Genomic DNA, 122477 nt, shown 5'->3' with positions numbered 1-122477 from the left:
TCCCTACCTTTTATCTTAGCCTGTTTGGCATACTCTCCTCATTTCTGGAGAAGGGCTCATGACCCGAAACGTCGATTCTCCTGCTCCTTGGATGCTGCCTGACCTGCTGTGCTTTTCCAGCAACACATTGACACCTCTGCTGTCAATCTTGCCCACCCTAAAGGAGCTTTCACATCCATCAAAGATTTACTGCGCATCCAGCAATATTTTAATTGAATCCGTTGCTCCCGATGCAGTGTCCTCTACATTGGGGAGACTGGACGCTCCTAGTACAGACTTCAGGGAACATCTCCGGGACACCCATACCAATCAACCCCATGCCCTGCGGCCCAAATTTCAACTCCCCCTCCCACTCCGCTAAGGACATGCAGGTCCTGGGCCTCCTCCACTGCCGCACCCTCACAGGAAAAACACCTCATCTTGCCTCAGAACACTTCAACCCCATGACATCAATGTGGAGTTCACCAGTTTCCTCATTTCCTTCCCCACCTCACCCAAGATCCAACCTTCCAGCTCAGCACCGCCCTCATGAATTGTCCTATCTGCTAATCTTCCTTTCCACCTATCCACTCCACCCTCCTCTCTGACCAATCACCTTCTTCTCCACCCCCCCATTCACCCATTGTACTCTTTGCTACCTTCCCCCACCCTCCTCTCTGACCTATCACCTCCATCCCCACCCCCATTCCTTATTGAACGAGATGCTACCTTCTCCCCACCCCCACCTCCCTCTCATTTGTCTCTCCACTCTGCAGGCACCCTGCCTCGATTCCTGATGAAGGACTTTTGCACGAAACATTGATTTTCCTGCTCCTTGGATGCTGCCTGACCTGCTGTGCTTTTCCAGCACCACTCTAATCTCGACTCTGGTTTCCAGCATCTGTTTTTATCTGTTTATACCCACCTCAACTACATCCCTGCATAACAACTAAATCACATACCAATGTGTTAATCTACACCCTCAGCTCATCTGCCTTTCTCACAAGTAAATGCCATCCAGCCATGCCACACTCCCTTATGCCCTCCCTTGATGATATTCACACTGCCTTCTGGATTTCCTTGGATCATCTGTTGGATCAGTTAGCTTGGTTGGCTGGACAGTTGGTTTGCGATGTGGAGTAATGCCAACAATGCGGGTTTAATTCCCATCCTGCCTGTGGGGACCATGAAGGGTCTCAGGTTCTCAACCGTGTCCCTGTCTGAGGCAGAGTGGCCCTCAGGTTAAATCACCATCAGTCACCTCTCTCTAATGAGACAGCAGTTCTCTGGGATTATGACTGATTTATTTTTTTACTTCAGTTCTCCTTCTTCATGTCTCTGTGTATCACCTTCACCCTCTGCAATACTTTCACTGTGTACCCCATCCCTCTGCTACGCCTGATGAATGAGCCAGGTTGCTGAAGGCTGGCTCGGTAATAGAGTAGAAGGTGATGGGAAATAGAAAAGGTTCTGCAGGGAGGGCCCTGAGTCCTGCTCTTCACATCACTCTGGGTCTCCTGGAAACTCTCAGGCACCAAAAACTCTCATCAACCAACAGCAACAAACACCCACAGTCGAACCACAAACCCCCTGAAACCTCCTGTTGTGCTCCAGCCTGTAGCTCATTCCACACTGTCCCAGGTTAGTTTATAAACCACGACTGAAAATGTTATATCTTTTCTCATCATACAACAGATTCAGTGTTTTACCTCACTGTTTGGTGTCTGTGCTGTGTTCATATCCTCTCTCTCTCTCCCCCCTCACAGCTTGTCTGCTAATGGTTGGTCAATGACAATCGCGGATGGAGTGTGGGCTGAGGAAGGAGGCTCCGCTGTCTTACCCTGCAGCTTCACCCACCCTGACACTCACCTCACACTCACCGGCTCCATCTTATGGTACAAGGAGGAAACACGGGCTTTATCTTTAACTGCACATATCCTGGTCCAGACCATTCCCAGGGTGAGCTGTGTGAGAATGTGAGACAGCGGGACGGTGGGAATCGATTCAGATTCGTGGGGAGTCTCACCAACAAAGATGCCTCAGTAATGATGGAGGGACTGAGCCGGGAGGATGTTGGTTCTATCGGTGTCGTGTGGAGCTCAATATCGGCAACTTTCAAACATGGTATGGAACAAGCCTGGAAGTGAAAGGTGAGGAACAATGTTCTGATGGTGTCAGTGCCCTGACAGCTCAATGGGGACAGGCTCCACCAGGTCCGGGAGTTCTCGGGTTGGTTCCTTCTCCTGGGCTCTTCCAATTGGTCTCAGGCAGGAGGCAGTGAGAAGGACAGAGAGAGAGGGAGAGACCTGGCTGGGATTTACAGACCAATCCATTTCCGACTCTGAAACCTCCCACAGTCACTCATTTGCTGTGGTCAGACCGGCGTCAGTTTTTTTGGACAGGGAACAGACACAACATCATCAAGGATTCAAGCTCCAAGACCCCCTTCCCAATGACAGTCCTGCTCTATCGGCATTGGGTGAGAAAAAGAGATCCATAAATTCTGAGCCCTCATTGGATGAGCACGTCTCAGAGTGAGGGAACCCTCAGCTCGCATTGGCTGAAAACCTCACTGTTTCTATCTTCCCTTTCTATTGGCTGAGCAGAAAATAGATGGATGGGGGGGAGAAGGAATCTGCAGAGGCTAATGTCCTGGGGAATACTTTCCAATCCATGGCAGATTGTGAAATTTGAATTTGAAAGGAATCTAGACTGAAAAGCCAGTTTAATAAAGACCATGTAGACACCTCTGACAAAAAAAAACCTGGTTCACTCATTTCCTTTAGGGAGGGAAATCTGTATCCTTATGGTCTGACCTACATGCGGCCCCATACCCACTGTAATGAGGTTGACTCTTAACTGCCCCCTGAATGACTCACTCTGTTGTGGACAAGGAGTGAACCCAGGTGTGTAAATGGAATTGTGACTCCAAGAGTAGGCCACAGGCTGGAGATCCTGTAAATTAACACACCTCCTGACTCCAAAGCATATTGACCAGTTAGAAGTGTGATGGAATACTCCCCACTTGTCTGGAAGAGTGCAGGAAAATATATTGCTGCCCTGTCACTGTCACTGGGTCAAAATCCTGGAACTCCCCCACCCCAACAGTATTGTAACAATAAAAATAACAATAAAATACACTGCAGCAAGACAGCAACACTTCCTCCACCAGCACCTTCCAAAGTAGTGACCTCTATGACCTCAGTGTAAAAAATGGCATCAGATACAGACCATCCTGACTGGGAATATAGTTATCTTTTCATTGTTCAAGGGGACGGGGTGTCACATGCTCGGTCAGCCTATATTGGCCATCCCTAATTGCCCTGGAGAAGGGAATGGTAAGCTGCCTTCTTGATCTGCTGCATCCCCTCAGCTGCAGGACATTCCCGATAAGGTTGGTTAAGGATTCCAAGGGGTTTGTCCCAGTCACACTGAAGTAATGATGAAATATTCCCAAATCAAGATGGTGAGTGTATTGGAGTGAAGCTTGTAGGTGGTGATGTTCTCATGTATATAGTGGAGGGAAAGTCATTGATGATACAGCAGGAGATGGTTAGGCAAGAACACTACCCTGAGGAACTCCTGCAGGGATGTTCTGGAGCAGAGATGACTGACCAACAACCACAATCATAGTCCCACAACCCCACACCGCCCGTTTCTACCTCCTGTCCAAAATCCACAAACCTGACTGCTCTGGCCGACCCATTGTCTCAGCCTGCTCCTGCCCCACAGAAAAAACTTCCCACCACCAAACTATCATTTCCCCAACCATCCACAACCTCATCACCTCAGAGGATCACCCATCCACCGCCTCCAACCGCATAATCCCACAACCCCACACCGCCCGTTTCTTCCTCCTGCCCAAAATCCACAAACCTGATTGCCCCGGCCGACCCATTGTCTGAGCCTGCTCCTGCTTACACAGAACTCATCTCTCCTTACCTCGACATGATCCTGTCCCCCTTAGTCCAAGATCTCCCCACCTATGTTTGGAACACCACCCACGCCCTCCACCTCCTCCATGATTTTTACTTCCCTGGTCCCCAACGCCTTATCTTCACAATGGACATCCAGTCCCTGTACACCTCCATCCCCCATCACGAAGGACTCAAAGCCCTCTGCTTCTTCGTTTCCCTCCATACCAACCAGTACCCTTCCACTGACACCCTCCTTTGACTGACTGAACTGGTCCTCACCCTGAACAACGTCTCGTTCCAATCCTCCCACTTCCTCCAAACCAAAGGAGTAGCCATGGGCACCCGCATGGGCCCCAGCTATGCCTGCCTCTTCGTAGGATATGTGGAACAGTCCATCTTCTGCAGCTGCACTGGCATCACCCCCACCTTTTCCTCCATTACATCGATGACTGTATCGGTGCTGCCTCGTGCTCCCATGAGGAGGTTGAACAGTTCATTAACTTTACTAACACCTTCCAGCCCGACCTCAAATTTATCTGGACCATCTCAGACTCCTCCCTCCCCTTCCTAGACCTTTCCATTTCTATCTCGGGCGACCGAATGAACACGTACATTTACTATAAACTGACCGATTCCCACAGCTACCTAGCCTACACCTCCTCCCACTCTGCCCCCTGTAAAAACGCCATCCCATACTCCCAATTTCTTTGTCTCCGCCGCATCTGCTCCCAGGAGGACCAGTTCCAATACCGTACAAGCTAGATAGTCTCCTTCTTCAAAGTCCGCAATTTCCCCCAGACATAATCGACGATGCCCTCCTCTGCATCTCCTCCACTTCCCGCTCCTCTGCCCTTGAGCCCTGCCCCTCCAATCGCCACCAGGACAGAACCCCACTGGTCCTCACCTACCACCCCACCAACCTCCATATACATCGTATCATCCGTCGTCATTTCCGCCACTTCCAAACTTACCCCACCACTAGGGATATATTTCCCTCCCCTCCCCTATCAGCATTCCAAAAAGACCACTCCCTCATCAGATCCACACCCCCCACCAACCCAACCTCCACTCCCGGCACCTTCCCCTGCAACTGCAAGAAATGCAAAACTTGCGCCCACACCTCCCCCCTTACTTTTCTCCAAGGCCCCAAGGGATCCTTCCATATCTGCCACAAATTCACCTGCACCTCCACACACATCATTTACTGCATCTGCTGCACCCGATGTGGCCTCCTCTATATTGGGGAGACAGGCCGCCTACTTGCAGAACGTTTCAGAGAACACCTCTGGGGCACCCGGACCAACCAACCCAACCACCCCGTGGCTCAAAACTTCAACTCTTCTTCCCACTCCACCAAGGACATGCAGGTCCTAGGACTCCTACATCGCCAAACCATAGCAACACGACGGCTGGAGGAAGAGCACCTCATCTTCCGCCTAGGAACCCTCCAACCACAAGGGATGAACGCAGATTTCTCCAATTTCCTCATTTCCCGTCCCTCCACCTTGTCTCAGTCAAATCCCTCGAACTCAGCACCGCCTTCATAACCTGCAAACTTCTTCCTGACCTCTCGGCCCTCACCCCAACTCCGGCCTATCACCCTCACCTTGACTTCCTTCCACCTATCGCACTTCCAACGCCCCTCCCCCAAGTCCCTCCTCCCTACCTTTTATCTTAGCCTGCTGGACACACTTTCCTCATTCCTGAAGAAGGGCTCATGCCCGAAACATCGATTCTCCTGCTCCTTGGATGCTGCCTGACCTGCTACGCTTTTCCAGCAACACATTTTCAGCTCTGATCTCCAGCATCTGCAGTCCCCACTTTCTCCTCCAACAACCACAACAATCTGGGTTTGATTCCAGTCTGAGGTAACAGTCTGTGTGGAGTTTACACATTCTCCCTGTGTCTGTGTGGGTTTCCTCTGGGTACTCTGGTTTTCTCTCACAATCCAAAGATGTACAGGTCAGGTGAGTTAGCCATGCTAAATTGCTCATAGTGTTCATGGATATACAGGTTAGGTGTATCAGTTCAGGGTAAATGTAGAGTAATAGGTTCGGGTTGGGAATGGGCCTGGGTGGATCACTCTCTTCAGACGGTTGGTGTGGACTTGTAGGGCCAAATGGCCTGCTTCCACAATGAAAGGATTCTATGAACCATCTTCCTCTGTGCCAGGTCTGACTGAAACCCATGGAGGTTTCTCCCCTCGGCTTCCCACTGGCTCAGGTTCCTTGATGCTACACTCGCTCAAATACAGCCTTGATGTTAAAGGCAGTCACTGATACCTTCAATCAGTTTAATTGGTCTGGTCAGACCCACCTTGCTTTTTGTGGACAGGGTATACCTGGGTATTGTTGGGTAGATGCCAGTGTCATAATTAGAAGAAGAACAAATAACAATACAGCACAGGAACATGCCCTTCCATCCCCCAAACCAGCGCTGACACATTTTGACTTTCCATACTAAAATTGTCTTCACTTACAGGATCAGCATCCTTTCCTATTCATGTATTCATCCAGGTGCTTCTGGAATGCTGCTATAGTGTCTGCTTCCACCACCTCCACTGGCAGTGCGTTGCAGCCACTCACCCACCCTTTGTGTGAGAAACCTGCCTTGTACATCTCTTAATACCACCACCACCACCCTCCCCCCCACCCTCTCCAAACCCCAGCCCCATATCTTAAACCCATGTCCTCTAGTAATTGACCCCTCTACTAGGGGGAAAAAGCCTCATATATTCCACTTTATCCCTGCCATTCACAATCTTATAAACTTCGATGAGGTCACCCCTCAACCTCCTGAGTTCCAGTGAAAAAAAAACCAGTCTATCCACCCGTTCTTCACAGCTAAAATCCCCCATTCAAGACAATATCCTGGTAAACCATTTCTGTACTCTCTCCAAAGCATCCATATCCTTCTGGTAGTGTGGTGACTAAAACTGCACCTAATATTCCAAGTGTGGCCGAATTAAAGTTCTTTAAAGCTGCAGCATAACTTTGTCTGTCGTTATACTCAATGCTCCTTCCAATGAAGGCAATGATGCTGTGGGCCTTTTTCACTCCCTTATCTGTCTGCGTTGTCACCTCCAGTGAGCTGTAGACCTGCACACCCAGATCCCTCTGCATATTAATCCTCCTCAGGGTTCTGCCATTCAGTGTTTAATTTCCACCTGCACTTGACATTCCAAAATACATCAGTCACATTTGTCTGGATTAAACTCCATCTGCTATCGAACTGATCTGTATCCTGCTGAATCTTCTGATAATCCTTCTCATTATCCTTAATTCCACCAATCTTTACATCGCCTGCAAAATTACAAATTAGATCAGACACATTTTCCTCCAAATCATTGGATAGGCCATGAACAGCAGACGTCCCAGCACTGATCCCTGTGGAACATCACTTGTTACAACCCTCCATTCCATTGTTACCCTCTGTCTCCTATGACTAAGTCAGTTCGGTGTCCACATTGCCAGCTCACCCCGATACCATGTGACTTCACATTTTTACCAGTCTGCAGTGAGGGATCTTGTCAAAGGCTTGACTGAAGTCTGTCTATAGCAGGACTGCAGAGCCATCTGATCCATTGGTTATGGGGTGGCTCTGTTGTGTGCTGTTTCTGTTGTTTGATGAGCAAGTAGTCCTGGGGATGTTGTAGATTCAGTGTGTTGGCCTCACACATTTGAATTTGCCTGGTGTTGTACACAGTCAAGGTTAGAGTGGTGCTGGAAAAGCACAGCAGGTCAGGCAGCATCTGAGGAGCAGGAAAATCAATGTTTCGGGCAGAAGCCCTTCATCAGGAATGTAGCTGATGAAGGGCTCCGGCCCGAAAAGGTGATTTTCCTGCTCTTGGATACTGCCTGACCTACTGTGCTTTTCCAGCACCACTCTAATCCTGACTCTGATCTCCAGGATCTGCAGCCCTCACTTTTACCTGGTATTGCATGCAGCAAAATCATGTGTCTCTTCATTGATCTCCCAGCCTGAGGGGAATGTTGGTGTGGGGGGTGTTAATGTGGATTGTGAGGTTACAGATTGAAGTTCAATGGGCTTACAATGTAGTCTTTAACTTGGGAACTTCATACTGGGGAGTCCCTGGGCAACTCCCACCTGATGGTATACCACTGTGCCTCCACCTCTGCTGGGTTAGTCCTGGTGGTGGGTCAGGCTGTGTCCAGGGACAGTCATCGTGGTGTCTGTAATATTGTAAGTTATGGTTCTGTGAGTTTGACCATGTGAGGCTGTTAGTCGACCCGTCTGTGCACTAGCTCCTAGATGTTACTGAGGAGGCCTTTGCAGGGTTGACAGGGCTGGGACTGTTCTCACTGTTATTGGGGCCTTGGTCAATGCAGTGTAGTCTGAGTCTACTTGTAGTCTATTGGCATTCCTTCACTGTTGCTGGGTCAAAGTCCTGAAACTCAATCCCTTAAATTAATCTGGACAAACCCGACACCTCAGGCTGCAGCAGTTGAAGAAAGCAGCTTCTCCTGGGCAATCAGGATGGGACAATAAATGCACATAATCTGGGCCAGTGACACCCATGACCAAATAAAACAAAAGTAGAAATTAATGAAACAGCGAACATCCTGAGGAAAATACAAACAAAAAACTGCAGATGCTGCAAATCAGAAACAAAAATGGAAACTGTTGGAAAAGCAAGTCTGGCAGCACCTGTGGAGAGAAATCAGACTTAATGTTTCAGGCTGAGTGACCCTTCCTCAAGATCCTGAGGAGCTTGACAATGCAGATTCTGAGAGGATATTTGCTCTTGTGAACAGAAGTCAAACAGGGGAACAATTACAAAATAACAGATTACTGATTTAAATAAGAATGAGAGAACATTTAATCTCATAGCTCCTCTTTTAAGTTCATGCAGCAAAGAGGCACATGGCTGGTTATCCCCCTCCTCCTGCACCCAAATATTTTACTCAGTGTAGGAAAATGTAATCTGGACTCTGAGTTTAAATTAGCCTGTGCTCACTTCAAAGGTCACAGGTTGGAGCTGGGGAATGGTTACATTAGGAATGACACCAGGGGGCTCTCCTTCACACAGAGTGTGGTCAATACTTTGAATGTGTTTGAGCAACAGAGTGAGGGGGAGGCTGTAAAATCCTTGACCTTGTTTAAAGAATATTAGTATTGAGCATCGGGCGGAGGGTTCTGCATGAATGAATTCAGGAGGGTTCAATGGATCCGATCTGTAAGTACCTTCAGCGGTCACACGGCACCAGGTTATAGGCCAACAGGTTTATTTGAAATAACAAGGTTCAGAGCACTACTCCTGAATCAGGTGAAGTCCTGGTGCAGTGTGACTTCTGACTTTGTCCACCGCAATGCAACACTGGCACCCCCACATCATGGAAGTATCTTGTAATCAAGGTTTTCAAATTGAGTGACGAGGAGACATTTTGATCAGGGTGACTCTTGTTGGGGAATGTCTAGGACAGACCTGTTAGAGATGTGAGTGGAGTCTTTAATTGTTCATTTTATTGTGAAGTTGAAAGGAATGTAACATATTGAAATAAGAACTTCTGCACACTGACCTCATCCATTCTGATGTTTGTCCTTTCCTCAGCTGCTCAAGGAAATGTCTCAGTGGTGAGTGGGACAGAGGGAGATTCAGTTACTTTACCCTGTATCTTCAGTCGCTGGTACTACCCTCCCCTGTCCACTGTTACCTGGATGAGGAAGGAGCCCTGCCAACACATCGTTACATTTACAGCCCAATCACAGGGAACTTGGACAACTGGACACGGTGGAAATCGGTACGAGCTCATCGGGAACCCAGAGGAGGGAAACGCCTCGACCAGGATAAACCAGCTGAGTGTGAGGGACAATCACACTTACCTGTGTCTGGTGGAATACAGTTTCGAACCTGATTCTCAGTATCTGATCCAGAAAGAGACTCGGCTGCAGGTACATGGTAAGAAACCGTTCCCACATTCTTCAGCCTGTAGAAGGTGCACAGTGAGAGTGGAACAGATTCTGTGAATGTTTTGCGATTTGATTTTCTGGTGAAAGGACATGGAACTAAAACATTAACCCTGTTTCTTTCCACAGGTATTCTCTGCCCTGCTGAGTATTTGCAGCATTTTGATGTTTATTAAAAATTTCTACCATCTGTAGAGTTTTAGCTTTGGGTTTCAAATTTAATTTTAGTCCATATTTAATGTACTATGCTGTCCTGACATTTTTAGGTGCATTCTGATGTCAGTATTGAAAGACATTGACAGACTCAGAACATTCAGTTATATCTCCAAAAGCCCCAAAGTTATACTGACATTGAGATCATCTCCTTGAACAGGAAGGTGCAACTGTCTGATGTGTCCCTCTTGGTTACAACCTTCATCAGGAATAGTTCCATCAGTGCAACTACATTCCCACAGTGTCCATCTGACTGTGTGAGGCATCACAGCCATGTGGGACTTATCCGCGCCCTGCATTCACCCATGGGTTATAAAGGAAGGTGGTGGTATACTGTTACTGTTGCTGTAGTAAAAAATGAGGTCTGCAGATGCTGGAGATCACAGCTGCAAATGTGTTGCTGGTCAAAGCACAGCAGGCCAGGCAGCATCTCAGGAATAGAGAATTCGACATTTCGAGCATAAGCCCTTCATCAGGAATAAGCTTGTGGGAGTCAGTCGGTTTATAATAGATGTCTGTGTTGAGTCGGTCGCCCGAGATAGAAATGGAGAGGTCTAGGAAGGGGAGGGAGGAGTCTGAGATGGTCCAGGTGAATTTCAGGTCGGGATGGAAGGTGTTAGTAAAGTTGATGAACTGTTCAACCTCCTCGTGGGAGCACGAGGCAGCGCCGATACAGTCATCGATGTAGCGGAGGAAAAGGTGGGGGGTGGTGCCAGTGTAGTTGCGGAAGATGGACTGTTCCACATATCCTACGAAGAGGCAGGCATAGCTGGGGCCCATGCGGGTGCCCATGGCAACTCCTTTGGTTTGGAGGAAGTGGGAGGATTGAAAAGAGAAGTTATTCAGGGTGAGGACCAGTTCAGTCAGTCGAAGGAGGGTGTCAGTGGAAGGGTACTGGTTGGTGCGGCGGGAAAGGAAGAAGCGGAGGGCTTTGAGTCCTTCGTGATGGGGGATGGAGGTGTACAGGGACTGGATGTCCATAGTGAAAATAAGGCGTTGGGGACCGGGGAAGCGAAAGTCCTGGAGGAGGTGGAGGGCGTGGGTGGTGTCCCGAACGTAGGTGGGGAGTTCTTGGACTAAAGGGGACAGGACCGTGTCGAGGTATTGGGAGATGAGTTCGGTGGGGCAGGAGCAGGGGATTCCTGATGAAGGGCTTATGCTCGAAACGTCGAATTCTCTATTCCTGAGATGCTGCCTGGCCTGCTGTGCTTTGACCAGCAACACATTTGTTACTGTTGCTGGTTGACTAATCCAGACACGCAAGTCTGTGGCTATGGGTTCAAATCCCATCACAACAGAAGGTGAACTGTGAATAAATGTTTTTTAAAATCTGGAATTTGAAAGTAAAGCTAACCTCATGGCTGAGATTTGGAAAATCTGATCTGATTCAGTTGTACACTTCAGGGAATCTGGAGTTTGGTTCAGTTAGCTGGGCGGTCGGCTTGCTAAGCAGTGTGATGCCAATCGTGTGGGTTCAATCCCCACATTGGCTCAGGTGACCATGAGGGACCCTCCTTCTCAACTCTCCCCTCACTGAGGTGCGGTGGCCCTCAGGTTAAACCACCAACATTTCTCTCTCTCTCTCAAGAGAAAGCAGCCCATGGTCTGGTAGGAATACGGTGACTTGATTTAGAGAATGAAATCTGCCATTCATACTCAGTGTCATTTGTTGCCATACGCACAATATTGAGCCCTCTCTCTCCATCAGCACCACCTCACGCAGGCTCGGGGCTGCTCATAATCCACCAACTCTGCACAGTCCACTTCAAACTCTGTATTGGGTAAACAAAACACAGACTGGGTGATTACTTTGCAGAACAGAAATGTTCGTCCACAAAAATGAGGCTGAACATCCAGTTGCCTGCCAGATTGACACACCAGCTTTTGGGGACCCAGTGACCTTCTGGACTCAATATTGAGGTCAATAATTTTAGTGCCTCAGCACCTTCTCCTATCTCCTTCCCCCAACCCCCACACACCAGGCCTTGTCATCACATGGGCTACGACCAAAACAATCCATTGTCAGTGACGCATGGTCCCCATCAGCAGCTGTTCATTCTCCCAGGCCGACCTTTCCCCTTTCGTTTGTCTGTCCAATTGTTTTTCTCTCTGTCTGGGGTCCCTTCCCACTGAGTTTTTACTCCTGCCCCCTCACCCACCTCCCCATCTTCAGCATCTATACCAACCTTTTCCCAGCTATAATCAGTTATAGAGTCATACAGCACAGGAGCAGACCTTTCAGTTCAACTAGTCCACACTGACCATAATCCCAAACTAAAGTACTCCCACCTGCCTGCACTTGGCCTGTATCCCTCCAAACATTTCTTTTTCATGAAATTATCTAAATGTCTTTTAAGCATTGTAACTGTACCCACATCCACCATTTCCTCTGGAAGCTCATTCCACATGAACCACTCTCTGTGTAAAATAAAAACTGCCCCTTATGTCTTTTTAAAACCTTTCTCCTCTCACCTTAAAGATATGCCCCAGTCTTGAAATCTCCCACCTGAGCAAAAAGACACCTGCCATTCACCTTATCTATATTCCTCAGGCTTTTATCGATCTTGATAAGGTCACCTCTCAACCTTGTACACTCCAGTGAGAAAAGTCCCAGTCGCTCCAGCCTCTTCCGGTAACTCAAGGCCTACTTTCTCAGCAACTTCCTGGTAAATCTCTTCTGAACCCTCTCCAGCTAAATGATATCCTTGCAATAACAGGGTGACCAGAACTGGACACTATAGAGGACTCACCAGCATCCTGTCCACCCTGAACATAATATCCCAACTGCTGCTGAACCACTGTATATATAGATGATGCCTGAATCCCAAGGTCTCTGTTCTACAGCACTACCCAAGGCCCTAATTTTAATTGTATAAGTCTTGCCTTTGTTTGTTTTCACAAAGTGCAATACCTCACACTTATCTTAAACTCCATCTGTCGCTCTTCAGCCCATTAACCCATTTGATGACGATCTCTTTGTATTCTAAGATAACCTTCTTTCATTGTTCAATGTACCATCAATGTTGGTGTCAACCGCAAACTTGTAAAACATTCTTTCTGTGTTCTTATCTAAATTTTTAAAACAAATGACTGACAAAAGTGGGCCCAGCCCCGATCCCCGTGGAACCCTGCTGGTCACAGGCCTCCGAAACAAAACCCTCCCTCCACCGTCACTCTCTGTCTTCTGCCTTTCAGCCAATTGTGCATCCACTTGCCAAGCTCACCCGGAATCCCATGGGATCTAACTTCACTAATTAGTCTACAATGCGGAACCTTGTCAAAGGATTTACCAAAGTCTAAGTAAACAATGTTAACCCCTCTGCCCTCATCAATTTTCTTGTTTACCTCTTCAAAAATCTCAATCAAGTTTGTGAGACACAATATCACTTGCACAAAACCATGCTGACTATCTCTAGAGTCATAGAGCCATAGAGATGTATAGCATGGAAACAGACCCTTCAGTCCAACCCATCCATGCTGACCAGATATCCCAACCCACTCGAGTCCCACCTGCCAGCACCCGGCCCATATCCCGCCAAACCCTTCCTATTCATGTACCCATCCAAATGCCTCTTAAATGTTGCAATTGTACCAGCCTCCACCACTTCCTCCAGCAGCTCATTCCATACATGTACCACTCTCTGTGTGAAACATTTGCTCCTTAGATCTGCTTTATATCTTTCCCCCTCATCCTAAACCTATGCCCTCTAGTTCTGGACTCCCCGACCCCAGGGAAAAGACTTTGCCTATTTATCCTATCCATACCCTTCATAATTTTGTAAGCCTCTGTAAGGTCACCCCTCAGCCTCTGATGCTCCAGGGAAAATAGCCCCAGTCTGTTCAGCCTCTCCATTTAGCTCAAATCATCCAATCTTGGCAACATCCTTGTAAATCCTTTCTGAACCCTGTCAAGTTTCACAACTTCTTTCCAGTAGGAAGGAGACCAGAATTGCACACAATCTTCCAACAGTGGCCTAACCAATGTCCTGTACAGCTGCAACATGACCCCCCCCCCCCCCCCCCCCCCCCGGCTCCTGTATTCAATACTCTGATCAATAAAGGAAAGCATACCAAATGCCTACTTCACTATCCTATCTAACTGCGACTCCACTTTCAAGGAGCTATGAACCTGCACTCCAAGGTCTCTTTGTTCAGCAACACTCCCTAGGACCTTACCATTAAGTGTATAAGTCCTGTTAAGATTTGCTTTCCCAAAATGCAGCACCTCGCATTTATCTGAATTAAGTTCCATCTGCCACTTCTCAGCCCATTGCCCCATCTGGTCAAGATCCTGTTGTAATCTGAGGTAACCTTCTTTGCTGTCCACTACACCTTCACTTTTGGTGTCATCTGAAAACTTACTAACTGTACCTCTTATGCTCACATCCAAATCATTTATGTATATGACAAAAAGTAGAGGACCCAGCACCAGTCCTTGTGGCACTCCACTGGTCACAGGCCTCCAGTCTGAAAAACATCCCTCCACCACCACCCACTGTCCTCTCCCTTTGAGCCAGTTCTGTATCCAAATAACTGGTTCTCCCTGTATTCCATGAGATCTAATCTTGTTGATCAGTCTCCCATGTTGACTATCCCTATTCATTCCTTGCCTCTCCAAATGCATATAAATCCCAAATTTCAGAATTATTTTCAACAACTTATCCACCACTGAAGTCAGACACACAGGTCTGAAGTTCCCAGGCTTCCCCTGACATCCCTTCTTGAACATTAGTCACTCTCCACTCACTCAGCGTCTCACTCGTATTTATAGATGATACAAATGTTTCTGCAAGGTGCCCAGCAATTTCATCTTAACTTCTGACAAAGTCCTGGGATTCATGAGATCAGGGCTCAGAGATTTATATTTTCAAAGACCTCCAGCCCTTCCTCTTCTGTAATGCAAACGGTTTTCAAAACATCAATATTTATTTCTCAGCGTTCTCTCACCTCCACTTCTCTCTCCACAGTAAAAACTGACAACAAATATTCACTTAAGATCTCTTCCAGCTCTTGAGGTTGAATACAAAGGCAATCTCTTTGCCCTATACTCTGTCTCTTGTTGCTGTCTTGGTCTTAATGTATTTATAGAATCCCTTTGGATTATCCTTAACCTTATTTGCTGAGGCTATCTCATGTCCTTTCTTTGACTTCCTGATCGCCCTCGTATGAATGCCCCGACACTCATTATATGGTGCAAGAGATCCATTTGGATCCAGTTGTTTATATTTAGTGTACGATTCTCTCCTATCCCTGACTGGAAACTCAATCCCTTTGTTCACACATTGTTCCCGAAAGCAGTACAGTTGAAACCGTCCTTTGTGAATGGTCTTTTCTGTCTCAGAAGAGGACACAGTGATCCAAGAATCTGAATCCCTCTTCAGCCATTGATTTGTCTCCTTTATCCTTTTGTTCCCTCATCTGAACTTGGCTTTGGGAGTAAACCAGAGATTATTACTTTTGTGGGTCTGTTTTTTAATCTTCGACCTAACCTTTGATATTACTTTGTGAAGACTTAATCCTTTCCCTAACTATGTCATTCCCATCAATGTGTACAAAAACTTCTGGTTTCTCATTATTCCCTTTAACAGTATGCTTCAAACATTTTGCAATGTCCTTAATCCTAGCACCAAGAAAACAGTCTAATATCCTAGATCCATGCTCACTGCTGCAGAACCTCCTGTCTGTCGCCTTGACAGGAGAATCACCTACAACAATTATTCTTTTAAATGTTGTCAAATCCCTTTGAACATAAGGTTCATTTTTAGCGCCCGAGATCTGACTGTCCCTTCTAATTTCCCCTGAGAGATTATCCTTTCAACAGTCCGAGAGATTTCTGAACTACCTTCTTACCTTTCCTGACAGTCATCCTATCTGACTGATCCTGCTGTGTTATCACCTCTCGAAATCTACTGGCCATCTAACTCTGTGTCTCTTGTATGTCCTCAATGTCATTAAGTCAAAAAAGAAGCAACTTACACTGACATTTTAACTCTAAAATAAACTACATTTCTTTATCAAAAGAGCTAATATTAAGCACAAGTGGTCAGCAGACAGCTATCAATGTTCTGATTAAAAATAAAATCCCACTCCAGAGCCAACCACGTGTTAACCTGTCCAAGAGCTCTGTGACCACAACTTGGTTTGAAACAAAACTTCCCTCAGCAATGATTTTCCATCAGCAAAACTTCCCACAGCCCACATGTGGGCCTATCCAAAAAGTCCATTGATAGGACTCTGTTTGATAAAATAAATTGTGCCTGTCCATTTTGGGAATTTCTTTTGTGTTATTGAATATAAAATAACTAAAAGTGAATCAAACAAAAAGCTTTTCTGACTGAAATGTAATAAATGTAAGAAAGCTGGAAGTAAATTTGAAAATAAATCTGAATCTCAGGAGCAGCTGCAAGACCCACACTCCTCTCAGTCCACTGTTTTTGATCATTTTATTTCTGAAGAAGTGTCACTGGACCCAAAACATTAACTTTACTTTCTCTCCACAGATGTCACCATACCTGCTGAGTTTTTCCCACAATTTCTGTTTTTGTCTCTGCCATCCTTACTTGGTCAGGTCTCTCCAGGACAGGGGTGGACAGTACATCAGGATTGAAGAAGGGTGTTCACTGTGTCAGGTCAGTGGAAGTGAGTGTATGTCCTGGAGGTTGGGCCAGGGGCTGTGTGAGGAACAGCACTAGATCCCATGATTTCTGTCCCTAGCCCTATCTACACGTGAATGCTGACCCACTGAATTATATTTGCCGCTGGGTAAGGAATCTTCTATGATGCTGGGGACATCTTCTGGGTCAAGTTAGGTGTGAATGCCACAGCCCTATTATTTGCACTGATGAGCAGGGCCCCCCCTCATTGAGGATGGGGATATTTGTGGAGACTCATATTCCTGTTAGTTGCTTAATTGTCCTCACCCATTCATAACTGCATGTGACAGGTCTGCTGAGCTTATATCTGATGCACTGACAGTGGAATCACTTCCCCCAGAGCATCAATTGTGGTTTATGCTGTTTGACACAGAAGTAGTTTTAGAGCTGACATCTCATTTTCAGGTTTGCTGGTGATGTTCCTGGCATCACCTCCTGCATTGTTCATTGAACCAGAATTGATGTTCTGACTTGATTGTAATGGCTGAGTGGGGGAGAATTACATGCCATGAGCTTACAGATTGTGTTACAGCTCACTCTGCTGTACTGATGGCCCACAGTGTCTCAGGGATCCCAGTCTTGACTTGCTCGATCTGTTCAAAGTCTGTCCCATTTAACACAGGCCTAGTGCCATACATGATGGGGATGTACCTCAGTGTGAAGATGGGAATTTGTCTCCACGGGACTGTGTGATAGTTACTCCTCCCAATTCTATAATAGGCAGATAGACGACTGAGGACAAGGTCAAGCTTTTCTCTCTTGTTGGTTCCCTCACCACCCGCCACAGACCCAGTCCAAGAGCTATGTCATTTCAGATTCCACCAGCTCAGGCAGTAGTAAAGCTGCTGAGTCTGTCTTGGTGTTGGACAGTGACGTCTCCCACCCAGAGTACATTCTGTGCCAGTGTTGACCTCAGTGCTTCCTCCAAGTGGTGATAAACATGATCAGAAGCCTGGGAGTGGGGGGAATGTGGCAGTGGGTAGTCATCCGGAGATTCCCTTGCTCATGTTTGACCTGATGTCATCGGACTTCATGATAATGTTTCGAGTTCAGAAAATTCTGCTCAGCAACTGCTGTCTGATTGGTTGAACTGTGCTGTTACAAAGTTATATATTCCTGGAGTCTCTGAAAGTGGAAAGTATCTGGGGCCTACAGAGAGAAAGCAGCCAGCTCTGCCTCTCCCCCATCACTGGAGAGAAAAGCAGAGAAAACACAAGTAATCTGGAAAGAAAGAAGTCACATGTGAAAAGTTCTAAGTTCTCCTGAATGGCCGTTGAATTTGAAGCATAACCATCACTGTCCGGAACACAGCATCTCATTCCTGCTACAAAAAACACAAGAACTGTGAGAGAGAACGATCCTTCCATCTTGTGATCAGGACTTTTATTTTCAGAGTTTTGTTTACCCTGTTACCCTGTCTACATTCTTTTGTCACTCATATAAATCGTCTATCTTTTCTCTGTCTTAAGTGTGTGTGTGTGTGTGTGTGTGTGTGTGTGTGTGTGTGTGTACGTGGCTTTGAAGGGATGCTGTTTAGGAGCATTAATTAGGTATCCATTTCTTTCACTGCTCTTATTACTGGAATTATTCATTCATGGAATTATTTAACTGTTACTGAAGAATCCTGGTGTTGCTCAGTTCTGTCCTGAGTAACAGTCTGTCAGGCACTTTGGGTGTTGGGGTCATCCTATTGGGATTCTTGTACATTTGTGTAGCTCCTGATAATGTGTGGATCAGTAGGACATGTTCAGACATAACATGACCCATTGAGTTTTATGAAGGAGTGATGAAGATGATTGATGAATGGAGAGTGGTGGACATGGCCTAAATGGACTTCAGCAAGGTATTTGACAGGGTTCTGCATGATAGACTGGTTAACAAGGTTAGATCACATGGAATACAGGGGAAACTAGCCATATAGATACCTAACTGGCTTGAAGATAGGACACAGAGTGTGGTGGTGCAGGATTGCTTTTTAGACTGGAGGCCTGTACCCAGCGGTGTGCTGCAAGGATCGGTGCTGGATCCACTGCTTCTTATCATTTATATAAATGGCTCAGATGTGAATATCAGAGAAATGGTCAGTAAGTTTCCAGATGACACCAAAATTGGAGGTGTAGTGAACAGCAAAGAAGGTTATCACAGAGAACAATGGGACTTTGATCAGATGGGCCAATGGGCTGAGGAGTGGCAGATGGAGTTTAACTTAGATAATTTTGAGGTGTTGCATTTTGTTAAGGCAAATCAGGGCAGGACTTATACACTTCCTGGTAAGGTACTGGGGAGTGTTGCCAAACAAAGAGACCTTGGAGTGCAGGTTCATTGTTCTTTGAAAGTGGAGTCAAAGGGTAGACTGGTTAATGAAGGAAGCATTTGATAAACTCACCTTTATTGATCAATGCATTGAGTACAGGAATGAGGAGGTCTTGTCATGGCTGTACAGGATGTTGGTTGGCCCACTTTTGGAATACTGCATTCATTTCTGGCCTCCCTGCTATAGCAAAGATGCTGTGAAACTCAAAAGAGTTCAGAAAAGATTGAGGAGAATGATACCAGGCCTGAAAGGCTTGAGTTGTGGGCGAAGCTGAATAAGCTGGGGCAAGATTCCCTGGAGTGTTGGTGGCTGACGGGTGACCTTAAAGGTGTTCATCAAATCGTAATTTAAACATGATAAATAGTCAAGGTCTTTTCTCCAGGGTACGGGCGTCCAAAACTAGAGGGCACAGGTTTAAGGTGGGAGGGGCAAGATTTAAAAGGGACCGAAGGGACACCGTTTTCATGCAGAGTGTGGTGTGAGAATGAAATGAACTGCCAGGGGATGTGGTAGAGGCTGGTATAATTATAACATTTAAAAGGATGGTATATTAATAGGAAGGGGTCTGAGGGGTATTGGCCAAATATGGCAAATGGGACAAGATTTATTCAGGATATCTGATGGGCATGGGCAAGTTGGACTGAAGGGTCTGTTTCTGTGCTGCACATCTCTGTAACTTCCCTTTCACATTTTATACTGTTTTTGTCCAACTCAGTGTCTCCCTTTGTCATTGATGTGGGATGTTTAGAGTCAAATCTGTTGCTGTGGGACTGGAGTCACATGCAGGTCAGACTGGGTAAGGACGGTATTTCCCTTTTCTAAAGAACATCAGTGAACCAGATGGATTTTTTCCAACAATTGATCATGGTTTCATGGTTCCCATTAGATTGGTGTTTAATTCCTGATGTAATAACTGATTTGAATTTCCAGCAGCTGCCATGGTGGGAACAGAAACTCTGTCCCCAGTGTATTGGATTGCTCATGAATTTACATTACTATTTGTTCACTCCCTCTCATTATAGCTGTTTAACCTGTTCTCACTAAATAACATACTCAGAATAGAGTCTCCAAGTTTCACTTCCACACACTGATGTCTGTCCCAGTGCTGTGTTCAGACTCTACCTCCCTCTCTCTCTCTCCCTCTTCCCTCACAGTGGTTTCTGTTAATGGTTGGTCAATGACAGTCGCGGATGGAGTGAGGGCTGAGGAAGGAGGCTCCGCTGTCTTACCCTGCAGCTTCACCCACCCTGACACTCACCTCACACTCACCGGCTCCATCTTATGGTACAAGGAGGAAATACGGGCTTTTATCTTTAAGTGTACATATCCTGGTCCAGACCATTCCCAGGGTGAGCTGTGTGAGAATGTGATACAGCACGAGGGTGGGAATCGATTCAGATTCGTGGGGGGTCTCACCAACCACAATGTCTCAATAATGATGAAAGGACTGAGCCAGGAGGATGCTGATCCCTATTGTGTAGAGCTCAATATTGAGAATTTTCAAACAAAGTCTCCAACAACGCTGGAAGTTGAAGGTAAGGAACAATGTTTGGATGGTGTCACTGTCCCGATAGCTCAATGAGAACAGGATCCACCTGGACCGGGAGCTCTCGGGTTAGCTCCTTCTCTTGGGCTCTTTCAGTTGGTCTCAGGCAGGAGGCAGTGAGAAGGAGAGAGAGAGAGATGAGGCTGGGATTTATGGACCATTCCATCACCGTGTCTGAAACTTCCCATGGTATCCCATCAACTCCCTAATTTGTTTTTGAAGATGTCAGGACATGTTAAGAATGTGGTTGGAAAAGGAAATGGGATTTACAGGTTTCAGAAATGGAGGTGTTGAGAACTGAGGCAGGTAGCCCATAAGATATAGGAACAGAGGAAGGCCATTCAGCCCATTGAGTCTGTTCCACATTCAGTGAGATCATGACTGCGATGATAAACGTCAATTCCCCATTCTTGCTTTATCTTCACAATCCCTGATTCCGTGAATGATTAAAAATTTGTCTGTCTCAGCCTTGACTATTCTCAATGACCCAACATTAACTGCTCTCTGTGGTAAAGTAGTCCAGAGATTCACTACCCTCTTAGAGAAAACATTCCTCTCATCTGAAATGTGTAACCCCTCATTCTGAGCTGATGCCCTCTGTTCCTGACAAGGGGGACAACCACGCTGCATCCACCTTATCAAGCACTCGAAGCATCTTTAATGTCTCAATTTGGTCACTTGTCATTCTTCTGTAATCCATCAAGCACAGGCTCAATCTTGTCAAACGCTGCCCATAAGACAGCCCCTCCCGACCTGGCATCAACCAATTGAATCTTCTCTGGCCTGCCTCCAATGCCAGTTTCACTTTCCTTTGATAAGGGACCAAACCTATCCACAATATTCCAGCTGTGAACTAACTAGTGTCTGGTAAAACCTCCCCACTTTAAAATTCGATTCCATTTGAAATAAAGGTGAGCATTTCATTGACCTTCCCTACTCTCTGCTGAATGTTTTTGTGAAATTTGCATGTTCTTCTGTTCTGGAACTTTCTGCAGGCTTTCTCTGTTTCACGAATATTCAGCCTCTCTATTCTTTGTGCCAAATGTATGACCTTACATTTTCCACATTATATTCCAATTGCTAAGTTTTTCTCACTTATTTAACCTGTCGACATCTCTCTCCAGCTACAGTGCATTCACTGACCTCATCCAAATCATTAATGTATATTATAATAAATGTGGCCCCATCTCAGATCCTGTGATACACCACTAATTACAGTTTGCTGGCTGGATATCACTCCCACCTTATCCCAACTCTCTGTTTTCTATCAGTTTGTGTAACCAACAGAACTGAGGTGTAATCTAGGTAGCTGTGGGAGTCAGTCGGTTTATAGTAGATGTCCGTGTTGATTCGGTCGCCCGAGATAGAAATGGAGAGGTCTAGGAAGGGGAGGGAGGAGTCTGAGACGGTCCAGGTGAATTTGAGGTCAGGGTGGAAGGTGTTGGTAAAGTGGATGAACTGTTCAACCTCCTCGTGGGAGCATGAGGCAGCGCCGATACAGTCATCGATGTTGTGGAGGAAAAGGTGGTGGGTGGTGCCAGTGTAGTTGCGGAAGATGGACTGTTCCACATATCCTACGAAGAGACAGGCATAGCTGGGGCCCATGCGGGTGTCCATGGCAACCCCTTTGGTTTGGAGCTGTGGAGCCATAAACTATCTTGTTACAAGTCTGCCATTGTTCCTCATCTGTTTTTGCTGCTAAACTGTTTCTGCAGCTCACTCCAGCCAGTTCTGCTCTCATTCCCTTTGGTAAGCTAAGCACAGTAGCTGCCAACCCAAGCTCCTCCCCCTCAAACTGAATATTCAATGCTATCGTGTTATGGTAACAGATTCCAGGGTATCTTTCACTCTGTCATCAGTTATTAAGCCTGAATCATGACACATCACCAAACCCAAACTAGCCTGATCCCTGGTTGGATCCACATCACATTGTTCTCAGAGACTGCCTTCAATATGTCTCTGAATTCTTCCTCATGGCTCCCTCTGCTAATCTGACTATCCCAATGTGCACGAAGATTCAAGTCACCCATGATTAATGAACTGCCTCTGTTACATGCCTTTACTATCTGCTGATTTATTCCCTTCCCCACTGTGACAATACTGCTCCTTTGACAAGGATATTCTGTTCTTGGTTTATTGAGAGGGGTTGTAAACAGAGAAGTTTTAGGGCCTATTTGATTATAGATAACAGATACTGCCTCAGGAAATAGGCTTTCAAATTAAAACAGAAAAGAATTATGCAATGAAAGGGAAGTGGCCAGTTAACCCAGCTTAACTTTTTCTGGTTTGGTTTGGTTCAGCAAGCAGTCAGTTTTTGGAGGTTGCTGGTCAAAGAAACAGCTCCATGTTGATCCTCTCTCTCTCTGACATCTCTCCTGTGTGAACCAGGGTTTGACTGTAGCTTTTTTGCCAAGAGAGTGTTTATGGGGACATTCCAAGTATTTGGAACAGCATCATTAAGTTGCAATCGAGGCGATTGGGTTTTAAATAGTTCTGGGATTCAAATGTGTTTTTCTTTTGTTCATGTGTGAATAAATACTGTTTTGTTAAAAGTGAGTGGTTGGGCCATATGCATCTCTCCTGGATTATCCAATCGACATTTGCATAAAACAACTCAATAAGTTAGGGTCTGGGCGAATTTCCTGAAGTGTTTTGAGGGGGTGTGGCCTGGTCCATGACACCCACCATTTAGCTACTGCTATGGGACCCATGGTTTACTCCCACAATATCTTATTTCCGTTTTTGTTCCTTATGGAAGGAACCATAAGGAAGGCTGATCCATACAATTATAGAATTAGACAGGATGGAAGAGGCCCTTGAGCCATACAGTCTACACCAACAAAAACATCACTGTCAGTCTGCACCTGTCCAACCTTCCAGCATTTGGTCCATAGCCTTGTATGTTACATAGAACACAGAACAGTACAGCACAGTATAGACCCTACAGCCCACGATGTTGTGCTGACCATTTATCTTAACCTTAGATCAAAATATCCTCCACACCCTCAATCTTTGTGTTTGTCCAACAGTCGTTTGAATATCCCTAATGTTTCTGACTTTACTACCACTGCCTTCCACATATCCACCAGTCTCTGCATAAATAAACTACCTCTGACATCTCCCCAATACCTTCCTCCAATCACCTTAAAATGATGACTCCTTGTGACAGTCATTTCTGCCTTAGGAAGAGTCTCTGGCTATCTACTCTGTCTATGCCTCTCATTACCTTGTATACCTCTATCAAGTCACCTCTCTTCCTGCTTCTCTCCAGTGCAAAAAGCCCTCACTCACTCAACCTCTCTTCATAAGACAAGTCGTCCAATCCTGTGAGTATCCTGGCAAATATCCTCTGAACCCTCTCTAAAGCATCTACATCCTTCCAGTAATGGGACAACCCAGAACTGGACATAATATTCCAAGTGTGGTCTAACCAGGATTTTATAGAGCTGAAGCAAAACCTCGCGGCTCTTAAACTCAATTCCACCTGTTAATGAAAACCAAAACACCATCCGCCTACTTTCCATTCACTATCACTTGCTGTCTTCATTCAGCGAGCCAATTTTGTATCCAGACAGCCACATCTCCCTGTGTCTCATACCTCCTAACTGTCTGAATTAATTGACTATCAAATGCCTTATTGAAATCCATAATCACCATACCCAATGCTCGACCTTCATCAATTTATCTCATCACATCCTCAAACAACCCAATCAGGCTTGTGAGGCATCACCTGACCCTCACAAAGCCACGCTGACAATCTTTAATCAAACTATGTTCTTCCAAATAGTCATAAATCCTTTCCAGGAAGTTGCTTACCACAGACATCAGACTGACAGGTTTGTAATTCCCAGAGATTTTTCTATTCCTTTTCTCGAACAGAGGAATAACACTCGCCTCCCTCCAATCATCCATTACTACTCCCATGGAGAGTGAGGATTCAGAGATCATCACCAGAGGAGCAGCAATCTCATTCCTCGCTTCCCATAGTAACCTTGGATATATCTGATCCGGCCCTGGACACTTATCTCTCTTGATGCTTCCCAGAATTTTTACCATTTTGATGTTCGTCCTTCCTCAGCTGCTCAAGGAAATGTCTCAGTAGTGAGTGGGACAGAGGGAGATTCAGTTACTTTATCCTGTATCTTCAGGAGCTGGGACTCCCACGCCCCTGACCACTGTTACCTGGATGAGGAAGGAGGCCTCCCAACACTTCATTACATTTACAGCCCAATCACAAGGAACTTGGACAACTGGACACGGTGGAAATCGGTACGAGCTCATCGGGAACCCAGAGGAGGGAAACGCCTCGACCAGGATAAACCAGCTGAGTGTGAGGGACAATCACACTTACCTGTGTCTGGTGGAATACAGGTCAGAAACTGATTCTCAGTATCTGATCTAGAAAGAGACACGGGTGTGGGTTTATGGTAAGAAATCATTCTGGATGGAAAACAACAATTGATCGTATAATCGTTGGATGGTTAATCCAACACCCAGGTAATGTTCTGGGAGTAGGATTCAAATCCTACCATGGCAGATGGTGGAATTTGAAATTAATAAAATTCTCAAAGTAAGAGTCAAAAGCTGACTATGTGACCACTGTTTATTGTTGTAAAAACCCATCTGGTTCACTAATGATCTTTCGTGAAGGGAACTGTCATCCTAACCTGGCCTGGCCTACTTGTGACTCCAGACACACAGCAATGTGGTTTATTCTTAACTAATAGGGATGAGTAATCAATGCTGCCCTACCCAATGTCCTTCTCATCCTGTAATTTAATGAATATGAAGAAGTATTCCGTCTGTAGAGGGTGTACAGTGAGAGTGCAGCAGGTTCTGTGAATTTTTAATGATTTGGTCATTGAAACTAAAATATTAACCCTGTTTCTCTCCATAGGTGGGGTCTGGCCTGCTGAGTATTTACAGCATTTTGATTTTTATTTCAAATTTCCAACATCTGCAGTATTTTGCTTTTGTGTTTGAAATTTGACTTTTTAAACATTTAATGTAATTTGATGTGTTGATCCTTTTAGGTACATTCTGATGTCAGTATTGAAAGGCATTGACACACTCAGAATATTCAGTTCAATCTTCAAACGATCCAAAGTTAAACTGACAATGGGATCATCTCCTCGAGCAGGAAGGTGCTGCAGAGTAATGTGTCCCTCTTGGTTACAATGAAAGTGTTCACACCTTCATCGGGAATAGTTCCATCAGTGCAAGTACATTCCCCAGTTTCTGTCTGACTGTGTGAGGCATCACAGCCACATGGGACCTATCCTAGCCCTGCATTCACACATGGGTTATAAAAGGAGATAGTGGTATACTGCTGCTGTCACTGGGCAACTAATCCAGACACTCATGTCTGGGGCCATGAGTTCAAATCCTACCACGGCGGAAGGTGAAAGATAAATGAAATTTTAAACATTTGGAATTTAAATGAAAAAGTAACCTTATGGTCACATGTGACCACTGTTGACAGTTGGGAAAGTTCATTTGAATCAGTCAGGTCCTTTACAGTATGAAATCTGCCTTCCTTACTTGGTCTGGCCTACATGTAGGACACAGGACAGGGTGGGATGGTAGATCAGTGCTCAGTAATGGGTGCCCTTGTGTTGGTGAGTCAAGACTGGGTCCAGGAAATACCCTGCAGAATGTTTTAAAGTATCCATCTAACCTTATATTCTGTATCACAGAATTAAGCAGTTGCCTCCTTCAGGAGTTGTTCTGAACTGCAATGCACTGCCTGAAAGGCCAATGGAAATAGATTTAATAGAGTGATCTTTCAGGCGATAATTGGGTAAGTATTTGGAGGGGAGCACATTCCTGGTCTGTGGGAAACAGCAGGTGAGAGTGTTGAACTGGTTTGCCCCATTACAGAACATCCTGTTTGTACATTTAACCTCTTGCTCTGTAACCCTGCTACAAGTTTCACTGCAGCAACATGGAGGGATTCCTGAATAATGCTGTTCTTGCTGTTTTACAGTGAACAGGACTGAGCCCACCACTGTATATCTGCCAGTCATTCCAACACTTCTCATCCTGCCCATCTGCTTCATAATCTTCATCAACTTCAGCAACAAAGGAGGTGGGTTCATGGAGAATGAGGTTTGATAAAACAGTATGGTTCTGTCATAACAAGAGGGAGGGGTGCACAGGAGATTCACCAGGATGTTGCCTGGGATGGAGCCTTGTTGTGAGTGATTTAACATTGAGGCTGTTTCACAAGGAGATCCATTTAAACCCATTCCATTGAACTCTGATGGATCAATCCCCATTCTCCTCCCATCACTGTTGAATCTCAATGCGCTAAAATATCTTTTCATTCACTCCCATTTGACAGAATCACAACATCTTTTGCATTCATTCCCACTTTGTACAGACTCTCAAACAGAACAGAAAGGAAGTTGCAGTTCACCACATTATTCTTATGTGATTTATTGTTCAAGTGGCTTTTGAGAGTTTGCTGGATAAAGGCATAGACACGGTGGCTCAGATAGTCTGAGTAACAGAGCTATATTTGGGGAGGAATGGTAACATGGACTCCTCTTCTGGCCTGTGCAGTGAGTGCAATGTTCAGGCACTGATCTGTTTTGGGACTGCCCTCATTACTTGTCTTTGCTCTGGCTGAACAAATTGAACAGGCAGGATGTCTGAGGAATATTGAAGGCCTCAGAATCCTGAGCTCAGTTATGTCAGTGCTGAAGACCTTGAGACGTTTAAATTCAGATCCTTATCTTCATGGCCTCTCCCTCCGTTTCTTTGTCAGTTGCATTTTGGCTTCATAGAGAGAAGTTTTGATACAGGAGCAGGAATGTCTTGCTGTAATTGTACAAGGTCTTGGAGAAACCACACCTGGAGGACTGGGTGAGGTTCTGGTCCCCTTATGGGAGGAAGGATGTTCTGGCATTGGACAGAGTGCAATGAAGGTTTCTCAGACAGACTCCTGGGATTTCAGGGCTGATGTATGAAGAGAGATTGGATCGGTTCGGATGGTATTCACTGGAGTTTGGAAAAATGAGGGGGATCTCAGGGAAATGTGTGAAATTTCAGTAAAACTCGACGAGGTAAATGTAGGAAAGATGTTTCCAGTGACCGGGGAGACAAAAACCAATGGTCACTGTCAAAGGATATGGGGTAGACCATTCAGGATTGACATGGAGAGTAGTCCCTTTGGAGTTACTGTGATCCTGTGGAGTTCTCTGTCACAGAAAGCAGTTGAGGCCAAAGCAAAGAATGTTTTTAAGAAGGCGTTAGAGTTCTTGAGGATAAAGGGATGAAAGTGTATGGGGGGAAAACATTTCCAATTGTGGAGACAATGTGACAAATTTGTTCATAATTTTACAAAATATTTATGAAACTTTTTTTCTCTTCAGGGTGTTCACAGCAAATCAAGAGAACGACACCTTTGAAAAGGTAAGGTAGTCAGTGACTGACACGAGAGTAGCGGTAGAAATTCTCTGAGTCGAGAGTGTGGTGTTGGAAAAGCACAGCAGGTCAGGCAGCTTCCGAGGAGCAGGAGAATCGATGTTTCGGGCAAAAGCTCTTCATCAGGAAGCTCTCACTTTTGCTCTAGTTCAGGGTTGTATTGAATATCTCCTTTTCAGAGACAGAATGCAGCCTCCTGCTAATGATCTCCGAATGTGTTATTTTCCTGCTTACAAGTTGCTCAAACACTCACTGGGAAAATGAGAGGTAAATGACAGAGAAATAAATTCTGAACAGAATTGGTCAATTTCTGGCTGTTTGTAAGTTTTCAGCTCCAGGTTAATCTGAGAGCTCTATTCTGCAAATCAATCTACAATTCATCCTTGTATAAAACGAAAGTGTTCCCCATTTTTCTCACAGTGGTCACTTTGAGTTGTCATGGCTGTTTCATGGAGGGAAAGATTGGAATGTTATCACTTGCAGTGAGTGCTGAGGATAAAAAGGACCTTTTTTGTGAATCCTACTATTTCTCCCTTGCCCTCCGAGCAGCTGAATTTTCACTGGGTGGGAACGTGGTTTCCTGATCATCCCCCACTTTCCAAGATTTCCATGTTCTGTAGCATCCTCCAAAGTTACAGCAGATGGGAAGCCCTTGCAGGAATTTTCCCCACATCTCCAACACCCTCCCTCCCTGCCTTGTAACCAGTTGCTCAAAGCTGACCCTTGGGTGCTTTGGTACATTCTGGTACCAAGGCAGAACTGTTTCTGGTGGTGAATTCTTCAAGGGTGACATGGGTGAGTTGTGTCTAAATCTGAACATTTTGTTTATTCATTTGCCGGTCGTGAGCATCTCTGATTGGGCCAGCATTGACTACCTGTCCACAGTTGCCCTTGAGAAGGTGGGGGTGAGCTGCCTTCATGAACTGCTCCAGTCGGTGTTCTGGAGGTAAGAGCCACAGAGCCCTTAGGGAGGGATTTCCAGGATTTTGATCCAGCAACAGTTCCCCACCACCTTCTCATGGACAGCTAGGAGCAGCCAGCCCGACCCATGACCTGTGAGGGGATAAGCAAAAAGATAGGATTCTTGTTACTGTGACCTGGGATTATGCCATTAGCTTCCTCTGAATATTAATGTTCCTTGTATGTATTTCAGGAATGATCCAGGGTCATCCAGCATTCCTGAGCCTCATCAGGCCCAGCAGCCGTTGACCTCAGGTACTGGCTGTACTCGAACTGACCAATCACCATCCATTTCAGACACTGTAACATCGAGTGTGTGAAGCATCAACACAGTGGACAGACCTGCAGTGACAGAGTACCACCCTCACTGTACAGCCTGACCACTTTGGACTAACTCTCTTCCCATTCAGTGTGACCCAGTGAGAGCATCACGACTTTTCTTTTGGTTTCCTCACTTTTGGTTTGGAACTGTGATTTTAAAGTTGAGAATTAAAGTTTGAAAAATAGGTTGTTTGACGAAAGATGAGAGAAGAAAAGGGAAGCATTTGCTGTTGGAATATGGTCTGGAAAACTAACGCAGGTTAATTCAAGGTCATTGTCATTATCATCGGTGATAACTCACTCATGAGTGTTATCATCTACTGAGGAAATTTGTGTCCCTTTTCATGGGTTCTGTGGGTCCTTGTGTGAATCCTGGAGCCACATCTTCAACCACATATTTGTTGGGTGTTTCCCAGATGTGGAACAAAGAACAAAGAAAATTACAGCACAGGAACAGGCCCTTCAGCCCTCCAAGCCTGTACTGCTCCAGATCCTTTGTCTAAACCTGTCACCTATTTTCTAAGGATCTGTACCCCTCTGCTCTCGCCCATTCATGTCTCTGTCTGGATACATCTTAAATGTATCGTGCCCACCTCTACCACCTCCACTGGCAACCCGTTCCAGGCACTCACCACCAATCTGCGTAAACAACCTTCCACACATATCTCCCTTAATCTTAGAACATAGAGCATCGAACAGTACAGCACAGAACAGGCCCTGCAGCCCTCAATGTTGTGCTGACCTGTAAAATATTCTAAGCCCATCTGCCTACACTATCACATCATTATCCATGTGCTTATCCAAGGATTGTTTGAATCTCCCTAATGTGGCTGAGTTAACTACATTAGCAGGTCGGGCATTCCACACCCTTATCACTCTGAGTAAAGAACCTGCCTCTAAAATCTGTCTTAAATATATCACCCCTCAATTTGTAGTTATGCCCCCTCGTACAAGCTGATGTCATTATCTGAGGAAAAAGGCGCTCACTTTCTACTCTATCTCATCCTCTGATCATCTTGTATGTCTCTATCAAATCCCCTCTTAGCCTTCTTCTTTCCAATGAGAACAGACTGAAGTCTCTCAGCCTTTCCTCATAAGACCTTCCCTCCAGACCAGGCAACATCCTGGTAAATTTCCTCTGCTTCTTTTCCAATGCTTCCACATCCTTCCTGTAATGGGGCGACCAGAACTGTACACAATATTCCAAGTGCAGCTGCACTAGCATTTTGTATAGTTGCAACATGACATTGCAGCTCCAGAACTCAATCCCTCTACCAATGAAACCTAACACACGGAATGCCTTCTTAACAGCACAATCAATCTGGGTGGCAACTTTCAGGGATCTATGTACATGGACTCCAAGATCCCTCTGCACATCCACACTACCAAGAATCTTTCCATTGACTCAGTACTCTGCCCTCTTGTTATTCTTCCCTATGTGAATCACCTCACATTTTGCTGCATTGAACCCCATTTGTCACCTGTCAGCCCAGTTCTGCAGTTTATCCAAGTCCCCCTGCAACCTGTAGCATTCTTCCACACTGTTCACCACTCCACCAACTTCATCTGTAAACTTACTCACCCATCCACCTATGCCTGCATCCAAGTCATTTATAAAAATGACTTCCAATTAAACCTGTTGGACTATAACCTGGTGTTGTGTGATTTTTAACTTTGTACACCCCAGTCCAACACCGGCATCTCCAAATTATAAAAATGACAAACAGCAGTGGTCCCAAAACAGATCATTGGGGCACACTACGAGTAACTGGACGCCAGGCTAAATATTTTCCATCAACCATCACTCATTGCCTCCTTTCAGAAAGCTAGTTTCTAATTCAAACTGCTAAATCACCCTCAATCCCATGCCTCTGCATTTTCTCCAACAGCCCTTATCAAAGGATTTACTGAAGTCCATGTATACCACGTCAACTGCCCTACCCTCACCTGCATGCTTGGTCACCTTCTCAAAACACTCAATGTGAGACACGACCTGCCCTTGACAAAACTATGTTGACGATCTGAAATCAAATTGTTGCTAGCTAGATGATTATAAATCTTATCTTTTATAATCTTTTCCAAAACCTTTCCTACAACAGAAGTGAGACTCACTGGTCCATAATTACCTGGTCATCCCTCTTGCCCTCCTTGAACAAGGGCACAACATTTGCAATCCTCCAGTCCTCTGGTACTAAACCTGTTGACAATGATGACTTGAATATCAAAGCCAAAGCTTCTGCTATCTCCTCCATAACTTCCCAGAGAATTCCATCCAGCCCAGGGGGACTTGTCTAGAATTGATCTTGTATCTCATTCATCTCCTCTACAATGTTCTCCTTTTCCTGAGTGAAAACCGATGAGAAATGTTCATTTAGCACATCTCTGATCTTCACAGTGTCCACACTCAACTTCCCACTTCTGTCTTTGACTGGTCCTATTCCTACCCTAGTCATCCTTTTATTCCTCACACATCTATAGAAAGATTTAGGGTTTTCCTTTATTCTACCTGCTAAAAACTGCTCATGTCCCCTCTTTGCTCTTCTTAATTCTCTTTGAATCCTTCCTAGCTAATCTCACCATCGCTTCATCTGAACCATCTTGTCTCATCAACATATAAACTTCCTTTTTACACTTAACAAGAGATGCAATTTCCGCAGTAAACCACGGTTCCCTTACCTTACAACTTCCTCCCTGCCTGACAGGGACATACCTATCAAGGACACGCAATATCTGATCCTTAAACCAGTTCCATATTTCCATTGTCCCCATCCCCTGCATTTTGATAACCCATTCTCTGCATCCTAATTCTTGACTAATCGTGTTCTTATTGCCCTTGCCCCTTGACTTGTGGCATGTACCTATCCCTTTCCATCGTTAAACTAAGCATAACTGAATTATGGTCACTCTCTCCAAAGTGCTCACTTACAACTAAATCAAACACCTGGCCTGGTTCATTACCAAGCACCAGATCCAGTGTGGCCTCCCCTCTTGTCGGCCCCTCGACATACTGTGTCAGGAAACCCTGCTGTACACATTGGACAAAAGCTGATCCAACCGAAGTACTAGAGTTATAGCATTTCCAGTCAATGTTGGGGAAATTAAAGTCCCCATAATGATCATCCTGTTCCTTTCACTCCTACTCAGAATCATTTTGCCAATCCTCTCCTCCACCTCCCTGGATCTCTGCAGAGGCCTATAAAAAAAACTCCCAGCAGTGTGACCTCTCCTCTCCTGTTTCTAACCTCAGCCCAAACTACCTCAGGAGTAGTATGGTGTCAAAAGTTCTTTCAGCTACCATTATACTTTCCTTGATGAACAAGGCTACACCTCCCCCTCTTTTACCGCCTTGCCTGTTCTTAATGAATGATCTGAATCCTGAAAACCTGCAATATCCATTCCTCACCCTGGTCTATCCATGTATCCAAAAGGGCCACAACATCGAAATCCCAGGTACTCATCAATGCTGCAAGCTCACCTACTGTATTCCGCATACTCCTGGCATTGAAGTAGACACACTTCAAACCAGCTTGATGTCTGCCAGCACACTCCTGTGACCATGAAATCCTGTCCCTGTCCTCCCTACTCTCATCCTCCTGTCTACTGGAACTACACCTCAGGTTCCCATCCCTCTGTTTAAACCCACCCGATTAGCACCAGCAAATTTTCCACCTGGGATATTAGTACCCCTCTGGTTCAAGTGAAGACCATCCTGTTTGTGCAAGTCGCACCTTCCCCAGAATGAGCCCCAATTGTCCAAGTACCTGAAACCCTCCCTCCTACACCATCTATGTTCAACTGATATCTCTCTGTATTCCTTGCCTCGCTATCATGTGGCACGGGAAACAAACCAGAGATAACAACTCTGTTTGTTCTAGCTCTCAGCTTCCACCCTAGCTCCCTGAAATCCTGCCTTACATCCCTATCTCTCTTTCTACCTATGTTGTCGGTACCTACATGGACCACGACTTGCGGCTGGTCACCCTCTCCCTTCAGGACCCCAAAGATACGATCCAAGACATCATGGACCCTGGCATCTGGGAGGAACACACCAACTGTGAGTCTCATCAATTTCCAACAAAAAAACCTTTCCCCTGTCACTTTGAACTCATGACCCCTCGTAACTGAGACCCCACTCCGGGAAAAAGCTTCTTGCTATCCACCCTGTCTTACCTCTCATGATTTTGTAGACCTCAATCAGGTGCCCCTCAACCTCTGTCTTCCTAACGAAAATAATCCTAATCTGCTCAACCTCTTTTCATAGCCAGCATCCCATTATACCAGACAATATCCTGGTGAACCTCATTTGCACCCTCTCCAAAGCATCCACATCCTTTTGGTTACGTGGTGACCAGATGGGTACATAAGATTTCAAACATGGCGGAACCAAAATCTTATACAACCATAACATGACCTACCAACTCCTGTACTCAATACCCCGCCTGATAAAGGAAACCATGCTGTATACCTTCTCGAGCACTCTATCGAACTGCATTGTAACCTTCAGGGATCAATGGATCTGAACACCCAGATCTCTCTGTGCATTAATTTTCAGCAGGGCTTGTCCATTTACCATAATGTTTGCTCTTGAATTGGATCTTCCAAAATGCATCACCTCACATTTGCGTCGATTAAACTCCACCTGCCATTTCTCTGCTCAACTCTCAAATTTATTTATATTCTGCTGAATTCTCTGACAGTCCCTTTCACTATTTGCTACTCCACCAATCTTAGTGTTATCTGCAATGAATTGCCAGCGGAAGTAGTTGAGCTGGATACATTATCAACATTTAAAAGGCATTTGGGTAAATACGTGTCCAGGAAAGGGTTAGAAGGATATGGGCCAAGTGAGGGGAAATGGGGTGAGTGTGGACAGACATTTTGGTGGGCATGGACCATTTTGGGGCAAAGGTCCTGTCCCCGTGCTTTAGGACTCCATGAATCTATAGCTCTATCTGCAGAAGCGGTCTGTATTGACCAGTGACTCTGGAATTCAAGCAAGACGTACACCAATGTTCCTGTAAGAGAACTCATCATCCAAGGATTTCATGAAGGCCTGACGTTTATCAGTAAAATGGTCATCAAACTGGAAAATCACAATTCTTTTATTTTTCTCATTTATCTTAACTCCGCATGTGTGTGTATGTGCGCACACATATTTGTGACAGATGTCTGATTGGATGTTTATAATCAATGAAGATTGGGCTTAGGTGGTAGATATTAATTAGATTACCTTATAGTTTGGGTATTGGTTTGCTCAGATAACAAATCTACATCCAGAACCTCAACCTGAACTACAAATTGACTCAAAACATGCTATTGCCTTTTAGTTTATCTGTGCTCAGTTTTGTTCTTCAGAATGAATTGTTAATTTTCATTAAAATTGTAGACTTGGTGTCCAAGATGTGTTCTTTGTTATGTCTCAGTCAGAATCATTCAGGAATTTTGAGGATCATTGACTGTTTTCTTTTCATTGTGTTGTGTATCCAGTGATAGTGAGGTGGGTTTGGTTTGGCTTGTTATCCCTGTTTCATAACATTCCAGAAAGGGATCTGATTGGTTTCTTTAGATTATTATCTGAGCAATGAAGATTAAAACTCCTTTCCTCAGTCACTGGCTCTAGATGGATTCTTGAACAATAACCATTTCTGATTTTCTGAATCGTCAGGCCCGTTCCTTGCTGTTTCGAACTGTTTATGGCCGGTCTGTATGGATCAAGGAAAAGAGTCCAGTCACACATCCCAAATGACTCCCATAGCTGGGCTGTTGAGGGGACCCTGAAGATCAGGTTTATGCTCTGGGGAAATGGGGTTCAATCCTCACCATGGCAAGATGTGGAATTTAATTAATAAATCTGGGATTGAAGCCTTGTTCTTCCTGATGGTGGCCATCTGAATTATCATCATTTCTTGCTCAAAAAAAACCCTGTTTCACTAATGTCCTTCAGGGAAACAAATCCACCATCTTTCCCTCATCTGCCCTCCAGGTGACTTCAGATCCCACTTCAAACTTCAGTGTGACCTTTGAGGACAGATTGAATGCAATGTGTCTGACTCTGTCCTTGTCTCTGAAATGGCCAAGCAAGCCTCTCAGTTCAAGGACAGTTAGGGATGGGGAACAAATACTGGCCTTGCCAGCGAGACCCACATGCCTTGATTGAATTTTAAAAATCTACCTTATCTGTTCTCACTCTCTGCTCAGTCCCTGCACCCTCTAACACCTGGCCCTGCTTCACTTCACTCTCTCTACCCTTATTTCCCTTTGACCCTCCCCTCGTAACCAATATCCCACCTGCTCCAATCTCATCTCTGCAAGTGTAGGAGGTCTGCTTTGTTGACGTTACCTTTGCCAAGTGTGTGCTTATGTGATGCTGCTGTATTGGAGCAGTTGATGAGCAGTTGTTAAATAATATATTATTTTGTTAAGTATTTTATGAAAGGTAAAGTAATGCCAATTCTTTTTCTCATTTGTATTTAAATTGTGGTGTCAGAATAAATTGAGTTTTGTTTAAAGGTGAATAGTTTGACCAATGGAATCACATCTCGAGTGCAATGCCTTGAACTTGCATTTAAACAAGAAAAAAGTTAGGATCAAAGCTATCTCCTTGATATGTTTTGAGGTGGTTTGATCTGGTCCATTACACTACACTTTGGATCTTCATATTTCCTGCAAGTACTGAAATTCTGTCCTGTCCACTTGAGTCCAGGTCATACACACAGCTCAAAAAGAGCCTTGTTTCAGCACACGTCCCTCCAGTCTGAAATACAAACACTCGCCGCAGGGAATCGAAAAATGACAAAGAGCGGTGGATGCTGGAAATCAGAAACAAAAACAGAAATTGCTGGTGAAACCCAGCCCAGCACCTTCTGCAGGTGGGGGACACAGAGTCAGCACATGCTCCAGGATGGTCTAATCTGGTTAGTGAATACTTTGGAACACACACAGTCACACCAACATCTGACATCTTTTCTCTCAGACAAAAAGGAAAGCATTTGCTTCCACAGGGGAAGGACATCGATATTCGTATCCTGGTAAAAGGAGTGACAGCCACATGTCTGTTCGGAGTTTCCTGTTTGTGAATGGTTCCCATTTCATATCCTCCCAACCCCTCAGTCACAGCAGCACTGTACCTGCGAGACCCTGATGGGATGAATAGCCCACTTCAGTTCCTGTGTCGTATGGTCTTCTTCCTGAACAACTCACTCAGCTCCATCACAACTGGCCTTCAAGAGCCACGCTGAGATGAAATAAAATAAAACTCAAAGTATCTGTTGTCGGCTTCACCATATAAAAACCCTCTCATTCACACAAATCACTCATTAAATCTACATCACATCAAGCACTGAAGACTTTATTCAACATTTTGTATATGTCTGTCTGGAGGCACCGGAGAGTTCACACGGGGAGAGACCTTATAAATATTCAGGATGGAGGCAATGCTGTAAACCTCCTGGAGAACTGATGTCCCATTAATGTGTGTTCACTGATGGGGATGATTCAGGAGACCATTCAAGTGTTCTCACTGTGGAACTGGGTTCAGGCGATCATCCCAGCTGACTGTACATCAGTGAGTTCACACTGGGGAGAGGCCGTTCACCCACACAGAGTATGGCAAGGGATACACTCAATCATCCCAGCTGCTGAGACACCAGCACATTCACTACATTAAGAAGCTTTTAAAAGTTCAGACTGTGGGAAAAGCAATAAATGTATTCACCATCGGATGATCCATCACCACGTTCGCACTGGGGAGAGACTGCTCTGGTGGTCTCACTGTGGGACAGGGTTCAGGCAATCATCTCACCTCACTGCACACCAACATGTTCATAATGGGGAGAGACCATTCACTTGCTCAGAGTGTTGGAGTGGATTCACTCACTATTGACGCACCAGTGGGTTCACTCTGATGAAAGACCCACCTCACAGCCACCAAATTAAAAGACATTTTGGACCGGTACATGGTTCGGAGAGGGTGAGAGAGATATGGGTCAAACACAGGAAAATGGGACTGGTTCAGTTGGGGAAAACTTACTGGAATGGACATGTTAGGCTCAAGCTGAAAAATGTGTTGCTGGAAAAGCGCAGCAACACATTATTTAGCTCTGATCTCCAGCATCTGCAGTCCTCACTTTCTCCATGTTAGGCTAAAGGGTCTGTTTCTGTGCTGTATGACTCTGTGACCCTAAGTACCAGTTAATTTTGTCCCAGAACATTGCATTTAATGTTCCTCTTTTCTATAATTACCCTCAGAGTGAAAGGGGTTGATGATGGGGTAAATGCTCCCCTCAGAGTAATTACCCTCACACTGAAGGGAAGGACGTTGGGGTAAATACTCCCCTCACAGTAATCACCACCACACTGCAGGGAAGGATGTTGGAGCAAATGCTCTCCTCCCAGTAATTACTCTCACACCGAAGGGAAGGATGTTGGGGTAAATGCTCCTCTCATAGTAATTACCCTCATACTGAAGGGAAGGATGTTGGGGTAACTGTATTTCTCCTCACACTGAACAGGCTGGAAAGGGAAGGCACAGGAGCAGAAAATGGTAAGTGACGATAATTGTTCTTCAGCATATTTTATATACTATTCCATTTTGTGATGAATCTAAATGTTTAAAAGTAATCCTCCTCAATAACAACAATTCTCCTTCAGTTCAAACAGCAAGACTCTCTGAGTTGCTTATTCAGACGTGAGTGAATCAGTCTTTCATTTCAACACCAGTTCTAATTTCCTCTCCCTTTTTCTCTGACACTCCACCTGCTCCCAGGCTCCAGGATCCCACTCTCCCATGTATTGGATAGAACCAGTTGGGGCTGTGTGATATAGTTCCTTGTTCCTGGCATCTCTAATGCTGTTCAGTCAGATCACTGGGGGTTGATCCCATGACTTCCAAGCCCCACCTCCTCATCCCAGTGCTCTAGCATTGGTCTGCCAACCTGCCCATCTTCATTGGGGTGTTGGTTTTCTGCACCAATCAGAAGGCAAACAGATTCTCCCCTATCCTATTAGATGGTACTTGACCGTCGGTCAACAGTTTGTCTCTCCCAGTATGTTTATCCCGGTCAGGAAGAGAATGAGGGAAAAGAGGATGTGAGGGCATCATGGCAAATTGGCTGGATGGTTAATCCAGAGAACCAGGTAATGTTCTGGGGAACTAGAATTGAATCATTCCACAGGGAATGGTGGAATTTATATACAAAACAATCTGGAATTAAGAGTCTAATAGTGACTACAAACTCATTACCACTTGTCAGGAAATACCCGTCTGGGTCAGTAATGTCCTTATGGACAGTAAATGCCATCCTTACAGGGACCGGCCTCCATGTGATTCCTGATGAGTTCCTGATGAAAGGCTTTTGCCTGCTTTTCAGATGCTGCCTGACCTGCTGTGCTTTTCCAGCACCACTCTCATCTTGACTCTAATCTCCAACATCTGCAGTACCCACTTCTGCCAACATGTAACTCCAGACCCACCGCGGTATGGTTAGGTTTTGGTTGCTCTCTGGGCAACTATGGATGGGCAATAAGTGCTGGCCTGGCCCGTGATACACCCATCCTATCAATTAATAAAATAAATGTACAATTGTTGAGGTAAATGTTCCCCTTTCAGGTAATTCCCCTCAAACTGAAATTATAATTCTGAGCTGCTCTGATTTCTGTTTATTACAGACTTTCAAAACAAATTATTCCAGGTGCTGACCTGGAGAAGGAAGAACAACGATCAGCATTCTGATCAGCACAAGGATCATCTCAGCAGGTCTTGTGAACAGAGGACCATTGAAACTGTTTCAAGTGGTTTCCCCCTCCCCAAAGACCAGAGCTTAGTTTGTGTGTGTGTGTCTGTGTGTGTGTCTGCATGTGGGTTCGTGCGTGTGTCTGTGTGTATGTTGGTGTGTGTGTGTGTGTCTGTGTATGTGTGTGTGTCTGTGTGTGGGGGTATGTGTGCGTGTGTCTGTGGGTGTGTATGTGTGTCTGTGTGTGTGGGTGTGTGTGATTCTGTGTGTGTGTGTGTGTGGGAGTGTGTGTGTGTGGGTGGGTGTGTGTGTCTGTGTGTGTGTATGTATATGTGTGTGTCTGTGTGTGTGTGTGTGTGTGTTTGTGTGTGTGTGTCTATGTGTGTGTGTCTGTGTGTGTTTTCTGACAAAAGGTCCTCTCCTACATGTTGTGTGACTCTATCACCATGCTAAATGCGACAGGTTTTAAACAGATCTAGCAACTCCTGCCTGCACATCCATGAGACACTGTGGGCCATCAGCAGCAGCAACATTGTACTCCAGCACACCTGTAACCTCATAGTCCGGCATCTCCCTCACTCAGCCATTACCATTTAGCCAGGGGATTACTTCAGGTTCACTGGAGAGTATAGGAGGGCATGTCACAAGCAGCAACAGCCACACCTAAAACTGAGGTGTTCGTCTGGAGAAGTGACCATACAGGTGTACTTGTGTACCAAACAGTACAAGCAGCAAGTGGTAGACGGACCTAAGCGATCCCACAACCAATGGGTTTCCATGAAGGGAGCTGACCAGGCTCTTTAAATTATTATCTGAGCGATGGAGATGGAAATCTCCTCAGTCCCTGACCCTGGATGGATTCTTGGACAATAACCATTTCCGATTCCCTGAATCATCTGGCTGAGTAATTGGCTCAGCCCGGTCCTTGCTGCCTCGAGCTGTTCACGGCCAGTCTGTCTGCTGCTTTGGTATGGGTCAAGGAAAACAGTCCAGTTGGGTGTCACACATCTCAAATGACTCCCAGTGGGGAACCTGAGGGTCGGGTTCATGCTCGGGGGAGAGGGGTTCAATTTTCACCATGGCAACTTGTAGAATTTACTTTTAATTATTAAATCTGGAAGCATAAACTCATCTCTGTGATGGTGACCATCTGAATTAACATCGATTGTTGTTTAAAGATAGAACCTGTTTCATTAATGTCCTTCAGGGAAGCAAATCTACCACCTTTACCCTATCGGCACAACAGGTGACTTCAAATCCTCATTTCAAACCTCAGTGTGTCCTTTTTGGAGCGATTGAATGCAATGTGTCTGACTCTGACCTGCTGCCCTCTGAAATGGCCAAGCAAGCCTCTCACTTCAAGGGTGTTCAGGGATGGGCAACAAACGCTGGCCTTGCCTGTGAGACCCACGTGCCTCGCAAGGATATGAAAACTACTGAATCTGTTCTCACCATCTTCTCATTCCCTGCACCCTCTAATATTTGCTCCTGCCTCACCTCAACTCTCTCCTACCTTCCAATATCCTCCCTGCTCCAATCACATTTCTCATGAATGTTTTGGATAGTCTGTGTGGTCCTACCCCGAATGAAACACATGACCAGAAGAAATTGGGGCAGGGGTAAACCATTCAGCCCCTCAAGCCTGCTCCAACATTCAGGAAGATCTTGGCTGATTTGTTTGTGCTTCGTATCCCACATCATGTCGTGTCTGAACTTCGGTGAGGTGGGAGTGGGGAGTATTGCGCCACATTCTGGATTTGGAGATGGAGATTCCACATTCACTGCCTAACCTCGGGAATTTCAGCTTGGTCAAAGCATCAGTTCAGTGGTCCCACAGTGGGAAGGAGTCTGTGCATTGCTCTGACTGAACAAGCCTGACGGTGCTGCCAATTCCACCACAGAGCAAGGCCTGACTGGACCTGAATCCTTCACTCTGATTTCTCTCCACAGATGCTGCCAGAGCTTTTCCAACTATTTGTTTTTGTTTCGGATTTCCAGGGTTTGTAGTTCCTTCAGCTTTTACCCCGGGGATGTTGTTGGTTTACACTTGGGTGAGATACAGCTGACACTCTGCAGGAAATGGTCAGTGTGTCCAGGCACCACCGCCTGACCAACTCTGCCCCCTTCCTCACAGCAGCCAGGCTGGCGAAGTGATTGTGGGGTGGCATTTCTCATGATTGTGCACGGATGAGTAAGAGACAAAAAACCTGAAGAGAACATCTGTCGTTTGAGTAATCCAGAAACCACATCCTGTGGATGCTGGAAATCAAAAAATAAAATCAGACAAAGCTGGAGAAACTCAGCAGCTCTAACAGCATCTGTGGAGAGAGACACGGAGTTAGCTTTGCAGGATTCGACTCAGATGATGAGCCTTGAGAAGGGTATCACTCTCTGGGTGTGTCCCCGTGTCGTTTCACTGTCCCTGCAGCTCCCTGACTGTTATTTGACGGGTTTCTGTGACTGACCCACCTTGTCTCGATCGCAGGTTATTGAAGAAGATGGAGCTCTGGTGAGGTGGGAGTGCAAAGTGATTAAAACTGAGACCTTTGCTGAGTACAGAACATTCAGCATCGGAGAAGGGATAGTAAATGTCCAACAAGAGGTGGAGGTAGGACAATGGGGAGAGACAAGTGGGACAGTGGGTGGAGGAAGGTTCCAGAGGGGTGGGGGTAACTCTGAATTGTTGCAGCTTGTGTTATTGCCTGAAAGGAAGAGAAAAAGTTTCATGTTATCTGTTGAACGAGCCAGAGAATGATGTCGAACCTGGGGCTGTGGACAGCTTTGAGACAGTGTGAACGGATGCTGATGGAGAGAGAGGTCAAGAGTGTGTATACGATGGCACATAGCACTGTGTGGGTCTCAGGGTGTGGTGAGAGCAGCTGCCTGAGGAGTGATGGACATCATGGAGAGAGCTGTGATCCTGGGTGGATTCAAAACACAAAGGATGAAACTCATTCACTATTTGTGTCAACAAATGACTCCATCCCCTCCCACCAATCCCTCTCATCCCTGTAGCCTCGGTGCTAACACATGCTGTCTGACTACCAGCCTTTGGCCTTATCGAGAGTAGTGGGGACAAGGGAGGAGAGCAGAACTGAGCCAGAACCAGATCAGTTATGGTCTTAATGAATTGTGGATAAAACTCGATGGGCCATAGGGCTTGCCCCTGCTGTGAAGTACGATGTACATATCTTCTTTAAATTGAAGCAGATGAGGTTCAAAGTTACTGGCTGTGTGGTTTGGGAATTGGCTTTGGGCCAGGAAGCAGAGCGCTGTGGTCTGTGGTTTTATTTCAGACGGGAGGGAAGTGTGCAGCACTGGTGATATAATTCTCTTCTTGATCTTTGTGAATGATCTGCACTCAGGGATACAGGACAAACTCCAATGTTTGCAGATGAAACAAAATTCAAAAACCCAGTGAAGAGTGAGGAAAGTGCTGACAGGCTCTGGGGCATATAGGCTGGTGAAATGGCCAGCCAAATGAAAGTTAACACTGGGAAGAGTGAAGTGACACATCATGATAGGAAGAACAAAGAGGGGTGCGATAAATGGTGTAAATAACAAACTTAGCATGGCGTTGCAAAAGATGGACAATGATTAAAGCATGCTGGGAAATCAAACCCAGCCTTGACTAAAGTGACTGTGCTAATCCACACGCTGCAGGATCCAGACAGGCTACAGCTGCTCACAGACGGTTTACAAACAAACCTGACAGCTACAGACCCTGCAATACACACCTGAAGCTGGACTTGAATGGGACAATGGAATGTCACCCTCGGGACAATTGGGAGCAGGGAGTAATTCAATCGACATGGAGGTGCCCAGTACCCTTATTTGGAGGAGGCTACTGGCTGAGATATTCCTGATGAAGGGCTTTTGCCCAAATTGTCGATTTTCCTACTCCTCAGATGCTGCCTGACCTGCTGTGCTTTTCCAGCACCACTCTGATCTAAACTCTAGTTTCCAGCATCTGCAGGCCTCACTTTTGCCTCATACAATATGTACACGACCGACTTGTGTAAACAGAAACAAAGGAGGAGCACATTCAGCTCCGAGGTGAATTACTCGATCTGTTACACAGGCTAGGATTGCAAAATTAATCTGAAAAAGACACAAATTCTACAGCCTAGGGTCACATCCTTGTGAATGATAATCACCCACAGGAAAAGGGAAATAGACTAAAAGCGATTAGAGACCATAGAACGACTCCCACTCCCCCGAGATGGTCGTGCACTTTGATCCTTCCTTGGGTTAGTGGGATAGTGCAGAAACCACATTGATGGGTTCACCATCAAAGCAGCCCCAGTCTCAGAGTTACTGATAAAGGACGCTGCCTGGAATTGGACACCTCAACACACAGAGGAGTAACTGAGTTACAACACGCCCTCACAACAGCTCCTGCCTGACTAGTTCCCAACCCTGATTTACCATACGCCCTCGAAGCTGCAGCCACAGACCAGACGATAGCTGCTGTTCCACTGCAAGAGTGACACGGTAGGCAAGGGCCAGGGGCTTATGTCTCCAGGGTCCTACAGCCCGTGGAGCAAGGGCTTTCCATGTGGGAATGGCACCACCACACAGTCTTTTGGGCAGGCCAATACTTTGACTACATTATTGGTTTAAACCCACTGACCATACTGACTGAACATACACCAAACCAGCTCCTGCTGGACAGCCCAATCAAAGATGGCTCAGTGAGACAGATTCGAGCCACACAATGAACTCCACTGCTTCAGAGTCGGGACATCACGGTCAAACGTACCAAGGTGCCTAGCTTCCTAGCTGATGGCCTGAATTATGGAGGAGACCCACATGACTGCCAAATCATAGCCACAAAACACCCCACTGGCACTTTTCTGACCCAAACAGCTGGGAAAACGGTTAGGGATGAGACAAGAGAATAACCAAGCAGACACAGCCATCGGAATTTATGTAGGTGGAGCCTCCACTGGACAGGATGGCATGTGGATCACCGGCTGTGGGATACACATGACCAACACTCAGGGACAGCTATTGTTTCAATTAGCCAACTCAGTGCCCAGGCTGTGGAACTAACAGCTGTGGCTTATGTAGTTAGCCACTCCAACCTGTTCCTCCACCCACAGATATATTTTCCAACAGTATGTGTGTGTGCAACAACCTCACTGAATTCTTACCACTCTGGGAAGCAAAGGTTTAATTTCTCCCAATGGGAAATCACTACCAACAGCCTCCTTTATTACAGTATGGACTGCAGTCTGCCCGTGGAAGGCAATACAGTATAATTAAAGTTAAACACCACCACAAGACATCCCAGAAGGTAACTACAGAGCAGGTGAATTCTCCATAAAATGTTGCTCATGTTGGAAAATTGTGGCAGTTACCTATAGGTGAGCAGGCCAATGCAGTTACTGTAAGTCAGACTAACGTAGAAGACCTTCGACAAGAGCAACATCGTGATGACCCGTTAAAACAGATTGTGGCAGGGATTTATCCAGATGCCTAAGCTATGTGGAAAGATTCCCTGCAAGTACATGATGGGTTAGTCGAAAAGGCAGGAGTATATGTAGTCCTGACTCAGGACAGGAACCACATTATTTACTAATTCCATGATGGCATGGGCACCAGGGAATCGAGGCTGTGACAGAACACTTGAAGAACTGTGTTGGCACACACGTCCAGTGGAAGGGCCCTGGACAAACCTCCAAGTTGACTCTATAGGTGCCCTGCCTCCATGTGAAAACAGATACACCTACATCCATGACATCATCGACACTTTTACAAAACGGATCGATGCATTTCCCATTGGGGCAAACACAGTGAGAACAACAGGCCAGATCCTCACACAACAGGTGTTCACGAGGTGGGGTTTACCCTGCAGTATCGAGTCAGATCAGGGAACCCCATTTCACCAGCCAAGTAATGCAAAATGTGATGACCATGTTTGGTATCAAACAGGAATTCCACATCACTTACCACCCCCAATCCAGTGGGATCACAGGCAGAATGAACCGCAGACTGAATGTGCAACAGAATAACAAAACCTAGGAGACAGTGCTTCCATTTGTCCTCATGGTGAGGAGATACCACCCAACTCAGATACTTAACGGTATCCCCACACCATGGACAGAAGACTCACTCAGAACAGACTCACTCAGACTGTCAGGCAGCAGTTCCTGATGACTCCAAAAGGGGGAGTGACAGTATACCAACAGGGACACCCAGAGCAGGCGAGCTCAGACTCCCAGACGGTAATTCCAGATGTCTCCAATAGGGGGCATGGCAAGGCCCATGTCTGGGAACCCAGAGAATTACAGATTAAACAAAACTAATGCAAACTTCCAGGTGGCAATTCCATCTTTCTCCAATAGGGGGACGGATAGCACACCAACAGGAGAACAGGGAGGATTTGATACAGACACCCCAGAGACAGAGGATTCAGACTCTCTGTTTGGTGTCTCTTTGACAAATGCACTGATTCAATGATCCAAGTGATGAAACAACTCCTGATAGCCACTCAAGGGAAGGTGCAACTGTTTCTGGTGATCAAAACTCTCATGCAGCTCACACCTCTTCCAGCTTTATTCCTCTGCACGCTGAGGAATTTAACCAAGTTATAATTCTTCAATTTTCTGCTCATTGGATAGAATCTCCAAGTCAGATTCTTCATGGTACCCTCACCTTCATCTCTATGACCCACATTTAAACTGGTCTCTGTCAGTCAGGCCAGCTTCACTTTCGTTTATATTTCAATGATTGATCTCTTGCAAGCCCCGACACATTCACTCGTCTTTGAAACATTGGTCTTCATGACCACCTTGTCTCAGATTTTGTTTTTCTCCTAACCACATCATGGTCAGGTCATTTAAACAGTCCTAACCTCTACCGCTAGAAACCAAGGTTGGAGCCTAATAGGCCTCTAACCCCAATCTAACATTCCACCTGGGATTCACATTACCATGTTCTGTTTTTGTTTAAAAAAAAAGTGGAGGAGGGGGAGGTCATCTACATCCTGAGCATATCCATTGTATTGTGTCAAAACAGTTCAGCTATTAAACAAGGATAACAACAGATCTCTCCCCAGGGTAACCACGGACCACAAGCAAGAGCTATTTCATCACATCAAATAATCCAGGATGCACTTATCAATTCATTGCCGCTTTCAGTGGTTGGGATAGTTTGTTTGTTTTTATTTGTAAAATATTTAAGCTCACCTATTAATACAAGCACTTGAGAATTCTTTGTTCAGTTAAGTAGTTTAGACCAGTGTAGACATCCTGTGGTTACCCCCCTGTTGTGCACTCTGTGTGGTAGGGTACTTGAAACTGACCCTTTAAGGCAAGTCCCCAATGACTCTGCTTCCACCATCACAGCTGGCAATGCATTCCATACATTCACAACTCTCTGCATAAAGAACCTGCCTCTGACGTCTCCTTTATACCTTCCTCCTAATATCTTCAAACTATGACCCCTCGTACCAGTCAATCCTGCCCAGGGGAAAATTCTCTGGCTATTGCCTCTATCTATTCCTCTCATTATTCTGTACACCTTGATCAGGTCTCATCTTCTTCCTCCTCTCCAGAGAGAAAAGTCCGAATTTATTCAATCTTTCTTCATAAGGCCAGCTCTCCAGTCCAGGCAGCATCCTGGTAAACCTCCTTTGCACCCTCTCCCAACTCTCTGTATCTTTACTATAGCAGGGCGACCAGAACTGGACACAATATTCCAAGTGAGGTCTATTACATATGGATGGATACTGTTCTGCCTCACTGAGGTAGCATGTTTAAAATCAAGTTGCATTATTCCCTGAGTTGTCACAAAAGTTAGTTTTTATAGAAGTCCATAACATTCTCCTGAGTTTTAGACTAAAGATGACAGAAGGCACAGACTAGGTTTCTGGATTTCACAAGGATTACTATTTATCACACATAAATAGACTCTAATTCCACAGAAAAATGATGGACCATTGAGCTATAACAACATGAGTTAAAACTCTAAGATGCTCATGAACCAAGTCCCCTTAAAAGCAAGCACATATTGTACACACACAGAAACACACACACGCGCGTGCACACACACACACGCGTGTGTGTGCACACACAGACACAGACACACAGACAGAAACTAAAGTGGAAGGAACACACAGAAAACAGTTTCGCCAATCCCTGTTTGCAGGATCCGCTGAGATGATTCTTGTGCTGATCAGAATGCTGCTTCTCCAGATGCTGTCACTGGTTTACTAGAGATACAGTGTGTGGCTTATAAAAGGTCTGACTTACTCATTAAAGGTCAGAACTTACTGCAACTGCTGAAGGAAAAGACAATCAGCTGGTTATCCTCAGATTTAAAGTAGCTTTTCCTGCCGGGAACAGAGCTGATTAGATTAGATTAGATTACTTACAGTGTGGAAACAGGCCCTTCGGCCCAACAAGTCCACACCGACCCGCCGAAGCGCAACCCACCCATTCCCCTACATTTACCCCTTATCTAACACTACGGGCAATTTAGCATGGCCAATTCACCTGACCCGCACATCTTTTGGACTGTGGGAGGAAACCGGAGTACCCGAAGGAAACCCACGCAGACACGGGGAGAACGTGCAAACTCCACACAGTCTGTCGCCTGAGTCGGGAATTGAACCCGAGTCTCTGGCGCTGTGAGGCAGCAGTGCTAACCACTGTGCCACCGTGCCGCCTACTGTGCCACTGTGCTACAGATGATGAACAGTTCCTCAGAAAGTGGAGGTCGGATGGCTTCTCCCTGTCATGTTCATATCCACAAATTGTTCAATTATCTGGGAACCAATCACATAGTTGTTTCTGGCTGAATCGCCACTTGTCCATGTCTCCAGTTCGTCTGCACCTTCTTCTGCTGCTGTCTGACCCAGCAGCTGTGTAAACAACACTTACAATGAGTGTCAGGTTACTTGCTTTCAAAAGTGTGCAGTATCCCATAAACACTTAAAAATACACTAAGAAAAAAAGGTACAATTTTTTTTTTAAAATTAAAAAACACTTTTGAAGAATAATAATGCCAAGTTTCTGAGCTGGTAAGTTCCATGACATTCCTTGAATTTGATCTGAGAAACAATGCAACCTCAGTTACACAGGTTCAGTTCTTATTCGCTCCTAATGAGTCTTCACCACAGCTGCATAGGTTACATCCGCTAGAAAGAGACAGAAATCAGAGCTGATGATAATTATAAATTCAGTTTAAAAGTAAATACAGGAAAGGGGCATATTTACCCAAATATCAGTCCCATCACTATCAGAGTAGTTACAGGAAAGGGAAATATTTACTCCATCAGTTGTACATTTCCCCCTCATTCTCTTTATGACGTTCACAAATACATTGGGAGAGACAAGCTTTTTGAGAGACAGTCAAGTGTCATCCAATGGGATCGTGGAGAGACTGTTTGCTTTCTGATTGGTGGAGTAAAGGAACATCCTAATGAAGATGAACAGACCGACGGGCCAATGACAACAGCATCCTGGTGAGGGAATGGGGCTTTAAGGTCATGTGATCAAATCTCCATAATAGCGCCACCCAAAGTTGGGGTCTCAAATAACAAGGAAATGGATCACCCAGGCCCAACTAGCACTGTCCCACACATCGGAGAATGGGCTTCAGGGATTGGGATAGGAGAAAGAATTAGGATTAGGATTCGGAAAGGACAAACCTGACTCACTCTCTTCTGAATCAGCAACCCGGAGAGTCTTGCCACCTTGAAATGAAAGAGAATAGTCTGTTAGTGAGGAGGATGTATTTTAAATGTTTAGAAATACCACGATGTGGGAAAAAAAGTATGTAGCTGGTTACCTTTTCTGTTGCTGTCAAACACGATGCTGGCATAGGTACAGGAGTCAGGCTGAGCTGTAATACAAACAGGATTCACTCTGAAACTGCCTTACTGCATTCGCTTTCTGACTCGAGAATCAAAGAATCATACAGAATCATGGATTCACATCACAGCTTTACCATTGGAAAATGTTCAATGAACTGCAGGAGAATCAGACATCAAACCATATTCCGAGTTATTTGGACAGGTGGTGTTCCAACACGCATGTCTTAAGGAGTGACTTAAGAGGGGGAAGGAGAGTTGGAGAGGTTTAGACAGGAATTCTCACAGTCTTGGAGATTGAAAATTAGACCCCAGTGATGTTACTATTCCAGTCCGGTGAAACCACCACCACACATCTCTCTCTAATGAGTGTAGTATAGAATGGTGCTGGAAAAGCACAGCAGGTCAGGCAGCATCCGAGGATCAGGAAAATCGACATTTCAGGCAAAAGCCCTTCATCACTCTAATCTAGACTCTGATCTCCAGAACCTGCAGTCCTCACGTTTGCCCAGCTTTTCCTCTCTAATGAGAGAAAAGCCTGATGCCCTCTGGGACTATGGTGAGTTTACATTTACAGGAAGGGATATGGAGGAGCCAGATTTGGAAATACTGTGAGTTTATGAGGATGACAGACCCAATGCCGTGGAAGAATTTGAACGTGAGAAGGATAATCTTTAATTTTATTTCTTTTTCAATTCATGAGCAGTTCTGGGCACCACACCTTGGGAAGGATATTCTGACCTGAGAAAGAGTGTGGTGCAGAATGATGACATCAGGTCTCACAGAGTTAAATTACAAGGTGTGGGATCACAAATTATGTTTGTATCCTGTTACACTGGAAGGTGTGGGATGATTTGATTGAAGTTCTCAAGAAAAGAAGAGCATAAACGATCTTTCCACTTTCTCCATCTCGGGAAGTCTCAGATGCCTTCCCATGGGTTTCCTGATTCCATGATTCCCAAGGAGAAAGTGAGGACTGCAGATGCTGGAGATCAGAGCTGAAAATGTGTTGCTGGAAAAGCGCAGCAGGTCAGGCAGCATCCAAGGAGCAGGAGAATCAACGTTTCGGGCGTTTCATTCAATCATTTCAGCTCCATGATTCCCAACCCTATCCTAGGGTTTCCAATTTTCCCACAGTCCCATGGGTCAGGTTACAAACCCTGCACCCAGCACTCTGAGCCAATCCCCTCCATTGCAGAGGGAAACACATCCTGCTCCTCCACAATGTACATCCAGTCGGTCCATGATTTTAAAGAATCACGGTTCACAGTGTCTCAGAGATATTGGGGATCACAGTTTACATGAGGGAACTTATTGGGAGTTAAATTCAAAGTGTGCCTCTTGCTAAGGCATACCTTTTATGCTCCCCCTTCCACAACCCACTTACCATCCCCTCACCATGCTAAGATGTGGCACTTTGATGCCTATTGCCAGGTATTTCAAGTGAATAATACTTTCCTGGAGATATTTTTCAAACACCTTGATTAGAGATATTATTACACACCTCTGGATCAAGTGGGACTTCACGGAGACCTCCTGGCTTTGAAGGAGGGACATTACCACTGTACCACAAGACCCCTAATGGTCTTAATCATAGAGTAATAGAGATGTAGAGCACAGTAAAAGGCTCTTTGGCCCATTGAGTCCATGCTGGTCAAAACCAACCATCTACCCTTTCCAATTCTATTATCGAGCAGTTGCCCAATGCCTTATACATCGAAATTGCAAGTGCACACCTAAACAGGTCTTAAACATTATGAGGGTTTCATGTCTGTGTCACCCTTAAAAGCAATGACTTCCAGATTGCCGCCATCCTCTGAGTGAAAAGGTTTCCCTCACATCTCCGATAAACCTCTAACATTCATCAAAGATCCTGAGACATCACCTTCCCAACCCACGACCGCATCCAGCTAAACATTCAGTGGCAGCAGATCAATGGGAACACCACCACCTGCAAATTCCCTCCAAGGCACTCACCATCCTGGCTTGGAAATATATCATCACTCTTTCACTCGTGTTCGGTCACAATCCTGGAATTCACTCCCTAAAGGCATTATGGGTCAACCTCCAGCACGTGGACTGTAACGGTTTAAGAAGGCATCTCATCGCCATCTTCTCAAGAGATCAACAAGGGATGGGCAATGAATGCTGGCCAGCCAGTGACATGCATGTTTCATGATTGAATAAAAACAATCGCCCTGCCCCGTACCTTAAATTAATGCCCCATGGTCACTGATCTCCTCTCAATCTCCTCCTCTCTGGAGAAAACAATCTATCCAAATTCTCTTCAGAATTGAAACTCTCTAGCCCAGGGAACATCCTGGCAAATCTGCTCTTTACCCTCTCCAGATCCCTCCCATAATGTGGATTCCTGAACTTCACATAATTCTCTAGCTGTGACCTAACCAATTTTTCATACAGTTCCAGCATAACCTCACTGCTCTGTATTAAGTCCTATTGCTCATTATGTCTTACTTTGCTTTTTCTGTCCTGCCCAAGTGTATCACCTCACCCTTATCCATGTTGAATACTGTTTGCTACTGATCAGTCTATCTGACCAGCCCGTATAGATCCTCTTGTTGTCTAAGGCTATCCTCCTCAATATTTATTACCCCAACTATTTGTTTATCATCTGGGACCATATTAATCAACCCTTCTTCATTCAAGTCTAAATCATTTATGACAAACCACAAATAGCAAGGGCCCCAACAGTGACCCCTGTGGGATCCTCCAGGACACACACTTCCAGTCACAAAAATGCCCCTCGACCATCACCCTCTGTTTCCTGCCAGTCAGAAAATTATGCATCCAATTTACCCCAAATTACCTTGGATCCCATGAGCTCTCACCTTTGCTATCGTTCTCCCATGTGGAACCTGGTCAAAAGTTTTGCCGAAATCCAAGAAGACACAAGAACATCAGAAATAGGAGCAGGAGAGGGCTATCTGACCCCTTGAGGAGAATGTGAGGACTGCGGATGCTGGAGATTAGAGTCGAAGAGTGTGGAGCTGGAAAAGCACAGCTGGTCAGGCAGCATCTGAGATGCAGGAGAGTCGTCATTTCGAGAAGCCTTCCATTAGGAAGAAAGATCCTTCCTGATGAAGGGCTTATACTCGAAACGTCAATTCTCCTGCACCGCAGATGCTACCTATCTGGCCCCTCGAGCCTGCTCCATCATTCAGTAAGATCTCTTTTAAAATCTATCTCCCTTTGCATTAAAAAGATGCATCAAATTCTACACATCTGCACATGCTGGAGAGTCAGAGTTAAACAGTGTGGCACTGGAAAAGCACAGCAGCTCAGGCAGCAACTGAGGAGCAGGAGGGACAATGTTTTGGACACTAGCCGTTCACCAACCTGATCTGCCACATGTTTTGACACAGAGTTTAGACTGACTAGCCTGACGTTTCCTGGTTTATCCCTTGTTCACTTCTTGAGGTACCACACTGGCTGTCCTCCTGTCCTCCAGCACCTCTCCTGCAGCTGGAGAAGAATGGAAAGTTATTTCCAAAGCCCCTGCTATTTTCTCCCCTGCCTCACTCAACAACCTGAGATACATTTCATCCTGCCCTGGAGATTTATCTACTTTTTGCTGCCCATACCACTCAGCAGTTCCTCTCTCTGTTAATTTCTTTAATCTTATCACAGACTATCTCCCCGATTTCTACACCAAAATCATCCCTCTCACGTCTGAACACCAACATAAAGTTGTCAATTACAGCTTGGGTTCATATATCCTCTGGGTTCAAGTTTCAATTACAACCATGGTCCTTGTTGTCTTTTTACCATGAATATTCCTTTAAATATTTTGGATGCTTCTTTATATTACCTGTCAGTATACTTTCATATTTCCTTTGAGCACTCCGAATCTCCACTTTAATTTCCCACTTGGACATTTTATAATCCTCCAGAAATTGCTACTGTTTTGAATTCTCAGAATCTGCCATAAGCCTCCCTTTTCCCTTCATCCAATGCTGTGTATTCCTCAGTATTCAAGGTTCACTGGATTTGTTGGTCCCACCCTTTAGCCCTGTACCCTCCTTATTTCCTTCTTCAATGCATCCCATTGCATACCTGGTCTGGCCTACATGTGACTCCAGTCCCACAAAAGGACACTGCTGTAAGGTACAGTAATTGTTGAAGAATGGGAGGGGCTGTCAGTGAGCAGATTTATACAGGGCTACAAGGTGCCACATGCTCAAAGAGGAAGCCAATGTCATCAGGAAGTGATGGAAAGCAGCAGCCAGTCTCAAAGATTGCACTGCAGCAAGTCTGCATTTAGAAACATTGTACAGGATGGTTTTCCATTTACTTTGGTAAATGGAGGGTACGGAAACAGATATTTTAATATAAAGACACAGAGATTTGCCTCCTCTGACTCATTGAGGTGAGGAAGCAAATTGTTGGGAGCTTGTACAGAATCCTTGGATTCTGTTTAGTCCTAGGACAGGTCCCAGAGCACTGGAGAAGAGCCACCATTGTTCCTTTGTTTGAGGGCAACAGGGATAATACAGGAACTTACAGGCTGGTGAGCCTTACGTCCGTGGTAGGGAAAATATTGGAGAAGATTCTTAATGATTGGCTTTCCACAATTTGAAAAAATATCTTCTTATTAACACGAGGCAACATGGTTTTGTGCAGGAAGGTCATGTCACAGAAACTTGATTCAGCCTTTTGAGCAAGTTTCATGATTGACAACGACAGGGTGATAGATATTGTCCACAGGGACTTTCGTAAGGCCTTGGACAAAGTTTTTCATGACAGGCTGATACTGAAATTGAAGTCACATGGATCTGCGGAGAGGTGGTAAGATGGATGCAGAATTGGCTTAGTCATAGAAGACAGAGAGTAGTGGTGGAAGAGTGTTTTTCTGACTGGAAATCTGTGACCATTCGTGATCCACAGGAGTCAGTGTTGGGGCCCCTGTTAGTTCACAACATTTATAAATATTTTGGAGAATATTGTAGGTGGGATGATTAGTAAGTTTGCAGATGACACAAAGATTGAAGGAGCTTTGGATAGTGAGGAAGATTGCCAGAGGATACAGCAGGACATATAAAGGCTGTCAACTTGGGCACAGAAATGGCTGCTGTAATTTAATTTTGAGAGACATGTGGTGATGCATAAGGTCTAATGCAAGAGGGAAGTATACAGTAAATGGTACAACCCTTAGAAGCATTGAAGAGATCTAGGGTAGCTTACTCACTCCTGGTTCAGTCCTTCTTTCACTCCTGCTGCAGGCCTTCCCTCACTCCTGGTTCAGTCCTTCCTTCACTCCTGCTGCAGGCCTCCCCTCACTCCTGGTTCAGGCCTTCCTTCACTCCTGGTGTGGCCCTCCCTTAATTCCTGACATCTCACTGCAATTATATCGATCTTTGGTGAGATCCCATCTGGAATGTGGTGAACGGATCGGATTTCCATATCAACAAAAAGATTCCCTTGTTACAGAGTGAGAGTCATACACTGTCGTGAACCAGGGAATACAGTCTCAGAATGAGGGATAGGTGGTTGGAACTGAGATGAGGGGGAATTTATCGTTTTGAAGTAGTTAATCTTGGGAATTCTCTCATCAGAGAGCTGTGGAAGCTTAACCATTGAGTATGTTCATGAATGAGATTGATAGATTTCCCGGCATTAAAAGCATTGAGGGGTAACGGGATGGTGCAGGAAAGTGGTGTTGAACTACAAGCTCAGACATGATCCTCTTAAATGGTGGAGCATCTTGTCCTTAGTGGAGAACATCCTGATACACATTCTCCTGACCCTCCCACTTCCTATGGCTGTGGGAATCCTCCCAAAGACACACTACAGCTTTAAACCTTCCAATGGAATCACCAACATGACCTTTGTTGTCAGACAAATCCAAGTAAAATGTCAAAAACAACACCAGGAACTCTGTATTACATTTCTCAACCTGATCACAGCAGATGACTCAGTAAATCACTTGCTGAGACATACTCTTAAAATTTGGAATGTCCAGAAACTTCTTCCAAATTCTGCAACTGCTTTGGGATGACTTGACATCTTCAGGAACGGATGGCTTCAAGGAACAGGACCAGAGTAAAGCAATGCTGTGTGATAGCTCCATATTATCTATAATCTACCAAACAGCAGCTTTGACCTCTGGTGTCAGGATTAAACACGGCCCAGATAGAAATCTCTCAACCTCAGTCTCATCCATGCCAATAATAAAATGACCACAACAGACCCACATAAGATGCAGTACGCACTGCTAACATCACTGTTGTTTTCACATTCTGCACCCAACTAGCAAGCCACCCTTGATCTCTTCAATGCTGCAAACAAGGGACTTGGTCAATGCTTGAGTGTTGCTAAACCAAAACACAAATCACTGGTCAGTTCAATATTCTACCTCTTGTATATGCTAAGACTCCGGGATACATTTAGCACTCTCAGTAGCTTGGGAGGCACCTCCCTCCAAAGGGTGCCCAGGGCTGACATCACTGGCTCTGCCCATCATTGCCAGTCTCAGTCCAGCCCATAGGTGACCACGAGGGCACTCTGCTTCTCAATGCCCATTGGGGAAGAGATCCAACACTGGGTCAGCTGAGACAGCTCAACCTTCCAGAAACTATGGCAGTGACTGTTTGACAACAAAGCTCTCCACAAGGCAGCAAAAAGTCCTTGCTTTCATCATCAGTCGGTGTAAATGTTGGGAGACTCACAATGCCACTGGGGAGGGAATTCCAGGATTGTGACCCAGTGACAGTGAGCGAACGACAATATATTTCCATGTCGGTACAGAGTGGGTGGCTTGGAAGGGAACTTGGAGCTGGTGGTGATCCCGTGTAACTGCAGTAACAAACAGGAATGCAGTGACTGCATCCTCACGGTCAGGAAACTGAACAGTGTTTGGACACATTCCCTGTTCTTCCAAAGACACAAACTTCAAAAGCTTTTGCCTCTGTATTTTTGAAATCATTTCATTGTTTGTGTGTGTTTGGGACTTCTTCAATTCATTAACCAACTACTGCAGCTTGTGAACATTTGGTCATCTTGCAGGATGTTTTATAATGTTTCAATTCACAATCACCTTGTTAAATACAAATCGTTCTGAGTCTCAGAGGTCATTAAGGGGTGCCACGGTGGCACAGTGGTCAGCACTGCTGCCTCACAGCACCAGGGACTCAGGTTCAATTCCCACCTCGGGCAACTGTCTGTGTGGAGTTTGCACATTCTTCCCATGTCTGTGTGGGTTTCCTCCAGGTGCTCCAATGTCCTCCCACAGTCCAAAGATGTGCAGGGTAGCGAATTGGCCATGCTAACTTGCCCATAGTGTTTGGTGAAGGGGTAAATGTAGGGGAATGGGTCTGGGTGAGTTGCTCTTTGGAGGGTCGGTGTGGACTGGGTGGGCCGAAAGGCCTGTTTCCACACTGTAAGCAATTTAATCTAATTAACTGTTCCAGTCTCTGACAGGTACAGATCAGAGTTAACTCTGTTATGTCACACGTGTCTCTTATGGAATGCCACTCCAGTGTGGCAGCAAAACAGGAAATATTGTCTTCCCGTTGTACTGCATTATACATAACAGGAGGAGACCACTCAGCCCCCTGTGCCTGGGCTGGCCCTTTGAAAAACCTATTGAAATTAGTCACACACCCCGTGTCCTTTCCTGGGTCTGCTGCATTGAGTCAGTCATGTGACCTCTGGTTCTTTCATCACCACCTTTACCTGGATCCATTTACTAACTGACTGTCCTGCCTTTGGAAACAGTTGCTCATGACTTGCTTTCGAAAGACTCTTCTTGAATTGGCACAGCCCAATCAAATCTCCCCTGAATCTTCTCTGTTGTAAAGACAACACCAGTTCCTCCAAAGAACTGAAGTCTCTCTTCTCTGGAACCATTTGATTCATCTGCTTTGTACAAAAACATCTTCCTTAAAGGATAGTGCACAGAATTGGTCATGTGTCTGCAGCTGGGTTCAAACTGATGTTTTGGAAATGTCCATCCTTGCTTTTCTACTCCATGTGGCATTCAATAAAAACAAACATTTCTTTTGCCTATTTTAATCCATTTCATTAAACCTCCAAGCTTCAAAGATTTCTCAATGTGCATTTCTGCTAACTTTCTGTTCCTGTAACCATTGTAAAATTACACCATTTATCACACCTCTCTTTGTTCTTCCTATCATGATGTGTCACTTCAGCCTTCCCAGTGTTAACTTTCATTTGGCTGGCCATTTCACCAGCCTATATGCCCCAGAGCCTGTCAGCACTTTCCTCACTCTTCACTGAGGTTTTGAATTTTGTGACATCTGCAAACATTGGAGTTTGTCCTGTATCCCTGAGTGTAGATCACTCACAAAGATCAAGAAGAGAATTATATCACCAGTGCTGCACACTTCCCTCCCGTCTGAAATAAAACCACAGACCACAGCGCTCTGCTTCCTGGCCCAAAGCCAATTCCCAAACCACACAGCCAGTAACTTTGAACCTCATCTGCTTCAATTTCAAGAAGATATGTACATCGAACTTCACAGCAGGGGCAAGCCCTATGGCCCATTGAGTTTTCTCCACAATTCATTAAGACCATAACTGATCTGGTTCTGGCTCAGTTCCGCTCTCCTACCCTGTTCCCACTACTCTCGATAAGGCCAAAGGCTGGTAGTCAGACAGCATGTGTTAGCACCGAGGCTATAGGGATGAGAGGGATTGGTGGGAGGGAACGGAGTCATTAGTTGACACAAACAGTGAAAGAGTTTCATCCTTTGTGCTTTGAATCCACCCAGGATCACAGCTCTCTCCATGATGTCCATCACTCCTCAGACAGCTGCTCTCACCACATCCTGAGACCCACACTCAGTGCTATGTGCCATCATATGCACATCTTGACCTCTCTCTCTATCCGCACCCCTTCACACTGTCTCAAAGCTGTCCTGAGCCCCAGTTCGACTTAATTCTCCGGCTCATTCACCCGATACCATGTACCCCCACCCCTCTGGAAACTTCCTCCACCCACTGTCCCACTTGTCTCTCCCCATTCTCCTACCTCCACCTCTTGTTGGACATTCACTATCCTTTCTCCGATGCTGAATGTTCTGTACTCAGCAAAGGTCTCAGTTTTAATCACTTTGCACTCCCACCTCACCGAGGTTCAGACACGACATGATGTTGATCTCTTCTTCCATTGCCTTTGCCTCTGTGCCCATTTCTTTGGACAGGAGTCCTCTGTCCATCCCACAGACCCCTTTCACCCACCTCCAACTCTCTTCCTCCACCTGGACCTCTCCCTCTGGCCTTTAAGCCGCACTTGTCCCATTCATTGAGAACTGACACTGGTCTTTGTATTTCTCTGCCCTCCTCCATTCACTCCTCTCTCCCACTGAACTGAAAACTCTCAGGCTGTTCTGTCCACACCAGTCACTCATCCCATCTCAGATCTAGACAAAAGCTCAAAACCACCAAGGTGCAGCCATTTCCCTGTTCTGTTGCTGTCAATCTTGGCACAGAAGCTGGAACTGTCCTGATCTGTAACACAAACAGGAATGATAAGGGGATATTTATTGGTAGGTGTGTTGTTAGGTATCAGCAACAGCTCAGTGGACACCACATACCCCTCGGAGTTAGAAGGCTGTGGGTTCAATTCCCCCTTTCCAGTGGCTACAACGTAAGATCAATGCTGAGACTTCGGAGCAGTTCGAATGGAGCGCTGCAATGTCTAAAGTGTTATCTTGTGGCTGAGATGTTAAAGGTTGCACTGGCCTGCTTTCTCAGGTGGATGTGAACAATTCCACATGCATTATTTCAATGAAGAACAGAGGAGCTCTCTACAGTGTCCTTGTCACTCATCCCTCAACCCAGATCATTGTGTCCTCACCATCACTCATCCCTCAGGCTACATCATGAAAATACACAGGCTAACTGATTGAACACAGTGCTGTTTGTGGGACATTACTCTTCACAAACTGGTTGTTGCATTTCTCATTACAAGAATGAAAATAAATGCATTTATGCCTAACTTTTCATGATCTCAGGGCACTGAATAACCCCTTACAGCAGATGAAGCTCTATTTTTATGTTTGCAGTCAACTAATTTCTTACTGCAAGCTGCCACAAACCACAATGTGATCATGATGTCATCATCTGGTTAAAGCACTGAACAGGAGAGTTGGATTCGCCTGTACTGATCACAGAGTACAGACATTGGGCAGGGCAGACACACGAAACACAGGGAAAAAGTAGAGAAATATGTGAATGGAGAACCACTGCAGAATTCTAACATGTGGTGGGAATCAGGTCACAAAGGTAGGTACAATCTTACACCATGGATTCAGGAAGGTTAATAAAATGCTCTCCTTGAATAAAAGAGGAATTGGATATAAATGTAAACATGTTATTTTAGATATACAAGGCAGTTCTGAGATCACATCTCAAATGCTGTACACAATGAAGGATATTGGTGCTGGCTCAAAGGAGGTTTCTGAGATTGAGAAGGAGGTTGTCTCATGAGGAGAGGGAGGACAGGCTGGGTTTGTTTCCCCTGAAGTTTAGAATAATGAGGGGCTGTGAGAATGTAAACTTCAGAACTTTGGTAATGATTCAGAGCTTAAATGAATCAATAATGACTTTTTTCTGAAATGCAGTGGTACTAGGGACAAGTAGAAACTGTAATCAAGGAATTAAAAGCAAATGTTAATTAGCCATCCCTGAGAAGAAGGAGTCAATGCAACATCAAGGATCTGTTCTGGGTAGACAGGAAAGAGTTAACACTGAATGTAACAAGGAATAAGGGAGCTACTCCTGATAAGAAGGCAAGCTACAGACTAAATGACTCAAGAAGAGTAATCAATGTTGTGGTTGAACGGATTGAAATGATCATCAATAATCTCACACCGGAGATTTTGCCTGTCCATCAAGAGCAGCTAACATTACCTTGGTCATTTTAATTTCTCTGTCCTCCTCCATTCACCCCTATGTCCCCCAAACTGACTGGTCTCAGGCTGTTGTGTCCACAACAGTCACAAGTTCATCTGATCCAGGCTCTCCCCACCACCCCCACACCCTCCAAGCTCATATTCCCACAATCCAGACTTTCCCACTTCCACCTTCTTCCCAAAATCTATAGTTGGACTGCCCGGGCAGACCCAGGGTTCCTGCTTCTTCCTGCCTGAGGGAACTCCTCTCTTTTTCCCTTGACTGAATTTTTCCTCACCTTGTCCAGCCCTTCCCAACTACATCTGTGATTCTTTTGCCACTTTATATCAGTGTCAGAATTACTGGTTAGTGAGCTTCAGCCAACTCCTCTTCAATGGTGTAGCCATCGGTACCCATATGGGCCCCAGTTATGCCTCTCTCATTGCGGGGAAAGTAGAACATTCCTCATTCTAGGCCTCCTCAGGTCACTCATACAATTCTTTCTCCTGTATGTCGATGACATCATCAGTGCTGCTTCCCTCTCTCATCCAGAATTGGAATATTTTATCAATTATGGGTAGCACGGTGGCACAGTGGTTAGCACTGCTGTCTCACAGCGCCAGAGACCCGGGTTCAATTCCCGACTCAGGCGACTAAATGTGTGGAGTTTGCACATTCTCTCTGTGTCTGCGTGAGTTTCCTCCGGGTGCTCCGGTTTCCTCCCGCAGTCCAAAGATGAATTTAGTCAGGTGAATTGGCCAAGCTAAATTGCCTGTAGTGTTAGGTAAAGGGGTAAATGTAGGGGAATGGGTGGGTTGCACTTCGACGGGTCAGTGTGGACTTGTTGGGCGAAGGGCCTGTTTCCTCACTGTAAGTAATTAATCAAATCTAATCTATTTCACTTCCGATATCCACCCAGCTCTTACCGTCACCTGATCTCGGACTCCTGCCTTCCTTTCCTTGACATCTCTGTTTCTATTTCTGGGGATAGGCTGGCCACCAATATTCACGATAATCTTGGATTCCCACAGTTACCTTGACTCCCCATCCTCACACCCTGCTTCCTGTAAAGACTCTGTTCCATTCTCCCAGTTTCTCCAAGCCCACCGCATCTGTCTGATGGTGTCACATTCTGCACAGGGGATCTCCGAAATGTCAAGCTTTATCCTCAACCAAGGATTCTCCATCACCACGGTTGACAAGGCCCTCAGCCGTGTCCAACCCATCTCCTGCAATTCTGCCCTCATCAATTCCCTTCCCTTGCCTTGCCATCATCTATCATCCCACCCACATCCACATCCAGAGGATCATTAACCACCATTTCCACAGCACTCCAGCTGTGCTCAGTGCAAGGTGGAAGAACAGCATCTCATTCTCCACATGGGCACCCTGCAGCTTCCTGGCCTCAGTATTGAGTTCTAAATACTTTTACAGCCAGAACACACCATTCCATGTGCTTTATCCATCCTTACACCTCAGGCCCTGTCATGACATGAGTTGTTTTAAGCACAGCCAAACCATTTTCACTAACTTATTGTCCCCACTAACAGCTTTTCATTCTCCCTGGCATCCTTTTGATGATCTGACTTCCATTCACTCTCTCTGGGCTCCATCTCCCCCTGTCTGCTCACTCCTTTTCCCCTCCTCCACCATCTGTCTTTACCATAGATACCACTTTTCCCCAGCTACAGACAGTTCTGAAGAAGGATCACTGGATTTGAAATTTTAACTCTGGTTTCTCTCCACAGATGCTGCCAGACCTGCTGAGTTTCTCCAGCAATTTCTCTTGATTTATATTGGAAGGTTTCCTGAACAAGAGGAGGAGGCTATTCAGCCCATTGTATCTATGATGATTGATAAAGAGCTCTCTAGAACATCCCACTGCCCAGCTCCTGGTCCATAGCCCTGGAGACTCATGTTCTTCAAATCCTTATCCAAGTGAGTTTGAAATGTCGGAGTCAAAAAGGGTGGTGCTGGAAAAGCACAGCTGGTCAGGCAGCATCCGAGGAGCAGAAGACTCATTGCTGATGAAGAGTTTATACATGAAACATCGACTCTCCTGCCTCTCGGATGCTGCCGAACTAGCTGTGCTTTTCCAGCACCACACATTTTGACTCTGAGTTCCAGCATCTGCAGTCTACATTTTCTCCTGGGTTTTAGATGTGTTGATGGTTCCTGTCTCTCTAAACATAGACTACAGAATATGGAACAGGACAGTGCAGGAACATGGCCTTTGGTCCTCCATGTCAGTACAAACCATGATGCCATTCTAAACTAATCTCATTTCCCAGCACATGGTCCATCCCTCTCTATTCCTGTTGTGCATGGGCCTGTCTAAATGGCTCTTAAATGTTGCTAACATATCTGCTTCCATCACCTCCCCTGGAAGCCTTTTCCAGACACCTACCATTCTCTTTGTTAAAAGCTGTCCTCACAAATCACCCTCAAATTTTTCCTCATTCACCTTAAATTTATGCCGCTTGTATATGACATCTCCACTCTTTGAAAAAAAAACTGACTATCCGCCCTATCCCTGCCTCTCATAAATTTATGTATTTCTGTCAGGTCTCCCCTCACCCTCCAATACTCTCACAAAAATAAATCCAGGTTTGACCAAGTTCTCCTGATAGTTAACGCACACCAAATCAGGGAACATCCTGCTCAATCTCTGCTGCACCTTTGTTTTGTGCACAAGTGTCCCTAAGTCCCTTCATGTTGTAGCTTTCTTCCATTTCTTTTCTCCAGACCTGCTGAGTTTGTCTGTTTGTTTCTCAATCATGACTCCTACATACATGTCCAAACCTTGATAGAACCTGAACACTGAGGGAACTAGTTCTGAGTGGCACTCGGAACAGCATCGCAGTCACAAAACTACCCACTCACAATAACTCAATGTCTCCTGCTTTGGATCAATCTCACCACTTTCCCCTGGACCCCATGAACCTTTGATTCTGTGACCAGTCTTCCTTGTGGAACTTCATCAAACACCTTGCTAACATCCGCATTGATGGTCAATATCCAACACCCAATCAACCATCCTTCAATACTCCTTAAAAATTCAATCACGTTTATCAGACCTGACCGCCCTTCAACAATCATCTTCTGAGGGAGTGGTACTGGGTCAGACTGGCATCATGAAGACCTCATCAGGGGAGAATTCAAGGTTAGTTAAAACTGAACTGGGAGTTCTCATTTGGGATGATTCTCTGACGGTGGCCAGGCACGAATTCTATGAGTTGACCAGTTTCCCACTGCAGCTTCAAACATCAACACAGCAACTCCTCCTCAGGAGACCAGACCCACAGTGAAATCAGCTCTTAAAGATATGGGGGAGTGGGAGTGATCTCAAACAATATATTTTCTCAATATAGAAACAAACGTTGACTCACGGTCTTCTGACAGACTGTTTGTGAATCTCTTGCCACCTTTAACAAAGACAAAATGTTCTCTTAGTTTGATTATAGAATCTGAATATCAATTAGACAATTGCTCAAAACCTTTAAGGTGCAGCCATTTACCTGTTCTGTTGCTGTCAATCTCGGCATAGAGGATGGAACTGTCCTGATCTGTAACACAAACAGGAATGATAAAGGGCCATGCATCGACAGGCTTGTCCTTAAATGTCAGCAATGGGTCAGTGGAAACCATATCATTCTCTGAGTTAGAGATGTGATTGGAGCGGGTGAAATATTGGACTTGCAGCATGGGTTGGTACCTGGGACTTTGATGTTGTGGCCATTTTGGAGATATAGGTAGTGTAGGGACAGGGATGGTTGTTGCAGTTCCAGGATTTAGATGCTTCAGTAAGAACAGGGAAGATGGTAAGGTCGGTGGAGGGTTTGTGTGGTGGCATTGTTAGTCAAGGACAATATTATGATTGCTGAAAGGACATTTGAGGACTGTCTACTGAGGTAGTATGGGCTGAGATAAGAAACAGGAAAGATGATGTCACCCTGTCGGGAGTTTTCTATAGGCCTCCAAATAGTTCAGAGATGTAGAGGAAAGGATAATAAAGATGATTCAGGACAGGAGCAAGAGTGAAACAGTAGTTGTTATGGGGGTCTTTAACTTTCCAAATATTGACTATTTGGAAATAGTATATGGAATACTATAGTTCATCTACTTTAGATGGGTCAGTTGTTGTCCAATGTGTACAGGAGGATTTCCTGACACAGTACACAGACAGGCCAACAAGGGACGAGGCCACGTCAGATTTGGTACTGGGTAATGAACCTGGCCAGGTGTTCAATTTGGAGGTAGGTGAGCACTTTTGTAATAGTGACCACAAACTGGTTCAGTTTATTTTAGCAATGGAAAGGGATGGATATATATTGCAGGACAAGAGTTATGAGCTGGAGGAAAGGCAACTACGATGTGATTAGGCAAGATTTAGGATGCATGGATTGGGCAAGGAAACTGGAGGGAATGGGCACAATTGAAATGTGCAGCTTAGACAAGGAACAGTTACTGTGGGTCTTTGATCCATATGTACCTGTCAGGCTGGGAGGAAGTTGCTGAGCGCGGGAGCCGTGGTTTACTCAGAAAGTTGAATCTCTTGTCAAGAGGAAGAAGAAGGCTTATGTTAGGATGAGATGTGAAGGCTCAGTTAGGGTGCTTGAGAGTGACAAGTTAGCCAGGAAAGACCTAAAGAGAGAGCTAAGAAAAGCCAGGAGGGGACATAAGACATCATTGTCAGATAGGATCAAGGAAAACCCTCAGGCTTTCCATAGGGATATCAGGAATAAAAGAATGACAAGAGTAAGACTAGAGCCAATCAAGGATAGTAGTGGGAAGTTGTACACCAAGTCAGAGGAGATAGGGGAAGCGGTAAATGAATATTCTTTCTCAGTATTCACACAAGATAAAGATAACGTTGTCGAGGAAAATACTGAGATACAAGCTACTAGACGAGATGGAATTGATGGTCACAAGGAGGAGGTGTTAGCAATTTGGGAAAGTGTGAAAATAGATAAGTCGGACGGGATTTCCCATGGGTTCTCTGAAAAGCCAGGGGGGAGATTGTTGAGCCTTTCACTTTGATCTTTATGTTGTCATTGTCGACAGGAATGGTGTCAGAAGATGGAGGAGGGAAAATGTTGTTCCTTTGTTCAAGAAGGGGAGTAGAGAACAACCCTGGTACTTATTGACCAGTGAGTAACGAGGGTAATGTGTTGGAAAAGATTATAAGAGATAAGATTTATAATCATCTGGAAAGGAATATGTTGATTAGGGATAGTCAACATGGTTTTGTGAAGGGTAGGTCATGCCTCACAAACCTCATTGAGATCTTTGAGAAGGTGAACAAACAGGTGGATTGGGGGGAAAGCTGTTGATTTGGTGTATATGGATTTCAATAAGGCATTTGATAAGGTTGCCCATGGTAGGCTATTGCACAAAATAGCTGAAAATGTGTTGCTGGTTAAAGCGCAGCAGGTCAGGCAGCATCCAAGGAACAGGAAATTCGACGTTTCGGGCCAGAGCCCTTCATCAGGACCCGAAACGTTGAATTTCCTGTTCCTTGGATGCTGCCTGACCTGCTGCGCTTTAACCAGCAACACATTTTCAGCTCTGATCTCCAGCATCTGCAGACCTCACTTTTTACTGCACAAAATATGAAGGAATGGGATTGAGGGTGATTTAGTTGTTTGGATCAGAAATTGGCTATCTGAAAGGAGACAGAGAGTGCTAGTTGCTGGGAGATGTTTATTCGGGAGTTCAATTACTAGTGGTGTACACAAGGATCTGTTTTGGGTCATGTTTGTGGATGACCCGGGTGAGGGCTTTGATGGATGGGTTAGTAAATTTGCAGATGACACTCAGGTTGGTGGAGTTGTGGATCATGTTGAAGGATGTTGTAGGTTAAAGAGAGACATAGATAAGCTGCAGAGCTGGGCTGAGAGGTGGCAAATGGAGTTTAATGTGGATAAGTGTGAGGCAATTCACTTTGAAAGGAGTAACAGGAATACAGAGTTCTGGGATAATAGTAAGATTTTTGGTGGTGTAGATGAGCAGAGAGTTCTTGGTGTCCATGCACATAGATCTCTGAAAGTTGCTACCTGGATTGATAGAATTGCTAAAAAGGCATATGATGTGTTAGCTTGTATTAGTGAAGGGATTGAGTTTTGGAACCATGAGGTCATGCTGCAGCTGTACAAAACTCTGGTGTGGCTGCACTTGGAGTATTGAATGCAGATCTGGTCACCGTACTACAGGAAGGATGTGGAAGCTTTGGAAAGGGTGCAGAGGAGATTTACGAGGATGTTGCCTGGTATGGAGGGAAGGTCTTACAAGGAAAGGCTGAGGGACTTGAGGCTGTTTCCATCAGAGAGAAGAAGGCTGAGAGCTGACTGATTTGAAACATAAAATAATCAGAGGGTTAGATCGGGTGGACAGTGAGAGCCTTTTTCCTCAGATGGTGATTGCTAGCACGAAGGGGCATAGCTTTAAATTGAGGGGGGATCAATATCGGACAGATGTCAGAGGTAGCTTATTTACTTAGAGAGTAGTATAAGTGTGGAACACACTGCCTGCAACAGCAGTAGACTCACCAACTTGAAGGGCATTTAATGGTCATTGGATAAACATGTGGATGAAAATGTAATAGTGTTTGATGGGCTTCAGATTGGTTTCACAAGTCGACACAACATCGAGGGCCAAAGGGCCTATGCTGCACTGTAATGTCTATGTTCAATGTTGGACGCTGGTGGAGAGTTGAGGTGAGGCAGGGGGGGAGCATTAGAGGATGCAGGGATTGAGAAGAGAGTGAGAACAGATTCAGTAGTTTTCATCTCCGTGCAAGGCACGTGGGTCTCACAGGCAAGGCCAGCGTTTGTTGCCCATCCCTGAACACCCTTGAAGTGAGAGGCTTGCTTGGCCATTTCAGAGGGCAGCAGGTCAGAGTCAGACACATTGTATTCAATCGCTCCTAAAAAGACACACTGAGGTTTGAAATGGGGATCTGAAGTCACCTGTCGGGCAGATTGGGTAAAGATGCTTCCCTGAAGGAGACTGGTGAACCAGAACTTTTTTAAGACAACAACTAATGTTAATTCAGATGGCCACCATCACAGAGTTGAGTTTATGCTTCCAGATTTAATAATTAAATGTAAATTCTGCAAGTTGCCATGGTGAAAATTGAACCCCTCTCCCCAGAGCATGAACCTGATCCTCAGGTTCCCCAGCAGCCCAGCTACTGGGAGTCATTTGAGATGTGTGACTCACATCTTGACTGTTTTCCTTGACCCATCCCGAAGCAGCAGACAGACTGGCCGTGAACAGCTCGAGACAGCAAGGACCGGGCCGAGCCAGTTACTCAGCCAGATGATTCAGGGAATCGGAAATGGTTATTGTCCAAGAATCCATCCAGGGTCAGGGACTGAGGAGAATATTTCCATCTCCATTGCCCGGACAATAATCCAGAGTCTGGTCAGATCCCTTAATGGAAACCCATAGCTTTTCACTCATTTACATTGAATGGTCTGAAAGTTAAAAGGTTCATCTATCAAAGACGTCAATCTGTGCAATAAGTGTGAAGGGTTAAGGTTGGGGGTAGGGATAGTTTTCAACAGATGCAGAGTCAATGGGCCGAAGGGCTTTATTCTGTGCTGGAGAACTGTTTAACTCAATGTAACGGTCTGCCCCTGAATATCTCTCCAGGATTCACACTCTCTCTGTTAGAGTCTCTGAAATGGACAATGATCAGTCAGTTAGAGTACAGACAGTACCTGGAACAGTGAGCTGCTGGGCCTGATCAGTCCCGGGAATGCTGGATGAACCTGGATCATTCCTGAAAAATACACAAGGAACATGAATATTCCAAGGAATCTAAATGCATTCTGCCAGGTCACAGAAAGGAACATTCTGACTGGACATCAATCTCTTGCTTTGGTTACACAGAGAACAGATTCCAAAGAGTGATCAACACCGTTAATGGAATGAACTTTGATAGAAATCACAGATACTCAGATGTGGACACAATCAGAAAAGCCACCATTGAATAAGTTGTCATGAGAAACAGTTTTGCCTTGGCATCAGAATATGGCTGGCACCCAGGGAACCCAAGGTGTAGTCAGCAGCTGTAACACAGGGAGGGCTGTGCAGACACTGTCAGGAATCACAGTGACAGATCATTCCAGGCAGCTCTGGGTCAGCTTGGAGCAACTAGTCACAGGGCAGGGAGGGAGGGTGTTGGAGATGAGGGGAAAGTGCTTGCAGGGGCTTCCCATCTGCTGTAACTTTGGAGTATATTACAGGGCATGGAAATCTTGGAAAGTGGAGGGTGATACGGAAATCACATTCCCATCCAATGGAAATTCAGCTGCTTGGAGAGCAAGGGAGAAAATAGTAGGATTCACAAAAACATTCTTTTTAACCTCAGCACTCACTGTAAGTGATAACAGTTTAATCTTTCCCTCCATAAAACATTCGTTACAATTCAAAGTATCCCCTGTGATAAAAATGAGCAACATTTCAGTTTTGCATGAGGATAAATTGCAGGTTAATTTGGGGACGGTGAATCGGGAGCTAGAGATTTACAAACAGCTGGAAATTGACAAATCCTGCTCAGAAATCATTAACCTGTCATTTACCTCAGTCTATTGATTACTTTCCAACTCTGAGTGTTCGAGCAGCTTCTTAAAAGGACAACCCACATTAGCAGCTCATCAGCAGGGACCTGCATTCTGTCTGTGAGCAAGAGATATTCAGGATTCTGGGTAATCCAAGATGGAGACGGGAAACATTTCTGGCTGTAAGAGCTGCTCCTTTTTTGAGGTATTTTAGGTGCCGGAGGTGATTTCCTCAAATTCCAGGAGCAGCAATTACTGTTTTATCTGCTGTTGCATTGTTTTGGGACGTTGGGAAAAAAAAGTCAAAACAACATCAGTTTTAAAAGGGAGAAGAACAGACAAAGGAAGCACCTGGTGAGGACAGTGCAGGAGAGAGAGAGAGAGAGAGAGAGAACCTGCACAGTTACTGCCTTTGCTGTTTTTGAATTCATGTTTCGCTGGACATTGGAGTGCATTTGGGAAAATTAACAAACAGTGAATTTCACAACTAATCTTGGAGGAACCAGTTTGGGCGAAGTTCACAGCACAGAATCAGATAAGTTAATTGTTGTTTTATATCTGTCCAAGAGAAAGGCTGTATTAGTGAGTACAGTGGGTTCTTTCTTGATTTTATGTTTTTGGAGATAAGTCTCTTGATTAAACTTAAAATATAAGCCATAGCTATTAATTTAACCTGGGGCAGTGTTTTGTAGAGAAATAAGAAAGTGTTATTTTCTGGGTCTGTAGATTGTGAAGGAGCAAAAATGGCCTTTGCAGTGATATGTACTTCTTGTCAGATGTGGCAGATTTAAGAGAGTTTTAGGGTTACTGCGGATTATATCTGCCATAAATGCTGTTGGATGCGAATCTTATCAAATCGAGTGGATCAGTTGGAGAGACAGATAGTGTTGCTGTTGCAAATTCCTCATCGCTTCTATGTGATGGATGGCAGTTATCGGAAAGGGGGAAAGTCTCAGATACAGTCACATAGATGAGTTAACTCCAGGAAGGGTAAGAAAGGTAGGCACTTAGGGCAGGAGTCTTTTGTGGATATACCTATTTCGAACAGGTATGCTGTTTTGGAAAATGTAGGGGTGTGATGGATTCTCAGGGGAACGTAGCACGAACAGCCAGGTTTCTGGTATTGAGACTGGCTCTAATGCAACAGGGGGTAAGTTGGCTTCGAAGAAAACAATTGTGTTTGGGGATTCTGTAGTCCGAGGTACAGAAAGACGTTTCTGTGGCCAGCAGAGAAAGAGCAGAATGGTGTGTTGTTTCCCTGGTGCCAGGATCAAGGATGTCTCCGAGAGGATGCAGAATGTTCTCACAGGGGAGAGGGGCCAGCAAGAGGTCATTGTCCACATTGGAACCAACGATATAGGAAGGGAAAAGGTTGAGATTCTGAAGGGAGATTACAGAGAGTTAGGCAGAAATTTAAAAAGGAGGTCCTCAAGGGTAGTAACATCTGGATTACTCCCAGTGCTATGAGCTAGAGAGGGCAGGAATAGTAGGAAAGAGCAGATGAATGCATGGCTGAGGAGCTGGTGTATGGGAGAAGGATTCACATTTTTGGATCATTGGAATCTCTTTTGGGGTAGAAGTGACCTGTACAAGATGGATGGAGTGCACCTAAAGTGGAAGGGGACTAATATACTGGCAGGGAAATTTGCTAGAACTGCTTGGAAGGATTTAAACTAGTAAGGTTTGGGGGAGGGTGGGGGTGGGGTGGAACCCAGGGAGATAGTGAGGAAAGAGATCAATCTGAGACTGGTACAGTTGAGAACAGAAGTGAGTCAAACAATCAGGGCAGGAAGGGACAAGGTAGGACTAATAAATTAAACTGCATTTATTTCATTGCAAGTGGCCTAACAGGGAAGGCAAATGAACTCAGAACATGGGACTCGGATATCATAGCAATTACAGAAACATGGCTCAGGGATGGACAGGACTGGCAGCTGAATGTTCCAGGATACAAATGCTACAGGAAGGATAGAAAGGGAGGCAAGAGAGGAGGGCGAAGTGGCATTTTTGATAAGGGATAGCATTACAGCTGTACTGAGAGAGGATATTCCCGGAAATACATCCAGGAAAGTTATTTGGGTGGAACTGAGAAATAAGAAAGGGATGTTCACCTTATTGGGATTGTATTATAGACCCGCACCCCCCCCCCAATACTCAGAGGGAAATTGAGAAACAAACTTGTAAGGAGATCTCAGCTATCTGTAAGAATAATAAGGTAGTTATTGTAGGGGATTTTAACTTTTCAAACATCGACTGGGACTGCCATAATGTTAAAGGTTTAGATGGAGATGAATTTCTTAAGTGTGAACAGGATAATTTTCTGATTCAGTATGTGGATGTACCTACTAGAGAAGGTGCAAAACTTGACCTACTCTTGGGAAATAAGGCAGGGCAGGTGACTGAGGTGTCAGTGGCAGAGCACTTTGGGGCCAGCGACCATAATTCTATTCATTTTAATACAGTGATGGAAAAGGATAGACCAGATCTAAAAGTTGAAGTTCTAAATTGGAGAAAGGCCAATTTTGACGGTATTAGGCAAGAACATTCAAAAGCTAATTGGAGGTAGATGTTCACAGATAAAGGGAGGGCTGGAAAATGGGAAGCCTTCAGAAATGAGCTAACAAGAATCCAGGGAAAGTATATTCCTGTCAGGGTGAAAGGGAAGGCTGGTAGGTATAGAGAATGCTGGATGACTCAAGAAATTGAGGGTTTGGTTATGAAAAAGAAGGAAGCATATATCAGGTATAGACAGGATAGATCAAGTGAATCCTGAGAAGAGTATAAAGGAAGTAGGAGTATACTTAAGAGGGAAATCAGGAGGGCAAAAAGGGGACATGCGATAGGTTTGGCAAATAGAATTAAGGAGAATCCAAAGGGCTTTTACAAATATATTAAGGACCAAAGTTTAACTCGGGAGAGAATTGGGCCCCTCAAAGATCAGCAAGGTGGCCTTTGTGTGGAGCCACAGAAAATGGGGGAGATACTAAATGAATATTTTGCATCAATATTTACTGTGGAAAAGGATATGGAAGATATAGACTGTAGGGAAATAAATGGTGACATCTTGCAAAATGTCCAGATTACAGAGGAGGAAGTGCTGGATGTCTTGAAACGATAATCCCCAGGAGCTGATCAGGTGCACCCGAGAACTCGGTGGGAAGCTAGAGAAGTGATTGTTGGGCTTCTTGCTGAGATGTTTGTATCATCGATAGTCACAGGTGAGGGGCCAGAAGACTGCAGATTGTCAAATGTGGTGCCATGTTTAAGAAAGGCAGTAAGGACAAGCCAGGAAACGATAGACCAGTGAGCTTGACCTCAGTGGTGGGCAAGTTGTTGGAGGGAACCCTGAGGGACAGGATTTACATGTATTTGGAAAGGCAAGGACTGATTAGGGATAGTCGACATGGTTTTATGCGTGGGAAATCATGTCTCACAAACTTGACTGAGTTTTTGAAGAAGTAACAAAGAAGATTGATGAGAGCAGAGCAGTAGATGTGATCTATATGGACTTCAGTAAGGCGTTCGACAAGGTTCTCCATGGGAGACTGATTAGCAAGGTTAGATCTCATGGAATACAGGGAGAACTAGCCATTTGGATACAAAACTGGCTCAAAGGTAGAAGACAGAGGGTGCTGGAAGAGGGTTGTTTTTCAGACTGGAGGCCTGTGACCAGTGGAGTGCCACAGGGATTGGTGCTGGGCTCTGTAGTTTTTGTCATTTACATAAATGATTTGGATGCAAGCATAAGAGGTACAATTAGTAAGTTTGCAGATGACATCAAAATTAGAGGTGGAATAGACAGTGAAGAAGGTTACCTCAGATTACAACAGGATCTTGACCAGATGGGCCAATGGGCTGAGAAGTGGCAGATGGTACTTAATTCAGATAAATGCAAGGTGCTGTATTTTGGGAAAGCAAATCTTAGCAGGACCTTTACACTTAACGGTAAGGTCCTTGAGAGTGTTGCTAAACAAAAGAACTTGGAGTGCAGGTTCATAGCTCCTTGAAAGTGAAGTCTCAGGCAGATAGGATAGTGAAGATGGCATTTGGTAAGCTTTCATTTATTGGTCAGAGTATTGAGTACAGGAGTTGGGAGGCTATGTTGCGGCTGTACAGGACATTGGTTAGGCCACTGTTGGAATATTGTGTGCAATTCTGGTCTCCTTCCTATTGGAAAGATGTTGTGAAACTTGAAAGTGTTCAGAAAAGATTTAAAAGGATGTTGCCAAGGTTGGAGGATTGAGCTATAGGGAGACTTTGAACAGGCTGGGGCTGTTTTCCCTGGAGCGTCGGTGGCTGTGAGGTGACCTTATAGAGGTTTACAAAATTATGAGGGGCATGGATAGGATAAATAGACAAAGTCTTTTCCCTGGGGTTGGGGAGTCCAGAACTAGAGGACATAGGTTTAGGGTGAGAGGGAAAAGGTATAGAAGAGACAATGTTTTCACACAGAGGGTGGTACATGTATGGAATGAGCTGCCAGAGGATGTGGTGGAAGCTGGTACAATTACAACATTTAAGAGGCATTTATCAAGACAAAAGATGGAAAATTATAGGCCAATCAGCTTCACCTCGGTTGTTGGTAAAATTCTAGAATCCATCATTAAGGATGAGGTTTCTAAATTCTTGGAAGAGCAGAGTCTGATTAGAACAAGTCAACATGGTTTTAGTAAGGAGAGGTCATGCCTGACAAACCTGTTGGAATTTTTTGAAGAGGTAACAAGTAGGCTAGACCAAGGAAACCCAGTGGATGTGGTCTATCTAGACTTTCAAAAGGCCTTTGATAAGGTGCCACACGGGAGGCTGCTGAGCAAGGTGAGGGCCCATGGTGTTCGAGGTGAGCTGCTGGGATGGATTGAGGATTGGCTGTCTAACAGAAGGCAGAGAGTTGGGATAAAAGGTTCTTTTTCAGAATGGCAGCCGGTGACGAGCGGTGTCCCGCAGGGTTCAGTGTTGGGGCCACAGCTATTTGCATTATATATTAATGATCTGGATGAGGGGACTGGGGGCATTCTAGCGAAGTTTGCTGATGAAACGAAGTTAGGTGGACAGGCAGGTAGTACTGAGGAAGTGGGGAGGCTACAGAAGGATCTAGACAGGTTGGGAGAGTGGTCCAGGAAATGGCTGATGGAATTTAACGTGAGCAAGTGCAGGGTCTTGCACTTTGGCAAAAAGAATAAAAGCATAGACTACTTTCTAAATGGTGAGAAAATTAGTAAAGCCAAAGTACAAAGGGATCTGGGAGTGCTAGTCGAGGATTCTCTAAAGGTAAACATGCAGGTTGAGTCTGAGATTAAGAAAGCGAATGCAATGTTGTCTCTTATTTCAAGAGGGTTGGAATATAAAAGCAGAGATGTGCTACTGAGACTTTATAAAGCTCTGGTTAGGCCCCATTTGGAGTACTGTGTCCAGTTTTGGTCCCCACACCTCAGGAAGGAGATACTGGCACTGGAACGTGTCCAGCGGAGATTCACACGGATGATCCCTGGAATGGCAGGTCTAACATATGAGGAACGGCTGAGGATCCTGGGATTGTATTCGTTGGAGTTTAGAAGATTGAGGGGAGACTTAATAGAGACGTACAAGATAATACATGGCTTGGAAAGGGTGGACGCTAGGAAATTGTTTCCGTTAGGCGAGGAGACTAGGACCCATGGACACAGCCTTAGAATTAGAGGGGGTCAATTCAGAACAGAAATGCGGAGACATTTCTTCAGCCAGAGAGTGGTGGGCCTGTGGAATTCATTGCCACAGAGTGCAGTGGAGGCCGGGACGCTAAATGTCTTCAAGGCCGAGATTGATAGATTCTTGTTGTCTCGAGGAATTAAGGGCTACGGGGAGAACGCTGGTAAGTGGAGTTGAAATGTCCATCAGCCATGATTGAATGGCGGAGTGGACTCGATGGGCCGAATGGCCTTACTTCCACTCCTATGTCTTATGGTCTTATGGTCTTATGATCTTATGGATGGGTATATGAATAGGAAGGGTTTGGAGGAATATGGGCCGGGTGCTGGCAGGTGGGACTAGATTGGGTTGGGACATCTGGTCGGCATGGACGGGTTGGACCGAAGGGTCTGTTTCCATGCTGTACATCTCTATGACTCTATGACCCAGAGCATTTCTACAACCACGTTTATATCAGTCACTGATGACCTTACCTTTTCAAAGCTGCGGTCAGATCCATTTGTTGTGAACCCCCTAAAGAGATAAAAATGATTCGTAAATATTTTGTTAAATTATGAACAAATTTGCCACATTGTCTCCACAGTTGGATGAGTCCCAAGCAAAACTATCCCTGACCAATAATATATACATTTTGCACGGTTAGATACAGTGATCTCTTGAATCTCATCTGATTGCTAAAGCTTTACTCAGGAGTGTCCTCCTTAGCCCAGTCCAATATCAATAATGGACCAACAACAAAAACAGAAGTTGCTGGAAAAGCTCAGCAGGTCTGGCAGCATCTCTGAAGAGAAATCAGAGTTAATGTTTCAGGTCTGCTGACCCTTCCCCAGAACTGACGGTAGCTCAGAAAATATTGGCTTAAATGCAGGAGATAGGATGAGGGGAGGTGGTAAGATGTAAATGATAGTTGACCAAGTCAGATTAGAGTGTTTTACAATAATCAGTGGGAACAAGGGATCAGATGCAGGAAGATGTGTTCAGTCAAAGAGCAGAAACAAGAGACAAAGGTATTAATATTGTTATGATCCCAGTTGATGTTATTACTGGACAAGTCAGGTCCCAGACTGAAACAGGTTTGCTCGAGCATATTTTGAGTTGTTTTTGTTTTTGATGAAATGGTCTCTCTCTGAAAGATAAGAGCACGATGCTGCAGAGTTTGCTGTCATACTATAGCAGAAGCTCATTCCCAAAAGGAATGAAGATAAAACATGTGTCTACTGAAGACATAAGTTCAAAAAAGTTTAAACATAGAGTCAAACTTTATCACATTAATGCCAAAATACTTCTTTATAAATCAAAAATAATAAAAGCTCTGTGTCAACCCTAGCACTCATCCCCAGTACAGTACTCAAAAATACATCTTGTTTTATACCCAGAAAGACGACTTGGGCAAGACTAACCCCAGGGTCCCTGTTTCTAACACACTGGGAGATTTAATTTTGATCATAAGCGGTCAATGAGCTAAAGATCACTCATAAATTATGTGAAGGGAATGGTCAAGAGATACAGTTACAGATATCTCACGAGGAGTAATAGTTAACTGTAAAAAAATTAATGACAGTGTCAAACTGAAAGAAAACACAAATATTTACACAAAATAAAGGAACAGGTAAGAAGATTGGACAGGATATAAAAATCATCAAAGGCAACAAAATTCATAAGGAGGGAAAACTTACTGTACAGAGAAAGTTAGGCAGTAATATAAGAGTGGATAGTTAGAGTTTCTCGAGACATTTTGCAGGTATGTTGGTGAGACAGCTGCATTGTGATGTACAGCATGGATTCAATTACCACATTAGCTGATCTTACCACAAAGGTCCCAATTTTTCAAACTTCACCTCTTACTTGAGGTAAGATGATTATCAGGTTAAACACACCACCAGTCATCTGTTTCTCTCTCTCTCTCTCTCTCTCTGATCAGAGAACACCACTGTGGTCCTCTGGGAATATGGCAACGTTACATTTAGATGGTTTAAAAACAACAGGAGTTTGTAGAATTAGTCATGGAAATGGCAATTGCATTAACTGGGTATTTTGCATTAGTCTTCAGGATAAGGGATACAAATAACATTCCAGATCATTATAAATCCAGAAAATTCCAAACACCAGAGAAGTGGTCCTGAGTAAATCATTGATGCTGTGGACTGACCGTTCCCTGAGTCCCTGTTGGACTTCATCCCAGGGTCTTTAAAGAGGAGCTGCTGGGAAAATTGAACAATTGCTTTACATTTCCCACAATCCCCAAGGTTCTGGGCTGGTCCCACTGCCTTCAACAATAGCGAATGTAACTCCTGTATTCAAAAAGAGACGATGTTTTTAATTTGACCAACCAGAGCAAAGGTAGGTCACGAGGTCAGCCCCAAACCAGACCAGTGCCTGAGCACTGCCCCCACTGCACAGGCCCGAACAGGAGCCCATGTGACCATTCCAACCCGAGATGTCTGTTACTCAGACTATCTGAGGCACCAGGTTGTCTTTTTGCAGCAAATCAATTTGAACAATAAAAACACAAAAAGGAATTGTTTCAAATTGCAGCTTCCTTTATGTTCTATCGAGATTCTGTACTGAGTGGGAATGAATGGAAAAGATTTGGTCTGTTGGGATTCTGTCAAGTGGAAGTGAATGAGAAGACATTTTGGTGCATTGAGAGTTGGCAGTAATGGGGAGAAGAATGGGGATTAATCCATCAGAGTTTAATAGAATGGATTGGAATGGCCTTGCTTGTGAAACAGCCTCAATCTTCAATCACCCATGAGTCAGACATCAGACAGTGGGTGATGCTATTGAACAGGCCATCTTCACCCACCCTCCACCACCCACCAAAGACAAAGCCAGCGTTTTCAGAGAATGTACTGAAGAGGAGAGAGTTAGTGAGGGAAAATTAATCCAGGGCCATTGTTTATTGCTGTTTCAAAAACAGAACCATATTGTTTTATTAACCTCATTCTCTACAGAACCCACCTCCTTTCTTCCTGAAGGTGATGAAGATGATGACAATGATGATGAGGAGGAGGAGGAGGATGAGCAGTGGAATGACCAGCGAATATACTGAGACATACTGAGCAGGCTGAGTCTTCACTGTAAAACAGCAAGAACAACATTGGTTAGTAATATCTCAATGTTGCTGCAGTGAAACCTGTAGCAGGGTGATAGAGTGTGAGATTAAATGTACACATTGGGCATTCTTTGACAGAACAAAGCAGTTCATCCCCCTCCCTCTGTCCGTCCCTATAACCTTGTAACTTGCTCCTTTCCGAATACTGATCCCTTGTTTCTGAAAGATGCCCCTGTTGAATCTGTTTCCATCACCCTGTCAGGCAGTGCTTTCCAGATCAGGACAATTCTTGAAGGAGGCAGCTGCTTAATTCTGTGACACAGAACAGAAGGTGAGATGGATATTTTACACCATTCCACAGGGCAGTTGTTGGATCCGGTGCTGACTTGCCCGGTCTCAGCTGGATAATGGGAAGGACAGATTTAGCTCCAGCTCCCCCCGGACTGAGGGAGAGAAGAATTGGTAATAGTGACTGTCCTCGGGATTCCGGCACACCAGATGTTGTCATGAAGGAATCAATAACAAATATTGCTGGAGAAACTCTGCAGGTCTGGCAGCTATCTGTGGACAGAACTCAGAATGAAAGCTTTGAGTCCAGTGATCCTTCATCAGAACTGACAGCTGCTAAGGAAACTGTTGACAGGGGATTATGGGACTGGGGTGGGAGTGGGGAAAATGAGTGAGAGGCTGGGTGGTGACTGAGCCCAGAAGGTGAGAAAGACAGTCACATAGACAAAGGGACACTGAATGGCCCTCCAGGGAGAAAGACAATGTGATAATGGGGACCAGGAAGTAGGTGAAAGCAGCTCATGTCATTACCAGGCCTGAGATGTGCTGTGGTGGGATTTGAACCTATGATCTGATGTCTGGATTGGTCACCCAGTTACAGTAGCAGAAAAGCGCCACCTTTCTTTATAACCCATGTGTGAATGCAGGACGAGGATTGGTTCCACATTGTTGTGCTTCCTCACACAGTCAGATGGACACTGGGGGAACATACTAACATTGATGGAAGTATTCCTGATGAAGATGTGAACACTTTCATTGTAACCAAGAGGGACACATTAAGCTGTTGCACCTTCCTGCTCGAGGAGATGATCTCAGTGTCAGTATAACTTTGGTGCATTTGGAGATTGAACTGAATGTTCTGAGTGTGTCAATGTCTTTCATTACTGACATCAGAATGAACCTAAAAGAATTAGCTCATCAAATTACACTGAACATTTAAAAAAATCAAATTTCAAACACAAAAGCAAAATCTTGCAGATGCTGGGAATTTGAAATAAAAATCAAATAGTCAGCAGGCCAGCTAATACCTGTGGAGAGAAACAGGTTAACATTTTAGTTCAATGACCTTTGACTAGAAAATCAAATTGTAAAATGTTCACACAATCGGTTCCACCCACACTATCGACCCTTCACAGACTAAAGCCTTGATCATGGTCATTAAGTTATGAGGGTGTGACTGGCTCAGTCAGCCTTTATTGCCCATGCCTCATAGTTAAGAATCAGCCACGTTATTGTGTGTATGGAGTCACATGTAGGCCAGGCCAGGTTAGAATGGCAGTTTCCTTCCCTAAAGGACATCAATGATCCAGATGGGGATTTACAACAATCAACAGTGGTCACACAGCCATCGCTAGATTCTTACTTTGACAATTTATTTGATTTCACATTGTACCATCTGCCAAGGTGGGATTTGAACCCTGGTCCCCAGAACATTACCTGGGTCTCTGGATTAATAGTCCAGCAATAATACCATCAGTTGTTGCCTTTTTTGCAGAATAATTTCTTACATGTACCAGTAGCCGGGTTTCCTTCGGGATCAGATACTGAGAATCAGGGTCTGACCTGTATTCCACCAGACACAGGTAAGTGTGATTGTCCCTCACACTCAGCTGGTTTATCCTGGTCGAGGCGTTTCCCTCCTCTGGGTTCCCGATGAGCTCGTACCGATTTCCACCGTGTCCAGTTGTCCAAGTTCCCTGTGATTGGGCTGTAAATGTAACAATGTGTTGGTAGGTCCCCTTCCCCATCCAGGTAACAGTGGTCAGGGTGTGGGAGTCTCAGCTCCTGAAGATACAGGGTAAAGTAACTAAATCTCCCTCTGGCCCAGTCACCACTGAGACATTTCCCTGAGCAGCTGAGGAAAGGACAAACATCAGAATGGATGAGGTCAGTGCCCAGAAGTTCCAGATTCAATTTTTTACATTTCTTTCAACTTCACAATGAAATAAGTAATTAAATACCCCACACATATTTCTCATGGATCTGGGCCAGGCAATTATAGTTTCCTGAAGGACGCACCATGTTGAAAATCACTTATGCTCCATCCCATCATTTTGAGTTTCTCATTCGTGGGATAGTTACAGATTAGGAAATGGACTGAACCCACATGACTTCATTCATTCTGGGCACAACATCCCTCCCACTTCACTAGAACCTTTTGTTTTTCATTCCACAGCCTTATACTTCAGTCTGTGCTCCTTCATTCTGTGAAGGGGATGGGTGCGGGGGTGCTGTGTTTAGGAATTAGACCCACTCTGGACCACCTTTATACATTAATAATCCCATGAAAGAGGTAATCTCCCCCCATCTCCATCCTAATGTGAAATTAGTTTCAGATTCACCCACATCCTCTCAGCATCTACTCCCTCAAGATCCCTCAGGATCTTGCAAGTTTCAATAAAGTCACTTCTCAATTTTCAGCAACGAGCAGCCCCCATCTGACTCTGAACCAATCAGGATGGGCAGGTAACAACACTCTGACATTCTCAGCCAATGGGAGGTAGGTCTTCACATATTCTTGGCCAATGAGACCTGAAGTTCCACAATGTGCTCACTCAGTGAGGGATTGGAAGATACTTGCACTATCTTGTCCTCAGTCAATGCCAATTATTGGATTGACTACAAGAAGGAGGTCATTTTACCCATTGGGTCCTAATTAGCTCCACATGGAACAATCTAGGTGAGATCCACTCATCTGTTCGATTCCCTCAAGTTTTGCCAGTTCACTTCCTTCAAGGGCCTATCAGGTTTAATTCTGAGATCAATGACTGTTTCCACATGCCATTTCGTTGATGTTGGTGACTGTCAGTCATCAGTACTCACTGTGTAAACATTTCTCTCTCACATTCTCTCTGGACCTCTGCCCCGAAATCTGAGGCCTGCATCCTTGTCCCAAAATAGATAGACCTTATGCTTGTTTACTTTCTCTTCGCCTGTCACTGTCTCAATCAAATCTCCCCTCAATCTCCTCAGCTCCAAGGACAATGACCCTTGCTTCTCAAAACGTATAAAGAAAACCAGTCTCCGATCCTCTCCCTGAAACATCCCTAACCCATCCCTGGAATAATTTGAGTCACTCTGCACTCTGTCAAGGACTTTCACATTCCTCTTAATGGGTGGTGACAGATCTGGACACAATACCCTCATTGGGGCATAGTTGGAGAGTTAACAATGTCCACAGTTGTTCAGCCCCTGAACTGAAAAGTCAGGAATGATGGGGCATTATTGTCATGTGAAAGCGAGTGTGAGGAGAGGGGCTTTGCGGAAACAGTGATGGGAGTTTGGAATGCTCTCCCTTGGGAGGGTAATAGAGGCGGAAAACCTGGCAACATTTAAAAAGTATCTGGATGAGCAGTTGAACCATCATAATATTCCTACGAGGGGAAAGCCATAGTGGCCAGGTCTCTGGCACTGAGCCTGGATCTGTGGCTCAGAAGGGAAGGGGGAGAATAGAAAAGCGCTTGTGGTAGGAGACTCAATCATTGGAGGAACAAATTTAGATTTGAATTCAGGAGCTATGTTTAGTAAGTTTGCAGATGACAGCAAAATCGATGATGTCGTGAACAGCGAAGAGGGTTATCTCAGAGTACACAGGACTTTGATCAGATGAGATGATGGGCTGAGGAATGGCAGATGGAGTTTAATTTAGATAAATGTGAGATGTTACATTTTAGTAGGACAAATCAGTGTATGGCTTATACACTTAATGGTTGGGTCCTGGGGAGTGTTGCTGAACAAAGAGGTCTTGGAGTGAAGATTCATTGTTCTTTGAAAGTAGAGTCACAGGTAGACAGGTTACTGAAGAGGGTGCTTGGTACGCTTGCCTTTCTTGGTCAGTGCATTGAGTATAACAGTTTGGGGGGTAATGTTGTTACTCAACAGGTCACTGGTAAGGCCACTTTTGGAATATTGCATTCACCTCTGGTTTCCCTGCTGTCGGAAAGGTTTTGTGATATTAGAAAGGGTTCAGGAAATATATGGGAGGATGTTGCCAGGGTTGGAGTGTTTGAATATAAGGAGAAGCTGAATAGGTTTGGGCTATTTTCCCTGGAGCATCAGAGGCTGAAGGCTGAGCTTTTAGAAGGAGCATGGAGAGGGTGATTCGTCAAGACATTTTCCCCAGGGTATGGGAATCCAAAACTAGAAGGCATAGGTTTAATGGGAGAGAGGAAAGATTTGAAAAGGGACCTTTTACATGAAGAGGGTGATGCCTGTATGAATAGGAAGGTTTAGAAGGAAATGGGCCAAATGCTGTCAAATGAGACTGGATTAATTAGAATATCTGGTTGCCGGGGACGAGTTGTGCTGGAGGGTCTGTTTCCATGCTGTACACATCTATACGGCTAATAACTATCACGAGAGAAAACCCGCAAAGGAAACTGATGGAGTTAAAGACCAATTAGTCCCCTGGACCTGACTAGATGCATCTAGGGTATTAAAGGAAGTTATTGAAGAGACAATAAAAGCACATGTGTTCACTTTCCAAGAATCTTTGGAAAGTTCCCAGAGAATTGGAAATCTCCCAAAGTAACACTCTTGTTTTCAATGGAAAGGAAACAGAAAATAAAAGTTACCCAATGTGTCCATCACTTGGAGTTCTGAAGCAATGTGGTCACACTGGGGATGGCGGATGTTTCCTTTCAAGATGGCAGGAAAAAAGAAGGGACTGCATCAGGCAGCAGGCTGGATATAGTTTACTGGCACATTGCTACAAGGTTTCCATCAACTACAGTAACAAGCGTCTGGTTAGATTTCTGAAGGTCACTGTGTGGATAGCTGAGTACAATACATGATGGAATGCCCTGCAAATTGGGAGAAGAGTGAGAATTGGGGGCGTAATTTGAGATAAAGACATCAGCAAAAATGAAAGTGAAAAAATGGGGATGCAGAAAATTATAAATAAAAAGAAGCTGCTGGAGAAACTCAGCAGGTCTGGCATCCTGTGTGGTGTCAGAAACAGAGTTAACATTTCAGGCTAACAACTTTCCATGAGTGAGGAAAGCACAGATATGTTGCTCCAAGTGTTGTGTTTGAAGCAAATTAAGTATTTCCATGGCATAGTCCTGGCAATCTCATCGGGGAAATAGACAAGGCCTTTTTCCTGGTGTGGGAAAGTGTAGAACTAGAGGGCATAAGTTTAGGGTGAGAGGGGAAACATTTAAAAGGGACCTAAAGGACAACTTTTTCATGCTGAAGGTGGTGCATGTATGGAATGAGATGTCCGAGGAAGTGGTGGAGTCAGGTACAATTACAATATTTAAAAGGCATCTGGATAGGTATATGAACAGGAAGGGTTTAGAGAGATAGGGCCCAAGCACTGGCAAAAGGGACGAGATTAATTTAGGAAATCTGGTCAGCATGGATGAGTTGGACCGAAGGGTCTGTTTTCGTGCTGTACATCTCTATGACTCTGTAGACCAATTAGTTCATGTCTGTTATTGGAAAAATGTGAGATCAAAATTAAGATGTCTTGGCAGGACATTTAGAAATGTATACTATGATCAAGCAGAGTAAACATGACTTCATAAAGAGGAAATTATCTTGAATTCTTTGAGATGGTTACAAGTTTGATAGATAAAGGGGAATTGGTGGATATTTCATATGATTTGGGAAGATCTTTCAGAAGGTGCAACACATTAAGCTCCTTAACACGATTAGATTCTATGGTGCTGGTGGTAGTATACAAATATGGATAGAGAATTGACTAACTGATAGAAAACAGAGTGTTGGGATAAGGCGGAAGTGATATCCAGCCTGCAAACTGTAATTAATGGTGTATCACAGGATCTGAGATGGGGCCACATTTATTATAATATACATTAATGATTTGGATGAGGTCAGTGAATGCACTGTAGCCAAGTTTGCTGATGACAAAAATGTAGGTGAGAAGGCAAGTGATGAGAATGAAATACAGAAGCTGCAGAGAGATGTTGACAGGTTAAATAGTGGGAAAGACTTGGCTGTTGGAATATAATGTGGAAAATGTGAGGTTATACATTTGGCAGAAAGAATAGAGAGGCTGAATATTAGTGAAACAGAGAAAGCCTGCAGAAAGTTCCAGAACAGAAGAATATGGAAGTTTCACAAAAACATTCAGCAGAGAGTAGGGAAGGGCAATGGAATGCTGACCTTTATTTCAAATGGAATAGAATTTTAAAGTGGGGAGGTTTTACCAGACACTAGTTAGCTCACAGCTGGAATATTGTGGATAGGTTTGGTCCCTTATCAAAGGAAAGTGAAACTGGCATTGGAGGCAGTCCAGAGAAGATTCAATGAGTTGATGCCAGGTCGGGAGGGGCTGTCTTATGGGCAGCGTTTGACAAGATTGAGCCTGTGCTTGATGGATTACAGAAGAATGACAAGTGACCAGATTGAGACATTAAAGATGCTTCAAGTGCTTGATAAGGTGGATGCAGCGTGGTTGTCCCCCTTGTCAGGAACAGAGGGCATCAGCTCAGAATGAAGGGTTACACATTTCAGATGAGAGGAATGTTTTCTCTAAGAGGGTAGTGAATCTCTGGACTACTTTACCACAGAGAGCAGTTAATGTTGGGTCATTAAGTATAGCCAAGGCTAAGATAGACAAATTTTTAATCATTCACGGAATCAGGGATTGTGAAGATAAAGCAAGGATGGGGAATTGACGTTTATCATCTCAGTCATGATCTCATTTAATGTGGAACAGACTCAATGGGCTGAATGGCCTTCCTCTGTTCCTATGTCTTATGGGCTACCTGCCTCAGTTCTCAACACTTCCATTTCTGAAACCTGTAAATCCCACTTACTTTTCCAACCACATTCTCAACATGTCCTGACATCTTCAAAAACCGATGCACTCTGACCCCCGACTTCCTTTATCCAGATCCATCCTTGAGATCCCTGTCATTGACTCCATATTGCCCAGAGGGAACATGGAACCAGGTGGATCTTGGAGCTTGCATCCTTTGTGATGTTTTCTCTGGTCCCGACCTCAGAATACTGAAGCCAGTTTGAACACAACAAGTTAGGGAGTTGATGGGAGACTGTGGGAAGTTTCAGACACAGTGATGGAATGGTCCATAAATCCCAGCCTTCTCTCTCTCTCTCTCCTTCTCACTGTCTCCTGCCTGAGACCAACTGAAAGAGCCCAAGAGCAAGAGCCAACCCGAGAGCTCCCGGTCCAGGTGGACCCTGTTCCCATTGAGCTATCGGGGCAGTGACACCATCCAAATATTGTTCCTTACCTTCAACTTCCAGCTTTGTTGGAGACTGTGTTTGAAAACTATCAATATTGAGCTCCACATGACACTGATAGGGACCAGCATCCTCCTGGCTCAGTCCCCCCATCATTACTGAGGCATCTTTGTTGGTGAGTCTCCCCACGAATTTGAATCAATTCCCACTGTCCAGCTGTATCGCATTCTCACACAGCTCACCCTGGGAATGGTATGGACCAGGATATGTACAGTTAAAGATAAAAGCCCGTGTTTCCTCCTTGTACCATAAGACGGAGCCGGTGAGTGTGAGGTGAGTGTCAGGGTGGGTGAAGCTGCAGGGTAAGACAGCAGAGCCTCCTTCCTCAGCCCTCACTCCATCCGCTATTGTCATTGCTCAATCAAGGGCCAACCAAGGATAGTAGTGGGAAGTTGTGTGTAGAGTCAGAGGAGACAGGGGAAGCACTAAATGAATATTTTTCAACAGTATTCACTCTAGAAAACGACAATGTTGTCAAGGAGAATACTGAGATACAGGCTACTAGACTAGGTGGGATTGAGGTTCACAAGGAAGAGGTATTAGAAACCCTGTAGAGTGTGATGGAATTTATCCTAGGCCGGATGGGATTTATCCTAGGATCCTCTTGAAAGCCAAGGAGGAGATTGCCGAGCCTTTGACATTGATCTTTAAATCGTCATTGTCTATAGGAATAGTGCCAGAAGACTGGACGATAGCAAATATGGTTCCTCTGTTCAAGAAGGGAAGTAGAGACAACCCTGGTAATTATAGACCAGTGAGCCTGACTTCAGTTGTTGGTAAAGTGTTGAAAAAGATTATAAGAGGTAGGATTAATATCATCTAGAAAAAAATAATTTGATTAGGGATCGTCGGCATGGTTTTGTGAAGGGTAGGTCATGCCTCACAAACCTTACTGAGTTCTTTGAGAAGGTGACCAAACAGGTAGATGAGAGTAAACTGGTTGATGTGGTGAATATGGATTTGAGCAAAGCATTCGATAAGATTCACCACAGTAGGCTATTGTACAAAATACGGAGGAATGGGATTGTGGGAGATAAAGCTGTTTGGATCAGTAATGGGCTTGCTGAAAGAAGATAGAGGGTGGTGGTTGATGGGAAATGTTCATCCTGGAGTCCAGATAATACTGATATACCGCAAGAGTCGGTGTTGGGTCCATTCTTGTTCGCCATTTTTACAAATGACCTGGATGAGGGCGTAGAAGGGTGGGTTAGTAAATTCACAGATGACACTAAGGTCGGTGGAGTTGTGGATAGTGACGAAGGATGTTGTAGATTACAGAAAGACATAGATAAGCTGCAGAGCTGGGCTGAGAGGTGGCAAATAGGATTTAATGCGGACAGATGTGAGGTGATTCACTTTGCCGGAGTAACCGGAATGCAAAGTACTGGGCTAATGGTAAGATTCTTGGCAGTGCAGATGAGCAGTGAGGTGTTGGTGTCCATGTACACAGATCCTTGAAAGTTGCCACCCAAGTTGACAGGGTTGTTAAGAAGGCATACAGTTTTAGCTTTTATGAATAGAGGGATCGAGTTCCGGAACTATGAGGTTATGCTACAGCTGTACAAAACTCTGGTGCAGCCGCACTTGGGGTATTGTGTACAATTCTGGTCACTACATTATAAGAAGGATGTGGAAGCTTTGGAAAGGGTGCAGAGGAGATTTACTAGGATGTTGTCTGGTATGGAGGGGAGGTCTTACGAGGAAAGGCTGAGGGACTTGAGGCTGTTTTCGTTGGAGAGAAGAAGGTTGAGAGGTGACTTAATAGAGAAAAAAAAGATAATCAGAGGGTTAGATAGGGTGGACAGGGAGAGCCTTTTTCCAAGTATGGTGATGGCGAGCACGAGGGGGCATAGCTTTAAATTGAGGTGTGATAGATATAGGACAGATGTCAGAGGTAGTTTCTTTACTCAGAGAGTAGTAAGGGTATGGAATGCTTTGCCGGCAACTGTTGTAGATTCACCAACTTTAAGTGCATTTAAGTCATCATTGGACAAACCTATGGAGGTACATGGAATAGTGTAGGTTAGATGGGCTTCAGATTGGCATGACTGGTCGGTGCAATATCGAGGGCTGAAGGACCTGTACTGTGCTGTAATGTTCTATGTTCTATGTTCTAAACCTTAGCAGAAACCGCTGTGAGGGGAAAGACTGGGAGAGAGAGGATATGAACACAGCACTGGGACAGATATCAGTGTGTGGATCTGAAACTTGGAGACTCTATTCTGAGTGTGTTATTTAGTGAGAACAGGTTTCACAGCTATAATGAGAGGTAGTGAACAAATAGTAATGTAAATTCATGAGCAATCCAATACACTGGGGACAGAGTTTCAGTTCCCACCATGGCAGCTGCTGGAAATTCAATTCAGTTATTACATCAGGAATTAAACACCAGTCTAATGGGAACCATGAAACCATGATCAATTGTTGGAAAAAATCCATCTGGTTCACTGATGTTCAGACACCACACTCTGCATGAAAATGGTGTCCCTTCGGTCCCTTTTAAATCTTGCCCCTCCCACCTTAAACCTGTGCCCTCTAGTTTTGGACGCCCGTACCCTGGAGAAAAGACCTTGACTATTTATCATGTCTGAATCCATGATTTTATAAATATCTATAAGGTCACCCTTCAGCCACCAACACTCCAGGGAATCTTGCCCCAGCTTATTCAGCTTTGTCCACAACTCAAGCACTCCAGCCCTGGTATCATTCTCCCCAATCTTTTCTGAATCCTTTTGAGTTTCTCAGCATCTTTCGTACAGCAGGGAGGCCAGAAATGAATGCAGTATTCCAAAAGTGGTCCAACCAGCATCCTGTACAGCCATGATAAGATCTCCTAATTCCTGCATTGATCAATAAAGGTGAGTTTACCAAATGCTTCCTTCATTAACCAGTCTACCCTTTGACTCCACTTTCAAAGAACAATGAACCTGCACATCAAGGTCTCTTTGTTTGGTAACACTCCCCAGTACCTTACCAGGAAGTGTATAAGTCCTGCCCTGATTTGCCTTACCAAAATGCAACACCTCAAATTTATCTAAGTTAAACTCCATCTGCCACTCCTCAGCCCATTGGCCCATCTGATCAAAGTCCCGTTGTCCTCTGTGATAACCTTCTTTGCTGTTCACTGCACCTCCAATTTTGGTGTCATCTGGAAACTTACTGACCATTTCTCTGATTTTCATATCCGAGCCATTTATATAAATGACAAGAAGCAGTGGATCCAGCACTGATCCTTGCAGCACACCGCTGGGTACAGGCCTCCAGTTTAAAACGCAATCCTGCACCACCACACTCTGCACCACACATCTTCAAGCCAGTTATGTATCTAAATGGCTAGTTCCTCCTGTATTCCATGTGATCTAACCTTGTTAACCAGTCTATCATGCAGAACCTTGTCAAATACCTTGCTGAAGTCCAGTTAGGCCATGTCCACCACTCTCCATTCATCAATCATCTTCATCACTTGGGCGGCATGGTGGCACAGTGGTTAGCACTGTTGCCTCACAGCGCCTGAGACCCGGGTTCAGTTCCCGACTCAGGCGACTGACTGTGTGGAGTTTGCACGTTCTCCCTGTGTCTGCGTGGGTTTCCTCCGGGTGCTCCGGTTTCCTCCAACAGTCCAAAGATGTGCGGGTCAGGTGAATTGGCCATGCTAAATTGCCCGTAGTGTTAGGTAAGGGGTAAATGTAGGGGTATGGGTGGGTTGCGCTTCGGCGGGTCGGTGTGGACTTGTTGGGCTGAAGGGCCTGTTTCCACACTGTAAGTAATCTAATCTAATCACACTCCTTCATGAAACCCAATGAGTCATGTTATGTCTGAACATGTCCTACTGCTCTACACATTGTCAGCAGCTACACAAATGTACAAGAATCCCAATAGGATCACCCTTACACCCAAAGTGCCTGACAGACTGTTACTCAGGACAGACGTGAGCCACACCAGGATTCTTCAGTAACAGTTAAATAATTCCATTAATTATTAATTCCAGTAATAAGAGCAGTGAAAGAAATTGATACCTAATTAATGCTCCTAAACAGCATCCCTTCAAAGCCACAGACACACACACACACACACACACACACAAAATAAAGACAGAGAAAAGATAGATGATTTATATTTCTACCATGAGTGACAAAAGAATGTAGACAGGGTAACAGGGTAAACAAAACTCTGAAAATAAAAGTCCTGACTACATGACTTTTTGTGGGTGGCATGGTGGCACAGTGGTTAGCACTGCTGCCTCACAGCGTCAGAGACCCAGGTTCAATTCCCACCTCAGACGACTGACTGTGTGGAGTTTGCACATTCTCCCCGTGTCTGCGTGGGTTTGCTCCGGTTTCCTCCTACAGTCCAAAGATGTGCAGGTCAGGTGAATTGGCCATGCTAAATTGTCCGTAGTGTTTGGTAAGCGGTAAATGTAGGGGTTGGCGGGTCGGTGTGGACTTGTTGGGCCAAAGGGCCTGTTTCCACCCTGCGGATTCTTAAAAGATTACTTTTTTTTAAGTAATCTTAAAAAAAAGATGGAACGATCATTCTCTCTCACAGTCCTTGTGTTTTTTTAGCAGGAATGAGATGCTGTGTTCTGGACAGTGATAGTTATGCTTCAAATTCAACGGCCATTCAGGTGAACTTAGAACTTTTCACATGTGACTTCTTTCTTTCCAGATAACTTGTATTTTCTCTGCTTTTCTCTGCAGTGATGAGGGAGAGGCAGAGCTGGCTGCTTTCTCTCTGTAGGCTCTAGTTACTTTAAGCTTTCAGACACTCCAGGAACGTATAGCTTTGTAACAGCTGCAGTTCAACCAATCAGACAGCAGTTGCTAAGCAGAACTTTCTGATCTCGAAACATTATCATGAGGTCCGATGGCATCAGGTCAAACATGAGCAAGGGAATCTCTGGATGACTACACACTGTCACAATCCCCCCACTCCCAGGCTTCTGATCATGTTTATCACCACTTGGAGGAAGCACTGAGGTCAAGACTGGCACAGAATGTACTCTGGGTGGGAGACGTCACTGTCCAACACCAAGACAGACTCAGCAGCTTTACTACTGCCTGAGCTGGTGGAATCTGAAATGACATAGCTCTTGGACTGGGTCTGTGGCGGGTGGTGAGGGAACCAACAAGAGAGAAAAGCTTGACCTTGTCCTCAGCCGTCTATCTGCCTATTATAGGATTGGGAGGAGTAACTATCACACAGTCCCGTGGAGACAAAGTCCCATCTTCACATTGAGGTACATCCCCATCATGTATGGCACTAGGCCTGAGTTAAATGGGACAGTCTTTGAACAGATCGAGCAAGTCAAGACTGGGATCCCTGAGACACTGTGGACCATCAGTACAGCAGAAGTGAGCTGTAACACAATCTGTAAGCTCATGGCATGTAATTCTCCCCCACTAAGCCATTAACATCAAGTCAGGACATCAATTCCGGTTCAATGAACAATGCAGGAGGTGATGCCAGGAACATCACCAGCAAACCTGAAAATGAGATGTCAGCTATAAAACTACTTCTGTGTCAAACAGCATAAACCACAATTGATGCTCTGGGGGAAGTGATTCCACTGTCAGTGCATCAGATATAAGCTCAGCAGACCTGTCACATGCAGTTATGAATGGGTGAGGACAATTAAGCAACTAATAGGAATATGAGTCTCCACAAATATCCCCATCCTCAATGAGGGGGAGCCCTGCTCATCAGTGCAAATAATAGGGCTGTGGCATTCACACCACCTTGACTCAGAAGATGTCCCCAGCATCATAGATGATTCCTTACCCAGCCGGCAAATATAATACAGTGGGTTAGCATTCACGTGTAGATGGGGCTAGGGACAGAAATCATGGGACCTACTGCTGTTCCTCACACAGCCCCTGGCCCAACCTCCAGGACCCACACTTGCTTCCACTGACCTGACACAGTGAACACCCTTCTTCAATCCTGATGTACTGTCCACCCCTGTCCTGGAGAGACCTGACCAAGTAAGGATGGCAGAGACAAAAACAGAAATTGTGGGAAAAACTCAGCAGGTATGGTGACATCTGTGGAGAGAAAGTAGAGTTAATGTTTTGGGTCCAGTGACACTTCTTCAGAAATAAAATGATCAAAAACAGTGGACTGAGAGGAGTGTGGGTCTTGCAGCTGCTCCTGAGATTCAGATTTATTTTCAAATTTACTTCCAGCTTTCTTACATTTATTACATTTCAGTCAGAAAAGCTTTTTGTTTGATTCACTTTTAGTTATTTTATATTCAAAAACACAAAAGAAATTCCCAAAATGGACAGGCACAATTTTTTTTATCAAACAGAATCCTATCAATGGACTTTTTGGATAGGCCCACATGTGGGCTGTGGGAAGTTTTGCTGATGGAAAATAATAATTGCTGAGGGAAGTTTTGTTTCAAACCAAGTTGTGTTCACAGAGCTCTTGGACAGATTAACGCGTGGTTGGCTCTGGAGCGGGATTTTATTTTTAATCAGAACATTGATAGCTGTCTGCTGAACACTTGTGCTTAATATTAGCTCTTTGGATAAAGAAATGTGGTTTATTTTAGAGTTAAAATGTCAGTGTAAGTTGCTTCTTTGTTGACTTAATGACATTGCGGACATACAAGAGACGCAGAGTTAGATGGCCAGTAGATTTCGAGAGGTGATAACACAGCAGGATCAGTCAGATAGATGGATGACTGTCAGGAAAGGTAAGAAGGTAGTTCAGAAATCTCTCGTACTGTTGAAAGGATAATCTCTCAGAGGAAATTAGAAGGGACAGTCAGATCTTGGGCGCTAAAAATGAACCTTATGTTCAAAGGGGTTTGACAAAATTTAAAAGAATAATTGTTTTACATGATTCTCCTGTCAAGGGCACAGACAGGAGGTTCTGCAGCAGTGAGCATGGATCTAGGATATAATACTGTTTTCTTGGTGCTAGGATTACGGACATTGCAAAATGTTTGAAGCATACTGTTAAAGGGAATAATGAGAACCCAGATGTTTTTGTACACATTGATGGGAATGACATTGTTAGGGAAAGGATTCAGGCTTCACAAAGTAATATCAAAGGTTAGGTCGAAGATTAAAAAACAGACCCACAAAAGCAGTAATTTCTGGTTTACTCCCAAAGCCAAGCTCAGATGAGGGAACAAAAGGATAAAGGAGACAAATCAATGGCTGAAGAGGGATTCAGATTCTTGGATCACTGCGACCTCTTCTGAGACAGAAAAGACCGTTCACAAAGGGCGGTTTCAACTGTACTGCTTTCGGGAACAATGTGTGAACAAAGAGATTGAGGTTCCAGTCAGGGATAGGAGAGAATCATACACTAAATATAAACAACTGGATCCAAATGGATCTCTTGCACCATATAATGAGTGTCGGGGCATTCATACGAGGGCGATCAGGAAGTCAAAGAAAGGACATGAGATAGCCTCAACAAGTAAGGTTAAGGATAATCCAAAGGGATTCTATAAATACATTAAGACCAAGACAGCAACAAGAGACAGAGTACAGGGCAAAGAGATTGCCTTTGTGTTCGACCTCAGGAGATAGGAGAGATCTTAAGTGAATATTTTGTGTCAGTTTTTACTGTGGAGAGAGAAGTGGAAGCGAGAGAACACTGAGAAATAAATATTGATGTTTTGAAAACAGTTTGCATTACAGAAGAGGAAGGGCTGGAGGTCTTTGAAAATATAAATCTCTGAGCCCTGATTTCATGAATCCCAGGACTTTGTCACAGGTTAAGAGGAAATCGCTGGGCACCTTGCAGAAACATTTGTATCATCTATAAATACGAGTGAGACGCTGAGTGAATGGAGAGTGACTAATGTTCAAGAAGGGATGTCAGGAGAAGCCTGGGAACTTCAGACTTGTGAGTCTGACTTCAGTGGTGGATAAGTTGTTGAAAATAATTCTGAAATTTGGGATTTATATGCATTTGGAGAGGCAAGGAATGATTAGGGATAGTCAACACGGGAGACTGATGAACAAGATTAGATCTCATGGAATACAGGGAGAACCAGTTATTTGGATACAGAAATGGCTCAAAGGTAGAAAACAGTGGGTGGTGATGGAGGGTTGTTTTTCAGACTGGAGGCATGTGACCAGTGGAGTGCCACAAGGATTAGTGCTGGGTCCACTACTTTTTGTCATATACATAAATGATTTGGATGCGAGCATAAGAGGTACAGTTAGTAAGTTTTCAGATGACACCAAAAGTGAAGGTGTAGTGGACAGCAAAGAGGGTTACCTCAGATTACAACAGGATCTTGATCAGTTGGGGCAATGGGCTGAGAAGTGACAGATGGAGTTTAATTCAGATACATGCAAGGTGCTGCATTTTGGGAAAGCAAATCTTAACAGGACTTATACACGTAATGGTAAGGTCCTAGGGAGTGTCGCTGAACAAAGAGACCTTGGAGTGCAGGTTCATAGCTCCTTGAAAGTGGAGTCGCAGTTAGATAGGATAGTGAAGTAGGCATTTGATATGCTTTCCTTTATTGGTCAGAGTATTGAGTACATGAGCCGGGGGCGTCATGTTGCAGCTGTACAGGACATTGGTTAGGCCACTGTTGGAAGATTGTGTGCAATTCTGGTCTCCTTCCTACTGGAAAGATGTTGTGAAACTTGAAAGGGTACAGAAAGGATTTACAAGGATGTTGCCAGGATTGGATGATTTGAGCTTCAGGGGGAGGCTGAACAGACTGGGGCTATTTTCCCTGTTGCATCAGAGGCTGAGGGGTGCCCTTACAGAGGTTTACAAAATTATGAGGGGTATGGATAGGATAAATAGGCAAAGTCTTTTCCCTGGGGTTGGGGAGTCCAGAACTAGAGGGCATAGGTTTAGGGTGAGGGGGAAAGATATAAAGCAGATCTAAGGAGCAAAGTTTTCGCAGAGAGAGTGGTACATGTATGGAATGAGCTGCTGGAGGAAGTTGTGGAGGCTGGTACAATTGCAACATTTAAGAGCATTTGGATGGGTATAAGAATAGGAAGGGTTTGGCGGGATAGGGGCCCGGTGCTGGCAGGTGGGACTCGAGTGGGTTGGGATATCTGGTCAGCATGGATGGGTTGGGCTGAACGGTCTGTTTCCATGCTGTACATCTCTATGGCACTATGACTCTAGTGATAGTCAGCATGGTTTTGTGCAAGGGATATTGTGTCTCACAAACTTGATTGAGTTTTTTGAAGAGGTAAACAAGAAAATTGTTGAGGGCAGAGGGGTTAACATTGTTTACTTAGACTTTGGTAAATCCTTTGACAAAGTTCCGCATGGTAGACTAATTAGTGAAGTTAGATCCCATGGGATTCCGGGTGAGCTTGGCAAGTGGATGCACAATTGGCTGAAAGGCAGAAGACAGAGAGTGACGGTGGAGGAAGGGTTTTGTTCTGGAGGCCTGTGACCAGCAGGGTTCCACGGGGATCAGGGCTGGGCCCACTTTTGTCAGTCATTTATTTTAAAAATTGAGGTAAGAACACAGAAAGAATGTTTTGCAAGTTTGCGGTTGATACCAACATTGATGGTACATTGAACAATGAAAGAAGGTTATCTTAGAATACAAAGAGATCATAATCAAATGGGTTAATGGGCTGAAGAGTGACAGATGGAGTTTAAGATAAGTGTGAGGTATTGCACTTTGGGAAAACAAACAAAGGCAAGACTTACACAATTAAAAGTAGGGCCTTGGGTAGTGCTGTAGAACAGAGACCTCGGGATTCAGGTACAGAATTCTTCCAAGTTTGCATCATCTATATATACGGTGGTTCAGCACACTTGCCTTCATTGCTCTGACTTTTGATAATCGGAGTTGGGATATTATGTTCAGGTTAGACAGGATGCTGGTGAGGCCTCTATTGTGTCCAGTTCTGGTCACCCTGTTATTGCAAGGATAACATTTAGCTGGAGAGGTTTCAGAAGAGATTTACCAGGATGTTGCCGATAAAGTAGGCCTTGAGTTACCGGAAGAGGCTGGAGCGACTGGGACATTTCTCACTGGAGTGTACAAGGTTGAGAGGTGACCTTATCAAGATCGATGAAAGCCTGAGGAATTTAGATCAAGTGAATGGCAGGTGTCTTTTTGCTCAGGTGGGAGATTTCAAGACTGGGGGCATATCTTTAAGGTGAGAGGAGAAAGATTTTAAAAAGACATAAGGGGCAGTTTTTATTTTACACAGAGAGTGGTTCATGTGGAATGAGCTTCCAGAGGAAATGGTGGATGTGGGTAAAGTTACAATGCTTAAAAGACATTTAGATAATTTCATGAATAAGAAATATTTTGAGGGATATGGGCCAAGCGCAGGCAAGTGGGATTGTGTTCAGTGTGGACTAGTTGAACTGAAGGCTCTGCTCCTGTGCTGTTTGACTCTATAACTGATTATAGCTGGGGAAAGATTGGTATAGATGCTGAAGATGGGGAGGGGGGTGAGGGGGCAGGAGTAAACACTCAGTGGAAATGGAGCCCAGAGAGAGAGAAAAGCAATTGGACAGACAAAGAAAAGGGGAAAGGTCGGCCTGGGAGAATGAACAGCTGCTAATGGGGACCATTCGTCACTAACAATGGATTGTTTTGGTAGTAGCTCATGTCATGACAAGGCCTGGTGTGTGGGGGTTGGGGGAAGGAGATAGGAGAAGGTGCTGAGGCCCTAAAATTATTGACCCCAATATTGAGTCCAGAACGTCACTGGGTCCCCAAAAGCTGGTGTGTCGATCTGGCAGGCAACTGATGCTCAGCATCATTTTTGTGGACGAACATTTCGGTTCTGCAAAGTGGTCACCCAGTCTGTGTTTTGTTTTCTCAAGGCGCAGGTAGAAGTGGACTGTGCAGAGTTGGTGAATTATGAGCAGCCCTAAGCCTGTGTGAGGTGGTGCTGATGGAGAGAGAGGTCTCAATATTGTGCATATGGCAACACATGACACTGAGTGTGAATGGCAGATTTCATTCTCTAAATCAAGTCGCCATATTCCGACCAGACCATGAGCTGCTTTCTCTTGAGAGAGAGAGAGTGAGAGAGAACTGGTGGTGGTTTAACCTGAGGGCCACCACACCTCAGTGAGGAGAGAGTTGAGAAGGAGGGTCCTTCATGGTCACCTGAGCCAATGCAGGGATTGAACCCACACTGTTGGCATCACACTGCTTTGCAAACCAACCATCCAGCTAACTGAACCAAACTCCAGATTCCCTGAAGTGTACAACGGAATCAGATCAGAATTTCCAAATCTCAGCCATTAGGTTAGACTTTCCTTCAAATTCCAGATTTTAAAAAAATTTAATCACATTTCACCTTCTGCTGTGATGGGATTTGAACCCATAGCCACAGACTTGCGTGTCTGGATTGGTCGTCCAGTGACAGTAACAGTATACCACCACCTTCCTTTATAACCCATGTGTGAATGCAGGGCGCGGATAAGTCCCACATGGCTGTGATGCCTCACACAGTCAGATGGACACTGGGAATGTAGTTGCACTAATGGAACTATTCCTGATGAAGATTGTAACCTAGAGGGACACATCAGACTGTTGCACCTTCCTGTTCGAGGAGATGATCTCAATGTCAGTATAACTTTGGGACATTTGGAGATATAACTGAATATTCTGAGTCTGTCAATGTCTTTCAATACTGACATCAGAATGCACCTAAAAATAGCAGCACAACATAGTACATTAAATATGGACTAAAATTAAATTTGAAACCCAAAGCTAAAACTCTACAGATGGTGGAAATTTTAAATAAACATCAAAATGCTGCAAATACTCAGCAGGGCAGAGAGTACCTGTGGAAAGAAACAGGGTTAATGTTTTAGTTCCATGTCCTTTCACCAGAAAATCAAATCACAAAACATTCACAGAATCTGTTCCACTCTCACTGTGCACCTTCTACAGGCTGAAGAATGTGGGAACGGTTTCTTACCATGTACCTGCAGCCGAGTCTCTTTCTGGATCAGATACAAAAGATTGTGTTCTGACCTGTATTCCACCAGACACAGGTAAGTGTGATTGTCCCTCACACTCAGCTGGTTTATCCTGGTCGAGGCGTTTCCCTCCTCTGGGTTCCCGATGAGCTCGTACCGATTTCCACCGTGTCCAGTTGTCCAATTTCCCTGTGATTGGGCTGTAAATGTAACAATGTGTTGGTAGGGCTCCTTCCTCATCCAGGTAACAGTGGTCAGGGTGTGGGAGTCCCAGCGACTGAAGATACAGGGTAAAGTAACTGAATCTCCCTCTGTCCCACTCACCACTGAGACATTTCCCTGAGCAGCTGAGGAAAGGACAAACATCAGAATGGATGAGGTCAGTGTGCAGAAAGTCTTATTTCAATATGTTATATTTCTTTCAACGTCACAATAAAATGAACAATTAAAGACCCCACTCACATCTCTAACAGGTCTGTCCTAGACATTCCCCAACAAGAGTCTCTCTGATCAAAATGTCTCCTCGTCACTCAATTTGAATACCTTGATTACAAGATACTTCCATGATGTGGGGGTGCCAGTGTTGCACTGAGGTGGACAAAGTCAGAAGTCACACTGCACCAGGACTTGACCTGATTCAGGAGCAGTGCTCTGAACCTTGTTATTTCAAATAAACCTGTTGGACTATAACCTGGTGCCGTGTGACCGCTGAAGGTACTTACAGATCGGATCCATTGAACCCTCCTGAATTCATTCATGCAGAACCCTCCGCCCGATGCTCAATACTAATATTCTTTAAAGAAGGTCAAGGATTTTACAGCCTCCCCACTCACTCTGTTGATCACATACTTTCAAAGTATTGACCACACTCTGTGTGAAGGAGAGCCCCCTGGTGTCATTCCTAATGTAACCATTCACCAGCTCCAACCTGTGACCTTTGAAATGAGCACAGGTTAATTTAAACTCAGAGTCCAGATTACATTTTCCTACACTGAGTAAAATATTTGGGTGCAGGAGGAGGGGGGATAACCAGCCATGTGGATCTTTGCTTCATGAACTTAAAAGAGGAGCTTTGAGATTAAATGTTCCCTCATTCTTATTTAAATCAGTAATCTGTTATTTTGTAATTGTTCTCCTGTTTGACTTCTGTTCACAAGAGCAAATATCCTCTCAGAAACTGCATTGTCAAGCTCCTCAGGATCTTGAGGAAGTGTCACTCTGCCTGAAACATTAACTCTGATTTCTCTCCACAGGTGCTGCCAGACTTGCTGAGCTTTTCCAACAGTTTCCATTTTTGTTTCTGATTTGCAGCATCTGCAGATTTTTGTTTGTATTTTCCTCAGGATGTTCGCTGTTTCATTAATTTCTACTTTTGTTTTATTTGGTCATGGGTGTCACTGGCCCAGATGATGTGCATTTATTGTCCATCCTGATTGCCCAAGAGAAGCTGCCTTCTTCAACTGCTGCAGCCCTGAGGTGTCGGGGTTATCCAAAGTAATTTAAGGGATTGAGTTTCAGGACTTTGACCCAGCAACAGTGAAGGAATGCCAAAAGAGTACAAATAGACTCAGACTTCTCTGCATTGACCAAGGCACCAATAACAGTGAGAACAGTCCCAGCCCTGTCAACCCTGCAAAGGCCTCCTCAGTAACATCCAGGAGCTAGTGCACAGACGGGTCGACTAACAGCCTCACATGGTCAAACTCACAGAACCATAACTTACCATATCAAAGACACCACGATCACTGTCCCTGGACACAGCCTGACCCACCACCAGGACAGAGCCAGCAGAGGTGGAGGCACAGTGGTATACCGTCAGGAGGGAGTTGCCCCGGGACTCCCCAGTATGAAGTTCCCAAGTTAAAGATAACATTGTAAGCCCATTGAACTTCAATCTGTCACCTCACAATTCACATTAACACCCCCCACACCAACATTCCCGTCAGGCTGGGAGATCACTGAAAAGACATGTGATTTTGCTGCATGCAATACCAGGTGAAAGTGAGGACTGCAGATACTAAAGATCAGAGTCAAGAGTAGAGTGGTGCTGGAGAAGCACAGTAGGTCAGGCAGCATTCAAGGAGCAGGAAAATCATCTTTTCAGGAAGGAGCCCTGCATCAGCCACATTCCTGATGAAGGGTTCCTGCCTGAAACATTGATTTTCCTGCTCCTCAGATGCTGCCTGACCTGCTGTGCTTTTCCAGCACCACTCTAACCTTGACTGTATGCAACACCAGGCAAACTGATATGTGTGAGGCCAACACCCAGATCCCCAGGACTACTTGCTCATCAAACAACAGAAACAGCACACAACAGAGCCACCCCATAATCAATGGATCAGATGGCTCTGCAGTCCTGCTCTAGACAGTCCTGAATGGTGGGGGACAATTGCTGAACCAGCTGTTCCAGTACAGAAAGCAGTTGATGTTGTCTCCATGGACTTCAGTCAAGCCTTTGACAAGTTCCCTCACTGCAGACTGGTAAAAATGTGAAGTCACATGGTATCGGGGTGAGCTGGCAAGGTGGACACCGAACTGACTTAGTCATAGGAGACAGAGGGTAACAATGGAATGGAGGGTTGTAACAAGTGATGTTCCACAGGGATCAGTGCTGGGACGTCTGCTGTTCATGGTCTATCCAATGATTTGGAGGAAAATATGTCGGGTCTAAATTGTAATTTTGCAGGCGATGCAAAGATTGGTGGAGTTAAGGATAGTGAGAAGGATTGTCAGAAGATTCAGCAGGATACAGATCTGTTTGATAGCAGATGGAATTTAATCCAGACAAATGTGACTGATGTATTTTGGAATGTCAAGTGCAGGTGGAAATTAAACACTGAATGGCAGAACCCTGAGGAGGATTAAAACGCAGAGGGATCTGGATGTGCAGGTCTACAGCTCACTGGAGGTGGCAACGCAGACAGATAAGGGAGTGAAAAAGGCCCACAGCATCATTGCCTTCATTGGGAGGAGCATTGAGTATAATGACAGACAAAGTTATGCTGCAGCTTTAAAGAACTTTAGTTCGGCCACACTTGGAATATTAGGTGCAGTTTTAGTCACCACACTACCAGAAGGATATGGATGCTTTGGAGAGAGTACAGAAATGGTTTACCGGGAGATTGTCATGAATGGGGGATTTTAGCTGTGAAGAACAGGTGGATAGACTGAGTTTGTTTTCATTGGAACACAGGAGGTTGAGGGGCGACCTAATAGAAGTTTATAAGATTGTGAATGGCAGGTATAAAGTGGAACATGCAAAGTGGAATATATGAGGCTTTTCCCCAGAGTAGAGGGGTCAATTACTAGAGGACATGGGTTTTAGATATGGGGCTGGGGTTTGGAGAGGGTTGGGGGGGAGGGAGGTGCTGGTGGTATTAAGAGATGTACAAGGCAGGTTTCTCACACAAAGGGTGGGTGAGTGGCTGGAACACACTGCCAGTGGAGGTGGTGGAAGCAGACACTATAGCAGCATTCCAGAAGCACCTGGATGAATACATGAATAGGAAAGGATGCTGATCCTGTAATTGAAGACAGTTTTAGTATGGAAAGGCAAAATGTGTCAGTGCTGGTTTGGGGGATGGAAGGGCATGTTCCTGTGCTGTATTGTTATTTGTTCTTCTTCTAATTATGACACTGGCATCTACCCAGGTATACCCTGTCCACAAAAAGCAATGTGGGTCTGACCAGGCCAATTGAACTGATGGAAGGTGTCAGTGACTGCCTTTAACATCAAGGTTGTATTTGAGCGAGTGTAGCATCAAGGAACCTGAGCCAGTGGGAAGCCGAGGGGAGAAACCTCCATGGGTTTCCATCAGACCTGGCACAGAGGAAGATGGTTCATAGAATCCTTTCATTGTGGAAGCAGGCCATTTGGCCCTACAAGTCCACACCAACCCTCTGAAGAGTGACCCACCCAGGCCCATTCTCCTACCCGAACCTATTACTCTACATTTACCCTGCACTGATCCACCTAACCTGCATATCCATGAACACTATGAGCAATTTAGCATGGCTAATTCACCTGACCTGTACATCTTTGGGTTGTGCGAGCAAACCAGAGTTCCCAGATGAAACCCACACAGACACAGGGAGAATGTGTAAACTCCACACAGACTGTTACCTCAGACTGGAATCAAACCCAGATTGTTGTGGTTGTTGGTCAGTCATCTCAGCTCCAGAACATCCCTGCAGGAGTTCCTCAGGGTAGTGTCCTCGGCCTAATCATCTCCTGCTGTATCATCAATGACTTTCCCTCCACTATATACATGAGAACATCACCACTTACAAGCTTCCCTCCAATACACTCACCATCTTGATTTGGGAATATTTCATCATTACTTCAGTGTGACTGGGACAAAGCCCTTGGAATCCTTAACCAACCTTATCGTGAATTCCCTGCAGCTGAGGGGATGCAGCAGATCAAGAAGGCAGCTCACCATTCCCTTCTCCAGGGCAATTAGGGATGGCCAATATAGGCTGACCGAGCATGTGACACCCACGTCCCCCTGAACAATGAAAAGATAACTATACTTCCCAGTCAGGATGGTCTGCATCTGATGCCATTTTTTACACTGAGGTCATAGAGGTCACTACTTTGGAAGGTGCTGGTGGAGGAAGTGTTGCTGCCTTGCTGCAGTGTATTTTTTTGTTATTTTTATTGTTACAATACTGTTGGGGTGGGAGTTCCAGGATTTTTACCCAGTAACAGTGACAGGAGAGCAATATATTTTCCTGCACTCTTCCAGACAAGTGGGGAGTATTCCATCACACTTCTAACTGGTCAATATGCTTTGGAGTCAGGAGGTGTGTTAATTTACACGATCTCCAGCCTGTGGCCTACTCTTGGAACCACAATTCCATTTACACTCCTGGGTTCACTCCTTGTCCACAACAGAGTGAGTCATTCAGGGGGCAGTTGAGAGTCAACCTCATTACAGTAGGTATTGGGTCACATGTAGGTCAGACCATTAAGGATACAGATTTCCCTCCCTGAAGGACATGAGTGAATCACGTTTTTTTTTGTCAGAGGTGTCTACATGGTTTTTATTAAACTAGTTTTTCAGTCGAGATTCCTTTCAAATTCAAATTTCACAATCTGCCTTGGATTGGAAAGTATTTCCCAGGACATGAGCCTCTGCACAGTCCTTCTCCCCCCATCCATCTATTTTCTGCTCAGCCAATAGAAAGTGAAGATAGAAACAGTGAGGTTTTCATCCAATGTGACCTGAGGGTTCTCTCACTCTGAGACGTGCTCATCCAATGAGGGCTCGGAATTTATGGATCTCTTTTTCTCACCCAATGCTGATAGAGCAGGACTCTCATTGGGAAGGGGGTCTTGGAGCTTGAATCCTTGATGATGTTGTGTCTGTTCCCTGCCCCAAAAAGCTGAATCCGTCTGACCACAGCAAATGAGTGACTGTGGGAGGTTTCAGAGTCAGAAATGGATTGGTCTGTAAATCCCAGCCTGGTCTCTCCCTCTCTCTCTCTCTCTCTGTCCTTCTCACTGCCTCCTGCCTGAGACCAACTGGAAGAGCCCAGGAGAAGAACCCAACCCAAGAGCTCCTGGACCTTGTGGAGCCTGTCCCCATTGAGCTGTCAGCGCAGTGACATATCAGAACATTGTTGCTCACCTTTCACTTTCAGGCTTGTTCCTTTTCCAGATCCAAATTTGCCGATATTGAGCTCCACACGACACCGATAGGAACCAGCATTCTCCCGGCTCAGTCCCTCCATCATTATTGAGGCATCTTTGTTGGTGAGAATCCCCACGAATCTGAATCGATTCCCACCGTCCCACTGTCTCACATTCTCACACAGCTCACCCTGGGAATGGTCTGGACCAGGATATGTACACTTAAAGATATAAGACCGTGATCTCCCCTTGTACCATAAGATGGAGCCGGTGAGTGTGAGGTGAGTGTCAGGGTGGGTGAAGCTGCAGGGTAAGACAGCGGAGCCTCCTTCCTCAGCCCACACTCCATCCGCGATTGTCATTGACCAACCAGAAGCAGACAAAGCTGTGAGGGGGGAGAGAGAGAGAGGATATGAACACAGCACAGACACCAAACAGTGAGGTAAAACACTGAATCTGTTGTATGATGAGAAAATATATAACATTGTTCAGTCATGGTTTATAAACTAACCTGGGACAGTGTGGAATGAGCTACAGGCTGGAGCACAACAGAAGGTTTCAGGGGGTTTGTGGTTTGACTGTGGGTGTTTGTTGCTGTTGGTTGATGAGAGTTTTTGGTGCCTGAGAGTTTCCAGGAGACCCAGAGTGATCTGAAGAGCAGGACTCAGGGCCCTCCCTGCAGAACCTTTTCTATTTCCCATCACCTTCTACTCTATTACCGAGCCAGCCTTCAGCAACCTGGCTCATTCATCAGGCGTAGCAGAGGGATGGGGTACACAGTGAAAGTATTGCAGAGGGTGAAGGTGATACACAGAGACATGAAGAAGGAGAACTGAAGTAAAAAAAATAAATCAGTCATAATTCCAGAGAACTGCTGTCTCATTAGAGAGAGGTGACTGATGGTGATTTAACCTGAGGGCCACTCTGCCTCAGACAAGGGGCACGGTTGAGAACCTGAGACCTTCATGTTTCCCACAGACAGTATGGGAATTAAACCCACATTATTGGCATTACTCCACATCGCAAACCAACTGTCCAGCCAACCAAGCTAACTGACCCAAGAAGACGATCCAAGGAAATCCAGAAGGCAGTGTGAATATCATCAAGTGAGGGCATAAGCGAGTGTGGCATGGCTGGATGGCATTTACTTGTGAGTAAGGCAGATGAGCTGAGGGTGTAGATTAACACATTAGTATATGATTTAGTTGTTATTGCAGAGACATTGTGGAGAGTGGGTATAAACAGATAAAAACAAGGACTGAGGTAAAAACAGGCAAAAACAGATGCTGGAAACCAGAGTCGAGATTAGAGTGTTGCTGGAAAAGCACAACAGATCAGGCAGTATCCGAGGAGCAGGAAACTCGATGTTTCGGGCAAAATCCCTTCATCAGGAATAGAGGCAGGGTGCCTGCAGAGTGGAGAGACAAATGAGAGGGGGTGGGGGTGGGGAGAAGGTAGCATCGAGTTCAATAAGTGCATGGGCGTGGGGAAGAAGGTGATTGGTCAGAGAGGATGGTGGAGTGGATAGGTGGAAAGGAAGATTAGCAGATAGGACAATTCATGAGGGCAGTGCTGAGCTGGAAGTTTGGAGCTGGGGTGAGGTGGGGGAAGGGGAAGTGAGGAAACTGGTGAAGTCCACATCGATGTCATGGGGTTGAAGTGTTCCGAGGCAGAAGATGAAGCGCTCTTCCTGTGAGGGTGCGGCGGTGGAGGAGGCCCAGGACCTGGATGTCTTTGGCAGAGTGGGAGGAGGAGTTGAAATTTTGGGCCACAGGGCGATGGGGTTGATTGGTGCGGGTGTCCCGGAGATGTTCCCTCAAGTGCTCTGCTAGGAGGCGTCCAGTCTCCCCAATGTAGAGGAGACCGCATCGGCAGCAATGGATTCAACAAATGATATTGGTGGATTTGCAGATAAAACTTTGATGGATGTGGAAGGCTTCTTTAGGGTGGGGCAAGATTGACAGCAGAGGTGTCAATGTGTTGCTGAAAAGCACAGCAGGTCAGGCAGCATCCAAGGAGCAGGAGAATCGATGTTTCGGGCATGAGCCTTTCTTCAGGAATGAGGAGAGTGTGCCAAGCAGGTTAAGATAAAAGGTAGGGAGGAGGGACTTGGGGGAGGGGCGTTGGAAATGCGATAGGTGGAAGGAGGTTAAGGTGAGGGTGATAGGCCGTAGTGGGGTGGGGCGGAGAGGTCAGGAAGAAGATTGCAGGTTAGGGAAGTGGTGCTGAGTTCGAGGGTTGGGACTGATATAAGGTGGGGGAGGGGAAATGAGGAAACTAGAGAAATCTGAGTTTATCCCTTGTGGTTGGAGGGTTCCTAGGCGGAAGATGAGGCGCTCTTCCTCCAGTTGCTACTCGTGTTGCTATGGTCTTGCGATGGAGGAGTCCAAGGGCCTGCATGTCCTTGGTGGAGTGGGAGGGGGAGTTGAAGTGTTGATCCACAGGTTGGTTGGGTTGGTTGGTCTGGGTGTCCCAGAGGTGTTCTCTGAAAGTAGGCGGCCTGTCTCCCCAAGAAAGAGGAGGCCACATCGGGTGCCGCGGATGCAGTAAATGATGTGTGTGGAGGTGCAGGTGAATCTGTGGCAGATATGGAAGGATCCCTTGGGGCCTTGGAGGGAGGTAAGGGAAGAGGTATGGGCGCAAGTTTTGCATTTCTTGCGTTTGCAGGGGAAGGTACCGGGAGTGGAGGTTGGATTGGTGGGGGATGTGGACCTGACAAGGGAGTCACGGAGGGAGTGGTCTTTTCGGAACGCTGATAGGGGAGAGGAGAGAAATATATCCCTGGTGGTGGGGTCCGTTTGGAGGTGGAAATGTCAACGGATGATATGATGTATATGGAGGTTGGTGGGGTGGTAAGTGAGGACCAGTAGGGTTCTGTCCTGGTCACGATTGGAGGGGTGGGGCTCAAAGGTGGAGGAGCAGGAAGTGAAGGAGATGCAGTGGAGGGCATTGTCGATCACGTCTGGGGGGAAATTGCAGTTTTGAAGAAGGAGGCCATCTGGGTTGTTCGGTATTGGAACTGGTCCTCCTGGGAGCAGATGTGGCGGAAACGAAGGAATTGGAAATATGGGATGGCGTTTTTATAGGGGGCAGGGTGGGAGGAGGTGTAGTCTAGGTAGCTGTGGGAATCGGTCGGTTTATAGTTAATGTCCGTGTTGATTTGGTCGTCCAAGATAGAAATGTTGAGGTCTAGGAAGGGGAGGAAGGATGGTCCAGATAAATTTGAAGTCGGGGTGGAAAGTGTTGGATGAACTGTTCAACCTTCCTCATGGGAGCACGAGGTAGCACCGATACAGTCATCGATGTGGCAGAGGAAAAGGTGGGGGGGGGTGCCAATGTAGCTGCAGAAGATGGACTGTTCCACATATCCTATGAAGAGGCAGGCATAGCTGGGGCCCATGCGGGTGCCCATGGCGACTCCTTTGGTTTGGAGGAAGTGGGAGGATTGGAAAGAGAAGTTGTTCAGAGTGAGGACCAGTTCAGTCAGTTGAAGGAGGATGTCAGTGGAAGGGTACTGGTTGGTACAGTGGGAAAGGAAGAAGCGGAGGGCCTTGAGTCCTTCGTGATGGGGGATGGAGGTGTACAGGAACTGAATGTCCATAGTGAAGATAAAGCGCTGGGGACCGGGGAAGCGAACATCATGGAGGAGGTGGAGGGCGTGGGTGGTGTCCCGAATGTAGGTGTGGAGTTCTTGGACTAAGGGGGACAGAACCGTGTCAAGGTATGCAGAGATGAGTTCAGGGGGGCATGAGCAGGCTGAGACAATGGGTCGGCCGGGGCAGTCAGGTTTGTGGATTTTGGGCAGGAGGTAGAAATGGGCGGTGCGGGGTTGTGGGACTATGAGGTTGGAAGTGGTGGATGGGAGATTCCCTGAGGTGACGAGGTTATGGATGGTCTGGGAGATGATGGTTTGGTGGTGGAAGGTGGGGTCATGGTCAAGGGGCAGTAGGAGGAGGTATCCGCGAGCTGGCATTTAGCCTCAGCGGTGTAAAGGTCAGTGCGCCAAACTACTAGCGCGCCTCCCTTGTCTGCTGGTTTGATAGTGAGGTTGGGGTTGGAGTGGAGGGAATGGAGGGCTGCACGTTCCAAGGATGAGAGGTTGGAGTGGGTGAGAGGGGTGGAGAGGTTGAGGTGGTTAATGTCGCAGCGGCAGTTGGCAATGAAGAGATCGAGGTCAGGTAAGAGGCCAGCACGGGGCGTCCAGGTGGATGGGGTGTGTTGGAGGCGGAAGAAGGGGGCATCAGTGGGTGGGCGAGAATCCTGTTTGAAGAAGTAGGCGCGGAGGTGAAGGCGGCGGAAGAATTGTTCAATGTCTCGCCGCATGTTGAACTCGTTAATCCGAGAGCGTAGAGGAATGAAGGTGAGACCTCTGCCGAGGACCGATCGTTCATCCTCAGAGAGGGGGAGGTCTGGAGGGATGGTGAAAACACGGCAGGGCTGGGAGCTAGGACTGGTGTGGGGCTGGAGCTGGGAGTGGGGCGGGGTTAGGCGTGGGGACGGGAATCGGGGCGGAGACGGAGATCGGGGCAGGGGTGGGGTTCGGCGTGGGGGGCGGGGTTAGGCTTGCGAACGGGGATCGGCGTGGGGGCATCTGCAGTCCTCACTTTCTCCTACTAGATTGACAGCACAATGTCCCGGGTATAGAACCATCAGATGAGACACGTGGGGGAAGGGGAATGTAAAAGAGGAGGGGGTATTGCGACATTGATCAAGGAGTCAATTGCTGTAATAAGATGGATGATATCTTAGAATATTCTTCAAATGAGGCCACATGGTACAATGTAAAAACAAAACCCCATCACCACCCTCTGTCTCCTACCATCACATGAATTTTGTATCCAATTCACATTCTTCCCCTGAATCCCATGTGATCTGACTTTACTAATGGTCTACCATGCGGAATTTGTCAAAGGCTTTGTAAAATGACCAAGTCAATAACATCTCCCATCTTGCCCTCATCAATCTTTCTGGTTATATCATCAAAACATTTAATCAAGTTTGTGAGACATGATTTCCCCTGCACACAGCAGTGCTGACTATCCCTTATCCCTGGTGTTCGGTGAGGTTTTTAAACTTTGTCCATCCCAGTCCAACACCGGCACCTCCACATTATATTCCTTAACAGTCCTAACTTCTTCACATGCCTGTAAATCCTATTTCTCAGAACCTCCTCCAAGAACCTACCCACCAGTGATGTCAGAATCACAGGGTTATAGTTCCCAGGCTTCTCCTTGCAGCCTTTCTACAATAAAGGCATAATGTTAGACAACCTCCAGTCCTCCAGCACCTTACCTTTGGATGCAGATGATGCAAATATCTCAGCTAGAGGCCCCATAATTTCTTCCCCAACGTCCCATAATGCCCTGGGATACACATGACCATGTCCTGATGATTTATTCACCGCTATGTTTTCAGGAACTCCAGCATTTCCTCTTCTGAAATGCAGACTGTTTTCAAGCCATCAATATTTATTTTCCCAAGTTCCCTCGCCTTCATTCCTTTCTCCACAATAAACACAAATGCAAAGTGTTCATTTAGTATCCCTCCCATCTCCCGTGGTTCCACACAGTGATGACCTCATTGATCTTTAAGGGGCCCTGTTCTTTCCCCAGTTGCTCTTTGGATTATCTGTATTGAACAGTTTCTGCCATGGCTATCTCATATGCACTTTCCTCCCTCCTGATATCCCTCTTTAGAATTCCCCTACACTCCGCAATAACTCCACAGAGACCAGTATCCCATCACCAAGTCACCCCTTATTTACACAGGGAGAGTCCTGACCCTGATCCAGCTCCCTCGCAGCAAGCTCTCAGAGTGAACAGAATCGCTAACATTCCTGTTCTTAAACTAACAACCCCAGTCAGGGAACTCATATCCTATGAGGTCCACCCGGCTGACATCTTCATTTTGGAAACCCCTGGATGACCTTGACTCGGGGCAGACACTCTTGCTCCACATAATAATCTGCCATCCTCTCCTGTGGTTGAGAAAGGTTTCACTTCTGGTTGTGATGACCCTTTGGTTTCCCCCAGCACACCAGCTATTTCAGGTTGGCCAAGTTTGGATCTGTCTCCATCCAAAGTCTGATATTGTCAGCTGTGACTGGAAGTGTGTCCAGAAAATTTAAAACCTTCACGGACTTTTCCAGTGGTGGTACCATCGATGGTGTTCTGCCAGTGGGAGGTGGCTCAATGTATCCACATTTGTTACTTGGGCTCCCGGACAGTGTCCAAATTGTAATTAAACCCACTTCATATTCAAGCCCATTGCTGAATCTGACCTGAAGGTATGGGCAGCACTGTCTTATCCTCTTTAGGAAGACATAACAGGAGCTTGTGGTCTGTGATTATTAGAAATTTGCATTCATATAGGTATTAACAGAATGTGCTGACTCCAAATATGAACGCCCAAGTGACTTCCCTCTCTGGGTATATTTACGTTCTGCAGAAGTCAAAGTCCCGGATACATCTCTAATTGGTTATGCCTCTCCACCGGGCCACCAATCAGCTCACACTACTCTGATGTGTGTACAAGCAGGCACCACAAGCAGGTTGATACAAAGGTGCCAGGATGGACGTCAGGTTATGTATGAACTTCCTGTAATAGATCACCAGCCCCAGGAACGACCCAAGCTGTGGTACTGATGTGGGAATTAGGGTCACCTCTGCCTGCCCTCTTCCAATGGCTGTTACCCAGTCTTATTGACTCTGTCGTTTAAGTAGGACACTCAGGGTGCCTGGATTCTACATTTACCCCTAACTAATTCACCTCACCTGCACATCTTTTGGATTGTGGGAGGAAACTGGAGCACTCAGAGGAAACCAACGCAGACACAGGGAGAATGTGCAAACATTGCATAGACAGTCGCCCAAGGCTGGAATTGAATGCAGGCCCCTGGTGCAGTGAGGCAGCAGTGCGTAACACTGAGCCAAAGTGTCGCTCTAAACCTTTCTGATTCATGTCCCTATACAAATTTCCTATAAATGTTGTAACTGTACCTGCATCTAACGTTTTATTTCTGGCAGTCCATTTCACATACAAACCCCCCTCTGTGTGAATACTTGCCCATCATGTCCCTCTTCATTCTTTCTCCACTCACCTTAAAAATATGCCCCTTGCTTTGAACTCCCCCCACCCTGAGACAAAGACCTTTGTTATTCACTGTCTGTATGCTCCTCACGATGTTATTAACCTCAGGAATGATCACCTTGATGGGATTGCTCTATCTGCCCTCAATAGACAGATGGAAATTGAGGAGCAAAAATGTCGAGATCTCAGCTCTATGTAAGAATAATAGGGTTGTAATAAAAGGCAATTTTAACTTTCCAGATAGAGACTGGGACTGCCATAGTTTTCGGTGCTTGGACAAGTGAGGAAATTGTTAAATGTGTTCAAGAAAATTTTCTGTCTCAATCTGTATCTGTCCCTATCAGACAAGGAGCAAAATGTGACATTCTCTTGGAAAGTAAGGTGAGCGACTGAAACGTTTGGGAGCAGTGATCATCATTTTGTTAGTTTTAGATTAGTTATGAAAATGTGTAGGCATTGTAAAGTAGTATATAATTAGAGTGAAGCAAAGTTTGATGGCATGGGACAGGAACTTTCAAACTTGATTGGAGTAAACTGTTCACAGGTAAAGGGACGACTGGAAATTGGAGTTTGCAAAACTGAGATAATGACAGTTCAGAGACATGATGTTCCTGTTACATTGAAGAGTAAGGCTGGTCGGAGTCTGGGATAATGGATGAACAAAGATATTGAGGCTATGCTCAAGAATAATAAGGAATCTTTTGTGAGTTATAAACAACTGGGATCAAGCAAATCTCTTGAAAACTATCAGGAGTGTATAGAGATTATAACAAGGTCAGTCAGGTGGGCCTCACAGAATTTGAGTTCCCTAATTGGTGCAGGTAATCTGGTCCAATCAGGGAGTCCTGGCTGGAAGAGAAGAACAGGAGTGTGAGATATCCTGTTCACTCTGAGGGGGCTGGATCAATGCCAAGGACTCTCCACATGTAAATAAGGGTTGACCTGGTGATTAAATACCAGCTTTTGTGGAATTATTTCAGTGACAACAGGGGTGAGATTAATAATGTAACCATGCAAAAGTGCCAACTAGCTTCAAACAAGCAGTACAACTGGCTTTACCAATGGAAAATGCAGCAAGTGGAGCCGATGAGTAGTAGGATATTCCCCTGGAAGTGGGCTCCCGCACTAGACTGACTGAGCTTAGGGAACCACCACCTGAGTGAAGGCAATTGAACAGCCTCACTCAGGACATATCCTGAACAGAGGGACTCCAGGTCAGCCCAGAGCAAAACCCCAAAACAAAACCAAGCTTCAACCAAACAGTGAAAACTTTCTTCAGGATCCAGGCCGGCACAGCATTGTCATTGCTGCAGGAATCAGGACTCGAGATAGTAAAAGAGTCTCACTTGACCTAAACTGAGTAAGAGAACTCATCAGTCAGTGTCCAGGAAAGTCCATCTACATCTAGTGTAGAATAATTAAATTGCTTAGTGACACCAAAATCAGAACCAATCAAAAATGGAGTCCGGTTAAATGACGATCTATTCTAGTTGAGGTCAATACCAGAATGGCCGTTGCAGTGATCATACAACCAGTCTTTAACAAAATTTGCCCTGGACTCCAACTCTTAGGTTTACACAAGACCTCAGCGAGATTGAGAACCTCATACCGGGAAACCTTTCCAAATTAAGGATACAACTTCGGTTCCAGTCTCTTATGAGAAGCAGCTGGTTCAGTTATCACTGATTGTAGTAAAGGGTTTGGACCCGAGCTTGATCAGGTGAGGTTGGTTGAGAAAGATTCACCTTGCTTCATCAATGTTTTTGAATAGAAAATGGCTGCCTGAATGAATATTCAATAAGTATTTATATGGTTAACCATTTGCTTAAAATCTCCACAAAGATGAACCAACTCATTGGATTTCATAACTGGTACGATAGGATCAAAAAACAGGAAATGTGGAGGACCCTGAAACTATGAACCATAAATACAATAGTCAGCACCAAATCACCAAGGGATTCAGAAAAAGCTTCTCTGCAGGGAGTGGTTAGATTGTGGAACCTGCTCATACACCAAGTGGTTGACACAGTGACCATTGTTGTACTGAAGGGGAAGCTTGATTGACACTTGAGGGAGGAAGCAACAGAGGGAAGTGCTGTCAAAGTGAGAGAAAGAAGGGTGGGGGAGGTGAACTTGTGCAGAACACGATCACCGGCAAAAACCAACTGCACAGATAGCTTGATTCTGTAAGTCCCAAAAGCCTGGGCCTCCATTTGCTGTTCAGACGACTTCACAGGCACTGCTGATTTTTTTAGTCATTCATGGGATGAGGGTGTCACAAGTGAGGCCAGCATTTCTTGTCTGTTCCTAACTGCCCTTGAGAAAGTACTGGTGAGCTGTCTCCTTGAAATATTGTAGCCAATGATGTTAGAATCCTTGGTGACTTTTAATGATTTTTATTTTATTTTATCAATCTTTGCTTAGAGTTGTAAACTGAGGACTGTTACCTGAGGAAGACAAACAAACCTGGCTTCATTTATGAGGCCAGACGTGGAAGTTATTTGCATGTTGATTCTGATCAAAACAATTCCATAGATTCTTCAACACTGGGGAAGAGCAGTGCATGTAAACAGACAGACGTTGGTCATTAATAAGGACAGTCCCTGGGAACTGGTTCCACCAAGTCTGGGAGAGACCGAATGCTCAGGGAGGTGGCAGATGTTCACTAGGAACTGGGACATTGCAGTGAGATGGCCAGTCTGTCAGGGAGAGGCCACAGTTTTGAACTGGGTTTTGGGGAGGAGTCTGGCTGTTGAAGTAACAACATGAAGATCTGAAAGCCCCTTTCCTAACCGTCCATTGACAGCCAGCGAAATGAGAGAGATAATGAGGTCCTTTGGCATTTGGATCTAATATTATGAAAGCAGCCACATCCTTAACTAACTTGGTCCAACAATAAATGAAAATGGAATGGCAGCCATTGCAAAACTGAAAGTAATTTTAACAAATAAATGTGTATTAACTGCACCGAACTTTAATAAACCATTTCAATTAGCAGGAGATGTTTGCGATTTGGGGATTGGAGCAGTTCTCCTACAGGACAACGAGGCTGGGATGGAGAAACTTGTGGCTTATTTTTCAAAAAAGGTCGAACCAACATCAGAAAACCGACTTGCCGATAGAAAAGGAAGTTAGCAGCTTTTCAACACTTTGGATTATACACTCAACATGGAGACAATGAGACTGTCTCTTTTACTGATCGTAATCCACTGACGTTTGGAGATGGAGTTTAGATCTACAGCTGGAGAAGTGTGAGTGGACTGGAGGAAAGCTCATGTGGCACCTTGATTTAAAAATTGAGCAAGGGATAAACCAGGTAGCTCCAGGTCAGTGAGTCTGAGCTCAGTGGTGGGGAATCCATTGGAAGCAATTTAAAGGGACAGAATTAATTTACACTTGAGGAGGCAGGGATTAATCAGAAACAGACAGCATGACTCTGTTAAGGAGAGGGAGGCAGAAGATGGGAAATTATCTGCTGTTAGTCTGGCCTCGGTTGTTTGTAAGATTTTAGTGAACATTACTAAGAATGAGATTGCAGAGAACTTGGAAGTGCAGGATAAAATACAGCTGAGTCAGTATGGCTTCATCAAAGGCAGGTCATGCCTGAAATAAATCTGTTAGAAATCTTTGAGGAGGAAACAGGCAAAAGAGATAAAAAAGAACAAAGTTGGTCATTAATGAGGACATGACCTATTTGGATTTCCAGATGGTTTTTGACAAGGTGCTCCAGTGGAAGCTGCTAAATAAGATAAAAGCCCATGGTGTTAGGGATTGGCGTGGTGTGACAATACTCAGTCTTTCAGAGGTATATTTTGTCCTGGTATTTATTTTTTCATGAAAAGAGGTTGAGATAGAGGTGAAAAAAAGTCTGTTTCAAAACATTAAAGTAAACAGCTCGTGAACAGTTGAAACAATAGAAGCACTCTGAACGAGTGGGGTTATACTCCTACATAACCAGGTTTTCAGTTTAACTTTGAGAAGCTTCTGGGGTTTGGAAGCTGCTATACATTGTTTCCTGAAAGGAAATGGAATATTATCCTTCATTGTAAGAGGGATGGAGTTTAAAAAGATGGAGGTTATGCTGCAGCTGTATAGGGGGCTGGTGAGACCACACCTGCAGTATTGTCTCCTTAATTCCGAAAGGATGCACTGGGACTGGAGATAGTGCAGGGGAGGTTCACTTGGTTAATTCCAGAATTGAGGGGCTTGGCTTATGAGGGAAGATTGAGTCGGCTGAGACTACATTCATTGGGATTTAGAAGAATGATGGGAGAATATTACAAAAATATGTAAAATTATGAAGGAAATGGATAAGGGAGAAGCAGGGAGGTTGTTTCCACTGGTGGGTGAAACTAGAACTAGGGGGCATCAGCCTTTTGTTATAAAGCCTCAAATTATCTTGAGAATGTGACTTAAATAAAGTTCTGGGTAATACACATTAACGAATCAAAACCAGCAAATCCATTCTAAAAGATGAAAGACTGAATAATCAAGGTTTGTTCAATGTATCATTGCATCACTGTAATCTCTTGACAGAAATTCTGTGTCTTATGGTCCTATTTCACACCATCTGATGAAGGAGCAGCGCTCAGAAAGCTAGTGCTTTCAAATAAACCTGTTGGACTATAACCTGGTGTTGTGTGATTTTTAACTTTGTCCACCCCAGTCCAACACCGACTCCTCCAAATCTTGTAAATGAACTCTGTTTTGTTTAAAACTAAGTGGTTTGACCAGCCAATTCTCTCCTGCAATATCCACTTTACACCTGTTTAAGACAACGAGCAAAGTTAAGGTCTGGACTCCCTTCTTAAAGGTTTTGAGGGATCTGGCCTGGTCCATAACAGAATGGGGACTCTTTACAGGATTTGTTGTTTAGTTGCAAACTGGGATTCGAGTTGTTGGACTTGAAGGCAGTGAATGGTAAGTGTTAGTGTCTGTTGTTGTGGATGTTGGTTTTGGTTGGTGTTGCTTGGTGAAGTCAGGGCTCTTTCAGTCAGCAAAAGTTTTCTGGGGCTGGAGGAAGTGACCTTGGGAGTTTTACAAAAAGGTGGTTAAAGCCAAGCTGTGGGAATGAGCAAACAAGCTGGAGTTGGAGCTGCCTCCTTCCGTGAGGAAAGGACAGATACTTACAGCAGGAGCTCAACATTTACATTTGTTGGAAACTCCATCAGAATCTATAGAGAGGCTAAAGTTCAGGTGAAAATGAAGCAGCTTGGGTTAGAGGCAAAAGAAAAAAAACCAAGGACAACTGAACCTTGTTAAAGGAGCAGCTTCTTCACAAAAGGAATTTCAGGTTATGGTCAGCAAGTGGGTAAGGACAGCGGAGTCCATGGAAAGGTCACCCATGGTCTTATTGGATGGTGGGGCAGGCTCAATGGGAAAACAGGCTCAAGGTAAGAAATAAAGGGTGAGAGGAGAGTTGAGGAGAGATACGTTTTCATACAGAGGGATTTAAGAGTTTGGCACTCACTGTCTGAAAGAGTGTTAGAGTTAGAAACGCGAGTAAAATTTAAGCAGTATTTTGGGATTTTGTAGACTTCCCATTTGCCTCTTCAGTAGCCTGCATCTCTGCTGTCTTACTTCTTTTTGACATTTTAAACTTCTGTCCAATTGGCTTCCACCTCCCACCTCTACCTATCGCCCATTATTTAGTTTAAAACCCTCAAAACAGTTGTTTAAAAAGGCACAAAGATCAAGAGCTGTATTCTGGGGGAAGTATAGTCAGATTTTTGTTAACTCACACACAAACGATGGTCCAAATGACCTCTTTCTATGCAGTAAATGTGGTGGGGGCATGGAATGCGCTGCCTGTGGGAGTGGCAGAGTCAGAATCATTGGTGACCTTTAAGCTGCAATTGGATAGGTACATGGAAAGGTGCTTCAGCTCGGAGAAATGTTTGGCACAATATCATGGGCCGAAGGGCCTGTTCTGTGCTGTATTGTTCTATGTTCTATGTTCTATGTTCTATGTTCTATGTTCAAGCCCTCCAGCCCTGGTATCATTCTCCTCAATCTTTTCTGAACCCTTTTGAGTTTCACAGCATCTTTCCTACAGCAGGGAGGCCAGAAATAAATGCAATATTCCAAAAGTGGTCCAACCAGCATCCTGTACAGCCATGATAAGACCTCCTAATTCCTGTGCTCAATGCATTGAACAATAAAGGCGAGCATACCAAATGCCTTCTTCATTAACCAGTCTATACTTTGATTCCACTTTCAAAGAACAATGAACCTGCACTCCAAGTTCTCTTTGTTTGGCAACACTCCCCAGTACCTTACCAGGAAGTGTATAAGTCCTGCCCTGATTTGCCTTAACAAAATGCAACACCTCAAATTTATCTAAGTTAAACTCCATCTGCCACTCCTCAGCCCATTGGCCCATCTAATCAAAGTCCCGTTGTCCTTTGTGATAACCTTCTTTGATGTCAATGACACCTCCAATTTTGGTGTCATCTGGAAACTTACTGACCATTTCTCTGATATTCACATCCGAGCCATTTATATAAATGACAATAAGCAGTGGACCCAGCACCGATCCTTGCAGCACACCGCTGGGTACAGGCCTCCAGTCTAAAAAGCAATCCTGCACCACCACACTCTGTGTCCTATCTACAAGCCAGTTATGTATCTAAATGGCTAGTTGCCCCTGTATTCCATGTGATCTAACCTTGTTAACCAGTTTATCATGCAGAACCTTGTCAAATACCTTGCTGAAGTCCATTTAGGCCATGTCCACCACTCATTCATCAATCATCTTCATCACTCCTTCATAAACTCAATGAGTCATGTTATGTCTGAACATGCCCTACTGATCCACACATTGTCAGCAGCTACACAAATGTGCAAGAATCCCAATAGGATGACCCCAACATCCAAAGTGCCTGACAGACTGTTACTCGGGACAGAAGTGAGCCACACCAGGATTCTTCAGTAACAGTTAAATAATTCCATTAATGAATAATTCCAGTAATAAGAGCAGTGAAAGAAATGGATACCTAATTAATGCTCCTAAACAGCATCCCTTCAAAGCCACACACACACACATAAAATAAAGACAGAGAAAAGATAGATGATTTATATTTCTACCATGAGTGACAAAAGAATGTAGACAGGGTAACAGGGTAAACAAAACTCTGAAAATAAAAGTCCTGACCACAAGATTTTTTGTGGGCAGCATGGTGGCACAGTGGTTAGCACTGCTGCCTCACAGCGCCAGAAAGCCAGGTTCAATTCCCACCTCAGGCGACTGACTGTGTGGAGTTTGCACATTCTCCCCGAGTCTGTGTGGGTTTGCTCCGGTTTCCTCCCACAGTCCAAAGATGTGCAGGTCAGGTGAATTGGCCATGCTAAATTGTCCGTAGTGTTCGGTAAGTTTTAAATGTGGTGGTTGGCGGGTTGGTGTGGACTTGTTGGGCCAAAGGGCCTGTTTCCACACTGTAAGTAATCTAATCTAATCTAAAAAAAATGGAAGGATCATTCTCTCTCACAGTCCTTGTGTTTTTTAGCAGGAATGAAATGCTGTGTTCTGGACAGCGATGGTTATGCTTCAAATTCAACGGCCATTCAGGTGAACTTAGAACTTTTCACATGTGACTTCTTTCTTTCCAGATTACTTGTGTTTTTTTCTGCTTTTCTCGACAGTGATGGGGGAGAGGCAGAGCTGGCTGCTTTCTCTTTGCAGGCTCCAGATACTTTCCACTTTCAGACACTCCAGGAACATATAGCTTTGTAACAGCACATCTCAACCAATCAGACAGCAGTTGCTCAGCAGAATTTTCTGAACTCGAAACATTATCATGAAGTCCGATGGCATCAGGTCAAGCATGAGCAAGGGAATCTCCGGATGACTACCCACTGCCACAATCCCCCCACTCCCAGGCTTCTGATCATGTTTATCACCACTTGGAGGAAGCACTGAGGTCAACACTGGCACAGAATGTACTCTGGGTGGGAGACGTCACTGTCCAACACCAAGACAGACTCAGCAGCTTTACTACTGCCTGAGCTGGTGGAATCTGAAATGACATAGCTCTTGGACTGGGTCTGTGGCGGGTGGTGAGGGAACCAACAAGAGAGAGAAAAGCTTGACCTTGTCCTCAGCCGTCTATCTGCCTATTATAGGATTGGGAGGAGTAACTACCTCACAGTCCCGTGGAGACCTCATCACATTGAGGTACATCCCCATCATGTATGGCACTAGGCCTGTGTTAAATAGGACAGTCTTTGAACAGATCGAGCAAGTCAAGACTGGGATCCCTGAGACACTGTGGACCATCCGTACAGCAGAATTGAGCTGGAATACAATCTGTAAGCTCATGGCATGTAATTCTCCCCCACTCAGCCATTAACATCAAGTCAGGACATCAATTCTCGTTCAATGAACAATGCAGGAGGTGATGCCAGGAACATCACCAGCAAACCTGAAAATGAGATGTCAGCTATAAAACTACTTCTGTGTCAAACATCATAAACCACAATTGATGCTCTGGGGGAAGTGATTCCACTGTCAGTGCATCAGATATAAGCTCAGCAGACCTGTCACATGCAGATATGAATGGGTGAGGACAATTAAGCAACTAACAGGAATATGAGTCTCCACAAATATCCCCATCCTCAATGAGGGAGGGCCCTGCTCATCAGTGCAACTAATAGGGCTGTGGCATTCACACTTAACTTGACCCAGAAGATGTCCCCAGCATCATAGAAGATTCCTTACCCAGCAGGCAAATATAATTCAGTGGGTCAGCATTCACGTGTAGATGGGGCTAGGGACAGAAATCATGGGACCTAGTGCTGTTCCTCACACAGCCCCTGGCCCAACCTCCAGGACCCACACTCACTTCCACTGACCTGACACAGTGAACACCCTTCTTCAATCCTGATGTACTGTCCACCTCTGTCCTGGAGACCTGACCAAGTAAGGATGGCAGAGACAAAAACAGAAATTGTGGGAAAAACTCAGCAGGTATGGTGACATCTGTGGAGAGAAAGTAGAGTTAATGTTTTGGGTCCAGTGACATTTCTTCAGAAATAAAATGATCAAAAACAGTGGGCTGGGAGGAGTGTGGGTCTTGCAGCTACTCCTGAGATTCAGATTTATTTCCCAATTTACTTCCAGCTTTCTTACATTTATTACATTTCAGTCAAAAAGCTTTTTGTTTGATTCACTTTTCGTCATTTTATATTCAAAACACAAAAAAATTCCCAAAATGGACAGACACAATTTTTTTAATCAAACAGAATCCTATCAATGGACTTTTTGGATAGGCCCACATGTGGGCTGTGGGAAGTTTTGTTGACGGAAAATAATTGCTGAGGGAAGTTTTGTTTCAAACCAAGTTGTGTTCACAGAGCTCTTGGACAGGTTAACACGTGGTTGGCTCTGGAGTGGGATTTTATTTTTAATCAGAACATTGAAAGCTGTCTGCTGACCACTTGTGCTTATTATTAGCTCTTTGGATAAAGAAATGTAGTTTATTTTACAGTTAAAATGTCAGTGTAAGTTGCTTCTTTTTTGACTTAATGACATTGAGGACATACAAGAGACACAGCGTTAGATGGCCAGTAGATTTCGAGAGGTGATAACAGCAGGATCAGTCAGATAGATGGATGACTGTCAGGAAAGTTAAGAAGGTAGTTCAGAAATCTCTCATACTGTTGAAAGGATAATCTCTCAGAGGAAATTAGAAGGGACAGTCAGATCTTGGGCGCTAAAAATGAACCTTATGTTCAAAGGGTTTGACAAAATTTAAAAGAATAATTGTTGTAGGTGATTCTCCTGTCAAGGGCACAGACAGGTGGTTCTGCAGCAGTGAGCATGGATCTAGGATATTATACTGTTTCTTGGTGCTAGGATTAAGGACATTGCAAAATGTTTGAAGCATACTGTTAAAGGGAATAATGAGAAACTGGAAGTTTTTGTACACATTGATGGGAATGACATTGTTAGGGAAAGGATTAAGGCTTTACAAAGTAATATCAAAGGTTAGGTTGAAGATTAAAAAAGTAATAATCTCTATTTTACTCCCAAAGCCCAAGCTCAGATGTGGGAACAAAAGGATAAAGGAGATAAATCAATGGCTGAAGAGGTGGTGTCATGTTCAGGGATTCAGATTCTTGGATCACTGCGACCTCTTCTGAGACAGAAAAGACCGTTCACAAAGGACGGTTTCAACTGTACTGCTTTAAGGAACAATGTGTGAATAAAGAGATGGAGGTTCCAGTCAGGGATCGGAGAGAATCATACACTAAATATAAACAACAGGATCCAAATGGATCTCTTGCACCATATAATGAATGTCGGGGCATTCATACGAGGGCGATCAGGATGTCAAAGAAAGGACATGAGATAGCCTCAACAAATAAGGTTAAGGATAATCCAAAGGGATTTTATCAATACATTAAGACCAAGACAGCAACAAGAGACAGAGTATAGGGCAAAGAGATTTCCTTTGTCTTCGACCTCAGGAGATAGGAGAGATCTTAAGTGTATATTTTGTGTTGGTTTTTACTGTGGAGATAGAAGTGGAGGCGAGAGAACGCTGAGAAATAAATATTGATGTTTTGAAAACAGTTTGCATTACAGAAGAGGAAGGGCTAGAGGTCTTTGAAATATAAATCTCTGAGCCCTGATCTCATGAATCCCAGGACTTTGTCAGATGTTAAGAGGAAATCGCTGGGCACCTTGCAGAAACATTTGTATCATCTATAAATACGAGTGAGACGCTGAGTGAGTGGAGAGTGACTAATGTTCATGAAGGGATGTCAGGAGAAGCCTGGGAACTTCAGACCTGTGAGTCTGACTTCAGTGGTGGATAAGTTGTTGAAAATAATTCTGAAATTTGGGATTTATATGCATTTGGAGAGGCAAGGAATGATTAGGGATGGTCATCATGGGAGACTGATCAACAAGATTAGATCTCATGGAATATAGGGAAAACTGGCTATTTGGATACTGAAACGGCTCAAAAGTAGAAGACAGTGGATGGTGATGGAGGGTTATTTTTCAGACTGGAGGCCTGTGACCAGTGGAGTGCCACAAGGATCGGTGCTGGGTTCTCTACTTTTTGTCATATACATAAATGATTTGGATGCAAGCATAAGAGGTACAGTTAATAAGCTTCAGATGACACCAAAATCGAAGGTGTAGTGGACAGCGAAGAGGGTTACCTCAGATTACAACAGGATCTTGATCAGATGGGGCAATGGGCTGAGAAGTGGCAGATGGAACTTAATTCAGATAAATGCGAGGTGCTGCATTTTGGGAAAGCAAATCTTAACAGGACTTATACACTTAATGGTAAGGTCCTCGGGAGTGTTGCTGAACAAACAGACCTTGGAGTGCAGGTTCTTAGCTCCTTGAAAGTGGAGTCGCAGTAAGATAGGATAGTGAAGTAGGCATTTGGTTTGCTTTCCTTTATTGGTCAGAGTATTGAGTACAGGAGCCGGGGCTCATGTTACAGCTGTACAGGACATTGGTTAGGCCACTGTTGGAAAAGTGTGTGCAATTCTGGTCTCCTTCCTATCGGAAAGATGTTGGGAAACTTGAAAGGGTTCAGAAAAGATTTACAAGGATGTTGCCAGCATTGGAGGATTTGAGCTATGGGGAGAGGCTGAACAGGCTGGGCCTGTTTTTCCTGGAGCATCAGAGGCTGAGCGGTGACCTTATAGAGGTTTACAAAACTATGAGGGGTATGGATAGGGTAAATAAGCAAAGTTTTTTCCCTGGGGCTGGGGAGTCCAGAACTAGAGGGCATAGGTTCAGGGTGAGGGCGAAAGATATAAAACAGATCTAAGGAGCAAATTTTTCACGCAGAGGGTGGTACATGTATGGAATGAGCTGCTGGAGGTAGTGGTGGAGGCTGGTACAATTTCAACATTTAAGAGGCATTTGGATGGGTATATGAATAGGAAGGGTTTGGAGGGAAATGGGCCGGGTGCTGGCAGGTGGGACTCGAGTGGGTTGGGATATCTGGTCGGCATGGACAGGTTGGACTGAAGGGTCTGTTTCCATGCTGTACATCTCTATGGCTCTATGACTCTAGTGATAGTCAGCATGGTTTTGTGCAAGGGATATTGTGTCTCACAAACTTGATTGTGTCTTTTGAAGAGGTAAACAAGAAAATTGATGAGGGCAGAGGGGTTAACATTGTTCACTTAGACTTTGGTAAATCCTTTGACAAGGTTCCCCATAGTAGACTAATTAGTGAAGTTAGATCCCATGGGATTCCGGGTGAGCTTGGCAAGTGGATGCACAATTGGCTGAAAGGCAGAAGACAGAGAGTGACGGTGGAGGGAGGGCTTTGTTCTGGAGGCCTGTGACCAGCAGGGTTCCACGGGATCAGGGCTGGGCTCACTTTTGTCACTCATTTATTTTAAAAATTGAGGTAAGAACACAGAAAGAATGTTTTGCAAGTTTGCGGTTGATACCAACATTGATGGTCCATTAAACAATGAAAGAAGGTTATCTTAGAATACAAAGAGATCATAATCAAATGGGTTAATGGGCTGAAGAGTGACAGATGGAGTTTAAGATAAGTGTGTGGTATTGCACTTTGGGAAAACTAACAAAGGGAAGACTTACACAATTAAAAGCAGGGCCTTGGGTAGTGCTGTAGAACAGAGACCTAGGTATTCAGGTACAGAATTCTTCCGAGTTTGCATCATCTATATATACGGTGGTTCAGCACACTTGCCTTCATTGCTCAGACCTTTGATAATCGGAGTTGGGATATTATGTTCAGGTGGACAGGATGCTGTGAGGCCTCTATTATGTCCAGTTCTGGTCACCCTGTTATTGCAAGGATATCATTTAACTGGAGAGGGTTCAGAAGAGATTTACCAGGAAGTTGCCGAGAAAGTAGGCCTTGAGTTACCGAAAGAGGCTGGAGCGACTGGGACCTTTCTCACTGGAGTGTACAAGATTGAGAGGTGACCTTATCAAGATCGACAAAAGCCTGAGGAATTTAGATCCAGTGAATGGCAGGTGTCTTTTTGCTCTTGTGGGAGATTTCAAGACTGGGGCATATCTTTAAGGTGAGAGGAGAAAGATTTTAAAAAGACATAAGGGGCAGTTTTTATTTTACACAGAGAGTGGTTCATGTGGAATGAGCTTCCAGAGGAAATGGTGGATGTGGGTACAGTTACAATGCTTAAAAGACATTTTGATAATTTCATGAATAAGAAATGTTTTGAGGGATATGGGCCAAGCGCAGGCAAGTGGGATTGTGTTCAGTGTGGACTAGTTGAACTGAAGGGTCTGCTCCGTTGCTGTATGACTCTATAACTGATTATAGCTGGGGAAAGGTTGGTATAGATGCTGAAGATGGGGAGGGGAGGG

General features: G+C 45.0%; 1 protein-coding gene across 5 annotated transcripts; it reads right to left on the bottom strand.

Moving 5' to 3' along the window:
- Window positions 1–46919: 46919 nt before the first annotated feature.
- Window positions 46920–102429, bottom strand: LOC132809452 (uncharacterized). 5 transcript variants are annotated; one of them, XM_060822563.1, is made up of 10 exons: window positions 102048–102429; window positions 96414–96761; window positions 76899–77015; window positions 74411–74450; window positions 67410–67471; window positions 63204–63251; window positions 63075–63110; window positions 48789–48842; window positions 48649–48693; window positions 46920–48135 (listed from the first exon to the last, which is right to left on the bottom strand). In XM_060822563.1, the coding sequence occupies exons 1-10, from the start codon at window positions 102409–102411 to the stop codon at window positions 48098–48100; spliced, it is 1152 nt and encodes a 383-aa protein (XP_060678546.1). In that variant the 5' UTR covers window positions 102412–102429; the 3' UTR covers window positions 46920–48097. The 5 variants fall into 5 exon arrangements, with proteins under 5 accessions (XP_060678546.1, XP_060678547.1, XP_060678550.1 ...); XM_060822564.1 differs by having other exon boundaries at window positions 48658–48693; XM_060822567.1 differs by having other exon boundaries at window positions 96414–96614.
- Window positions 102430–122477: the final 20048 nt, after the last annotated feature.

This window comes from Hemiscyllium ocellatum, unplaced genomic scaffold, assembly GCF_020745735.1.
Source record: "Hemiscyllium ocellatum isolate sHemOce1 unplaced genomic scaffold, sHemOce1.pat.X.cur. scaffold_1237_pat_ctg1, whole genome shotgun sequence".
NCBI classification, from domain to species: Eukaryota; Metazoa; Chordata; class Chondrichthyes; order Orectolobiformes; family Hemiscylliidae; genus Hemiscyllium; species Hemiscyllium ocellatum.
This window is presented reverse-complemented; position numbering and strand designations above follow the sequence as displayed.

Bases quoted from the DNA above. Each gene is read 5' to 3' on its own strand.
- LOC132809452 (XM_060822563.1), bottom strand. From the start codon at position 102,411: ATGACAATCGCGGATGGAGTGTGGGCTGAGGAAGGAGGCTCCGCTGTC. The intron at 48,694-48,788 runs GTAACCAGCTAC...TTTCATTTCAAG, and splicing joins GTTTGACAGCAACAGAAAAG to GTGGCAAGACTCTCCGGGTT. The intron at 48,136-48,648 runs GTTTGTCCTTTC...GTCTCTTTCTAG, and splicing joins TTCAGAAGAGAGTGAGTCAG to CGGATGTAACCTATGCAGCT.